At 42.2% G+C, this 119436-nt stretch overlaps 2 protein-coding genes across 2 annotated transcripts; both read left to right on the forward strand.

Annotated features, from left to right (window-relative positions):
* Positions 1-16013: 16013 nt before the first annotated feature.
* On the forward strand, positions 16014-67742 carry LOC132883065 (zinc finger protein 658B-like). The gene is made up of 4 exons (XM_060916222.1): positions 16014-16125; positions 41354-42136; positions 58704-58709; positions 66079-67742. The coding sequence occupies exons 2-4, from the start codon at positions 41368-41370 to the stop codon at positions 66909-66911; spliced, it is 1608 nt and encodes a 535-aa protein (XP_060772205.1). The 5' UTR covers positions 16014-16125; positions 41354-41367; the 3' UTR covers positions 66912-67742.
* Positions 67743-72730: 4988 nt separating this feature from the next.
* On the forward strand, positions 72731-103925 carry LOC132883022 (zinc finger protein 239-like). Its single transcript, XM_060916147.1, has 4 exons — positions 72731-72819; positions 87990-88098; positions 95014-96588; positions 103909-103925. The coding sequence occupies exon 3, from the start codon at positions 95028-95030 to the stop codon at positions 96201-96203; it is 1176 nt and encodes a 391-aa protein (XP_060772130.1). The 5' UTR covers positions 72731-72819; positions 87990-88098; positions 95014-95027; the 3' UTR covers positions 96204-96588; positions 103909-103925.
* The last annotated feature ends 15511 nt before the right edge of the window (positions 103926-119436 follow it).

Consider the following 119436-nt stretch of genomic DNA (forward strand, 5'->3'; position numbering starts at 1 on the left):
GGAGACTCTGTATGAGCCACACGGTGAGGACATTGATGGCCTTACTGACTGTGTTTTGGAATACATTGGGTTCTGCATTGACAACACCATCCCCACTAAAGAGGTCCGCTGCTACCCAAACAACAAACCGTGGGTAACCAGCGACCTGAAGGCCCTACTCAATGAGAAGAAGAGGGCCTTCAGATCAGGGGACCGAGCAGAACTCCAACAAGTACAAAGAGAGCTTAAACACAGCATTAGGGAGAGTAAGGACAATTACAGAAGGAAACTGGAACAAAAACTGGAGGAAAATAACATCAAGGATGTCTGGAGTGGGATGAGAGAGATCATCGGCTTCCAGAGGAGAGGTGGGGGTGCAGCTGAGGGGAACGAACAACGTGCGAATGAGCTGAACATGTTTTTCAATAGGTTCAGCTCCAACCCCCCCTCCCCCAGCCGCCCCCTACTGATCCTCCAAATAACAATCCCCCACTTCCTCCCACCACCTCTTGCCACACACCACCCCAGCCACCTCTACCTCCTTCCCCCTCACGGACACTTACCAAGAACCTTTTTACACTCCATGCCCCTGGGATATCCCCAAAGCCCCCCCAGTCCCCCACTACCTCCTGCAGCAGACACCTCTCTGCATCACCCTCATCGCCTCCAACCTGCTGCTGACTCTCACCTCAGACCCTACAACAGTGGCAGCTGGTAGTCTTTCAAACAGGGGAGGCTGGTCGGTTACGATATTTCCAGATTTTAAAAGAAAAAACACATCAATTTTGCCCATACTCTTGCCTCTGATCTGGCTGATTGTTGGCAGGGTCAGAAACTGTGACATAACAGGTTCTTTTGGCCCATTAGCCTACTGTCATACATGATGGTGGTGTTGGGGGGGGGGTATATTTTAACATTTTATATTTTAAAATTATATTTTAAAATTGTGGCATGTTGTTTAAAAATTGATCATTATTGAAAGCAGCTCTTTGTCAGGAACCTCAGCAGTAACCACAGAGTGTTCTGGAATAGGCACAAGCACTGACCTTGGGGAGCCAAACATAGAGCTGGGTGCCACACATTTCATTCAATGACACTTTCCCTATATTTTACTTATTTTGACTGAGAAATGTTTTATTGACAATTTTGATAACCCTTCACTTTTAATCCAGGTCTGTCGTGTGAAATGTTCTCGGCTGTGTTTTTGTTTAAAAATGTTTTCCAAATTGTAGCTGTGTTTAATTCATATCCAAAAAAATATATATTCCAATATAATATACTCAGCATAAACATTTTAAATAGATTCTATATTTTTGGTCCAGGCGGCACGGTGGTGTAGTGGTTAGCGCTGTCACCTCCCAGCAAGAAGGTCCTGGGTTCGAGCCCCGGGGCCGGCGAGGGCCTTTCTGTGCGGAGTTTGCATGTTCTCCCCGTGTCCGCGTGGGTTTCCTCTGGGTGCTCCGGTTTCCCCCACAGTCCAAAGACATGCAGGTTAGGTTAACTGGTGACTCTAAATTGACCGTAGGTGTGAATGTGAGTGTGAATGGTTGTCTGTGTCTATGTGTCAGCCCTGTGATGACCTGACGACTTGTCCAGGGTGTACCCCGCCTTTCTCCCGTAGTCAGCTGGGATAGGCTCCAGCTTGCCTGCGACCCTGTAGAAGGATAAAGCGGCTAGAGATAATGAGATGAGATGAGATGAGATTTTTGGTCCATCCATGACATATTACTAAAGTAGCCCATTTACTGTTGTTGATGTGGGTCACTTGCTGTTAGCCAATTCACTTTCTCGTACCAGGAGAGCTGAAAGGAACGAGTATTATTCCCTACCTTTTTCACCAAGCCAATTTGAGGCGTTGGTCTACCCTGCTCTTTAATTTAAATTTTTTCCTCGAAAGGAAGACTGTCAAATGACTTCGCCAAAATTAAATCAGCAATGCTTGGCATCTGTGCGCAGCCTTCTTGCTAGCTGACTAGCCCCCTCAAGTTCAAGTTCAGTCACTCAAATAAATGAAATTTCTGGAACTAAGATAGCAAACTTGACAACACTGCATATATTTTCATTGTAAATAAAGTGTAAATATAAACTAAAAAAGCTGGTAGAAACCGTATGTAATGAATGAAATTGAAATGTAAGTGGATCTCCTACAATACACCACAGCACTTGCGAATCCGCATGGGACTGAACTGAAATTCACTGCTGCCTGTCTATATTTGAAACGAGCTGTCAATCAAAGAAAATATCCAGCCGCTTTCACCAATCACCAGTCTCCTTGCAGAAAGCTTTGCCATGTCCCTCCCACTGTGAGGCTGGGAGTCCGTGGGCGGGCATTTTCGCAGTATTTGTCCAATAACCGTCTTGCATTTTGATATTGAAAAGCGCATAGCTCCCAAATGCCATTGAAGTCCACTGAGGCTGGGAGTCCGTGAGACTCCGTGGGCGGGCGTTTTCGCAGTATTTGTCCAATAATCGTCTTGCATTTTGATATTGAAAAGCGCATAGCTCCCAAATGCCATTGAAGTCCACTGAGGCTGGGCTGCATCGCGCTGTCACGAGGGGGAAAAACTCACGCACACAGCGAACTGGGGAAAGTTATAACGGAATGATTTCGCACTGTAGTTGGGTGGAGCAAATATATTTCTATGATTCTGGATCTGAAATAGCAATGTTATAAGGTCGGCTATAACATAAGCCTAGCGCAATTCATCCTACATGATGTTTGTCATTTTTAGAGGAGGCTGAGCCTCTCTCATTGTCTTAGAGCAATCACCTGTGCCCTACAATATCCCTAACCCTCCAGCCTGGACTACACATCACATCCAGTCAGGTGAGGAGAGAACTGGAGAGGCTCAAACAGAGGAAAGCTGCGGGACCGGACCGCATCAGCCCTCACATGTTGAAGGCATGTTCCAGCCAGCTCTGTGGAGTTCTCCAGCACCTCTTCAACCTAAGCCTACACCTTCAGAGAGTGCCAGTACTATGGAAAACATCCTGCCTGGTCCCAGTGCCCAAAAAAGGACGTCCTGCTGCACTGGAGGATTACAGGCCGGTGGCACTGACTTCTCACATCATGAAGGTAATGGAGAGACTGGTCCTGGCACACCTCAGACCATTGGTGTGCCCATCAAAAGACCCCCTGCAGTTTGCATATCAGCCCCATGTCGGGGTTGATGACACAATCATCTACCTGCTGTAGAAGGCCTATTCTTCCCTGGACAAACCCGACACCGTAGTCAGCATCATGCTCTTCGACTTCTCCAGTGCCTTCAATACCATCCAGCCCAGACTACTGAAGGCTAAATTGGAGGACATGCGGGTGGGTGCTCCCCTCGTCACTTGGATTGATGACTATCTGACGGGCAGACCACAGTTTGTGAGACTAAAGAGCTGTGTGTCTGGTCATCTGATAAGTAACATTGGGGCCCCTCAGGGAACTGTGCTGTCCCCCTTCCTCTTCACCACATACACTTCAGATTTTAAGTACTGCACTGAGTCATGTCATCTGCAGAAATTCTCTGATGACACGGCGATTGTGGGGTGTATTGAGGGTGGGGGGAGGCTGAGTACAGGGACCTGGTCGACCACTTCGTGGTGTGGGGAGAACCACCTGCAGTTGAATGTGAAGAAGAGGGAGATGGTGGTGGACTTCAGGAGGAACAAGCCCCTGCTGTCTTCAGTCAGCATCAGTGGGACGGATGTGGATATGATGGCCTCATACAAGTATCTGGGTGTTACACTGGACAACAAATTGGACTGGTTCACCAACACAGAGGCCATCTATAAGAAGGGCTTGAGCTGGCTTTATTTCTTGAGGAGGCTCAGGTCCTTTCATGAATCATAGTACAGAAACGGCTCTTATTATAGTTGTTAATGACATCCGCCTAAACACTGACGTAGGTAAAACTTCTGTTCTGGTGCTGCTTGACCTCAGCGCAGCATTTGATACTGTCAATCATGGCATATTACTGCATCGCCTAGAACACTGGGTTGGTTTCTCCGGCATGGTCCTCAGTTGGCTGAGATCTTACCTACAGGATAGATGTTTCTATGTTGCCATCGGCAACTATGTCTCCACATTAAGGTCCCTGACATGTTGAGTCCCCCAAGGATCGATTCTTGGTCCACTTTTATTTAACCTTTACATGCTTCCACTTGGTCAAATCATTAAGGGTAACTCTATTTGTTATCATAGTTATGCCGATGACACGCAACTCTATCTGGCCCTATCACCTAATGATGACATCCCCCTTGAGTCCCTTCACCTCTGTCTTGACCAAATTAATGACTGGATGTCATAACTTTCTAAAGTTAAACACAGATAAGACTGAAGTGATCATATTTGGGAAAAAAGATCAGAGATTCAGGATAGCTGCACTGCTAGAGCAAAAGGGACTTAAAGCACGAGATTATGTAAAAAATCTTGGTGTCATTCTTGACAACGACCTTAATTTTAATAAGTACATAAAAGCGGTTACCAAGTCAGCATTTTATCATTTGAAAAATATTGCTAATTTAAGGGATTTTATGTCAGTAAATGACCTTGAAAAGTTGGTGCATGCTTTTCTGTCAAGTAAAATTGACTATTGCAATGGCCTCTTAATAGGCCTTCCGAAAAAAATCATTAAGTGTCTTCAACTGATACAAAATGCTGCAGCCAGAATCCTAACAAAAAGAAGAAAATATGACCACATTGTGCCCATCCTGAGGTCCCTCCACTGGCTTCCTGTATCCTATAGAATTGATTTTAAGGTTCTGCTGTTGGTTTTTAAAGCGCTAAATGGGTTGGGACCAAGCTATTTAGCAGACATGTGTCAAATCCATACTCAATCTAGAGCCCTTAGGTCACAGGAAAATTTTAATTTAGCTCAACCTTTTGTGGATTCTGGTAGTGGTGAAGCAGCTTTTAGCTGCTATGCGGCTAGACTCTGGAATAAGCTCCCACTGGATATTAAGAAAGTCCAAACTGTTTCTAGTTTTAAAACCAAACTGAAGACAAAATTGTTTTCAGATGCTTTTTGCTGATTTTTTTTTTGATAAAGTTGTGTCTAAGGGTTTTATGTCTTGATACTGTTTTTATTTAAATTTTATACCTTCTAATTTTAGAAGGTCTACTCTTTTTGTGATTTTAATTCTTTTTTATTCTATTAAGCACATTGAATTGCTTTCTAAGTATGAAATGCACTATATAAATAAATTTTGCCTTGCCTTGTCTGCAACAAGATGCTGCAGATGTTTTATCAGTCCATTGTGGCGAGCACCATCTTCTTTGCTGTGGTGTCCTGGGGTGCGGGCATCAAGACAAAGGATGCCAACAGACTGAACAAACTGATCAGGAAGGCAGAGTCTGTTGTTGGCTCTAAACTGGTCACCCTGGAGGAGGTGGTGGAGGGCAGGATTCTGACAAAACTGCTGGCAATCATGAACAATCTCTCTCACCCCCTCCACAAAACACTGGCCAAGCTAAAGAGCAGCTTCAGCAACAGACACCTCCAACCCCACTGCTCCAAGGAACGATACAGGAAATCATTCCTACCCATGGCAATCAGACTTTACAACTCATCTACCTCTGTTAGAGCCAAGATCACACATCTGGACTAATTCTACTTGTCACCCTCTGCACCACATATAATATAGTATAATGTATACTTAGTGTTTATTATGGGACATGGGAATATTATCTGTATTGATATTATATGTCATATTTTTGCAATATTCGCATCCTATTGCACATTCTATGTATATATTCATAGTATATTATTTAAGGTATGTGTATATCTTGTTTTTTTATTCTCTTGATCTCAGTACTTTATTTTATTCCATTGTATTTTTTATTGTATTCAAATTTACTGGACAGCTATGACAACCTAATTTCCCTTTGGGTGGGTATCTATCTATCTATCTATCTATCTATCTATCTATCTATCTATCTATCTATCTATCTATCTATCTATCTACCTATCTATCTATCTATCTATGGCGTATATCATTAGCTCCTGCATGGATAACTATCTTTGAGAACCTGTGCTTGCCTAGGACCCCAAGATTACCTGCTATGTCTGGCGCCCTGGCTCCTGGTATACACCTAACTAAAGCTGCTGGTGCCCCTAAAAGCTGAGGTAATTTTACGTGCCGTATGATAGAGTCCCCTATAACCAGAGCTCTTTCAGGTTTCTCAACGGGTGCATCACTTAGAAGAGCAAACCTGTTCGACACATGATGCAGAGAGGAGTGGTGCTCCCGTAGGCGAGCCTCAGTGGTAGCTTTGGCTCTACGCTTATGCCGCTGAGCCGTCACCCATTCGCCCTGCTGTAAGTCAAGTCAAGAGTCAAGTCAACTTTATTGTCAAATATGCTATCCATGCTCGACATACAGCACAGATGAAATTTCAGTCCTCTCTGACCCACGGTGCAAACAGGCAATGCAATAAATAAAAATAGAATAATTGAAAAAAAAAAAAACAATATAAACAGTATAAACACTCTAGATAAGAACTAGACATAGACTAAACACTCATATACACACACACACACACACACACACACACATAGTTGACCGGCCAGCTCCAAATCCACACGGTCTCTCTGGTAGTACCTCCTCTGAGACCTTCTTGATGTGATTTAGGATGATTTTGGGCAGGATCTTGCCAGCTATAGACAGTAAGGAGATGCCACAGTGGTTTCCACAGTCGCTGCGTAGGCCTTTTTTCTTGTAGATGGTAACTATGACTGCATCTTTGAAGTCTTGTGGCACACAAGCATTTGCCCAGCATGCATTGTATAAGCGTAATAGCTTTCTTTTCAGGTTGTGACCCCCTGTCTTCCAGAGTTCTGCTGGGATCCCATCTTGTCCAGGTGCTTTACCACATCTCGTGGTCTTCAATGCCTTTTCCAGCTCATGCTCAGGTGATGGGAGCTGAGAGTTCATCTCGAGTTTCTCTAGGCTGTACCATGTTACAGGCTTGTGGATCTGCAGAGCCTTGCTGGTTGAGGAGGTTACAGAAGTGCTCCTTCCATCTTGATCTAATGTCTTCTATGTTGGTGAGAAGTTGGTCTCCATCAGCATTTCTCACTGGTGCTATTGTATTGCTTTTTGGTCTGTAGATGGCTTTCAATCCATAGAACAGACCATGTGAGTCATTTTTGTCAGCCATCTCCTGCAGTTCTTCTGCTTTCTTGCACCACCATTTGTCCTTCATGACCCTGATTTCTCTCTGCACTTTGGCCTTGAAGTTTTTAAGGGCTGCCTCTGTGGATGCTGAGTTCTTCTGAAGGTGTGTGTTGTAAGCCCTCTGCTTTTCAGCTAGCAAACAATGGATAGCCTCTTCATTTTCTTGAAACCAGTCTGGCGATCTCCTTTTCAAATGGCTGAGCATTTCTTCTGCTGTAGAATAAGCAGTTTGCTTTAGCTGTTTCCATAGCTCTTCAGTATCATCACTGTTTACTTCATTGACATCTAAAGCAGCTGTGAGGGCAGAGGCGAAATTCTCTTGCTGTTCAACGCTCTTGAGTTTGCTCACATCCAGTTTCTTAGCTAGGGCATTTGCTGGTTTCTTGTGCCTTGGCAGCACCACCTTCATTCTGAGCTGTGAGCGTACCATGTAGTGATCAGTAGAGCATTCTGCACCTCTCATGGCTTTGGTGGACAGGACTTCTAGCATGCTGACCTTACGGGTAATAATGAAGTCAAGTAGGTGGGGGCGTTTGGATCGTGGGTGCTTCCATGTGAAGTAGTTCTTTTCTGGCTGGTAGAAGAAAGTGTTGGTGACACTAAGCTCTCTTTGAGTGCAGAAATTCAGTAATAATTCACCATTGGAGTTCCTCTTTCCCTTTCCAAATTTTCCCAAAGTGCCTTCATAGGTAGTATGGTCATTTCCCACTCTAGCATTGAAGTCCCCTAGTATCAGGAGCTTGTCTGTGTTGGGCACATGGTCAACCACATCAACCAGAGATTGATAGAAGGCTTCTTTATCTTCAGTGAAGTACATCATGGTTGGCGCATAAACACAGATAATGGTCAGGAAACATTTCTTGGATATTGGCATGCATAGAGTCATGATTCTCTCTCATGTTCCAGTTGGTAATGATGGCAATTTCTTAGCGATTGTGTTGGAGATGGCAAATGCAATACCAGCTTCTTTCCTCTCATCTGTTCTCCCACTCCAGAAGAAGGTGTACTTCTCTTCTTGGAGTTGGCCTTGCCCTTCTAGTCTGGTCTCTTGCAGTGCAGCTATGTCAATGCCATAGCAATCTAATTCCTTTGCAACCAGGGCTGTGCGTCTCTCGGGTCGGGTGTCATTATCCAGACGTTCCAAGTAGTGATGGTCAGTTTCATCTTTTTGCATTTCATACCGCTGCAGTGAAGACCCGCTGGTCGCGGTGAACCAGCCAGGTAGTTCTGGGTGAGCTTTCTCTACCCCACCATTTCTAGGGGCTTCCCCTTCCAGGGCAGGCTGTGCTCTCCCTAAATAGGGCAGCCTGGACACTCACACTGCTGCCTCAGCCTACTGTCGCCCAGATCTTCAGTTGAGCTGCGACCTTCAAATGTGAGCCGCCAAATGCTAGCGGCTTCCAGCTTCTCAGGCCTGCTGCCGTTGCATTCATCCCATCACCGAAGGACTTTCTCCTCTCCTCTCCTTGCATAACACCTTGCACAGTGAGTAAGACAGGCGGTGTCGTGCCCCCATCGAACTGTCTCTCTGGACCTCCAAGTCAGGCACCAGGTGGTGCACAGGTGTGACACAGACCTGGCAGACGTGGAGGTTGCCCCGCAGTGACAACTAACTTGTCTGGTGATGCCATCTGTTGACCATGTATGGTTCCTCCACATGCCATCTGGTGATATGCCATTGACCTATAGAGGTTCCTCTGCCACAGAGCACCAAGGACACCCTGCTGCCAGTGCCCCTGTGAACCGTAACCCTTTCGAGGGAGGCTACGGGTGTACTAACACTTGCCCAAGGTCTCCACCCAGGCTAGTGGAGGGAAGGAGGCGCCTTACATCTCCCTTCTAGACATCACTATGGCAAACAAGAAAGGACTCAAAGCAGATCCTTGATGAATTTACACAACCTATTGTACAGAATGGCAGATCCACAGATGATGCCTTTTCTTACCTACTCCACACCACCCTGGCCCATCTGGACACCAAGAGGGGATCCTACGCTAGACTGCTGTTCATTGACTACAGCTCAGCATTTAACACCATAATCCCCTCCAGGCTGGTCCAAAAACTGTGTGATCTCAGCCTGCACCCCTCATTGTGCCGGTGGATCCACAGCTTCCTTACAGGCAGACCGCAGGTGGTACGTGTAGGCCACCACACTTCATCTTCCCTCACCCTCAACACTGACTCCCCCCAAGGATGCATTCTGAGCCCTTTGCTGTACTTCCTGTACACTCATGATTGCATGGCCACCTCAGACTCCAACACCATCATTAAGTTTGCTGATGATACAGCTGTGGTGGGCCTCATCTCCAATAATGAGGAGTCTGCCTACTGGACTGAGATTAAGTATCTCACAGACTGGAGTGAGGAGAACAACCTCACACTCAACATCAGCAAAACGAAAGAGCTGATAGTGGACTTCAGCAGGAAGCAGCAGAGGGACCTCCAACCCATCTGCATCAATGGGGCCCAGGTAGAGAGAGTGGACAATTTCAAATACCTGGATGTCCACATCTCACAGGACCTCTCTTGGTCCTGTCACACCAACACCCTGGTTAAGAAAGGCCGCCAACGCCTCTACTTCCGAAGAAGACTGAAGGACTTCAAACTCCCACTCAGGGCACTAAGGAACTTTTACTCCTGCACTATTGAGAGTGTCCTGAGTGGGAGCATCACTAACTGGATGGGAAGCACCACCAGGAGAGACCAGCTGGCTCTCAGGAGGGTGGTTCGCTCTGTTGAGAGGACCATCAGGACCACCCTCCCTAACTTGCAGGACATTTATTCCAACTGCTGCAGGGACAGAGCCAGGAAGATCGCCAGCCACCCAAATAATAGACTGTTCTCCCTCCTGCCTTCAGGGAGATGCTACTGACAGCTGAAGGCCAACACTGAGAGGATGAGGAGGAACTTCTTCCCTCAGGCCATCAGACTGCTGAACTCTTCATAATGATAACAATGTTCACTACTATGCACTACTGCACTTTGGACTTTAAAGACTCATAACCACACAATCACCACATCTCTGCCATGCCGCCACTCATTAATATAGTTTTGGAGATTTTTTTTATTGTTTTTAATTTCTCTTATTTTATCTATACATTTTTGTACCCTCAACGACCTAAGGTACATAAGAATTTCACTGTAATTACATGACAAATAAAACTTGAACTGAAATGTATAAGGGACATTCCACCGAATGGGTGCCATTTGCTTGTTGTACCACTCCCAAATTAAACTTAATTTGTTATATCTTTTCAACACTGATTATAACACACATATTTAACTATTCAAAATGTTAAAAGGCTGCTTTATTTTTTTTACAAGGTTTGGAAGTCAACGATGGCTGCATTTTTTCCAGTCCTGTTACCAAAACTCAAAGTAACAGGACTGAGTTTTTAGCCTAGGATTAGCTAATACATGGAATTAAGCCACATGGCATCATCGCTAATAGCATGATCACACTTAGCACATTCTAGTGATTTACCAAAAATCTGTATTTTTAAAATAAACAAATATCATCTAAGAAATAATTTAAGTAACAGGACAGTATGTTGACATTGACCTTATCAGTCAAAGTTAAAAAATCATCAAATATACAGAAAAGTAAATGAGAGAACTAACTTTTGGTCTTCCCATGGCCTTCAGAAGACACAACTGATGTAACTTCCTGTTGAGCATGTGATTTATGGAGTGTTCCAAATTTGTCAGATGGGGTAATATATTTGGGTAACAGGACTGAGTGAAAACCCAGGGACACGACTAAAATGTGGATTTCTTATGAAAAACATATATTTAAACCATGGATAGGATATGGAGTCACATAACAGTGCAAAAGAAATACTGTTTCTGAAGGATTTTAATCATAATATTTCATAGTTAAGTATAAAGTTAGAGTGTGGGGACAGATAACACATGCTATTTTTCAGTGTTTTACGTAGTTTTTATTAATCTCATCTCATCTCATTATCTCTAGCCGCTTTATCCTGTTCTACAGGTTCGCAGGCAAGCTGGAGCCTATCCCAGGTGACTACGGGCGAAAGGCGGGGTACACCCTGGACAAGTCGCCAGGTCATCACAGGGCTGACACATAGACACAGACAACCATTCACACTCACACCTACGGTCAATTTAGAGTCACCAGTTAACCTAACCTGCATGTCTTTGGACTGTGGGGGAAACCGGAGCACCTGGAGGAAACCCATGCGGACACGGGGAGAACATGCAAACTGCACACAGAAAGGCCCTCGCCGGCCCCGGGGCTCGAACCCAGGACCTTCTTGCTGTGAGGCGACAGCGCTAACCGTTTTTATTAATCCTTACAATTATATATCTAGGGCGGCACGGTGGTGTAGTGGTTAGCGCTGTCGCCTCACAGCAAGAAGGTCCGGGTTCGAGCCCCGTGGCCGGCGAGGGCCTTTCTGTGCGGAGTTTGCTTGTTCTCCCCGTGTCCGCGTGGGTTTCCTCTGGGTGCTCCGGTTTCCCCCACAGTCCAAAGACATGCAGGTTAGGTTAACTGGTGACTCTAAATTGACCGTACGTGTGAATGTGAGTGTGAATGGTTGTCTATGTCTATGTGTCAGCCCTGTGATGACCTGGCGACTTGTCCAGGGTGTACCCCGCCTTTCGCCCGTAGTCAGCTGGGATAGGATCCAGCTTGCCTGCGACCCTGTAGAACAGGATAAAGTGGCTACAGATAATGAGATGAGATTAATTATATATATCTTAAATTTGAAATCAGATCAATGTGCAGGACATTCTGTGTAATAAGGAAATGTATTTTAAAGTACATTTTTATGTGCATTTATACATATAATTTTCTAGGGACGGAAATAGCACCGATTCTGTGGAATGGCTCATAAATTGATATGTTTAAAATGTATGTCCACTATATTGGGCCAAACAAAATAATATATGTGTTTCCGGTTACCCGACTGACCCTGTAAAAACACTGCAACCTTTCAACTGTTTATGACCACGATAAACAAACTATTTCTCGCGCCCGACCCTACCTGCTTGGCAGCCACCTGGTGAGTCAAACGAGAACCGCTAGGGCGTGTCATATAAACCACTCGGTATTTGCCAAAAGACACGAGGCCCACCAGGAGTAAATTGACAACCAACACGCACCTCCCTCTACCCCAGCCCTTTCAAACCAGCACGGGCACGGCCTGGTAGGACGGTGCCTCGGCCAGTCATTCGCCACCGTGCAAGCGCTGCTCAGCGACTTAAGTTTTGATTTGATCCATGGCTCCAGCCCACCTTTAAACGTTTATAACTCGGACACCGAAGGTCGCAGCAAAGCCAAATTTCGTAGGCATTTCTAAACAGGGGTCACCGTTAGATGCAATTGAATACATAGCTGCGTATTCTTGCTAGTGTTACAATGATGATTATCTTAGATTTGTAAGTAGAAAAACTGGCCACCCTTGTGTTCATGCCTCGAAGGGTCAGATGTAAATGACTGCTTGCACATGCGCAGTATATTTCATCGATTCTTCCGGGTGCCTATAAAATGGAGGTTCGCCTCAGAACAAAAAGCGACACAGTGGACAGAAATGTTTGCTTGTCAAATCAGCCTATTGCAATGCAAAAGATATTCACAACAATTAAAAATATTTCCAAATGAAGAACTATAGAGTAACTACAACATTGTTTCCTACAACAAATCACACAGTTCTGACATTCTGGGATCAGTTGCAAACATTTAACGAGTATTTTGCAAAAAAAAAAAGTTTTCAAAGGAAACTTCTCACTTTTTCCTACCTACCCTAGGAAATTTGTCGTAAACTTTTGGGATAAACAATTTTTTTTTTTTTTACCTACCTACCTACCCTATTTTGAAAACCCAGGAAACATTATTTTGTTTGGCCTTGACCATGAAATAAAACTTGGAGAGGGTTTGTCCAAATCCGGTTCAGTAGGTGGCGATAGAACACCTTTTAGTGGTGAAACCACCGAAGAAGAAGAAGCCTTTTACATCCCACAGCTTAAATGTCCAAAATGGGTACAGGCTCAGTGACAACATTGCTGTCTTCACGGCAGAATCTGTGGCCATTATAAAAGCCCTGCAGTGGGTAATGGAAGTGAGACCTAACAGTGTAGTGATATGCTCTGACTCTTCTTCAGTCCTGCAGTGCTTAAGAGTCCATTCTTCAAATGCTAGGCCTGATCTAATTATGGACATTCTGATGAGTGTGAATGAGTTACATAAATTGGGTTGTGAAGTATCTTTTCTATGGGTTCCTGCCAATATAGGCATTGAAGGGAATGAGGTGGCAGACAAACTTGCAAAAGAATCCTTAAAAAAAGACTCAATTTCTGCCCCAATTAGACCAGGGAGAACAGAATTAAGGAGTAAGTTGATGGAGGGGATTATTCGAACGTGGCAATACCAATGGGATAGGGATGTAAAGGGTAGGCATTTGTATGCAATCCAACCATCAGTCTGCTCAGAAAGCATTATATCTGGGAATAGGTCTGAGCAAGTCGTATTGTCCCGTCTCAGATTGGGGCACTGTGCCTTAAATTCAAATTTACATCTGATTCATAAACATAGGGATGGATTATGCGATGTTTGCAAAGTTCCTGAGACAGTTTTCCACAGTTTATTAGAATGCAAGATGTATAGTGAGTACAGGCATACACTGATAACTGACCTATCCAGCTTGGGTGTTACCACTATTACCCTCCCTGCTCTGCTGCAAGTGAAGGATCCAAAAGTAACTTCATGCCTAATTAGATTTTTAAAATCCTCTGGCCTTTTTGCCAGAATATGAGATTGATGGTCTAGTAGTGGACATAATTATCCTGTAGGTGGCGGTAATACACCGAGTAGTGTCTAATCCGCCATTTCACTTAGAAGAAGAAGAGTTTTGGGTGGGTCGGGAATGGTCAGGCTGAGGAACTTGGCCTAACTGAGTTGACCCACAGTTCTGTGGTACCTCTACCGGTTATTCCATCTTGGCTGTTTATTATGCCTATGGTGGATCATGACTTAGTTAAAACGCGTAAGGATGCTGGGGAGGACAGTGATGTGAATTATTTGATTAATGTGCACATACAAAAATATCCTGAAGGGGTTCAGATTTTTACAGATGGCTCTAAAGACCCTGAAACAGGGAAGACTGCGGTTGCAGTCTTTATCCCAAAATATAACAAAGAAATATCAAAAAGGGTGTCTGACCACCTAGCAGTTTATTCAGTAGAATTATTTGCAATCTGTCTTGCACTGGAATGGATTGAAGAGGTTAAAACTAGATATAATGTTATATGTTCTGACTCCATGTCAGCATTGACCAGTATTCTACAATGGCAAGTCAGTGTGTAGACCTGACCTACTGTACGATGTCCTTCAAAGTCTCTTCAGACTGCATCAGCAAGATATTCTGGTTAATTTCTTATGGGTTCCATCTCACTCAGGTATTGAAGGGAATGAGGTTGCAGACCAGCTTGCCAAAAATGCTTTAAAATTTGAGGCACAGTTTAATATCCCACTGAGTAAAGCAGAAGTTAAGACCATCATAGTCACTAAAATGCTAGGACTATGGCAGGGGCAGTGGGACAGGGAGAGTAAGGGCAGCTTTCTGCGCACTGTACAAAAAAAGGTTCCCACTAGAAGACAGAATACTTGGAGTCGGAAAGAAGAGCAAGTTATAACAAGACTTAGGCCGAATCCCATTTCACCCCTTGGACCAACCCCTTGGCCCTTCCCCTCCATTTTGCGTGTTCACGTGAAGGGGTAGGGGTATCCCAATCCCAGTTAACGCGGAGGGGTAGGGGAAGGGGTAGGGCTTCTGTACCCCTCCAAACGGAGATTTTCCTGGAGCTGACTCCAAACGAAGGGGTTTGAGTGATTTCCCACAATGCCATGCAGATTTCAGCGAGATTTCATGCGGATTTCAGAAAGATGGCGGTTCCTGCGGCGAAAGATTGTCATAAATGTATTTTCTCCATTATTTACGTGTTTTAAGTTGTTATCCAGAGGAAACACGCCGCTTGATTCGCTTTCGAGCGGAGAATGAGCAGCGATTTCTGAAATCCAAGCTGCTGCTAAAAAGCTTTGGGAGTGAGTATTGTTTTCGGTTGCTTGACTGCGTACGTTTTGTTCTGTTATTCTCGCTTTTATTGTTTACATGAGTGTTCTGACACCTCATTCTGTCGGATGTGGTGCACGAAGCGCCAAAGATATCCCATTCAGTGGTGTTAGTTAACAAATCACACCCTGCCAGCAGAGATTTCTGCCTCTGGCTCTGACTGTAGCGGCTGGTCGCAGCCAATGACGCATTTGGTCGCGTTTTGCTAACGTAAACGCTGACGGAGGTACGCGATGACGTATGCGATAGTTGAAGGGCTATCCCAATACGTAAGGGTTGAATTTCAAGCCCTATCCCTTGTAGCTCAGTTTCAAGGGGAAGGGCCAAGGGGGAGGGGTAGGGGTAGAAATTAGAATTGGGATTGGGCCTAAGGATAGGACACACTAGATTAAATCATAACCTCTACATCATTGGCAAGCATGCCACAGGTCACTGTGTTAACTGCAGCGAAATGGAGACTGTTAGACATGTTTTGTTAGAATGCCAAGCATACAGTAGACAGAGAAGCGTTCTACTAGAAGAGGTTTGAGACTGGTCTCCCCTAGTTCTCGCTCTTGAGAGATTATTTGCCTTTTCAGTACCGTCAGCTTGGAGATTTGTTCTTATGTTCCTGAAGAATACTGGCATTTTTGACAGGATTTAGTTAAATTTTTTTTTTTTTTTGTCACTCCTCCATTGAAGCTCCATACCTCATTGCAATGTCGCAATAATACAGTTGGTGGCGGTAATGCACCATAGTGGATGCCAACCGCCAATAAATCGGAAAGAAGAAGAAGAAGCCTCCCTCCCTCCCTCTTTGCCCGGTACAACGACGGTTAAATCTGATCAAATGTTTAATAATAATCGCGTTTGGAGAGAATAAATCGGTTTATCTTTAAATCCTGAGGTAAGTTAAAGTGAAACTGGTTCTCTGAGCTGCTCGGTGTTGGTTAACAGTTTACTGACTGGATCATAAATGGAGCTCTACTTCAGATAGTGTTTAGATAATTGGTTTAACCTTTTGAATAAATTTAGTAATAAAAAAAAAAAGTCTGACTAACAATTCCTGAATAATTTGCTTCAGTTTTTTGTTAACAGGTTTCCAGGTTAGTTTACCTCAGCTAACAGTCAAAACCTCTGTTTATGTCCGTAGTTTCTTATTTATCCATTCCTGTTAGTGAGCTGTTAATGAACACACAGACCCCTTCATGTGAGTTTCTGTGAGGAATTAGCTAACCTGCTAACTGTGAGGAGTGACGTGTGTTTTTCTCCTCAACTCAGTGAACTGTATATTCAGTGTTTTAGACCAAACCATCCAATATATAGGTCTCTACATGTTGATGGATCTACAGCAAATACTTGATATTTTTAATATATAAATCACACACGCAAAAGTCATACATGTCAACCCCTTTGGGCGTCCACCTGTAGTATCAGAGGAAGAAATCCATAAAATCAACATAAAATCCTTATAGCCTTCGAATCGCACCAGACTTCTCATCTCATCTCATTATCTCTAGCCGCTTTATCCTTCTACAGGGTCGCAGGCGAGCTGGAGCCTATCCCAGCTGACTACGGGCGAAAGGCGGGGTACACCCTGGACAAGTCGCCAGGTCATCACAGGGCTGACACATAGACACAGACAACCATTCACACTCACATTCACACCTACGGTCAATTTAGAGTCACCAGTTAACCTAACCCGCATGTCTTTGGACTGTGGGGGAAACCGGAGCACCCGGAGGAAACCCACGTGGACACGGGGAGAACATGCAAACTCCACACAGAAAGGCCCTCGCTGGCCACGGGGCTCGAACCCAGAACCTTCTTGCTGTGAGGCGACAGCGCTAACCACTACACCACCGTGCCGCCCCGCACCAAACTTAATAAATAAATAAGTAAATATAACTTGCCTGAGAACTTCGTCCAGCATGTCGAAAATCGCCTCGCCCGTGCCGATATTGCACACGGGCATGTCTATGATTCTTGACTTCGCCCCTCTGTTTATGTCGAAGATCCGCACCAAAACGGCCAGTCGCTTGTCCGTCTTTTTGTCATTGGATTCGTCGATCATCAAGGAAAATGGCGACGTCCGGCAGTGCTGGATGATCGGTAGTGTAGCTTCGGGGGCCAAGCTCTTTTTGATTATTTGCATTGTTTTGGTGCGCCTACAGCTGATAGATTTCGCAATCGTACTGTACATGCAAATTCGCGGCAACAGTTCTGTCAGGTGGTCCGCAACGGCTAGCGGCAAATTGTGCTGAGCAATAAAATTACAGATCGTAACTTCTGCTCTTATTACACTTGTTGATTGATCATCGGCCTTAGGCTTTGCAAACATCGTCATTTGCGGCCGATTCTGTTTCTGGTGCAAATTTCGCTGATGTACTTTGGACCTCGTGTTCCCTCACGTCGTAAACTCCAGACGCCGCAACTTTTATATCTCGCACACAAACTGTGCAGTGCGCGTACTCCTCATTTTTCGCCTGAACAATGACACCATTAAGGCCCTGTCCACACGGCAACGGATTCAGGTGACTCCGATACAATTGCTTATCGTTTAGGCCTGGCGTCCACACGGCACCGGCGTTTTGGGTGCCCAAAACGCAATCTTTTTGAGAACGGGTTCCAGAGTGGAAAGATCTGGCAACGTTGCCGTTGTGAAGTCGTCTGGATGAGTAAAACGGATTTGTTTACGATGACGTCACAACCACATGACTGTGAGTGCTTCACGCCGGGGTAGGGTTGGGCGGTATCCAAATTTTGATACCTTTAAACTGTCTGTGTTTTCCCGGGGTATACGGTATTACCGAGAAAAAAATATTTTGTTTCGGCCTACTGTGTAATGTGCGCCTATGCCTCAAATGTACTATTTAAAAGCAGCATAGCAAATTGTGTGCATTGTGGTATGGATTAAGCAGCAAAGCGAATTTTGTGCATTGATGAATGGATTAAGAGATATTTCAAAGCATCACGCAACTCTTCCTTCATCTTGAAAATAGCATTCAACTGTTGTTTACACGTCTGCGTTGAAACGCCATTTGCAGCACTATTTCACCTACTCCATCAAAAAAAAGTACACGATGAGCAGGATCATACCCTTTCAAGCATGGGAAATAAAAAAAGGAAAAAGAATCAACCAACACCCAAGTCCGTTTAGACCGCGCGATAAACCATATTCTTCAGCGCAAATGAGGCGAACCTAATTCAAATGCGTGATAGCTGCACAAGGCAAAATCATATGGGCCCACGCCATGCCATGGCGGGGAAATTAATAATCAAATGGCCTTACCTTGCTTAAAACGCTGTCTTGATCACATAACTCCTTACAATTATTCCACTTAAATCCATATGTTTATGTTGGATTTACATGTAAAAGGCATATACATTTTAAACTGTAAAATATAATTTAAAACTACAAACATTACGTGAAGCATACAAAGACGGTGTAATTCATCATACACATTATCTGTAAAAACCATGCACAATGTTCACTTCATACATACTAGATTTTCATAAAAAATTTGTATGAGGAAAATGCAAAATGGGCCACTTTCAGGAGTAAATCATACATGGCATATATATTTATTTATAAATCCTTAAAAGGATTTATCCTTATATTTATAAGGATTTACTAGTAAGACAGTGGTAAACTCTTATAAGTTCTTTACTGTTCTTTTTCGTATGGGTTGTTCTGGTGTGTCCGAAGGGACCGTCTTACAGCGCCCCTAGAGGTGTGGCATGTGTATTGCATCGTTTTCAGCAAGCATTGCGTTGCCATATGGGCCTGATTTCTACTGATCGTTGCCCATTTGGAGGCGATATTTTTTTAAATAACATCACGTTGTCGTGTGGATGTGGCCTAAATGTCTCCTTCCATTCAGGAAGATACCGCCCGCCGTATCTCATTTTCTTTCTCGGTGTTCCCATTCTTTCACTCAGCAGACGCTATTCAAAATCTCTCAGGTGTAAACAATGTCGCTGTGCACAATGAGAAAATCGTTCGAACAATGACCGTTTGGCGCGTTTAAATGCAGATCGTGTGCATGACCTGAACGAGCGAAGTCTCACAGACTCGCGATACTGCACGAGGCTTGAGGAATAAACATCCGGTTTCACATAGTCTGGGTTATCTGCCCCTTCATACACGCTGTTCTTTGTCTACAAATCAAGCTTTTGTATGTTTTTGCGATGATCAGCTGACGATATTTAAATAAGATACACAAAATAAATTTAGGTCAGAAAATACTGAAAATCCGTAAGACTTTGTTTATACGCCCGTACGCCCTTGAAATGAGCTAAAATCCGTATAATTTCCGGACAATCTGTATAGGTTGACATGTATGAAAAGTTTGGGCACCCCTGGTCAAAATGAGTTACTGTGAACATTAGGGTGCATCAGTTGCCCTCACTTTCATAAAATCTGATGCATTTTTGTTTGGGTGTTCCTTTTCACCAATAAAGACATCCTGTAAATTTTTTTGACCATATTCAAAAGTCTAATGGTGGCACCATGAGGTTCATTTTTTGCCACTTAAAGCATTTGTCATTTAAAATGCTTATTTTATGTTTTCACGTAAGGTTTGAATCACAATGTTGGACTCCATTTATTGATTTCTTGTGGCCCTCAAACTGGAAAACTTCATAGGTGAAGACTCGTGGCTGTTCTTTGCAGCTTTTGATATATTTGATGATCATCTGCTCTCAACACCAATGTCACAATGGGATGGCTTGGCATCTTACCAGAGGATAAAGGCAAACACTCTCAAACTTCATTGTGACAAATGATGTGGCAGAGTGTGGAGTTAAACTAGCCCATGAGAAAGTTGGTTCTGCCACACTAGAAGAAAGATTCCAGAACATTGTGCAAGTTGTTGCAAAAGAGTAATGGTTCCAAATCTGAGACAGCCACATAGGAAATAGACATTGAGAATTTGCTTCTTAACATTTCACTTGTATCTTCAGTTGTCTTGAAAACAGGTAATCCAGCATCATTATAACTTTAATAGGGGCTAGCACATGCATAGGCGGCAAGCTTAAAACCAGGGTTATAACATTGATAGATAATGCTAGTGACACCCTAAAATAAACCTCAAAATATTTTTAGACATTCTAGACATACTGTCTACAGTATCTAAGATATTTGGTATACTCTATAAGGTGCCATAATGTTTCATGAAAAGTGATCAAAATTTTGTCATAAAATAGCAGCTTTTTCCATAACTTTGAGCTCCTGGTGCCACCATTAAACTTTTTTTTTTGAATTTTGTCAAAATATTTCACCCAGTGTGTTTTCTTACCAAAAGGAACATAGAAACAAAAATGCATCATGATCGGAGGAACTTTTCATTTTTAGGAGGCAACTGATGCACCCTAGTGAAGGGCAATTCCATGTAAATGTCAACCTCACCATGCAAAAATAAAGCAACATGTAATACATCAAAACCACTCCCAGAGATCTCACCTAGGCCTGTATTTTACAGATGTGAATAAGTTGAACCAGTTTGTAACCAACCTAATATGTCACTGTCAGTCTTTCTTTCTTATAATGTAAAACCCAAGCTAAAATCAACTTTGATCATGTACAATTCTATATTATTGCCACAAGCCACAGAAATGTATGCTGAAATCCACAAAACAGCAAAACAATAGCCATCCTAAATATTATTTAAGAACTTTGATAGTTTTAGCTGATATTTAGAGAGTTTTTCAAAGGGTTATGGTGGTTAAATTGCTGATTTTCTAAACATATGCCATGTCTATTTCAGACGCGTCACATCCATAACGCTGACTTTTCCTTCCGAAACTCTACATGAAATACAAAATATTTTAAACAAAGATTTTTTAATATTCACCTTGGACCCCTCTATCAAATGGATATCTCCATTTCGACATTAGGTTTACGATTTCACAGAGTTTGATAAAAATGTACAGTCACCCAAGAAAAGTGATACTTTTTCTGTCACATCCATAACGCATCTTTTATTGGCGTTTTCTGGCATGCCCTAGATGTACTATGGGAATTGTTCTTGTTCTATCACTTCTCCAGTATGGTACAGCCTTAAAATATGCAACACCTGTTTAAATACTGGGAGACAATAAAACATGCACTGGTCATTTGTTGCCATTTTGAGTTCAAGTGTCACGTCCATAACGCTGGAATTGCTCTGAACAGTTAAGCAAGTTGAAGATGAAATGATCTCCAAAAAGGCATGTGACAATAAAAATCAAAGTTATTAGATTAAGAATATTTCTACTACACTAGAAAAGACTTAAAATTATGCATGAACCAACTGTGACAAATATTAAAAGTTATTAATTTTTTAATTTTGAAAAATCGAGGGGATTTTCAGACCTTAATTACACACTAAAACAGTAGAAGAACTGTGACCGATATCAACAACTTTCACCCGTAAATGGCCATAATTTGCTTAATTTTTGTCCGTCCGCCGGCAGCACTTAGACACGGTTTTCTAACGTTAGCAAAACCAACGTGCTAGTCTTTTGATTATGATTAAACCTGACAGTATTCAAGAAAAATACTTAAAGTGCATATCACGGGTAAATTCAGGAGCAAGATCAGTGTAATTACCTCTGCCAAGGAGGTTATGTTTTTGGTAGCGTTGGTTGGTTTGTCTGTTAGCAACATTACGGAAAAAGTTATGAACGGATTGCTCTGAAATTTTTTTTTTCCAGAGGTGTGACTGGGCACAAGTAACAATCCATTAAATTTTGGTGGTGATCCGGATCACCTTCTGGATCCAGGATTTTTTGAAGGATTCTTTATCATTGCGAGAGAGGCCCATTTTTGGAATTTTTGCATATAACTCCATAACAAATGACCAGAGTGTTTGGTAAAAAAAAAAAAAAAATACACAAAAGGATCTCCATGAGTTCTATAAAGTATCAAAGTTTGATCCGGGTCCAGACAAAATTCTGGATACTATGATCCAGAACACACAAAAAATGAGGGGGTCGTTAGAATTTTTAACGCTGTAAGGTAACAAATTAATATTTTTTTTTCCCATTTTTCTATGACACTTTATCTCACACATATGACACTCATATTTTAGGTGTAAGTCTCAATATGTGGTGAAATGAGCTGCTTGGCGGAGGTCTGCGCTCTCAGAGTGCTTTTCTAGTTCTATTTTACGTATATTAAACTTTGGTCAAATATGTGTCACATTTTGTGCAATTTTTTTACCTTGCGTAATGCCAGAAAAATTCAGTTGAAATCAAGCCATTTGAGGTGAATTGGTCCGCCTCTGAAAAAAACTTGGCATTTGGATTTCCCGGGAAACATTGATTTTCGTGACGTCGCGTGCGGGACGCCGCCCTCTGAATCCTACGTCAGCGCTGGTTTGTTTATGAGAAAACGACCTGGTGGTTTTCTGCAAATTTCTTCAACGTTATCACGTAATTATTAAAATGGTTAACAGATGTATCGTAGGAGGGTGTAGCAACACCAATCTTGATGGGATTAGTACTCATCGTTTCCCACATTGCGCTCAGGTTTCAATTCCATATTTCAATGCAAAATTACTAGCTGCTAAACTTGGTCTACACAGGCTGTGCACTGAAACCGTGCAAGCTCTCGCAGCCTGCTGGCGCTTCTGCAGGTAACGTCACGAATCTGGCTCCAGACTCCCTTGGGATTTTTCCAGACGCGTTTTATTTTTTTTTTTTTTATCCCCCAAATTTGGTCCAGGATATGCACTTTAAGCCATCACTTCTATATGTTTAGAAAATACAACCTACTCACCATTGATTGTAGCAGAAGTCGGAAGATGAGGATCTATTTCGTAAACGATTTTTTTTTTCCACTTCCCGTTGTCACATCCCGAAAATTCGAGAACCACGAGGTTACAGAGAATACTGACTACGTCATCAATATTTGTGTACTGGGGAAATTCGCACGGGAATCAATAACATAGGAAGCAAAGACCAACACGCGACGCATGAGTAGCCACTGCAGGCTGCTAGCGGTAGGCAGAAACAATACAAGCGCTATGCAGGTCATTGTAGCGTAACTGTATAAAGTTAAAGATGACTCATTCCCTTTATATTTTAAGCAAAAACAATTTATTTTCATCTTTTACATTTTCAAAATGACAAAGGAAAAGGGCCCAAAGCAAAAGTTCGGGCACCCTGCATGGTTAGTACCTAGTAGCACCCCCTTTGGCAAGTATAACAGCTTGTAAATGCTTTTTGTAGCCAGCCAAGAGTCTTTCAATTCTTGTTTGAGGAATTTTCATCCATTCTTCCTTGCAAAAGTCTTCCTGTTCTGAGAGATTCCTGGGCTGTCTTGCATGCACTGCTCTTTTGAGGTCTATCCATGGATTTTCAATGATGTTCAGATCAGGGGACTGTGAGGGCCATGGTAAAACCTTCAGCTTGCGCCTCTTGAGGTAGTCTATTGTGGATTTTGAGGTGTGTTTAGGATCATTATTCATTTGTAGAAGCTAGCCTCTTTTCAACTTTTTTTTTTTTAAGAGATGGGATTATGTTTGCTTCCAGAATTTGCTGGAATTTCATTGAATCCATTCTTCCCTCTACCTGTGAAATGTTCCCCGTGCCATTGGCTGTAACAACCCCAAAGCATGATTGATCCACCCACCCATGCTTAATGGTTGGAGAGGTGTTCTTTTCATGAAATTCTGTGCCCTTTTTTCTCCAAACATACCTTTGCTTGTTGCTGCCAAAGAGTTCCATTTTAGCCTCGTCGGTCCACAGGACTTGTTTCCAAAATGCATCAGGCTTGTTTAGATGTTCTTTTGCAAACTTCTGACGCTGAATTTTGTGATGAGGACACAGGAGACGTTTTCTTCTGATGACTCTTCCATGAAGGTCATATTTGTTCAGGTGTCACTGAACAGTAGAACAATGTACCACAACTCCAGAGTCTGCTAAATCTTCCTGAAGGTCTTTTGCAGTCAAGCGGGGGTTCTAATTTGCCTTTCTAGCAATCCTACGAGCAGCTCGCTCTGAAAATTTTCCTGGTCTTTCAGACCTTATCTTGACCTCCACTGTTCCTGTTAACTGCCATTTCTTAATTACATTTCAAACTGAGGAAATGGCAACCTGAAAATGTTTTGCTATCTTATAGCCTTCTCCTGCTTTGTGGGCCTCAACCATTTTCAGAGTGGTAGGAAGCTGCTTAGATGAATCCATGGCTGGAGGAGCCATAGGTTAGAGGAGCCTGGGTATTTATAAAGCTTTGAAATTTGCATCACCTGGCATTTCCTAACGACAAGTGTGAACAAGCCATAACCCTAACAAACTAATTCAGGTCTGAGACCTTGGTCAAAGTGATCTGAGTGCTCAAATCTCCTCGGGTTCCCATATTTTGCAAGTTACTCCTTTCCTTTTTTCACTTTAAAATTGTACAAAACCAAAATAATACACTGATATTGCTTAAAATGTTGAAAAGTGTGTTTCATCTTTAACTTTATGCCTTTTGGAGTTCATTTCATCTTCACCTTGCTTATGTTCACAGTAATTTTGACCAGCGGTGCCCAAACTTTTGCATACCAGTGTGTGTGAGAGAGAGGGGATATTATATAGTTGCGTGAAGATATGAAGATTATTGTAACTAAATTAGGGCCTTGGCTAGATTTTGGCTTTTACAGCACTCAAGTCCAACTATGCCACCATCGGAATTTCACCCAGGGAATAGTCACTTGAATGGGGGGGACTGTTATAATTGAACCCGACTCATAAAATAAAGCCAGGGGGTTCCCACACAGGTAAGTTCACAAAAGAACAGAGACGTGGTTCACTTAGTTCACAACAAAGTTGAGTTTAATTTCACCTCCAAACAACAAAAAAAAGTAAATAATGTTAAGATTAAGATAACTAAAAGGAGGGAAAGCAGCATCTAGGTTAACAGTGATTTAAAAGCTATACCAAACACAGAAAATAAAGGTAAGTACAGAGGTGGCACATTATAAGGCAGCTAAATAAATAAATAAATACACAAGAAAATACACTACCGTTCAAAAGTTTGGGGTCACCCAGACAATTTTGTGTTTTCCATGAAAAGTCACACTTTTATTTACCACCACAAGTTGTAAAATGAATAGAAAATATAGTCAAGACATTTTTCTGGCCATTTTGAGCATTTAATCGACCCCACAAATGTGATGCTCCAGAAACTCAAGTGGGGTTTACATTAGACCGTATCAGCGGATCATCAGATTAACGTTTTTAAAACGATTAGCGTGCACACAGCAACGCCAATACACGGATACGCTCGGCTCCGCAGGCATCCTGCGCTCCAAATCACTCCGCCCTGAACAGCGAGTGCCCTCTGGAGGGTGCGCACTCCGGCCCTGCACAATTCACAGAGCGCGCGAGTGAAGCACACGAGCAGTGATTCGGGACTGAGCCGCTGTGTGTGTGATCTCAGTGCATGTTGGGTATGCGCGTCACTTACCACTTGCAAGTGGAAGGATGGCAAGCCTAAAGACAATCATAACTACACAATGGGCAGTATTTGCATCAGTATTTGCATCAGTATTTTCATACTTTTATACTCTTTTTAATGAAAGGTGATACAAGGCGGAAGTCCGCGCCATTTTTCAGCAGTCGCGTCACATGACCAACGCCAGCGAATCAGGAAGGTGGATGTCACAGTGACATTGTCCAATGACGACGCCAGCTAGAGCTCAGCACAGCGTATCCGCGTATTTTCAATGTTTACACAGCACCGGAGCTGACACGATCTGGATTGAATACGTGGACCCTGGCGGATTCCCGTTTCCCGGCGTTTTAATGTAAACGGACAGTGCATCCGCGAAGAAAACGAGACAGATACGGTCTAATGTAAACTTGGCCTCAATCTGCTCAAAGGAAGGTCAGTTTAATAGCTTCTCTAAAGAGCTAAACTGTTTTCAGCTGTGCTAACATGATTGTACAAGGGTTTTCTAATCATCCATTAGCCTTCTGAGGCAATGAGCAAACACATTGTACCATTAGAACACTGGAGTGATAGTTGCTGGAAATGGGCCTCTATACACCTATGGAGATATTGCACCAAAAACCAGACATTTGCAGCTAGAATAGTCATTTACCACATTAGCAATGTATAGAGTGGATTTCTGATTAGTTTCAAGTGATCTTCATTGAAAAGAACAGTGCTTTTCTTTCAAAAATGAGGACATTTCAAAGTGACCCCAAACTTTTGAACGGTAGTGTAGTTCAACATGCAATCAACTCAAAATAAAACACACCAAATAGCAAAACAATAAACAAAAGTAAAGCCACTTATGAAAACACAACTGGTAGACACCAAATAAAATCACTTAAACGGTTACTCAATAAAACGTTACAAACAAAATAAAACTTCCAATAATGTTAAAGCAAAACAAAGCAGCAGTGGCAAACTCAGCTGCTGAAGACAAAATATATTAATACAGTGTTTTCAGTGTGTACTTCTTGAAACAATCTCACCGTTTAAAAAAAAACTAAAAATTACCATGGGTTGAAACGGTCTTGTTAATATCCGCCGGCCAATGTTAAAAACACGAAGGTGACACCAGCAGTATTATCTGGAACAGATGCAACCAATAAACAGTCATGCTGCGTGAGGTGGAGAGAGGCGAGCAAATTTCATTCAATCAATAAAAGGAAACAATACAAACAGGGCCCTGCTATGGCGACAGAATATTGCCAACATGCTTCAAACCAGAGCCTGAACAGCAAGCAGCGAAACCCGGAAGTGTAGCGGTAGTTATACAGCATGCTGATACCTGCCTTTATACTCCAATGTTAACGACGTAACTCCTACAGCTGCCACACCGGAAATGACGGGGAAGACTGACTTCGCCTACCGGTTGCATTATCTTCGAGTGTTGAACATATTCACGAGTGAGCAAAATGATCGAGAGAAAATATTTTCAGTGTGAGAAGATAAACCTCATATCTTCGTGCCACTGTTTAATGTTTATGAGGGACCAGGGCTCAACATTAACTTTTAAACCCGCTTGCCCTGGGGGACAAGTGGAGGTTAATTTCCACCCCCCTCCCCCCCAATATTATCACTTGTCCCCTATTTTGCGAGTACTACTTATTTTTTTAGGAAAACCATAGAATAGTTGTGAATTACAACAAAAAATGAACATCACACATTGAGTTGAAGTTTGGTTATTGGTTACTTTTTACTTGTAACAGACAATAAGAGTTTTATCCAAAATATTTTTTTTCTGCTTTAGTCGATTTATTTCCATTTCGCATGCAGCTGTTGTAAAGTTTAGTGTGTTTGTGTAGAACTCTCTCAGACTGTAGGTTCATTACTTAATAATGTAGACATGTCTGTGAAGATTCTCAATCATCCAGGTCATAGTAAACTGTAGGTGGTAGAAAAGGGCAACTGGACTTGCTTGAAGATTCTTGAAAACGTTTCACCTCTCATCCGAAAGGCTTCCTCAGTTCTGTCTGACTAATAGGGAGTGAATTGTTTAGTGAACAGGGAATTGTTTTTGTAAAATACGTTTTAAATACAATCGTGAATTTCTCTGGAGTTTTCAGGCTGAGTTCCTCACCTCGTATTCTTTAACCACTCATTTCCTCATTGTTCTTGAAGCATTTGCTTCTGTCCCTATGGAGCACTTGCATGTGACGTCACAGCCGATCCAGATTGTGACAGACGCCATCTTGTCGGTCAAACGCCATATTTCCGCCTTCTACTTCTGGTTCTACTTCTGCTTTTACTTCTACCTTTTCTTCTGGAAAACCATACTATATACAATTCTACTACAATGGCTGCGGCTACAAGCTCTCCCTACCTGTGCACGGTTTTTATGTTTTTTGTGTGTATTTTTGCGTGTTGTTCGTCTGTACCGGACTTCAATATCCACTACAACCATATGGACTTACTGGACATTGGTTTCCAGCAGAAAATGACGGTTTGTAACGATTTCCATCGCATGCACAACATTCCGGACGAGATAGCGAGACCAGCGGGGTCTCCGTGGATTGTTATCGGAAGCAAAGCGAAGGAGGTGGCGTCGGGAGCGGAAGCAAAAGCGAGGCTGCAGAGCCGGCCTGTTGACTAAGCTCAGAAAACAGCCACTCAAATCTCCACTGCCAAGCCTCTACCTCTCCAACGCCAGATCCATGGTAAACAAGACGGACGATTTGGAATTACAGCTGGAATTATCTTATTCTATTCTATAATCGGCTGGTCAGTGCTATACTCAATACTTAAGTGACTTACCCATCCAATGAGGATTGTTATTTTCTTGTTTACAAGATGCCACATCTGAGTCGCTGACAAATCCTGAATTTCTGTAAAGATAACTGTCCAGAGATTTATAAGCACGCAGTGCTTCACCACTGAACAGCGAGGGAAAGTTAATGAGGTAATTATACATGCCTGGGTATTCCGCTGGCAGTTCAATATCCACTGACACGGTCGTGAAAACTACGTCCGGTAAGCCATAAGGGTCACTAATCTGTAGATCGTTTATTTTAGACATATATCTAGTTATCTGTTAATTAGAAAAATGAGCCGTGTAGTCCGTTGGTTGAAATTGATCCATTCTGTACACGAGTGTAGCAGTATTCAGCTGTGTTTTTTACCAACAAGATGGCGGCTGTGTACTTTCCGGTCACGTGACTGCAAGATCTCTATTAGTCAGACAGAACTGAGGAAGCCTTTCGGATGAGAGGTGAAACGTTTTCAAGACTCTTCAAGCAAGTCCAGTTGCCCTTTTCTACCACCCACAGTTTAATAATGTAGAAATCATAAAACAGAAATCTATAACACAGTTTGTATGAAGAAAACAATAGGGTGCCAAGACTTTTGAACAGTACTGTGTTTGAGAACATTTATATATCGTTTTTTGTTATCATCCACCTCTAGGTTTAAAAAAAAAAATTGTAGGTCATGGGTGTTTTTATACAGACCTGGCAACCTGTAACTGAATCCGTGCAGCCGATTTGTCATGACGCAGTGTGGGTTTTTTTTTTTTTTTTTAAACCTAGAGGTGGATGATATAGCAAAAAAACAAAACCTGATATACAAATATTTTGCACAGGACTGTGTTCCTCTGATAACAGAAACAAACCTCCAGCTCTCTCTGCTCTTATCTGTTCTGTTCTTTCAGGATTTATCGCTCATGCCACTCCTTGTTGAGCTTTTTTTAATGCCCGAGTTGTTTGAAACCAATCTGGGTTTTCTGTGTCGAATAAGGAAGCGGCTTCACCTGTAAGAAAATCAAACACTTTCATGAAGGAGCTAACTTGAATGCGAGCAGAAAAAAATAAAACAAGTTTTTTAAGCAAACTCTTCCATCCTCACTTCCAACTTTGTTTTTGTAAAATATATTTTAAATACAATCGTGAATTTCTCTGGAGTTTTCAGGCTGAGCTCCTCGCCTCATATTCTTTAACCGCTCATTTCCTCATTGTTCTTGAAGCATTTGCTTCTATTTGTTCACATTTTTCTTGATAGTGGGGAGACGGTAATGCCTTTTATCTATTTCTCTGTTTAAACAAGTGAAAACAGCGCAAAAATGAACCATAGTGAAGACAGATTAAGACCCCGTCCACACGTAGCCGGGTATCTGCTAAATCGAAGATATTTTTCTACGTTTTGGCCTGTCATCCACATGAAAACACATCAAAAACGAATATTTAAAAAAACTCCGGGCAAAGTGAAGATTTTTGAAAACTCCGTGTATGCCTTTTCGTGTGGACAGAGCTAACCGGAGGTTTGCGTTTTAGAATGTCACAATCTGCGCCAAAAAAATGACAATAAATCTGCCCTGACGTCAAACGTGCGACCTTTGTTTACTGCAGAAGCCAGATTAAGCATGGACTTAAGCTAGCCGCACACTACGGCGATCCACGCGGTACCGAACCGACCCATTTCAGAGCCGACTCCCGACAGGGCACGCACATATCCCCCGACTGTTGACGAGTGCAGTCGCGATTGAAGCGACACGTGACAACTTAATAGCTTTGTGATTGGCTATTGGATATAGTTACTGTTAAATCCAACACTTGAAGATGCTGCAGGCTGAATTACAAATGACACAACACGGAATATGTAGCGCACTATCTAGGCTGCATGAGCTATTATTCCCAACCTTAAATAGTGCACTTATATAGGGGAGTTAAAGCGATTTGGAATTCAGCCACACAACTTGAGCAGAGTGGCTTTCCAGCCCACTGTGTCTATGGATAAAGCTTCAGTCTATGGAATTACAGTATATACCTGCATTAGGTGCTACCAACACGTATTCCTCACGCTAGAAATTGTGTTTAATGATGTCACGTGTTATATGCGAAAGATATGATTGGCTATTGCTAGCGACTCTCGCCGATCAGTCTGGCTCCCGATTAGTTTCTTGAATCGGCTGTGAGATTAGTCGGTACCATCGAAAACTAGTCTTTACGCCTGACTCGCGACTTCAGTTGGCTCGGTACGCTGAAAATCGGCGTAGTGTGCGGCTAGCTAAAGAGTAATGGATCGGAGTAGTGCCTTGAAAGCGTTAATTATTGTGCAGGTGCTATTTACTTGTTTAATTTTAGAAGCCCAACTACTGCTCCAAGAGCACAGGCGATGTGATTAGGGGGTAGGATTTGGGGAAATAATGCCATCTACAGGTTTGGAATGCTTATGAATGTGATTGAAAACGCAGATGTTCGGTTATGTGTGGAAGGGATTTTTTTCGAAGACGAGGTGGTGTGGATAAAACATTTTTATAAACGGAGGGGGGGAAAATGTTCGGTTTTAAAAATACCCGGCTACGTGTGTACATGGCATAAGCTGCTTGCATGAAAGACGGTGTCTGTCTGACCCCAGCTGTAATTATCACGTGATGCATGACATCATGCACAAGAGGTCTATAAACAGTACGAGTACCATACTACACCAGCGGGGGGATATAAAATAACCTGCAAAGCAGTAAATGAAACCGAGACTGAGAAAACAGCCAAGACATAAAGGCAGATACATAGTGAGGGATGCTTTTAGGAACTGAAATAAAAGATCAAAAAGCCTAATTTTTGTGGGGCTAGTTCGTAATGTATGCTCATTCCAGCTTGCCTGGTCGGGCATGTCGGGGACACATCCCACTTGCCCGAATGCATGTTTCACTTGCCCCAGGCAATCGGGCAGTGCTTAATGTCGAGCCCTGGGGATATGTTCACAAAAAAACAAAAAATAAACTCCACAAGTTAAGAGTTTTAATTTTGAACCGGTTTGCCATTTTGACCACGTGCAGCTATTCAGTGGGAAAACACTGGGAGTGATGTCATGGGAGTGAAATATCAGGAATTATTATACATACAGGACATTTTTTTTTTTTCCATGGAATAAAAATGTATTCTGTTCCCTGCTAGCAGATTTATTGATGGCATGCAATATTATCATATTGTTTATCTGTTAACTATTTATTCATGCTCCATATACTTTTGGATTAGACTTGCGTCCTTAGTCTTCGAAAGAGGGGTATTGCAGAACCAATTTTTTAAACAGGTCCCCGTACTTGGCACGTATATATGGTGTGTGTGTATAAAAAAAAAATCAGGGCTTTACATTAACTTTTTTGCTCACCGGCCACTGTGGTTAGTGGTTTTCCCAAGTCAGGCCAAAAAAAATTAGGGGTGTTCACACGGCAACTTTTACTCTGGTATAGCACCGGGGCTGCCCCGTTAGAGCGTTCACACGGTACAAAGTTATAGCGGTGTAGCCCCTGAAAGCTGCTTAAACCGGTGCAAATCTAACCCTGCTCGGGAGGTGGTTTAAGAAATTTACTCTGGAGTAAATGCTAGTTTGCGGGGCAGCACCGATATAAAATGGGACGTCTGAACGCTATAGGGGTAGACTCGCTACGCGTGAGGAGAGTTGATTACATACGGGCATTGCATAATTTGCATCCTGGTATTTTGCGCTTCCAGTGTTGCCAGATTGGGCGGTTTTAAGCGCATTTTGGCAGATTTTAACATATTTTGGGCTGGAAAACGTCAGCAGTATCTGGCAACACTGGTGTCTTCATCCACGTTGTTTTCCCGGCGCTTGGTGATGCCATGACAACCGGGAAAAGGAAGTAAATTTTCATGCATGCTGCGCATATTTAATTTCCGCATTATTACTATCGTATAGCACAGTCGCAAAAACTGCCGTGTGAACGCAAGTGGGGCTGCACCGGTGCGAACACGCTTCTCTCTAGTAAGCAGGTTTGTGACGTGTGAACGCTCCACAAAATTTACACCGGTGTAAGATATATCGCAACAAAATACATCAGTGCAGCATCGATGCAAATATGTGCCGTGTGAACACCCTAATTAATACTTTGTTTAGGGTTTCATGCTGTTTTGAGTTTGGCTCAGTAGGTAGGGATTTATTTATTTAGAGAGATGATAAAATAGGGTAGGGTTTTAGAAAATTTTTTTTACCCATCGATATTATTTCACTATCACAACACACACACATTTGTAAATATTAGTAAAAAAAATTTAAATACACACTTATATTCCGTGACATTCTACTTTAATATCACAGGTACCAGTGCTAAAACCTTTTTTTTAAAGCCTTGGAGGTTCAGGATATCTAAACAAGCAATGAACCAGGTCATGAAAAGATTTAACTGAGTTTTGATGCTGTCACAGTCCTGAATTAACTCTGATAAATTGCAGATTTGTTTCTGTCCAAAAATAATATATGTTGGCATCAATAGACCACCTTACCTGGCAACTTTTTTGCTGGGCAGAGAATAATTGGCACGATGGGATGTAGTTTTCATCATGATATCAAATGCATTGGTTCGTGCTCTCTTGTTTGGGGGTTCAGCAGCTGCTTCAGAATCATTTTGTATACATCTCATCTCATCTCATCTCTAGCCGCTTTATCCTTCTACAGGGTCGCAGGCAAGCTGGAGCCTATCCCAGCTGACTACGGGCGAAAGGCGGGGTACACCCTGGACAAGTCGCCAGGTCATCACAGGGCTGACACATAGACACAGACAACCATTCACACTCACATTCACACCTACGGTCAATTTAGAGTCACCAGTTAACCTAACCTGCATGTCTTTGGACTGTGGGGGAAACCGGAGCACCCGGAGGAAACCCACGCGGACACGGGGAGAACATGCAAACTCCGCACAGAAAGGCCCTCGCCGGCCCCGGGGCTCGAACCCAGGACCTTCTTGCTGTGAGGCGACAGCGCTAACCACTACACCACCGTGCCGCCCATTTTGTATACATTTCAACTTCAAAACTTTTAGATTCTTGAAAACACCGAACACATTTTTGAGTGGCTGTCTGTACATTTCGTCAGTGTTATCCAAAGTTGTCCATGGCCCTTTAGCTGATTCTGACATCGATATCTCCAGATTTGTTGTTGACAAACATGCAAAGTCAGATTCAATATCTTCAAATGTTTTACGGGTATCCAAAACATGAAATATGTTCAATCCTCCTCCGTGTTTGCAAGAATCTTGTAAAATATTGACAACATTCTCGGCGTCCATCTTCTCGCGCTAGCAACAGCAACTTCCCGTCCCGTATGTAATGTGGACGCTGATTGGTTGGTGTGCTGGAACAGCCTCAATATGGCACCGGCCAGGGGCGATTTCTCAGAGACAACAAGGGAAGCCAAGCTTCCCCTAAAATTCTCTCCCCAAACTGCGGCGTCTACGACGTTGAATTCTCATTAAAACAATAACTTGCATAACATAAATACAATCTTGGGCATATATTATGTTCATAACTATCCTGTAACTTATTTGAGTGATGTCTGACGAACTTGCAGTTTGCTACGAGAATCACCTTTGCTGCCAGGCTGTAACCTTTCTTATTTCAATGGGCTCTATGGACTGGCAGCAGTGTTGCCAGATTGGGCGGTTTTAAGTGAATTTTGGTGGGTTTTGAACATATTTTGGGGTGGAAAATGTCAGCAGTATCTGGCAACACTGACTGGCAGCCGGGTATCCGTTGCAGTCTACGAGACGGCTCTGAACAGCCAATTTCGGCTAGTTGTTATTGGTTAAAATCAACAAAATCGTCACTTCCAGGGAAGCCGGGCTTCTCTGGGACTAAACGAGACAGTGGGAGGGACAAGAAGCCGGGCTGATAAAGGATTATTGGAGGTGGTGTTTGTAAGACATGAGGAGGGCGGTACTTCGGCGAGGAACACAGAAGCATGATCAGTCAGTCCCTAGCGGATGTCGAGAAAGTGTAGTCGTGTGCCGACTTTCTTTTCATATAAACGTTTCTTCTCATTGATGTCTCTATACATTACTCTGTAAATAAATGTAAATATTACTCGTTGTGGTCCGTTAACTTTCATCCATTCTATCAGTTTGATCATTCGTGAATTCACTCGTTTATTTCATTTGTAGTTCAATCTGGTTGTAGGCTAGCTTGAGCCTTATTGGGATCTGCAGTGCTAGCTGCTAACAGGAATTGGTGAAGTCTCTGGAAAGCACAACCAGCTGGTATGACAGGGTCACAGACCATTTTCTGGAAAAGGAGCGGAGGGCAGAATTTGTGTATAAATAGTGTTCATGTTCATGAATGTGAAGTGTGTATATTGTTCAGTAATGTTAAGAGAATGGTGGGCTCTGTGTTATAGGTTATACCTGGGTATAATATTCAAGGTTCTGTGTGTTGCATAGCCTACCTGGTTATGAATTTCCAGACTGTGTTGCAGAAGATGTTCAAGGATGTGTTGCACAGCTGGGTGTTGTGTTAAAGACTCTGTGTTGCATATCAGGGTATGATGTTCAAGGCTCTTCGTTGAATAGCCAGTGATTTTTGGATGTTTGATATTTTTGATTAAGGATATGAGGCACTAGCCTGGCAAGCCAGACTATAACATGAAATGTACAAGCAAAAATACTTTCTGCCACTAGGTAGGGTTGTCTAGTTCACTATGCTAATGGGGCACACCTTTCTATGCTTTGATATCCGGCCTACAGGTTTTACGATGAATGCGTAAAATGGGCTTCCCCTGTTTTAAAAACCAGCAGCCGCCACTGGCGCCGGCGATATTCCAGTCTAACTTTGGTGAAATGTTTGATAAGCATTTCGTTTTTATTTGTCAACGTGTATATGTTTTAGAAAATCTGATAAAATAGTTAATTTGCCAGCTAATTTCAGGGTCGGTCGGGAAACCCGAAACAGAAATTTTTTTTTTTTCCATATTTTGGCATTTAGACATGCACAGTCGGCTCCATTTCAGTGGGTCGGTCGGGAAACCCGAAACAAAGGTAATTTTTTTTTTTTTTGCCTCACTAGCCATTCAGCCTTTTCACTAGCCACAATTTTGTTGCCAGGAAATCGCAATTTTTTTCTTCACCATGATAAGTTAAAGTTCAGAAGATCTAGATTTAATTATGAATGGCAGCGTATAATGTATCTCTACAGTAGCACTCAAGTGTTCAGTGCTGTTAAGGTCGCTCCCTATATGAAAACATGCAACCAGTTCAGACAAAAATATAAACGGAGTGTTCTGTTTATTGAACTCAAATTCAAGCCCCTTACAATATGAAATATCATATAATATGAAAAATAACATTCAGTACAACTGAACTGATTCTAATATTAAAAGTCCAATTCAAAACATTTATCATTGAAAAACATTTGATGTTTTGATATGCAAGTACTGTGCAGGGTTTTTTCTAGAAAAATTTAGTATGAGGGCGCTCACCATGGCGAGGGAGCGAAGGGGGGGTGCCGGTTGTCCCCCCCCCCCGCCGTGCAGGGACATTCTGAGGCTATCTGAGAGGGAAATTGTAACAAATTGTCTGTCAACATTGAAAAAGAAAGAAGTAATCTTCTTCTGCCCCGGACAGTCTTTGGCTTTCTTCCGTTTCGTGCCGCGGGATGACATCTTTAAATGCCCAAGTGTTAACAAAAACAACTCGCGAACTACTTCTGTCAAAAGCTCCCGCGCCGATGGGTGAAAGGTAAGTGAAATATGGTCTGGAATCCGCCTATTGAATTTCTTGTAGGGGAGGTGTGGCTTACAGTTGTCAACGGCCGTTTATTGGACGTTGCGAATGTCTATCATTTGGCGTATACGTGGCCCATGGCCAATCATGGCAGTTGTACCTGGTGACGTAGTTAGAGCGACGAAGAAGAGAAGGAAAGAGAAGGCAAAACAAAAATAGGAAAACAATGGCACCGAACGATTACTGCCGTTTGTGCAAGACAAATATGAGAGAAGCTGGACCCTCCGTCCAGCTTGATCGAAAGTTTGGTTCGTATCGCTCGCCGCCATGTTAAATGTGATCCGTAAACAGTCCCAAATAAACTATAAGCTTCCGTTTGTCGAGTAGTACGCGTCACCGTCTTTCCACCCCTCCCCACTCTCTGATTGGCTCCCTAACTCAGGCGAGCCTTGAGACCATAGTTTCCATGCTGTCTTTTCAGATCGGAATGATTGTGCAAAGCAGCATGGGATTTCCCAGGCTAGGTGAAAGGTCATTCAGTCTCGAGAAATCTCGCTCTACAAGTCAGCTGACCTTGTATGTAACCCATGTCAAATCTCGCGAGAGCAGCCACGACAAGTAAACAACTAAACAACATGGTGCCTCAGTCTGGAAAACGCCAATTCGGATTGTTTTTGCACCGTCTGGCGGTGTATCTACTATGATTGGAATATTTTTGGAGCAATTATAGCGTATTTGATGATCAGACACATTGTCACGTAGTGTTGCTGGGATGTTTTCACGGAGTCGGTAAGGGGGCGCACGCCGAGAGTAAGAGGGCGCAGCGCCCCTGTTCCCCCATTTAGACGAAAGCCTGCTGTGTGTATTATGTATTATCTATTAATAGTGTGTGTGTGTGTGAGAGAGAGAACATGTGTAGAGTGAGACATTAAATGTCCTCATTGCATTCATCATCACATGAGTCTGAATGGTCCATGAAAAATGGTCTTTGTGACCTGAGGCTTCCAGCAGGCCATAAGTTGATAGCTGGGGCGAGATCAACTTCTTTCCAATCACGTGAACGTTTCTAAACAGCAGCTCCATCCTCTCCAGCTCAGCCGACTTCATGACAGCCAGGGACTGAAAGCAATGCTGTCCTGTAGTGACCAGCCGTCTTCGCCTGTTTTGATGTTATAGTACCGATGTGTGCATTTGACTTTTCATGGTCCTTTATAGTTTCGAGTTTAAAATTACTGGTGCCTGTCTTTGCCAGACTTTCTACAGTCTTTGCAGTACATGGTATTTTCGGTTTTGCTATGAACTAGCCAATCTCACCCAAACTTCCATTTGTCATTGAACTGTCTTATCTTCCTATTAGCGTCTTGTTCATCTCCATGGCCGTAGCCAGCTATGAGGCCACCAAGGTCCGGACCTCGGTCATTTTTAAGAGCTGAAAATACATTTGTACGCTAAATATTCAACTGGATAAAAAAAAATAAAGAATAACATTTAAAATGTCTCTGTAAAAAGTGCATTGTTAATTATGTTAAACATTGATTCTGTCTTCTGTGTCTGTTTGGTGCGTGCGGCTCTGAGACCAAGAACACAAAAGCGAATGAGCGCGCGACTCGGCGGAGGAACGCAGTGCAGTAGACACGGGTTTTTCATGGTAACCATCAGCGCACTTTCATGAAGCTGTTAAATGTACCTTTTCGAAGCAGCGCAGTTGTAGCCTGCCTTGTTTGTGATTTTAAAAATAAATCATTCGATAAGCCAAAGCAATAGAGTGGAAAGTTTCAACTTATGTTTGCCTTGGACAACTTTGCCTAAAACATGGTGGTGTATACTGATTTTTTTTTTTTTTTCCCCAGAATTTTTTTTTTTTGTGGGGGTGTAACGAATGCCAGATTGTTAATGTATCTTTTGCTTAGTTTACACGTACCCGGGTATGTATAGAAACGGATAACCCCGCCTCTCCGTTTTCAAAAATATCCACGATTACACCAGACCGTTCTCCAAAATATCTGCATTTACACCGATCCGCATAGATACGCGGCTAAGCGCTATTATGAGCATGCCAAACACGTATAGGTGGCAGTATAAGAAGTATAAAGCCATATTAGCCTATCAGAATCGTGAAAATACAAATGACATGACATGACATGGTGGCGGCGGTGACGTTGGTAAGCAGCAAGCCTTTGTCTTGGTGGGAGGAAAAGTGCCTGAAAAACTGTGACCCTCCTCACAGTCCTTCTCCTCTGCTCCTCATAAAGCAGTTGTAGTCCTATTTGCAAATGCAAACAAACCAAAAGTGTTTGCAAATATGTAAAAAGGACGACCACCCGTGTTGCATCTGTAGGTATCATGCCGCCATCTTGTCAGAACTACAATTCCCAGTCCACTTCCGTGTGACCTACGTCACGCGTGGGCGGGATCATCTACGTCATCATACAAGGAAACGTAAAACAATGGGACAACGCTTCCATCTTTGTCTCTCACGTCTGGCTTCCGATGAATCTGGACGTATAAAGAGGCGCTCTCCACCCCAAAAAGACGTCTTCTTTCTTGCAAGATCCATCACTCAGCGCGATTTTCTTTCTTACCCTTGGCAAAGGTAAACTCTAGAGTCGCGCGATCTTTAAACTCAACCTGAGTTACAACCGGTTTACTTGCATTAGAAGTGACGTCACGACTGCAGCCCAGGCAGTTAAAAGTTAAGAAGCGATTGAATCCTTTTTAACTCAAAAGCGCTGTGCATCTCATTCTGATCAGAGACTTTTCCTCACGAACGCTGAGGTTCGGACCAAGAATCCTCTGCTTTCCACGGGAACCACCCAAGTGCTCCGCTGGACCAGAAAGTTTCTACGCCTCCATCACGAGCGGCTCACGTGCTCCCACGGCGAGGCCCGAGACTACACCGGCGAATAGTTCTTCATATCTTGCTAAAGGCAGGATTAAGTAAGATTTTGGCATTTGGGCATAATTAGGATAGTCTTAGGAATTTGCTTTTATTTGAAATGGTGTGAATTTAAACCCAGGTTTATGTTACACTGTTAGACACGCAGCATGTTGATTTTATTTTGGTTCTGTGTTCTCTCAATTGTTTAATAGATAGGCTGCGCATGCTTCTCTCTTTTATTCTTACTAACATTATAATTTCATTATTATACATCTTGATGTCATTAAGATTTCAGTGGATTCAGTATGGTTATGAGCTAGTGGGTTAGCTACAGCTTCCCTTTTGTCTGCTTAGCAACACAAAGCTAATCAAGGCCTACCATGTGCTCAGCAGGCCATCAGGCCTGATAAACCACACCTCAGCTAGAAATCCACAAGCTAGCTTTTAGTTAGCTACGGCTAATACCCTTGTCTTTAGCAACACGTGCTCAGTAGGCCTCATAAGGCCTAACAAACACACTTTAGCTAGGCCATAGGGCCTTTAGCAAACTCACACTAGCAACACAAGGCTAAACACAGAGCTAATCCTTTGTTCTGTTTAGATAACATTCTTTTGTTTAGCTACCAACAAGCTAGGCCTCCACCACGTGTAGTTAGCTACACGAGGCTAAACACATGGTCAAGTCCTTCACACACACACACCTCACTGCTTGTATATATTGATTTATTATTTTATCTTTTATCTTCGTATAATAAATTCATTTATTAAACAAACTGTGTTTATTTGTGTGAACAACATCTGAAATCCCCAATCTTCTCAAAGAATTCAAAAAGGGTGCATATAAAAGTTATGTAATATGGTAAGTGATTGTAATTATTTGGAAATATACCATAATCTAGCTGTTTGGTAATTTATCCAGGATTCATGGTATGATTCATTGAACGATTCCCTAAATGATTCATTGAACAATTCCCTAAATGATTCACTAAATGATTCATTGAACGATTCACTGAACGATTCACTTCAAATGAGAGTGATTCTATGGTATGATTCAATTCAAAGGAGTCAAAGTAAACGATTCAATGGGATTGATTCATTTTAATTATTAACCTTCAAAATTTAATGAGACTGATTTAACGAGATTGATCACTTAATATCAATAATTAACTGATTGCACCCACACATCCATGAGACCATCAAACCAAAATATTGAGCGCCTGACGCAAATATTGTTCTGTGACGCATATCGTGAGGTTGGGAAAGCCTAAAACTCTGTTTTCCACTGTTTACACGCAGGCGTGAAAACGGAGTTTTCAGAAATCTCCACTTTGCCCAGAGTTTTCAAAGATATCCGTTTTCAGTGACTGAAACCTCCGTTTATGTGTAAATGAGAGGTGCAACCGCATAAATAAATATGCGTCTTCTTAGATATCCGGCTACATGTAAACGGGGTATTAGTTGCATAGGCTACATGGTTAGGGTATCTTTTGTCCTCATTGCTTGGGCCAGATCAAACCATTAAACAAGCTTAAATTATTCTTACTCTTGCCACATACATGATTTTTTTTTTTTCCAAAACTGATGATATTCAGTTCAAACACCATTAAAAGTAATTTCAGGAATAGATCTCTTGTGTGGCGTGTAATTCACCCCCTCATTTAAATATGTTGAAAATTTTTCGGCGCGCGCTTTGCACATCATGGACCTCGGTGATTTTTAAAATGCTGCTCCGGCCCTGATCATCTCTGCCCCTTTTTTCCTGAGCAGCAGGGTTTGAAACTCCAGCTATGTGCCGCTACATAGTGCGCTTGTCTGTCATCAGCAACTTTGTTGCTTCGTTCATTAACCGCAAGTTACCGCATCACTGATTTTATCTGAGACGTTAACGAACGTTCTCAACAATTCTAACATGTTGTGTCAGAATGTTTATGCAGGTGCTCATGGGAGTTGTCGGCATGTAATATTACATTGCAATGTGTTTATTGTATCAGATGCCTTCGGAGAAAACTACAATTAAAATATATTGTCATACCACAGAATAAACCACCCGCCAAAGTGGCTAGTGAGACTAAAGTTATTACCCGCCGAAGCCGAATTTTACCCGCATTGGGCGGGTGCTAATGTAAAGCTCTGATATATATAGTGTGTGTGTATGTATATTAAAAAAATTTTCATATTCTCACAGCACATTCTCTTTCTTGGATACAGAAAAGTAGTTTACTCAATTTATTGTTGGCAAATCCCAAAACCAATTCAAAAAATGGGATTGACTCATCCCTTACCCCTTTCTTGTAGGGAATTGGGACAAGACTGTTTTATGTTTGTTATTGACTTATTTTATTTCTCCCCAGAGAAACACAAAAACATGATGACCACAAGAGACTCCAGTAGCCATCAAAAGACTTCCAGTACACCTGATACGAACACCAGTTCAACACCAAAGAAGAAAAATCTTCACACTTGCTCAGAATGTAGAAAGAGTTTTGCCTCCCAGAGTAAACTCCAAATCCACCAGCGCATTCACACAGGAGAGAAGCCGTATCAGTGCTCGCAGTGTGGGAAGAGGTTTAATTGCAAGAGTCCTCTCCGAAGACACTACCGTATTCACACAGGAGAGAAGCCATTTCAGTGCTCGCAGTGTGGGAAGAGTTTTAATTGCAAGACGACTCTCCGAAGACACCAGCACATTCACACAGGAGAGAAGCCGTTTCATTGCTCGCATTGTGAGAAGAGTTTTACTCGACTGAGTATTTTACACGAACACCAACGAATTCACACAGGAGAGAAACCATTTATGTGTTTACAGTGTGGGAGAAGTTTTACTCAGCGGGGCAATCTCAGAACACATCAACGGCTTCACACAGGAGAGAAGCCGTATCACTGCTCACAGTGTGGGGAGAGATTTAAACACAAGACAACTCTTCAGGAACACCAGACTGTTCACTCAGGAGAGAAGCTGTATTACTGCTCACAGTGTGGGAAGAGTTTTAATCGTGAGAGTCATTTTCAAATACACCAGAACATTCATACTGGACAGAAGCCGTATCGGTGTTCGCAATGTGGAAAGAGCTTTGCTAGACCGACTACTCTCCGAAATCACAAGCGCATTCACACAGGACAGAAGCCCTATCACTGTTCTCAGTGTGGAAAGAACTTTGCTCAACCAGGTACTCTCCAAAATCACCAGCGTGTTCATACTAGGCAGAAACCATATCATTGTTTGCAGTGTGGAAAGAGCTTTGGTCTGTCAAATGCTCTCCGAAGACACCAGCGCATTCACACAGGAGAGAAGCCGTATCACTGCTCAGATTGTGGCAAGAGTTTCAATCAAAGAAGTCATCTCCGTACACACCAACGCATTCACAAGCTTACAGTGCAGGAATAGATTTGCAATCCAGAGTCATCTCAAAAGCTGTATCCCTGCTCACAATGTGGATCAAGCTATGCTTGCATTAGTAACCCGCCACCAAATTCACACAAGCAAGAAGCTGTACCAGTGCTGAAGAGTGGGGGGAGAATACGCATGCAGTTACTATTGAGGACACTGAGGTCATGTCCTGTGGCTTTTTGGTGTTTTTATTTATTTTGTCCATGGAGTCAAATTACTTTTAAATAGTGTTGTGAATAATGTTATTGATTTTTGGTAAGGTGGGTATGTATTAGTTTTAAAAGGTAGTTTTTAATATGCAACTTGCTAAATAGAGTATTCTCCCATTCCTCAAGAACTCCAATGACCGCAATCCATCCTCACATGATCTTTCTGAAATGCCACCCACAGCTACAACTTGGAGAGCAAATGAGTGACATGGGATGCTTTCAGATGGAGAGACCTACCAGGAGTGGCAAAGATTGTGGTGTGAAAGTAAGACTATTCCCCAAAGCAGAAGAAGATTTAAAAAAAAAAACATACAACCCCAATTCCAAAAAAGTTGGGATGCTGTGTAAACTGTAAATAAAATCAGAATGTGATAATTTGCATTCATGGAAAGCCTATATTTCATTGAAAATAGTACAGAGATAACATCAAATGTTGAAACAGAAATTTTGTTTTTCGAAAAATATATGCTCATTTTGAATTTGATATCAGCAACGCATTTCAAAAAATGTTGGGACACAGTGGTACATGCATGTTTACCACTGTGTTGCATCACCTCTACTTTTTTAAATTGGGAACTGAGACCACCAATTGCTGTAGTTTTGAAAAAGACATATTGCCCCATTCTTGCCTGATATACAATTTCAGTTGCTCAGCAGTTTGGGTCTCCTTTGTTGTATTTTGCACTTCATAATGCACCAAATGTTTTAAATGGGAATCAGGTCTGGACTGCAGGCAGGCCAGTTTAGCACCTGGACTCTCTTATAATGGAGCCATGCAGTTTTAATCTGTGCAGAAAGCAGTTTGGCATTGTCTTGCTGAAAGAAGGAAGACCTTCCCTGAAAAAGATTTTGTCTGGTTGGCAGCATATGGCTCTGAAACGTGTTTATATCATTCAGCATTAATGATGCTTTCCCAGATGTACAAGCTACCCATGTCATGTGCATTTAAGGCACCCTCACACCATCACAGATGCTGGCTTTTGAACTGTGCACAGATAAGCTGGATGGTTCCTCTCCTCTTTATCCTCATGGACATAGTGTCCATGATTTCTAAAAAGAATTTCTACTTTTGATTCGTCAGACTTCGGGACAGTTTTCCACTTCGCCTCAGTCCATTGTAAAAGAGCTGAGGCCCAGAGAAGGTGGCGGTGTTTCTGGATATTGTTTATATCTGGTTTTAACGTGCGTTTGTGGATGCAGTCAAAGTCCTTCCCCTGCCAGGACCTGGTCTTCCCAGGCAGTTTTCTGTCCCAGTACTAACCAGGTCTTAAGATGCATTGGGCAGCGCCGATATCTGCTTCTATAACCCCCGGCCTCACGCCTATACCACTAGGGTTACAGTGGGGGGGCTAGTCCTCTCTGGTAACCACGAGAGTTTGACTCTCCAGTCGCATCCGTATTGCAGCGTGCCTTGCCAGATGGCAGTAGGTACCATTTTTATGATGGTCTTTGGTATGACCCGACCACGAGTAGAACTCACGATCTCCCAATCGAGAGGTGGACACGCTAACTGCTAAGCCAACTTGCGGTCTGTGGATGCAGTAATGAAGTGTTTTCACAGACAATGGTTTTCTGAAGTGTTCCTGAGCCCATACAGTGAGTTCCACTACAGACACGTCTGCTTTTAATGCAGTGTCTCCTGAGGGCCTGAAGATCACAGGCATCCAATGTCAGTTTTCAGCCTTGTCTCCAGATTTTCTGAATTTTTTAATGATATTGTGTACCATAGATGATGTGATCCCCAATTTCTTTGCAGTTTTACACTGAGGAATGTTATTCTTAAATTGTTGCACTGTTTGCCCATGCAGTCTTTCACAGAGTGGTGAACCCCTCCCCATCTTGACTTCTGAGAGACTCCACCTCTCTGGGATGCTCTTTTTATACCCAGTCATGTTACTGACCTGTTGCCCATCAACAAAATGGGGGGGGGGGGATATTTATTTATTTATTTTTACATTACACAACTTTTTCAGTCTTATGTTGTCCCTGTCCCAACTTTTCTGAAATGTGTCGCTGACATCAAATTCAAAGTGAGCATATATTTTATAGAATATAGCAGGGGTGGCACGGTGGTGTAGTGGTTACCACTGTCACCTCACAGCAAGAAGGTCCTGGGTTCGAGCCCAGTGGCCAATGAGGGCCTTTCTGTGTGGAGTTTGCATGTTCTCCCCGTGTCTGTGTGGGTTTCCTCCGGTTTCCCCCACGGTCCAAAGGCATGCAGGTTAGGTTAATTGGTGGCTCTAAATTGACTGTAGGTGTGAATGTGAGTAGTTGTTTGTCTCTATGTGTCAGCCCTGCGATGACCTGGCGACTTGTCCAGGGTGTACCCCGCCTCTCGCCCATAGTCAGCTGGGATAGGATCCAGCTTGCCTGCGACCTTGTACAGGATAAGTGGTTACGGATAATGGATGGATGGATGGATGGATGGATGGATGGATGGAATATAGCATTTCCATGAATTACAAGTTATCGCATTCTGGCTTTATTTGTTTACTGTTTACAGAACATCCCAACTTTTTTGGGATTGTAAAAGGCATGTGTGGCAGTGTGCAACATGTCGACAAGAGAAGAGCTTGATTAATGCTGATGTTGGAAGAAGAAGGAGACAAGAGGAAGAAAAACATGGTGGCACAGTGGTGTAGTGGTTAGTACTGTCACCTCACAGCAAGAAGGTTCTGGGTTTGAGCCTAGTGGCTGACGGGGGGCCCTTTCTGTGTGGAGTTTGCATGTTCTCCCTGTGTCTGGGTGGGTTTCCTCCAGGTGCTCCGGTTTCCCCCACAGTCCAAAGACATGCAGTTAGGTTAACATGGGGTGGCCTTGGACTGAAGTGCCCTTGAGCAAGGTACCTAACCTCTAACTGTAGTATGGCTGCCCACTGCTCTGTGTGTGTGCATGCGTGGTCACTGCTTCAGATGGGTTAAATGCAGAGGATGAATTTCACTGTGCTTGAGTGTGTGCATGACAAATAAAGGCTGCTTCTCTTCTTAAACATTCTAAAAATGTTTTAAAAACTTTTTCTGTATTTCACACTTTGGCTAGCTAGTCATCATCTTTGGCTACTCCCACCTACTGGATAGTGTATTACTGCACACTCAGATTCACACAAGCGCTGACCACGTCCACAGGTTTGTGTGGACTCAGAGTTTGGGTGTTGTGCGGACAGTCCGCATGGACGAAATTTGCATCATGTGTACCGTGCATGGATTTTGTCCACTGAAGCATACTTTGGCTCTAACCCTCAACCCCAACCCATCCCACCTTTCTTCCACCAGTTCGATCTCCCCTATTACAACATCTTTACCAACCCAGGAATGTTGAGGACTTCCTCAGAGTCACATGAAGGCAGTCAACTACATCATTTTGAGCTACTCCTCATACCAAGTTGGTGGGCAGTGTAACACGAATGAAAATGATGAAAAACAACTGGCTGTTGTTACTTTGATTCAAAGGGGAGAGAGAGAATGAAACCCCTCCCACCCAGGGAGCATGGCCAGTTTTCCTCTTTTGGACTCTTGCCCATGGAAGGGTCTGGCATCTTTGGGATTCAAACTTGCAATCTGTGGATGATGGGGTGAATGTTTCTGTTGTGCCACTCTGGAGCTAAAGTCATCAATTTTGTAACCAACATGTTTAAATCACATGGGACCTTTCACCAACCCAAGGACACTTTAGTGTGATTTGATAAACAAAAAAATGGTAGTTGGCCCTCTAATTTTTTGTCAAAGCTATAGGCCAGGTAGACCAACAGCTAATACCTTACCCAGGCAAATGCCAGTAGACAAAGGTGTTTTAGAATCACCTGTTGACAAGGAAAGATGTTCTTTAATAAAGCATAATTTATTTATAGTGGCAATTCACAGTGCTTTTTATGTAAGGGATTTTAAAACGTAAAGAAATTGACCAATAATGATATCCATATTGTTTTTAACTGACATGGGTTCGACTATGAAATGTCAGGCAACTGTGGTGTGATATTTTGACAACCTTCAGTAATGGTTAAGTTCTGGACCAACTTTTGTTGATCCCCCTTGTTACGGCTCATCTTCTGAAAAAGTTTGCATGAAGAGAAATGTCATATGAAGAGCTCACAATAGCTAGCTAAGCTCAGGGTTATTCATTAATTAATTCCCCAATTGTACAATAGTTCCTTGTACAATCCAATTCCAAAAAAAATTTTGGGACCGTATGGAAAATGCTAGTTAAAAAAAGGTGTGCTTCATAAATTCTATTCACCATGTACTATATTGAAAACATTATTTGATCTCTTCCCTTCTGTATTTAATTTTATTATATTTAAAATAGAAAGTTATTTCAAATCTGGTGACCAGCATGCGCCAGAAAGTTGGGATATTTGAGTGTAGCGTCACCATTTCTTTTAACGGCACGTATTTAATGATTTCTCTCTATTCTCAGCTTTGAAATGACTTGCTTTTCTCCCACAGACAGCTCTCTGGTCTTCATGTTGGTTTATCCTTTTTAAGAACAAATGCAGTTGACCGAGAGATGTTTGGCATGCTTGAAACTGGTACAGGCTGGTCTGATTGCTACTTGTTTTGGCTAGTGATAGTTAAATCCTTGAAACTTTGTCTTCACTCGCACATCTGCTGTCTGTTTCCATCAGGTTATCCTGATCAGTGATGTAATGCTTCATCACCCATTTGACGTTATTCTGTTATATACAGATAACTTGGCTTTCTTGGATGCATGAGGTAGAATCTCCTGGGAAGCAAAGGTCTACATTCCAAGATTATACTTTGTCAATTCAACCTCCTTCAGTACAGGCAGATCAAAATCTATCAGCAGTCTTCACAGATGAACCCTATGGCTTCAGCTGAGAAGAAACATTAATAGCTATTGAATGGTTAAACAACCAATCCAACAGGACACACCTGGGCAACAGGAAATGCCTGTTAGTCACATGTCCCAACATTTATCATCACTTGAAGAACGTGTGGGTTCAAACAAAATGTGCCCTGTCTATAAGCTTCTTTCCTCTTAAAGACATCTAGGTGTAAATATCAGGAAATTAAATCTGAAATTTTGATCTGACTTCTCATATATACTTTTTTTTTTTTTAAATCTCAAACCCAAATGTCTTCAGTGTATTGCAAAAACAAAAGTATTGGTCTTGCTGTTCCAGTACTTTTGGAGGATGCTATATTCTGTAACAAGATTGTGGTCACCTGCTGAACGTCACCTTGTCATTTTAATTCATTGTGTCCTAAATCCTAATTTGCCCCGGCTCAACTTTTTTGGGAACGTGTTGCAGGCATTAATTATGATATCTTAATGAAGTTGATTTTGGTAAAACAGGAAATAGCTTTTTCTTTATACTTTGTTTTTGATTTGTTTTTTTGCATGTTTTTGTTTTTCCCCTTTAAATTCTATTTTTATTTGGTTGAAAAAAATGGTTCTCTTTTATATTTTCTGGCAATAAAAGAAAATTGTCATATTTCTGGTGTCTTTTATTTAAATTTTGTTAAACATCAAGGGGTATAATCTGAGGAAAAAGTGGTATGATTCCATGAAGGCATTGTGAAGTAAATTTTAGGCAACATAATTAAATTGTCAGTGTGTAACAGTTTTATGACTGTATAATTCACTTGGTGAAAATGTGAATTTAATTGCATTTAATTTAAATCTTAAACAAACCTTAAATTTAGTCGTGTATTTAAGTTCCCTTTAAGACCAGGCCGTAAATTTATGTACCTTTTACTGAGCTTTTAAAATTCATTAAATATACTAGTAACTTTAAGACCCTTTATTGGTATTCTTTAAAAGTAGTAGTGACTTTTTAAGTACACTTAAATATTAAATTAAGTGACGGATTAAATGTTCTTTTTAACAGCATTTTATCATCTTAAAATTATGGGAAGTCAGAGTTATACTATCAGAATTCTTAAAGTTATAAATAAATAAATACACTGAAATTGAGCATTTTGTAAACTTTTCGGATACTTTATCTTAAATCTGTTAATCTCATGCCTGGATGTATGTTGGGTTTATTTATTATTATTTTTTAAATGGTTACTGAATGGGGGTGGCACGGTGGTGTAGTGGTTAGCACTGTTGTCTCACTGCAAGAAGGTTCTGGGTTCGAGCCCAGCAGCCGGCAAGGGCCTTTCTGTGTGGAGTTGGCATGTTCTCCCCGTGTCTGTGTGGGTTTCCTCCAGGTGCTCTGGTTTCCCCCACAGTCCAAAGACATGCAGGTTAGGCTAATTGGTGGCTCTAAATTGACTAAGTGTGAATGGTTGGTTGTCTCTCTGGCGACGTGCCCAGGGTGTACCCCGCCTCTCACCCATAGTCAGCTGGGGTAGGATCCAGCCCACCTTCAACCCTGTACAACAGGATAAGCGGCTACAGAGGATGGATGGATTACTGAATGAAGCTAAGATGCAAAACAATAAAATGTGTTCATGCATTGTGTTTAAGTCTTGCACATTGTATACACACCTTTTGGAAAAGCCATAGAGGGGGAAGCCATGGCCTAAATGTTGTTGGTCTGATTCCCTGGACCAGCAGGAATTGATGAAGCGTCCTTGAGCATGGCACTTAATTCCCAGCTAGTCCCCAGGCTACTCTGGGTGTGTTGTCCGTCGCCCTGGATAAGAGCGTCTGCTAATCAGACACAGTCTCAGCATTTAAGTCTAGGCTGAAAACATATCTGTTTAGTCAAGCCTTTTGTTAATGGTGTTTATGAAGTAAAGGAGTAGATCTGGAGGGTCCTCAGACATAGTGTTTTGGTAAACTGGGATGTATGGATGCTGTCAGTCCCCCACTCGCTTGCTCACTCGAGTTTGTTGACTGTGTAGTGGCTGCTGCTTTATGTCCCGGGACTCCATCATGCCTGTGTTACCTTCTGGCTCTCCGCTTTTAGTTTTGCCGGAGTCCCTGCTCGTACTTAGTGCAAAATGTATACTGTACCTACTTATTCAGGTGACATTGGGCATACATATGGGGCCGTCCTCCACAGGAATGATGCGATGAGACTCCAATCAGACATAGGGCATCAGGATGGATCAGGCAGGTCCGAGGAGAAGAAGAGGTCAGCATCTCGATCCCAGGACCGACATGTAACTCAGAGCAGACGGGGGGGGAGTAGAGAGAGAAAACACCGGTTGTTAGGACAATTGGAAGTCACACTTGGAGGACGCTCTGGACACTTGCAGTGATGCTTTTGTGGCTGGGGACTGCAGTTGTGGGCAGTTTTGCACTCAAGTTTCCATTGGTGAAGAGTTATAACATCAACGAAACTGACTGCATGTTAAAATTGTTAATGTTGTAGTCATGTTGTCTGTTGGTGTCCAGGTGAGGATTGGTTCCCTTTTGGGTCAGGTTCCTCTCGAGGTTTCTTCCTCGTGTCGTCTGAGGGAGTTTTTCCTTGCCACCATCGCCATGGGCTTGCTCATTGGGGACAGATTTGGGATAAAATTGGCTCATGTCTTGGGTCATTCAGATTCTGTAAAGCTGCTTTGGGACATTGTCTATTGTTAAAAGCGCTATACAAATAAACTTGACTTGAAACTTGACTAAATGCCTGTAACGTAATACAATTACTTTCACTGTGAACAGAAGTTCACATATTTGAGTACTTTTAAGAGCACAAATGTATAGCCTCAGGACATACAGTTAGGTCCATAAATATTTGGACAGAGACATTTTTCTAATTTTGGTTCTGTACATTACCACAATGAATTTTGAACAAAACAATTCAGATGCAGTTGAAGTTCAGACTTTCAGCTTTAATTCAGTGGGTTGAACAAAATGATTGCATGAAAATGTGAGGAACTAAAGCATTTTTTAAACACAATCCCTTCATTTCAGGGGCTCAAAAGTAATTGGACAAATTAAATAACTAAATAAAAATGTTCATTTCTAAGACTTGGTTGAAAACCCTTTGTTGGCAATGACTGCCTGAAGTCTTGAACTCATGGACATCACCAGACACTGTGTTTCTTCCTTTTTAATGCTCTGCCAGGCCTTTACTGCAGCGGTTTTCAGTTGCTGTTTGTTTGTGGGCCTTTCTGTCTGAAGTTTAGTCTTTAACAAGTGAAATGCATGCTCAATTGGGTTGAGATCAGGTGACTGACTTGGCCATTCAAGAATATTCCACTTCTTTGCTTTAATAAACTCCTGGGTTGCTTTGGCTTTATGTTTTGGGTCATTGTCCATCTGTATTATGAAACGCCGACCAATCCGTTTGGCTGGATTTGAGCACACAGTATGTCTCTGAATACCTCAGAATTCATCCGGCTGCTTCTGTCCTGTGTCACATCATCAATAAGCACTAGTGACCCAGTGCCACTGGCAGCCATGCATGCCCAAGCCATCACACTGCCTCCGCCGTGTTTTACAGATGATGTGGTATGCTTTGGATCATGAGCTGTACCATGCCTTCGCCATACTTTTTTCTTTCCATCATTCTGGTAGAGGTTGATCTTGGTTTCATCTGTCCAAAGAATGTTCTTCCAGAACTGTGCTGGCTTTTTTAGATGCTTTTTTAGCAAAGTCCAAGCTAGCCTTTTTATTCTTGAGGCTTATGAGTGGCTTGCACTGTGCCATGAACCCTCTGTATTTACTTTCATGCAGTCTTCTCTTTATGGTAGATTTGGATATTGATACGCCTACTTCCTGGAGAGTGTTGTTCACTTGGTTGGCTGTTGTGAAGGGGTTTCTCTTCACCATGGAAATTATTCTGTGATCATCCACCACTGTTGTCTTCTGTGGGCGTCCAGGTCTTTTTGCATTGATGAGTTCACCAGTGCTTTCTTTCTTTCTCAGGATGTACCAAACTGTAGATTTTGCCACTCCTAATATTGTAGCAACTTCTCGGATGGGTTTTTTTTTCCTGTTTTCGCAGCTTAAGGATGGCTTGTTTCACCTGCATGGAGAGCTCCTTTGACCGCATGTTTTCTTCACAGCAAAATCTTCCAAATGCAAGCACCACACCTCAAATCAACTCCAGGCCTTTTATCTGCTTAATTGAGAATGACATAATGAAGGAATTGCCTGCACCTGCCCATGAAATAGCCTTTGAGTCAATTGTCCAATTACTTTTGGTCCCTTTTAAAAACAGGGTGGCACATGTTAAGGAGCTGAAACTCCTAAACCCTTCATCCAATTTTAATGTGGATACCCTCAAATGAAAGCTGAAAGTCTGGACTTTATGTCCATGTCCATTATATAACTATAACTTGAATATGTTTCAGTAAACAGGTACACTACCGTTCAAAAGTTTGGGGTCACTTTGAAATGTCCTTATTTTTGAAAGAAAAGCACTGTTCTTTTCAATGAAGATCACTTTAAACTAATCAGAAATCCACTCTATACATTGCTAATGTGGTAAATGACTATTCTAGCTGCAAATGTCTGGTTTTTGGTGCAATATCTCCATAGGTGTATAGAGGCCCATTTCCAGCAACTCTCACTCCAGTGTTCTAATGGTACAATGTGTTTGCTCATTGCCTCAGAAGGCTAATGGATGATTAGAAAACCCTTGTACAATCATGTTAGCACAGCTGAAAACAGTTTAGCTCTTTAGAGACGCTATAAAACTGACCTTCCTTTGAGCAGATTGAGTTTCTGGAGCATCACATTTGTGGGGTTGATTAAATGCTCAAAATGGCCAGAAAAATGTCTTGACTATATTTTCTGTTCATTTTACAACTTATCTCATCTCATTATCTCTAGCCGCTTTATCCTGTTCTACAGGGTCGCAGGCAAGCTGGAGCCTATCCCAGCTGACTACGGGCGAAAGGCAGGGTACACCCTGGACAAGTCGCCAGGTCATCAGAGGGCTGACACTTATGCCGCTTTTCCACTACAAACGCGGCTGAGCCGTGCCGTGCCGAGTCGAGCTGAGTCGAGCTGAGCGGGGCTGTTGGAGTTGCATTTCGACTACAACCGCGCTGAACCGTGCTGGCTGGAAGTGGGTGGACACATTGGGTGGAGTTAGCGAAAGTGGGTGGACGTCATGTGATGTCGTTAAGCAGCGCAAACAGTGACATCAGTGACAGTGGCGGAACAAGTCAGAGCCGGGCCGGGGGCGGGGCAAATGACCGGGCCCTTTATTAAAGCTTATCATAACATCATTTTAGGCTACAAAATGTCCGCAACTGCGGTGTTTACCAATTTCAACACTACCGGGTGCAACTATGTTATTTAGTACATCAAGTCCTTCAAACGAACATGTAACTCAGAAACAAAAAACATTAGGATACTGTACATGGCTCATAATAAAACATCAATAGCCTATACTGCGCACATTATTTGAAGGGCATACGAATGAGCGCTCAGAGTGGTGGCAGGAAGAGTCAGAAATAAAAGGAGGGCGGTGCAAACCTCACTGAATGCACTGTGTTTACCAATTTCAACACTACGGGGTGCAACTATGTTATTTTGTACATTAAGTCCTTCAAACGAGCATGTAACTCAGAAACAAAAAAACATTCGGCGACATACTGTACATGGCTCATAATAAAACATCAATAGCCTACTGCGCGCATTATCTGAAGGGCATACGACGAGCCTTGCGCTCCGCGAACTCGTCCACGATGCTCTGTATGTCACTGATTCAGTGAGCTTTTAAGCGGTAGTCTCACGACCCGAATAGTAAACAATAAACATGGAGGACATGGAGTCGTTAGTGTTGCTGGTCTTGGTGCTGTGGCTTGACAACGCCAACAGATACTGGCAAGAGCGTATAGATGAGGCGAGGCGCATAAGGCTTCAGAAATTCTCGTAATTATTCTTCTTCCGGGTTTGCGGTGTTTACAGATCCCAGCGCGCTCGCGGGGCGTGTGTGGGCATGTGAGGACACGCCTCCTCACCAATCAGTGCACAGGGGAGTGTCTGCTCACGCCCCCAGCCTCAGTCGGCACGGTTTGGCTCGCTTCAGCCCCACTCCAAAATGGTGCGAGTTTTAGGGGCTAAGCAGGGCTGAAGCGAGCTGAGTCGTGCTGGTTTTTGGTAGTCGAAACGCGAGCCGTGTCGGGCCGAAGTGAGCTGAAGCGAGCTGAAGTGAGCTGAAAAAGGGTAGTGGAAAAGGGCCATTATACATGACACGGCTCGCGTTTCGACTACCAAAAACCAGCACGACTCAGCTCGTTTCAGCCCTGCTTAGCCCCTAAAACTCGCACCGTTTTGGGGTAGGGCTGAAGCGAGCCAAACCGTGCCGACTGAGGCTGGGGGCGTGAGCAGACACTCCCCTGTGCACTGATTGGTGAGGAGGCGTGTCCTCACATGTCCACACACGCCCCGCGAGCGCGCTGGGATCTGTAAACACCGCAAACCCGGAAGAAGAATAATTACGAATTACGAGAATTTCTGAAGCCTTATGCGCCTCGCCTCATCTATACGCTCTTGCCAGTATCTGTTGGCGTTGTCGGTGACAACAAGCCACAGCACCAAGACCAGCAACACTAACGACTCCATGTCCTCCATGTTTATTGTTTACTATTCAGGTCGTGAGACTACCGCTTAAAAGATCACTGAATCAGTGACATACAGAGCATCGTGGACGAGTTCGCGGAGCGCAAGGCTCGCCGTATGCCCTTCAAATAATGCGCGCAGTAGGCTATTGATGTTTTATTATGAGCCATGTACAGTATGTAGCCGAATGTTTTTTTGTTTCTGAGTTACATGCTCGTTTGAAGGACTTAATGTACAAAATAACATAGTTGCACCCCGTAGTGTTGAAATTGGTAAACACAGTGCATTCAGTGAGGTTTGCACCGCCCTCCTTTTATTTCTGACTCTTCCTGTCACTGCTGCAACCTCTGAGCGCTCATTCGTATGCCCTTCAAATAATGTGCGCAGTATAGGCTATTGATGTTTTATTATGAGCCATGTACAGTATCCTAATGTTTTTTGTTTCTGAGTTACATGTTCGTTTGAAGGACTTGATGTACTAAATAACATAGTTGCACCCGGTAGTGTTGAAATTGGTAAACACCGCAGTTGCGGACATTTTGTAGCCTAAAATGATGTTATGATAAGCTTTAATAAAGGGTCCGGTCATTTGCCCCGCCCCCGGCCCGGCTCTGACTTGTTCCGCCACTGTCACTGATGTCACTGTTTGCGCTGCTTAACAACATCACATGACGTCCACCCACTTTCGCTAACTCCACCCAATGTGTCCACCCACTTCCAGTCAGCACGGTTCAGCGCGGTTGTAGTCGAAATGCAACTCCAACAGCCCCGCTCAGCCCGACTCAGCTCGACTCGGCACGGCACGACTCAGCCGCGTTTGTAGTGGAAAAGCGGCAATAGACACAGACAACCATTCACACTCACATTCACACCTACGGTCAATTTAGAGTCACCAGTTAACCTAACCTGCATGTCTTTGGACTGTGGGGGAAACCGGAGCACCCGGAGGAAACCCACGCGGACACAGGGAGAACATGCAAACTCTGCACAGAAAGGCCCTCGCCGGCCACGGGGCTCGAACCCGGACCTTCTTGCTGTGAGGCGACAGCGCTAACCACTACACCACCGTGCCGCCTTTTACAACTTATGGTGGTAAATAAAAGTGTGACTTTTCATGGAAAACACAAAATTGTCTGGGTGACCCCAAACTTTTAAACGGTAGTGTAAAAAAACTAAATTAGTGTCAGTGTCCAAATATATATGGACCTAACTGTAGGTAAGGTTTGGAGAAATAAAGAACCTACTATTAGGGACTCGAACAACTGTCATTTTAAGCCTTGCACTTCATCCTGTCCAGCAGGTGGTGCTAAAACACATCACTATAAGGAGAAGAAGAGCTGAAGAGGGTTTTGTTTTGTTTTTTTTTCCTTCCCCTGCTTGTTTAGGAAGGTTCTTCACTGAGAGAAATGATCCAGAAGGATCTAAGTGACAGCTATGTTAAGGAAAGGTGCTTCAGTGCTTTGTTTATCTCCTTTAGGACAGGGTACACCAGACCATCCCATCCCACCCCACAAACAAGTAATTATATCAATAATTAAATATTAAATCATACAATAATTGGAATTCATGTTGATAAATATGAATGGACAGGAATGTGAGCATCATTTCGTTTCTGTTTTGTGACTGGTAAACTATATTCCCTTATTCCAGCCTTGGTTATGAAGAAGGAGAACCCACAAGGTAAAGATGCGCTTTTTGTAGTCCATCTTCAGAGCATTGTAGTTTCATACTACGTCATTAACATGCGCCGTCGCAGATTGCGAGCCAAGTGTAAATGCAGTCGGATTCCCTGCAGCTGTCTTTTCCTCCTTCTTCATGAACATTCCTTCACATCTTTCCTTAACCTCATGACGTGTTGGACCACAGCCTGGATGTCCAGCCGAGCTAAAATCTCTTCTCTCTCTCCCTCAGTAACTCTTAAACCTGAGCCAGGGAAAAACAGTAAGCGAATTTGGAGAGAATAAATCGGTTTATCTTTAAATCCTGAGGTAAGTTAAAGTGAAACTGGTTCTCTGAGCTGCTCGGTGTTGGTTAGCAGTTTACTGACTGGATCATAAATGGAGCTCTACTTCATATGGAATTGTGTTTTTTAATATATATTTTTTTAAACTCGAAGTGGTCAGTAAACATCCGTTTAATTCTCAGCCTTTGATTAAAACCATGCCACAAATATGTACACTACCGTTCAAAAGTTTGGGGTCACCCAGACAATTTTGTGTTTTCCATGAAAAGTCACACTTTTTTTTATTTACCACTATAAGTTGTAAAACGAATAGAAAATATAGTCAAGACATTTTTCTGGCCATTTTGAGCATTTAATCGACCCCACAAATGTGATGCTCCAGAAACTCAATCTACTCAAAGGAAGGTCAGTTTTATAGCTTCTCTAAAGAGCTCAACTGTTTTCAGCTGTGCTAACATGATTGTACAAGGGTTTTCTAATCATCCATTAGCCTTCTGAGGCAATGAGCAAACACATTGTACCATTAGAACACTGGAGTGAGAGTTGCTGGAAATGGGCCTCTATACACCTATGGAGATATTGCACCAAAAACCAGACATTTGCAGCTAGAATAGTCATTTACCACATTAGCAATGTATAGAGTGGATTTCTGATTAGTTTAAAGTGATCTTCATTGAAAAGAACAGTGCTTTTCTTTCAAAAATAAGGACATTTCAAAGTGATCCCAAACTTTTGAACGGTAGTGTATAGCCGAGAAAATGAATGGCCAGTACTCCCCTCATACTTTCCAGTACCTTTTGAAATGTACAGTACCAGTCAAAAGCTTGTACACACTTTTTTTCTAATTAAAAGTCACTTCATGTCTTAAAGTAATGATGGATGTCGTTTCTCTTTACTTAGTTGTTCGGTTCTTGACCTAATATGGATTACCACAGTTGTGGAATCAGGCTATTTACTGTATTTTTATTATTCACTATTTGATCTCAAACACATTAAGAAGGCAAGAACCTCGTCCACCTTTTGACAAGACACACTTGTTAATTGAAAATCATTCCAGGTGACTACCTCATGAAGCTGGTTAAGAGAATGGCAATAGTCTGCAAAGCGTCAAGGTAAACGCTGGATACTTTGGTGTAATGGTTAGCACTGTCGCCTCACAGCAAGAGGGTCCTGAGTTCGAGCTCAGCAGCCGGCGAGGGCCTTTCTGTGTGGAGTTTGCATGTTCTCCCCGTGTCTGTGTGGGTTTCCCCCACAGTCCAAAGACATGCAGGTTAGGATAATTGGCGGCCCTAAATTGACCATAGGTGTGAATGTGAGTCTCTGTTGCCCCTTTTCCACCAAAGCAGTTCCACGGCTGGTTCGGGGCCAGTGCTTAGTTTGGAACCGGGTTTTCTGTTTCCACTGACAAAGAACTGGCTCTGGGGCCAGAAAAATCGGTTCCAGGCTAGCACCGACTCTCTGCTGGGCCAGAGGAAAGAACTGCTTACGTCAGCGGGGGGGGCGGAGTTGTTAAGACCAACAACAATAACAAGACCGTGAAAGATAGCCATTTTTAAGCGCCGAGAAGCAGCAGCTGTACAAACGCGAAGTCATCCATTATTATTGTTGTTGCTGCTGCTGCTTCTTCCGCATTGTTTTTGCTTCGATATTCGCGCCAAGGTTTATGCAAACGTAGCGACGTAACTGACGTATACGGCGACGTAATGACATGGCTTCCCTTAGCACCACGAGCTATGGAAAAGCAAACTGGTTCTCAGCTGGCTCGCAAGTTGAACGAGTTGTGAACCAGCACTGGCCCCGAACCAGCCCTGGAACTGATTTGGTGGAAAAAGGGTATGTGTGTCAGCCCTGCGAGAACCTGGCGACTTGTCCAGGGTGTACCCCGCCTCTCGCCCATAGTCAGCTGGGATAGGCTCCAGCTTGCCTGTGACCCTGTAGAACATGATAAGCAGCTACAGATGATGGATGGATGGATGATTCCATATCTGTTTTGTATGCTATTTCATAGTTTTGATGTCTTCAGTATTGTTCTACAATGTAGAAACTGGTCAAAAAAACCCTTCTTATATGGCAGCTGTTGTTGACCGTTTACTACATATGTTAGCTAGCTCAGGACAGCTACCCAGGGTGGAAGTCAAGGACATAGAGCAGTTTCCACCCAATCATTCACGCCTATGGGCAGCACAGTGGTGTAAGTGGTTAGCATGGTCTCCTCACAGCAATAAGGTTCTGGGTTTGAGCCCCGTGGCCGGCAAGGGCCTTTCTGTGTGGAGTTTGCATGTTCTCCCCATGTCTGCGTGGGTTTCCTCTGGGTGCTCCGGTTTCCCCCACAGTCCAAAGACATGCGGTTAGGTTAATATGGGACAGCCTTGGGCTGAGGTGCCCTTGAGCGAGGCACCGAACTCCCAACTGCTCCCCAAGCTTTGTTAGCATGGCTGCCCACTGCTCTGGGTATGTGTGTGCTTATTGCTCGTGTGTGTGCATGTATGTGTTCACTGCTTCAAATGGGTTAAATGCAGAGAGGAAATTCACAAGTGTGTGATGAATAATAAAGTTGTACTTTAGAGTAGCCAGTTAATCTAACCACATGCCTTTGGACTGTGGGAGAAACCAGAGCACCCGGAGGAAACCCACGCAGACAACATGCAAACTCCACACAGAAAGACCCGTGTCAGCAGTGAGATTCAAACCCAGAACCTTCTCGCTATAAGGCAACAGTGATAACCACACTGCGCAGAAAAACTTAGGGGTGTCCAAAGTTTTCACTGGGACTGTGTGTTATCTGACATTGTGTAGAAAAAGGTGCAGATTCACACCGGAAAAGTTCTGGAAAATGGGTACATTTTCAAATTTGGTTATTTTCCAAAACTTAAATTATGAAGTGTTATACTTATTTTTACACTGTACATCTAGATGTGTTAAACAACTTAGAAGAACATGGTATCTTTGGTGGTAGACCATCCAATTTTTAGATGAGCAAAAGTGAGTGTGAATGAATGATCATGTCTGTGCTAGCTCTGCAATAGATAAGTGACTTGCCCAGGTGGTATCCTGTGTCTTGCCCAAAATCAGCTGTGATTGGCTCCAGTTTCCCCTGTAACCCTGACAGATAAGCAATATAGAAGATGGCTGGATGGATATCCTTTGCTTGTTGTAACTGCATCAAGCTGGTGACAAACTGACATTAGCAAACTGTTGCATTTTTCTTTTGTGATGCTTTTCCAGCATACCTTCCAACTATTACAGTTTGCCCATAATCATTACAGTTTTCACAGTCTCACTACGGGCTATGAATTTTCATGAATTTGTTACAGTTTTACATAATTTTATATATTTTTTTGGTTTTGTGTAGAAATAAAAGAAAAACAAATATTTATTGATGGCATTAACTTCATTAACATTGAAAATAAAAACCTGAAAACTTTGCTGTTAAACTCGGCCATTGTTTTGACACTCGGCACTGCTGCCATCTTACTTCCTTGTACAATGCATACTGGGTTGCGGAAATGACAGAGGAATCGTAATTGGCTATGACTATTTTTAGCACAACAATGTTCAGCGCCAGCACCATTGGTCAGTTGCTCGATACAAGCACGCAATCATGTCATGGGTGGTAATGACCTAATTTCTAAACAAAAGGTCAAACATAAATGCAAGTTGCAGACGTTTCGAGAGGAATACTCAAAAAGTTATCCAGGTGTGTGCATCCGGTTTCCACTTCCTTCACGAAAAGGGGAAAATCACGCACATTGCACCTTGTGCCGCCAGGACTTTTCAATTGGACATGGAGGAATCAGCGACATCAAAGACCACGTGGGTACAAAACTGTATTTTATGTCACTTGCTATTTCTATAATACATTGATGACATGACTAATAAACAACACTTTGCATCAGTACAGAAAGATCATTTATGCACACAGTTGGAAAGTATGCAATAAAAGGTCATTTTTAATATGGTTTTGAATTTTTGTGTCACCAGTGGCAGGAGGAAGGTAAACAAGACAGCTAATATATGTTTCAAAGTCATCCACAAAACAGTGCAGTAGATCCCAATTTTCAGGTTTTAAATTGCTTAAAAGCATTTTCCATTGGGGGGGCTTCACTAGGGCATTGCCCTGGACCCTGGCAATTAGGGTTTTTGGTTTCCAAAAGTTGGCAGGTATGTTCCAGTCTTGTAGCACAGTTTCTTTCAGTTGTTGTTTTTTTTGTTTTGTTTTGTTTTTGGGGGTGGGGGTCCCTTCAGTCTCCTCTTCAGGAGATGAAATGCTGCTCAATTGGATTCAGGGCTTGTGATTCATTTGGCCAGTCTAAAACATTCCACCTTTTTCCCTGATGAAGTCCTTTGTTGTGTTGCCAGTGTTTTTCGGATCATTGTCTTGCTGCATGCTGAAGTTCCTCTCAATTAGACTGGATGTATTTCTCAGTAAATTGTCTCAGAATGTTTCTGTAGACGTCTAAATTCATTTTGCTGCTATCATCAGAAGGTACATCATCAATAAAAAATTAGTGAACCTTTTCCAGAACCATGCAAGTCCAAGCCATGACACCACCTCTGCCATGCTTGATGGATGAGCAGATATATTTTGGATAATGAGCAGATCCTTTTGTTCTCTTGCTTCCGTTGCTTTTGTAGAAGTTCATCTCAGTTCCAGAATTTTGGTGGCTCATCTCTAATTCTTTGCCAGTTACAATCTGGCCTTCTGATTCTTATTGCTGATAAGTGGTTTGCATCTTGTGGTATGGCACCTGTGTTTCTGCTCTTGAAGTGTTCTTTGACTGGTGAATTGTGATGCCCTTACTCCTGCCCCGTGAAGGTTGTCAGTGATGTCATTTGACTGACTGTTGTTTTGGGGCTTTTCTTCACAGCTCTCAGAATGTTTGTCAGTAACTGCTGCTGTTTTTCTTGGCTGACGTGTTTTGATGTCTGGTTGTTCGTACACCAGTGGCATCTTTCTTTTTCAGGACAGTCCAAGTAGTTGTAGTGGCTATGCCCAATGCTTGTGCAATGGTTTTGATGGAGTTTCCCTCCTTTCTCAACTTTTTAAATGGCTTGCTTTTCTCCCATATACAGCTCTCTGGTCTTGTTTCATTTTTAACAACAAATACAGTCCTTTTGTAGAATTCATTTACCTGATAACATGAGTGGAAACGATCATGCCAACTGAGGGTTCCGAGTTGGGTGCCATACTGGTATTTAAAGCAGGGTGTAGAAGGATCAAAGCTTCATTGGGGTCATTAGGTGGGCACTCTCCTTCATAGGTGTTTCGATGATAGACCCACAACACCTCCAGAGGGTTCATCGGCAACATCTGCATCCCAGGCTTGCCCCCCTCTGCTTTGATTCTCTCTGATCATCCTGATGACTCAGCTATTATTTTGGGGCCCAAGTGATATTTCTCCTCTTGATCCAGAGCTCATTCAGCAGCACTGGAGAGAGCTTTAATGGCTTGTTGTTGGGCTTGACCTTGAACTCCCATGTCCTTAAGCAGCCTGTTGGTTGACTTGCCCACAAAACCTCTGCAGCGGACCTCAACTGGGCAGACTCTAGCTTTTCAGCCACGTTGCTTATCGTTGGCTGCCAGCCTGGCGTACTTGATGCTTTTGCGTTCATAGGCCTCCTCCACAGCATCTTTCCAGGGTACAGTTAATTCAATTATGTAAACAATGTGAAGTGAGGAGGACCAAAGCATAAGGTCTGGCGTAGGGTTTGTTGTAGCGAGAGCATAACCACTGGTTCAGTTCCCTCAATAGCTTCCAGTCTCATGTCCCACCTCACTGGCTTAGATATATGAGCTTTGTTTTGCTTTGCACCTACACTGATGAACTCTATTGTAGTTGTGGGATGGGATTATTGAGGAGGTTGTTTGCCTGGTCTCCAGAGTAGCTGCCAGGCACTTCAGCACCTGATTACATCACCAGGCATAACGGCCTTGTATCAGGCTTGTCTTGCAGCCAACCAGAACGTGCTTCAGGTTGGCTGAAGATGGACAGAGGGGACATGTAGGGTCCTACCAAATGAGTATGTATACCTGACTCTAGGCCTGTCGTGATATTCGATATACCAACTTATCGTACGGTAAATGAAAATGAACTTGGTAATTTTTTTACCGCGATTTTGGCATTTATACGCTTTACATCTACATAGGGAAGTCGCCAGAGTATTAGCTTGACCCATTGACTGAATAAAACACCGCACTGTTTTCTGTCGTCTCACGCGGCTCTCTGTCAGAGGCGGGGCCTCCCAGCATGCAACAGTTATCCAGCCAGGGTATCCACTGAATGGGGAAAAGACAACAACACGTTGCTCCGTTGTACAGACCATAGGCGTAGAATTGGGTATGGACGTGTCCCTACCAACATTTCTGATGGAAGAAAAAAAATCACATTCCATGCATGGTACACAAATGGTTACTGTAGGTTTCCACTGGGCGAAACCACGCAAAATTCGCTCTGGGGGCATGGTCGCAAAAACAACAAGCATGTTCGGCTACCATGTCAATTAGCAAGTGCCGTTGCAGTGCAGTGACCGGCTGCTAGCGAACAAGCTAGCAGACTGTCCTTGAGGAATGTAACGTTAGATTAGCTCATAAAATTAATCAGTTAACAACAGCTCGTATTCAGTGTGTAAAAATGACAATGACAACATACAAGTATGACTGTTTTCTAAGTTTGTTTGGCATGTAAATAACAATCCGACTTGATACCGACAATAACTGGTGTTCATTAAGGTCACAAAGACATTATTAAATCATATCAAATTGTGCTAATGTTGGCTAATATTGCACCTGGTCTTGCTTGTGAAGTGCCTGCAAACTTTAGCAGCCCACTAACCCTTAATTTGAAGTGCTTCAGTTAAGACATGCGGAGCCCTGACTGAGTTCGTGTAACATGACATATGTAAACAACAACCCGATGGTGATGTGGACATTGTTCGTGGCCCAAACACCTTTTAATCAAATCAAATATTTTCACGTAATAAGCATAAGTCTCCACTTTCTTGATCAGAAAATTTTGATTACTCCGCCTCTCTTTTGAAAATGTCACATACCGAGTACACACATACGCTGAACTGATTGGTTTGCGAGGCGGTTCATTTGAAAGCGGTAGGCTAAAAACTTTTTCTCTGTAGAACCCTATCACTCCCCCCCCTCCCCTCGCTCTGGGCTCAAGAAGACAACTAAAGGGCAATAATATAACAACCACCAATCAGAATTCAGATACATTCTGTTGCCAAGTAAAATTGTAACCTTTCAACGTGTCAAAAAAGTTCTAGAGCCCTCGTCCTGTTTTACCGTTAGATCAATCACATATCAGCTTAAACTAGCATTCTAAAACTAGTTAAAGATCACACAGAAGAGAGCCGACTCCCCCTGCCAGCCTCATGGAACGCAGTGTTTAAGGCTCCGTATGTGTTTCCTTTCCATTTATGAGGGAAAGGAACATGCACCCTCCCGACAGTCAGTGCGGTATTCGCTTGTAAAACACATTTGCAAATTGGTAGAATGAGTTAATCATCACATGCAAGATTTGCAGTTAATCAAATGAATTGCATATTATTATTATTCATGAATTACTACAGTTCTGATTTTCAAATTTTAAAAGTCTGGGCTTTGGAGAGATGATGGAGACTCTTTTGGTGGAACACAACGGAGCAAAATATTGTGACACTCTAATGTTGACCTGAAGTTGGCACCACTGGGGGTTGGCATTGGGTTTTTGTCCCCACCAATGTTAATACCAAACCTACGCCCTTGCCTACATGTTATCCCGTCCTAGTTGTTGTTACTTTTATCCAAATGACAGCTGGCAATACGTTGTTACTTTGCACTTTTTGTTGATCTGGGTACTAATCTTTGAGAAACTGGAATGGCAGAATGTTGCCTGTGAAGAAAAGAATGTCTTTTTATTACCCTGTGCCAAGTTAATATTTACTTAAGTGCAATTTTTAAGAGCCATAGATTGTGTATTTTATTTATTGTATTTTGTTGTGAGTGGTTTTGTTTGATTGTTGTTTTATTTCTTTAGGTTATTTATTTATATTGATCTCATCTCATTATCTGTAGCCGCTTTATCCTGTTCTACAGGGTCACAGGCAAGCTGGAGCCTATCCCAGCTGACTACAGGCGAAAGGCGGGGTTCACCCTGGACAAGTCGCCAGGTCATCACAGGGCTGACACATAGACACAGACAACCATTCACACTCACATTCACACCTACGGTCAATTTAGAGTCATCAGTTAACCTAACCTGCATGTCTTTGGACTGTGGGGGAAACCGGAGCACCCGGAGGAAACCCACGCAGACACGGGGAGAACATGCAAACTCCGCACAGAAAGGCCCTCGCCGGCCACGGGGCTCGAACCCGGACCTTTTTGCTGTGAGGCGACAGCGCTAACCACTACACCACCATGCCGCCCTTATTTATTTATATTTATATATATTTTTACGTTCCACTGTTGAATTGAATAAGTTGACTTAATTAAAAAGTTTACTGTTCTTTGAAAGGGTGTATTTGCATGATCATTATTATTTTACTAGTGGCATAAAATTGTCTTGAAAAGACGTCAACAATAATATCGTTTATCGCAATAATTTCTGAGACAATATATCGTCCAACAAAATTTGTTATCGTGACAGGCCTACCTGACTCTCATTTTGACACGACTGTGGCTTCAAATTTGACAATATGGTGGAGGAATATTGGGTGTGTGTGTGTGAAATAGTGTAATTTAGAGGATCTGATTGAATTCATTCTTTTTTTTTTTCTGACAATATCCGATCCACCATTTTTCACTAGTATTGGCCCGATACTGATTCTGGGAATTGGGTCAGTGCTGTCTCTAATTTTAGTTTTACCATGTGGAATTACAGCACTTTTTATACATTCTGCTGCTGCCATCGGCACGTACATCATCAATAAAGATGAATGAGCCAGTACCCGTGGCAACCATACAGGCCCATGTTTTATAGATAAGGTGGTATGTTATGACTCTTGGTCCGTTTTCACCTCCATACTTGGCTCTTGCCATTGCTTTAATGCAAATTAATCTTGGTCTTGTATGTCCACAAGAGCTTCTTTCCAGAAGTCTGCAGGCTTTAAGTATTTTTTAGCAAGCTATCCTGTTTTTATCCCCCGCTGGCCAAAAGGCCCAAAGGGGGATTATGTCGTGGCAATGTCCGTCCATCCCAGGAAGCGTACTAACCTTCTGATATCAACTCCTATCACAATTTTTGGAGGAATTTCACGAAACTTGACAGGGAGATTAAAATGCATGGAACAAATCCATTATTAAAATCTGAGAATGTGCCTTTTAAGCACATTTGAATTGTTTGAGCACAAATTTAAAACTGTGGAGTGCAGCAACAAATAAAGAAATGTATGCTTTCGTCACAGACATTATACTTGGCACTGTACATCGCACAAGTCTGACACACAGGATGGTCTTTCTGCCCCATACCAAAAAAGTAGGATTACTCATATTGTCAACAAATTCCAAAAAAACAGTCAGAAAATGGAATTGACTCATGCCTTATCCCATCCTTGTGGGACTTTGGGACAATGCTGTTTTATATTTTTTGTTATTGTATGGGTGGCATGGTGGTGCAGTGGTTAGAATTGTTGCCTCACAGCAAGAAGGTTCTGTGTGGAGTTTGCATGTTCACCCCATGCTTACACGGGTTTCTTCTGGGTGCTACGGTTTGCTCCCACAATCCAAAGACATGAGGATTAGATCATCCGGCTATTCTAAATTGCCCACAGGTTTGAATGCAAGTGTGAATGGTTGGTTGTTCGTGTTAGCCTTGTGATAGATTGGCAACCTGCCCAGGGTGTACCCCATCTCTTGCCTGAAGTCAGCTGGGATTGGCTCCAGCTTCCCCTGCAATCCTGACAGGTAAGTGGTACAGATAATGGATGGATGGGATATTACTGTGTTCTAATTATTATTATTTTTTTATTTCTCTCTAGAGATGCACAAAAACATGATGCCCACAAGAGACTCTAGTAGCCATCAAAAGACTTCTGGTACACCTGATACTATCACGGGTTCTTCACAAATGAAGAAAGGTCTGCACCTTTGTTCAGTTTGTGGGAAGAGTTTTAGTTCCCAGAGTAAACTACAAATCCACCAGCGCATTCACACAGGAGAGAAGCCGTATCACTGTTCACAGTGTGGGAAGAGCTTTGCTCACCGAACTGCTTTCCGAAACCACCAGCGCATTCACATCAGACAGAAGCCATATCAGTGTTTACAGTGTGGAAAGAGCTTTGCTTTACTGGATACTCTCCAAAGACATGAGCGCATTCACACAGGAGAGAAGCCGTATCATTGCTCAGCTTGTGGAAAGAGTTTCAGTCAAATAGGTAATCTCCGAACACACCAGCGTGTTCACACTGGGCAGAAACCGTATCACTGTTTACAGTGTGGAAAGAGCTTTGCTCTATTGGGTACCCTCCAAAGACACGAACGCATTCACACAGGAGAGAAGCCCTATTACTGTTCAGATTGTGGAAGGAGTTTCAGTCAATTAGGTAATCTCAGAAACCACCAGCACACACATGCTGAACAGAAGCCGCATCACTGTTTACAGTGTGGAAAGAGCTTTGCCCTGTTGGATGCTCTCCGAAGGCATGAGCGCATTCACACAGGTGATAAGCCGCATCAATGCTCAGATTGTGGAAAGAGTTTCAATAAAACAAGTGCTCTTCGAAGACACCAGCGCATTCACACGGGGGAGAAGCCGTATCAGTGTTCAGATTGTGGAAAGCGTTTCAATCAAATGGGTAATCTCCGAACACACCAGCACACTCACACTGGAGAGAAGCCGTATCACTGCTCAGATTGTGGAAAGAGTTTCAGTAAAACAAGTGCTTTCCGAAGACATGAGCGCATTCACACAGGACAGAATATGGAGTGATATCACTGTCTTTTATATGAGAGAGCAGATACAAGGTTAAACCGAGCAAAACTGACTTGAGGAAAGTGAGCAAAAATGGCAATGAGAAGAGTGCAGAAAAAACACTGAATCTTTGAAACGCAGCATACCAGAGATAAGTGTGCTTGCTTCTCATAACCAAGTGCTTGACACATTGTCTCCTGCACATTTCTCAGTTTTCTGCTGACTTCTGAAAGTGCAGTAGTGTTTTTTTTTTTTTCTGGGCTTTCTTCATTACTGTTTTTTGCTCAGTTTCTTTAATTCTGAACGCTTGTATTGTCTGTTTTGCTTGGTTTAACCTTGTATCCGCACTCTCATATAAAAGACAGTGATATAACACCATAAGAGAAGCTTCATCACTGCTCCCAGTGTGGGAAGTGTTTCTCTGACTCCAGTAATTTGAAACTAAATGCATACAAGAGAAACCATTTATTTGCTTGCAGTGTAGGAGAAGATTTACCTTCCAGGGTCATCTAAAACTGGTTCATAGTTATCTATGGTTGGTTGAAGAGAGCAACTGGACTTGCTTGAAGATTCTTGAAAACGTTTCGTCTCTCATCCTAAAGGCTGTATGAGAGGACTTCCAGAAAACTGGCATCTTAGCCAGAGAGGATCGTTCATTTTTGTCAACCTGGAACGACCATCACTGAACAGAGGTGGGTGTCTATGACATCTTTTATCAGCCACCTACAATGCAGCCATCAGCATTCTGATTCGGATTCTATGATGATCCATGAGAGGATAAATACTGGATACTCCCTATTAGTCAGACAGAACTGAGGAAGCCTTTAGGATGAGAGGCGAAACGTTTTCAAGAATCTTCAAGCAAGTCCAGTTGCTCTCTTCTACCAACCACAGATTATTTTTAAGTTTGTTTCATTAGGGGTGTTCACACGGCAACTTTTACTCCAGTGTAGCACCGGGGCTGCCCCGGTAGAGCGTTCACACGGTACAAAGTTATACCGGTGTAGCCCCTGAAAGCTGCTTAAACCGGTGCGAATCTAACCCTGCTCGGGAGGTGGTTTAAGAAATTTACTCCGGAGTAAATGCTAGTTTGCGGGGCAGCACCGATATAAAATGGGACGTCTGAACGCTACAGGGGTAGACTCGCTACGCGTGAGGAGAGTTGATTACATACGAGCATTGCATAATTTGCATCCTGGTATTTTGCGCTTCCAAAATGGCGAATATCAACAACAACAGAACTACGTGTCTTCCAGTGTTGCCAGATTGGGCAGTTTTAAGTGCATTTTGGTGGATTTGAACATATTTTGGGATGAAAAACATCAGCAATATCTGGCAACACTGGTGTCTTCATCCACGTTGTTTTCCCGGCGCTTGGTGATGCCATGACAACCGGGAAAAGGAAGTACATTTTCACGCATGCGCATATTTAATTTCCGCATTATTACTATCGCAAATGATAGTAATAATGATAGGAAATGATAGTAATAAAAGGAAATGATATCAAAACTTTATTACTATCAAAGGAAATGATAGTAATAGTTTTTGCTACTATAGCACGGTCGCAGAAACTGCCGTGTGACCGCAAGTGGGGCTGCACCGGTGCTAACACGCTTCTCTCTAGTAAGCAGGGTTGTGACATGTGAACGCTGCGCAAAATTTACACCGGTGTAAGATATATCACAACAAAATACATCGGTGCAGCATCGATGCAAATATGTGCCGTGTGAACACCCTATTAGACAAGGATTTTAAGATCGTTACCTTGTTGTTTCAGCGTGAATCTTCCGCCTTCCTCAGAACTGTCCAACGATCTTAAAATCCTTGTCTAAGAAACGAACTTAAAAATACTTAAACGGTCAGACATAATGAACTTCCACTACAACCACAGATTACTATGTACCTGGATGACTGAGATTCTTCACAAACTTGTTCATAGTTATTACTGCAAACATTGAGGTCATGTCTGCTGGCATTCCCTTTTCCCCCCCTCCCCCTTAATTTAGTCTTGGCTAATTCTCACCCACTTGTTAGTTATCCCCTGTAATACAGCAGCTACTAACACAGGAATGTGAAGGTTCACATGCTTCCACAGGAAGTCAGCCAACTGCATCGTTTTGAACTGCTGTTCATGCTGCATCAGGGGGCGACATAACACACTCGGAGGAAAGCACTATCCACCCCTTGCACATGTATGAACCCACAGACCCATGACTAGATTGTGTCTGTTTGATTGTAAGGAGAGAGAGAGAGAGAATGAAGCCCTTCCCACCCAGAGAGCATGTCCAGTTTTGCTCTCTCTCCAGCCATGAATGGCTCTGGCATCTGTGGGATTTACTGTACACTCGCCAACTTTCAGTGATGGGGCAAATGCTTTTCTGTTGCACAACCTGGGAGCCAATTTGTGCTTTTCTTTCAATGATAGAATGCCCTCTAATTTTTGTTTAAGCTATAAGCAGAATATTGTAACAGCTGCCTTGACAAATGCAGGGTGTATCAGAATCACCTTCTGAAAAGGCAAAAAAAGTTAAAGTTCAATAAATGAAAAGTTAATTAATAAATCCTAATTTATATACAATGATGATTGAGTTTTGCATCTGTGTAAATTAAAAATGTAAAAGAATAAGAGATTATTAACGTTTGAAAGTGTTTAACTGGAATGTGTTGGATGATGTCATGTTAGACTTCTGTGACTTGACACTACAGCAAACCTCCCCAGAAACTGAGTTTTAGACCATCATTTTTTAATATCCAATGTTTAGTCATAACTCGTTATCTGTAAAGGTTTACATGAAGAGAAATGGGCTGGTCATAACTCAGTAATGGGTCATGCTAGATAGCCAAGGTCAGGGTTATACATTATCTAAATGAATAAAAGAATAGTAAAATGCATTTGTAATTTAAATGGTTTTAAATTGAAGTATAACCATAATAAGTGATAATGGGGTTCAAGCAGTTTCAGAGCATTTGGATGCTGGTTGCTTATTTCATTGTTTAATGAAAGTATGAGACACAGTCAGCCCAAGAACTTGAAGATTTAGTGTTAAGACCAGGTGAAGTAAGACAAAGTCAGGGTTTGAACCCTTAACCTTTGGTTTAGGAAACGAACTCCTTTTCACTGGGTCAAAAAAAAAAAGGCAAAATCAGTGCTGAGTACATGAATGCGTGAACAAAAAATATGAAAGTCTGTAATTCCACAAACTTTTTGACACACAGGAAACATTATGGCTTGGATACATTTTATAGTTTAGATATTTAGGTTAATTGTGTAGTTTTAGCACAATTTAATGTACTTGGTTTTAAATGGAGATCAATAAAGTATTTCTTAAATGTATGTAGTTGTCTGTATAAGGGCTGCTGCAAATAGTCGACATCAATATTTTAAACTGATGCATCTTTTTTTATTTTCATGAGTCTACCTTCTTGATTCTAAAATGCTTCATTATAACAAAATAGTTTTTCTTCAATATCACTATGTAAATGCTGCGTGCAAGATGTCAGTCTTTTTTGGATGGCATTTTTGGATGTGCATGTATGTGATCCACAAGCTTAAAACCTGTATATGGGTACATATACCGCATGCACAGGTTTCGAGTCTAATTTAGCATTGTATTTTTGACTTCAGTCATTGGTTGTCTCCAGTGAATGCTACAAGGGTTTTTTTGTTGTTGTTGTTTTAAAATATGGCAGCTGCAGGAGAATCTGACAGGGTTACAAAAGAGGTTCAGTGTAAAAGTTCCCAAGGCTTTGAAAGTATAGATGTACTTCAAATTATAACAAAAGCATCAAGTTGGTTTGGACGCTGTACAAAGTTTCAATAGCCTACCACAGCAGCATGCGTGCCAACCAGAAAAGGCAAAAGGCTTGTTTCTTAAAATACCATGAGCACTGAGAGCTAATTACTAATGTTTTGTTCTTGTAGCTGCTAAATATTCATAATTAAAGCGACTGCTGCCTGAGAATATCAATTGAGTAAGTGATTGAGAAAATGTTTAGGCTAGAATCTGGGTTTATTCTACTTTGATTGACTTTGCCAGTCTACACCGATCAGCCACAAAATTAAAAGCAGTGAATTACATTGATTGATTATTGTTACAATAGCACCTGTCAAGGGGTGGGATATATTGGGCAGCAACAGAACAGTCAGTTCTTGAAGTTGATGTGTTGGAAGCAGGAAAAATGGCCAAGTGTAAGGATCTGAGTGGCTCTGACAAGGACCAAATTGTGATGGCTAGATGACTGGGTCTGAGCATCTCTAAAATGGCACATTTTGTAGGGTGTTCCCGGTATGCAGTGGTTAGTACCGACCAAAAGTGGTCCAAGGAAGGACAACCAGTGACAGGGTCATGGGTGTTGACTTAACTAATGGATTATTCCTCAGTATTCACACTAATCTCATATCTCATTTTCTTTAATTCACATTGGCTTTTTTATACTATTGAATTATGTTGATCTTGTTTGATATAGTTATAAATAGATATTGCCTGATGTTATTTAGGTTTTCTTGAAATTTCTGTCATATTTAATGTTTTGGAAATATTAATTTGTATGGAAATATTTTCTAATAAACAGTATTAGAATAATATATTGTTAATTATGCAGTAAATTGTAATTAATCTAAGACTTGTTAAATGTTTTTATTATTAGATGATTGATTACATAATTTGTCACTGTAGCTACAGATTAGTATCACTCTGTTTCTAAATACTGTAGTTAATCTGTAGTATCTACATGTAACTCTCTGTTCCATCTATTATTTGCATGAACCATTTCGTTTCATTTTTCATTCTGTGCAATAGAATGGGCCCGCTGCTGCTTCTTTTTTTTAAATTGCTGATCTGGAACAGCATATGAGGGTTCACGTACTTCTGGCCAACAGAAAATGATGTTACTTTTGTGGACCCTGACCCACATGCTGTCTCCATCTCTGTTGAAACCAGAACTGTTCTGTCATATTGTAATGTGCATTTTGTTTTCTTCTCTGTTGTGCATGTATTGTCTATGTATTTTGTATTTGGTTAATAATAATGTCAATGATGGTATAGCTCACTCTAGCCCCATCTAGTCCAGAAGGAACAATCGAAAGTGGGCCATCTTGCGCAATAAATGTTGCAAGCTATATACACTATATACAAGCTATATATAGAAACTATAGGAATACCGACCTGTTTCCCAAAAAGAATCCAAAACGGTGAGGAATTGACGGAGAAGAAGTGATTTTTGTTGAACTGCTCATTAAGGCTTTATTAGTCCATAACTTCATTAATAATTGTAATTAAGCAAAGCTGGGTAGAAGCTATATGCACCCTAGGTTCCCCTACCTTCATGTCAGAAAGAATCAAAATCAGTGAAGAATTGAGGGAGAAGAAGCGATTTGTGTAGAAGGTGCTCGTTAGGGCTTAATCACTCCATATCATCATTATTAAGTGAAATTATGCAAATTTGGGTAGAAGCTATATGCACCCCAGGCAGACCTACCTTCCTGCCAAAAAGAATAAAAATCAGTGAAGAATTTGAGAGAGAGAAGCGGTTTTTGTGAAATGTGGTCGACGACGGAGAACACATGATGGCATAAACTCATTGCCTGTTGACCGGATGAGATAGTAAGTATGAGATAATAAAATATGTAGTATTCTTCCTGAATGTATCCATGATGATAAAATGTATTGAATACTGTATATTATGATTAAAACACAAACACGCCACAAAAATCAACCATTCATATCCTAAGTGGCCAATGAGCTCTCCAGATATTTTACAGAGAGATCAGTGAAGAGCTTTAATGTCTTTGCACATCATCCAGTCCAGTAGGTGGCGCTAAAACACCTCCCTATAAGGAGAAGAAAAGCTGAAGCGTTTCCTTTTGGGGATTAAAAATAATAATCGCGTTTGGAGAGGATAAATCTGTTTATCTTTAAATCCTGAGGTAAGTTAAAGTGAAACTGGTTCTCTGAGCTGCTCAGTGTTGGTTAATTAGTTTACTGACTGGATCCTAAACTGAATCCTCTCTAATTCATATATAATTGTGTTTAGTGAATTATTATTTTTAATCTTTTTAAATAAACCAGTAAAGATGTTGACTGCTAATAATCCAATGTTTATAACTTGCTTCAGTTTTGTCTTGCAAAGGATTAAAGTAGGTTAGTTTACCTCAGATTACATTTAGCATTATTAATAATAAAATAATTAGCATAATAATTATTATTATTTTTATTTATTATTATTATTATTATTATTATTATTAACATGAGTGTTTTTCATACGAACTACATCTGGGGCATTGGCATTTTTCAATATCCTCACTGAGGAAATCGATGAATTGCTTTGATAAATATGGGGACTTTTTTTTTTGTGCCTTTATAATAAAAAGAAAATCACATGTTGGCTTGAAGATATGAAGTTTATCTTCTCATGTTGAAAAACTCCCATTTTTCATATGAAATACATTGTGGATCTGAATGATATATTAAAAAAAAATATTGGCTAGCATTGAGTGGTATATCAGATATATTCCATTCAGCTGGCATGATATTGAACGAGTCGAAGACTCCAGAGCGGCCTGGGGAGCAATTCAGGGTTAGGTGCTTTGCTCAAGGATACTTAAGCCATTCCTGCTGGTTCAGGGAATCGAACTGCTGCTTCTCTAACCTTTAGGTCATGGCTTCCCCATATTTACTAGTTCAATGAGAGGAAAGTGGTTAACAAAGTTAATCAAAAAGCAGGTATAGTTATGATAATCGTTATGCTTTTAATGATTAATAATTTTTAATAAAACTCAAACTTTAACTGTAACAATAAACAAAAACTAGCCAATGCCCCATTATGATGCATTTGTTGTTATAACCCATTACTTGATCTATAGTTTTAAGAGTTAGACTCACCCATATTCAAAGCTTCTGGAGAAAATAAAGTTAAATATTGATTAATCCAGTAAAACTTGAAGTATTAATTAATTTAATGAAATGAAACTGAAAGAAAACAAGTTGGACATGATAAGGGGGACAGAATCACGTTGTGAATGAAAACAAACCACAAGTGAGTTAAGCACTGTTGTAAAATTCCCCCAAAATATTTTACAGAGCTTGAGGCTGATGTAGAGCACTGAGTGCTCCTCCCCCTCTACTATCGGGGACAAAACTGCCCCCAGCCCTCTGTCTGATGCATCGGTCTGTAAAACAAAAGGAAGAGAAAAGTCAGATGAATGCAACAGTGGGCCCTGCTGACCACTGACTCTGACCACTGCACCAGATCTGGTGCTCTCTTTTTAGTGAGGTCAGTCAGTGGGCTGGTAACATCCGGAAAATTAGGCACAAACAGCCTGTAATAGCCATCCAGCTCCAGGAACTGCCTCATGCCCTTTTTGGTCTTGGGTCTCAGGCAGGCTGCGATGGCTGCAGTCTTATAAATTTGGGGATGCACCTGCCCATGACCCAAGTGGAAGCCCTGCTACCATACTTCCACCCATCCAATTGCATACTTTTTCAGGTTTCCCATGAGCCTAGCATGCCTCAGTGACCTCAGCACAGCCCTGAGATTTTGTAAATGCTGGTGCCAGTCATTACTATTTAATAATGTCCTCTAACTAAGCAGTGATGTACGCATTGTGAGGACAGAGGATTTGATCCATGAGATGCTGAAATGTCGCTGGGGCCCCAGACAACCCAAATGGAAGGGTTACAAATTGGTGTAAATTAAATGGTGTGGAAAAGGCTGGGTTTTTTTTCCACGGGATAATGGAGTCAAGGGGATCTGCCAATATCCCTTTGTTAAATCCAGAGTTGAATAAACATGAGCCATGCCTAACTGATTGGGCAATTTATCAATGTGATGCATCGGCTGTGTATCAAATTTAGACACTGTTGACTTTTCTATAGTCCACACAGAACTGGACCATCCCGTCGATCTTGGAAACTAAGACCACCAGGCTGCTCCAGTTGGTGTGCAACTCCTCCATTATTCCCATGTCAAGCATCACCTTGAGTTCATCCTGAACAACATTTTTCTTGGGCTCAGGGAGCCGATACGGGCGGCTGCACACCACCATGTCCAGAGAAGTCTCAATGTGGTGCTTTATGAGGGCAGTGCGACCAGGAAGGGGCAAGAACACATAATGAAATTCCTCCTGCAATCTGTCAACCTGTGCTCTCTGGGATGGTGAGAGGTGGTCTCCACAGGAGACTGGGGTGAATTGGGCCGCACCTTTTGGACTTACCTCTGGTCCCAGCTCTGCCCTCTCAGGAACTACTGTTGCCAGAGCCATAGGAAACAACTCTCTCCATGGTTTCAGGAGATTGAGGTGGTAAATTTGACATGCATCACCCCAATCTGTGCCCTTGACCTTATTGTCGACTTCCCCAATTCGCTGTGTGACCTCAAAGGGCCCTTGCCCCTTGGCGAGTAATTTTTGAGCTTGACGTGGGCAGTAAAATGAGTACTTTATCTCCTGGTGCAAATTCTCTTAGCCATGTCCCTCTGTTGTACAGGCAGGATTGATGTTCTTGTGCCTGTAGTAAATTCTCCTGGGTTATGTGACTCAGTGCATGGAGTTTTGCTCTCAGATCAAGAGTATACTGAATTTCATCTTTGCTTTGAGAAGGTCTCTCTTCTCAGTTTTCTTTAATGACATCTAAGATGCCATGGGGTTTACACCCATACAGCAATTCAAATGGAGAAAACCCAGTGGAGGCTTGTGGGACCTCACACATTGCAATCAACAGAGGGTCTAGCCATTAATTCCAGTTTCTCGCATCCCCGTGAACAATCTTACGAATCATGTTTTTAAGTGTTTGACCAGATCATCTGTTTGCAGATGATAAACACTGGTACGAATCTATTTAATTCCCAATAATTTGTACAGTTTGCGTAGTGTATGTGACATAAAAGTAGTGCCTTGATCAGTTAGGATTTCTTTCAGAATCTCAACAAAGGAGATAATGTGGAAAAGTGCCTCTGCAACGCTATGTGCAGAGATAGTGCGAAGAGGCACTGCTTCTGGGTATCATGTTGTATAATCCACTATGACTAACATAAAGTGATACCCACATGCAGATTGATGCCAGTTTTTTTTTAAGGGGATCTCAATTAATGGTAATGGGTACAGTGGCGGTTTTGGCATGGTTGCTGGATTTACCAGCTGGCATTCACGACAAGCTGCACACCACCTGCAGACATTGGCATGAATCCCTGGCCAATAGAAATGATTCATGAGATGATTTAGTGTTTTGTCTTGACCTAGATGCCCAGCCATGGGATTATGATGAGCTGCATGGAATAAAAGTTCCCTACGGCTCATCAGGACCAACAACTGTGTCCTCTCTTCCTTAGTCTGAGTGTTCTGCATCACTTGATATAGTCTATCCTTAATAATACAAAAATACAGACAGAAAAGGGCAACGTTAGGCTGGAGGCTTTGACCATCAATTACTTTCACTTGGTCAAAAGCACGTTTCAGAGAGTCATCATGAGTCTGTTCCAGTGGGAAATCCCCAGAGGGATTCCTCAGAGAGACAGGAGGGGCAGGGCAGGCTCCATGTCCTAGTGACATGGAGCTGATGTGGACGGCCCTGGAACCACCTCCCCAGCCAACGTTGCTGCGGGATTCCCATGATGTGCTAATGCAGGACCCATCTACTACTAACCGTTTTATTAATGTTTTATACCCCAGCCAATCTGTCCTCAGGATAAGTGGATGGGTGAGGCTCAGACTAACCACCACCTCCACACAATGCTTTTCACCCCGGAAATGAATAGTAACAGGCATTAGCAGTTATTTGTGAACATCCCCCGTGTATACACCTCATCTTTGTCAATCGTGCACTTCCCAGTGGTCTACATTGAATCAGACTTTGATGCATGGAGCTCAAAGACCAGAATCCACCAAAGCCCGATGTATACCCCCTTGAAAACTTTGAGACTTGGTACATTCCTGTTTGATCAGGGTAGCCCGTGGTGTGTCAGGAATGTAAATCAGAATCCTTGCCCCTTCGCGGAAGTGCTGATCCCAGGAAATCCCAGCCTTCCTGCTGTGTCGGCATACCTGCCTGGACTTTCTCCTGATTTTGTTAGGCATGGATGGGCTCACCTGTGTAGAGAGAGAGAGGGGATTAGCAGCAGCACAGACATGAAATGAGAAAGGGGTAAGGAGACAAGAGGACAGACACAAGTGCGGGGAGCGGGTATTGGGGGATTTGGTGCCTGTCTCCACAGGCCTGGGGGTTGGGGAGGGGCAGGGAAAGTGCGAGAGAGAGAGAGAGAGAGAGAGACAGAGAAGCTGCAGGAGCAACTGCTCCTGGAAATGCAAGGCAAGGCAAGGCAAGTTTATTTGTATAGCACATTTCATACACAATGGCAGTTCAATGTGCTTTACAGAAGTAAAAACAAAAACAGTAAACAATAGAGAAATAAAATTACATAAAATAATTTTATCTTTATTCTAAAATAATTAATTAAAAGAATTAAAAGAAAATAATAAGAATTAAACAATAGTAGAAATAAAATATTAAAATGCCAAAAAGAAAAAGGAGAAAAAGAAAGAAAGAAAAAAAAACTAGCAGAATAAAATAAAATAAAGTTAAAATAAATTTAAAACATGCAGAGAAAGTAAAGATGATAAAAAATGTAAAAAATATTAATTATTCAACAGAAAGCATCTGAAAACAGCTTGGTCTTTAACCTAGATTTGAAGCTGCCAACAGCAGGAGCATTTTTAATGTCCTCTGGCAGTTGGTTCCATAGCTGTACTGCATAGTAGCTAAAAGCTGCTTCACCACACTTTGTTTTAACAACTGGTTTTAATAATAAATTTTTCTGTTGCGATCTGGTAGATCTGATTGGGTTAGGCCGCTGCAACATATCAGAGAGGTAATTGGGCCCTGTACCATTTAGAGATTTGTACACCAGCAGCAATACTTTAAAGTCAATTCTGTAGCTTACTGGAAGCCAGTGAAGGGACCTTAGAATTGGAGTAATGTGTTCTGTTCTTTTTGTTCGTGTGAGAACCCTAGCCGCTGCATTTTGAACCAGCTGAAGTCGTTTGATGGTCTTTTTTGGCAGGCCTGTGAAAAGGCCATTGCAGTAATCAACCCTACTAGAGATGAAGGCATGTATTAGTTTTTCCAGATCATGTTTTGACATAAGTCCTCTTAGTTTAGAAATGTTTTTTAGGTGATAAAATGCCGTTTTAGTGATTGCTTTCATGTGACTGTCAAAGTTTAGCTCGCTGTCAATGAAAACACCAAGATTATTAACCATTTCTTTTGTTTTAATCCCTTTTGTGTCAAGAATAGTGGTAATCCTGAGTCTTTCATCTTTTTTTCCAAATAGAATTACTTCTGTTTTATCTGTGTTCAGCTGAAGAAAATTTTGTGACATCCAGCTATTGATTTGATCGATACACTGGTAGAGACATTCAAGGGGGGCATAATCATTTGGTGATAGAGCAAAATAAATTTGGGTATCATCTGCATAGCAGTGATACAAAATTGAATTTTTATTGATAATTTGCCCAAGTGGGAGCATATAAAGGTTGAAAAGTAATGGTCCAAGAATCGACCCCTGGGGGACACCACAGGTCAAGGGCATTGACGTTGAGGAACAATTTCCCAGGGTAACAAAGAAGCTTCTATTTTTTAAGTATGATTTTAACCAATTGATAACTTTACCAGTCAATCCAACCCAGTGTTCAAGTCGATATAGCAGTATGTTGTGATCAACAGTATCAAAAGCTGCACTGAGGTCCAGTAATACCAGGACCGATGTTTTGCCTGCATCAGTATTAAGACGTATGTCATTTATAACTTTAATCAGCGCTGTTTCAGTGCTATGATTGGCACGAAATCCTGACTGAAAATTATCAAAACGGCTGTTTGATATCAAGAAGGCAGTTAATTGATTGAAGACAATTTTTTCCAGGATTTTCCCGATGAATGGTAGATTTGATATTGGCCTGTAATTATTTAACACTGAAGGATCCAGATTATTTTTTTTAAGAAGGGGCTTTACAACAGCTTTTTTTAGGGACACAGGAACAACACCAGTCTCCAAGGATGTATTTATAATTTGAAGCACATCTGTAATTATAAGATGAAGAACAGACTTAAAAAAGTTGGTGGGCAGAATGTCCAGTTCAGATGTTGAGGAACTGAGATTTTGTACAGTTTTTTCAAGAGTCTCATAATCAATTAAACAAAATTCTGACATTGTGTTAAAGTTATCTATCTGTGTCATTGGTGATTGCAGTTTTTCAATTTTTTGCAACTGAGATATATTATGAGAAATATTCTGCCGTATTTTATCAATTTTACCTTTGAAGAAAGATGCAAACTCATTGCATTTATTAACTGAGAGAAGTTCAGGTGCTAATTGTGGTGGGGGATTAGTTAGCTTCTCTACTGTTGAAAATAGCACACGGGCATTGTTCATATTCCTGCTGATGATATTGGAGAAGAAAGACTGTCTTGCTTTACGAATTTCATAATTATAATTACAAAGCATCTCTTTATGGATTTGATAATGGATGTGAAGTTTAGATTTGCGCCATTTTCTTTCAGTCTTTCTACATTCTCTCTTTCGCAGTTTAACAGCCGGGTACTGCTTCCATGGTGCTTTCTGCTTATCATTGATTCTTTTTATTTTGAATGGAGCAATATCATCCATAATTTGGGTCATATTTAAATTAAAAAATTCCAGTAAAGGGCAATTCCATGTAAATGTCAACCTCACCATGCAAAAATAAAGCAACATGTAATACATCAAAACCACTCCGGGAGATATCGCCTAGGCCTGTATTTTACAGATGTGAATAAGTTGAACCAATTTGTCACAAGAATTGTTCCCTTCGCCTTAATATGTCAGTCTTTCTTTCTTATAATGTAAACCCCAAGCTAAAATCAACTTTGATCATGTACAATTCTATATTATTGCCACAAGCCACAGAAATGTATGCTAAAATCCACAAAATAGCAAAACAATAGCCATCCTAAATATTATTTAAGAACTTTGATAGTTTTAGCTGATATTTAGAGAGTTTTTCAAAGGGTTATGGTGGTTAAATTGCTGATTTTCTAAACATATGCCATGTCCATTTCAGACGCGTCACATCCATAACGGAATTTCGTCACATCCATAACGCTGACTTTTCCTTCCGAAACTCTGCATGAAATACAAAATATTCTAAACAAAGATTTTTTAATATTCACCTTGGACCCCTCTATCAAATGGATATCTCCATTTCGACATTAGGTTTACGATTTCACAGAGTTTGATAAAAGCGTACAGTCACCCAAGAAAAGTGATACTTTTTCTGTCACATCCATAACGCATCTTTTATTGGCATTTTCTGGCATGCCCTAGATGTACTATGGGAATTGTTCTTGTTCTATCACTTCTCCAGTATGGTACAGCCTTAAAATATGCAACACCTGTTTAAATACTGGGAGACAATAAAACATGCACTGGGTCATTTGTTGCCATTTTGAGTTCAAGTGTCACGTCCATAACGCTGGAATTGCTCTAAATCATCTACAGAGTCTGACATTTTGGTTGAGTTCTGAGAGAGAGCTTGCTTAAAAAGAGCACAAGTGTTGTCGTTTATGACACTCCTGCCTATAGTCGTTGAGCTATTCTGAATGTGAGGAGACATAGAAACTTCAAAGAAAACACAGAAATGATCAGATAAGGCCAGGTCAACAACAGTATAAGAAACAGTAAGACCCTTTGTGATGACGAGGTCAAGAGTATGACCACGAGAGTGGGTCGGTCCCTGTACATGTTGTACCAGGTTAAAGTTATCAATAATTGCAAATAGTTCTTTGGCATAAATGTTATCAGTATTATCTACATGCAAGTTAAAATCCCCAGATATAATAAGACAATCAAACTCTAAGCAAATGACTGATAACAATTCATCAAACTCTTCAAGAAAGACTTTGGCTGAATGTCTCGGAGGCCTGTAAATAGTTAATAATAATATGTTAGGAGAGCATGTAACAAGTGCACATAAGTGTTCAAAGGACATAAAATCACCAAGTGAGGATTGTTTACATTGAAAAGAGACTTTGAATATATATGCGATCCCTCCACCTTTCCCTTGTCGGGTAACATTCAAAAAATTAAAATTTGGGGGAGCTGCTTCGATAAGGGTGGTAGCACTATTTGCTTGATCCAGCCAGGTTTCAGTTAGAAGCAAAAAATCAAGATTGTGTCTACAAATAAGATCATTAATTAAAAATGACTTGTTTAAAAGTGATCTAATGTTCAGAAGGGCTAGTTTTACAGTAATATTTGGTTGTGCACTCTGATGCTGTTTTAAAACAGGAAGGAGATTAGATTGGTTCACCCCCCGGGTTAAATGTGCTCTATGTTTACTGTTTCTTATCAACACAGGAATAGTGTCAACATCGGGTCCCAGCTTTTTTCTACATCCATTTGCAGGGACCCAGAGTACATCAAACAAGACTTTCTAAATGTTCCATTTGGTTTGAGGGTGAAAGGACTGGAGATGACATGTATCTTTTGGATGGTGAAAAAGATTTGTAGCCAGCTGAAAGTCCTGGACGAACACAATTTTGATGAACTGGGTACACTGCTTGTCGCGACAAATTTGGGCTGGAAAAAGAGAGTGTAGCCATCGGGAGCAATTTTTTCATGCTATTTGGGAAATCCATCCGAGGAGAAGTGGAGTCGTCTGTCCTTGAATGTTGGGAGGCCTGCAAGTCAGATGTTTGTGTGTCCTTGATGACGACTTGCAAAGATGATTGTTTAGGCTTTGTAACTTATGGCCCTTTTCCACTACCCTTTTTCAGCTCACTTCAGCTCGCTTCAGCTCGCTTCAGCCCGACACGGCTCGCGTTTCGACTACCAAAAACCAGCACGACTCAGCTCGTTTCAGCCCTGCTTAGCCCCTAAAACTCGCACCGTTTTGGAGTAGGGCTGAAGCGAGCCAAACCGTGCCGACTGAGGTTGGGGGCGTGAGCAGACACTCCCCTGTGCACTGATTGGTGAGGAGGCGTGTCCTCACATGCCCACACACGCCCCGCGAGCGCGCTGGGATCTGTAAACACCGCAAACCCGGAAGGAGAAGAATTACGAATATTTCTGAAGCCTTATGCGCCTCGCCTCATCTATACGCTCTTGCCAGTATCTGTTGGCGTTGTCGGTGACAACAAGCCACAGCACCAAGACCAGCAACACTAACGACTCCATGTCCTCCATGTTTATTGTTTACTATCCGGGTTGTGAGACTACCGCTTAAAAGATCACTGAATCAGTGACATACAGAGCATAGTGGACGAGTTCGCGGAGCGCAAGGCTCGTCGTATGCCCTTCAAATAATGCGCGCAGTAGGCTATTGATGTTTTATTATGAGCCATGTACAGTATGTCACCTAATGTTTTTTTGTTTCTGAGTTACATGTTCGTTTGAAGGACTTAATGTACAAAATAACAGTTGCACCCCGTAGTGTTGAAATTGGTAAACACAGTGCATTCAGTGAGGTTTGCACCGCCCTCCTTTTATTTCTGACTCTTCCTGTCACCACTCTGAGCGCTCATTCGTATGCCCTTCAAATAATGTGCGCAGTATAGGCTATTGATGTTTTATTATGAGCCATGTACAGTATCCTAATGTTTTTTGTTTCTGAGTTACATGTTCGTTTGAAGGACTTGATGTACTAAATAACATAGTTGCACCCGGTAGTGTTGAAATTGGTAAACACCGCAGTTGCGGACATTTTGTAGCCTAAAATGATGTTATGATAAGCTTTAATAAAGGGCCCGGTCATTTGCCCCGCCCCCGGCCCGGCTCTGACTTGTTCCGCCACTGTCACTGATGTCACTGTTTGCGCTGCTTAACGACATCACCTGACGTCCACCCACTTTCGCTAACTCCACCCAATGTGTCCACCCACTTCCAGCCAGCACGGTTCAGCGCGGTTGTAGTCGAAATGCAACTCCAACAGCCCCGCTCAGCTCGACTCAGCTCGACTCGGCACGGCACGGCTCAGCCACGTTTGTAGTGGAAAAGCGGCATTAGTCAGTCTGCGACATCTTATTAACTGTTTTCCTCGGTGCTGGCTGAGAAAAGATTGCAAGTTTGTAGTGGTCTGCTAAGACTTTGGCTCCAATCCAGCTGAGTTCAGTGCTATTTGGCTTGTAGAATTCTTTGCGATTCCAAAAAAGATTAAAATTGTCTATGAAATTCATACCAAATGAAGAACAAGTTTTTCCAAGCCAGGTGTTAAGACTGAAGAGTCGAGAAAAAGCAAAACTTCCTCTCGCTGGGAGTGGGCCACTGATAAAAGATTGAATTCCAGTCTTATCGAGCTCAGAAAAAAGTTTTCTGAAATCATCTTGGACAAACAGCTGTTCTCTGAAAACATCATTCGCTCCCACATGTACAACGATACGTTTTATAGTTTTATGCTCGGACATGAGTTTCAAAATGCTGTCTTTGGTGTCAGAGATGGATGCATTTGGAAGACAACAAATAATCATCTCATAACCTTTTAATTGTCTTACAGTGGAATCACCAAGAACAAGGGTTGTGGGATCAGGTGGTGTTACGAGCTGCTTTTTGCCTCTTCTCACAGCTCTTCGATCTTGGTGCAATCTCTTTTTACTATGTGTTTGTCCACTTGACAAATCCTCTTCCACATCCCTGAGGCATTCAAATTTGTTCTGAAGCTTTATGGGCTGTGGATTTTCCATAGGATTGTAGATCCTATTGTAATTTGTAGAACGAGCTGGTGTTGAAGTAATTACTCTTCTGTTTTTGTTTTTGGGCTTAGCACCCATCATTTGCCAGTTTTCAGTACTCACATTTTGTACAGCTTGAGTGATGAATTCTTCCACTTGGTCTGCAATGTCCTCAGTCTGTCGGAGCGCAATCTCTGCATTCTCAGCCACTGTTTCTGTACTCCTTTCCTGAGATATCGCTTTTAATTCGTCCATCTTTGGCAGAGCATTAATCTTTGATTCCAGAATAGAAATCCTCTGTTCTAATTCCATGCATTTTCTGCAGGATTTTTTGCTTCCAATGCCATCAGGTGGTCCTCTTCCAGCCAGATTGCCTCCTCCAGCAACACTGGAAGGTGATGCTGGATCCATATCAAGATCTTGCTCAGCAGTTGGGTGGCCAACTGCGCCAATGTCATGCGATCAATGATGTCCTCCACATCAGGCTCACCTGCCAGCAGCCACTGTCGGCAGGCATCTTGGAGCTGCTGTGTGAACACAAACAGGTGGCTGACTTCGCTGTAGGCCAGCATGCAGAACTGCTGGCAATGTTCTTTGGGGCTATGGCCGACCCGTTGCAGTATAGCCTGCTTCAGGTCTGTGTACTCTAGCATGCTGGTGGCCAGGAGTTGCTGAGCCACAAGCTGTGCTTCCCCTGACAGGAGTGACAATTGATGAATCACCCACAGTGAGGTTGGCCACGAGCTCGCCTCCACAATGCGCTCAAACAGCTCGAGGAATGCTTCTGGGTAGTCCTGCATCCCCATCTTGACCAGCTGAACAGGAATGCTGGCTGCAGGAGTGACTGCTGGAGTACCCGCTGATTGGACCAAGCACTGCACCACCTGCCAGTCTCTCACTTGGGCCTTGCACAGGTCCTGGAAGCATTACCCCCATTCAATGGACAGTGCGAGAAGCTTTTTTTTTTTGGAGGTCGATGGTAAGGGTCTGGATGAATTCCCTGACTCCATGGCAGCATTTTGTTCCTCAAGTCCTGGGTTTCGGCACCAGCTTAATTACTTTTAATGTTTGGACAATGAGGAATTGGAGACAGGCATGACAATTCAAGGTGCACTTTATTCTAACTTTCACTTTTCAGTCAGTCACTCACTGCTGTCCTTGTCACCGGTGACAATTGGTAACCCTGTCGGCTTGTCGGTTGTGTCGTGTGCAGCGTCTGGCCTCAGTTCTTTCTGCAAGCTTTGTCTCAGCCAATGCTTTGCCCCATCTTAGTTTGTTTCGCCATGCATCACAGTTTGATGTTTCCTCGTACCAGTTTTCACCAAAACCACAGATGTTCAGATCCTTTTTGGCACAGTCTTTCCACCTTTTTCTTGGGTGCCCTCTGGATCTGGTTCCACTGGCTAATTCACCGAATAGGAGCTGTTTAGGAATTTGGTTGTCATCCATGTGACAGACATGGCCAAGCCAACATAGGCGGTTGGTTCTAATGGTGGTCTCTATGGTGGTGCAACTAGCTCTTCTTAGAACCTCCATGTTTGTGATATGTTGCCACCAACTGATTTTAAGTATGTGCCATAGTGATCTTTGGTGGTACATTTCCAGCATATGTAGGTGGTGGGCTAGGGTGGGCCATGTTTTGCTGCCGTAGAGGAGTGTTGGCAATATGATGGCTTTGTAGATTGCCAGCTTGGTGTTAATTGATAGACCTTTTCTGTCAAAACACCTGGTAGCAAGAGAGTGAAAGGTACTGATGGCTCTGCTTATCCTCTTCTTTATCTCAGGCTCTAGGTCACTGTCGTCAGTCAGGTCTCCTCCCAGGTAGGTGAACTTGTGGGATTTTTTCAGATGATATTCCCTAGGAGGAAGTCCAGACTGATCTAGCAATACCACCTACAGAGTCTGAAGTTGAGAAAGCTCTGAAACAGCTAGCTAACAATAAAGAACCTGGCCCAGACGGGATCCCTGCTGAAGTTCTAAAGGCTGGAGGCCACCCTCTACTAACACAGCTACACAAGCTTCTCCTGACTATCTGGGATGAAGAGAGTGCCACAGGAGTTCAAAGATGGCCACATTGTAACTCTGTTCAAGAAGAATTGCCTTTTCACCTTTGGCAATTACAGGGGAGTCACACTTCTGCCCATCACAGGCAAACTATATGCCAAGGTGATCCTCAACCACATCTTGAACAACACTACCTAATGAAGCTGCACAATGCAGCTTCAGAGGCGGTCGGTCAACTTTTCAGTAAATACTATTTAAAAGACACACATGTTGGGGAGTGCAGCTCTCTCTCTCTCTCTCATTACTGACTATCTGTAAGACACACAGACACATGTTAATAGGCAACCAGTAATTAAACAAAGGTGTAATTCATAACGTGTTACCTGCTGGTTCAACCTGACTCCTCGCCATTCACAGCTGACACTTGTCCTTGCCCCTGTTGCCACACTCTTCTAAAACAAGGTTGAGCAGTTTTTCTCCTAAAATTAAAATACAGTCTGACAATTTGAGCTCATGACAGCCAGCGATGTAAGATACCAATGTTGTCCTGAAAAAATTCTTGAACAAGAGAACTTCCAATCAGCACTAGGAAACACCAGAGGACTATTTATACGATATACTGTACGTATGTGTGCAATTGGAATAACAAGATCTTTTGATCTCCAGATGGAAGAAGAGAATCCAGTGTACTTAAATGGGGGAAAAAATTCTCTTCCCTTCCACGTGGAGATCCTAGATGGGCCCCCAGAAAAATAATAGGTTTTGATCTGTCTGTACTGAAAGAGGTTGAATTGACAAAGTATGATCTAGAAATATAGACCTCTGTCACCTAAGAGATTCTGCCTCAAGTATATCCAGGAGCAAGTATTCACTGACGCAAACACCGCTGTTCAGGGATGTTTCACAGTTTACAAATCAAAAGTGTTTATCCTGCTGCATTTCTTAGATTTTTTTTAACCCATTTAGTGATAACAGATGAATCTACTCGTAATTTTGCACTCACCACATTCTAATCTGTTGGTGTCATGTTATTTATAATACACGGTTTTCTCAATGCTCCTAATGTAAAATAAGTGGTTTGGATCTTATAATAAAATCAATAGTTGTCTTAGTCTATGCCTTATATCAGGGGTGGCCAACCAGTCGGAGCCCAAGAGCCACAATTCTTACTGTGTTACGGCAAAGAGCCACATCGGCACATGAACATGGGCACACAAATATTACCCTTCCTTCTGCGCGTGCGGACACACACACACAGCCACATTGATGTCACACTCCAACTTAACCAATGCCCCACACCAACATGATAATGATACATTTACTGCAGTACCAAGACCACAGGCCAGTCATTTTCAACAGTGGTGACTGGTAAAGAAAATTGTAGGTGGGACACAAAGGCAGACATTGTTTACATGTGGGGATTCCCCCCATTGGGGGGGTTCCGGGGGGCCTCCCCCAAAAAATTTTGGATTTCTTAGATGCAATTTCCTGTATTCTAGTGCATTTTGGAGTTACCTGTTTAACATCCAAAATGCAAAAGCCATTTTGCTTCAGCTTGAATTCTCAATTGCATGACCTGCACAAGACCTGCATTCAAATAAATAAGTATTCAAATAAATACAGTCAGTCGGAAAAAGGAAATTACAAAGTGCTAATTTAATTTCCTCAAACAGTACAAGCTCCATAGGCACTGGGAACAGTGATCAGTGCAAGTGCAAATATAGATAAAATATAATACAATGCTCAAATTTTTGAAAGAAGAACACACACGCACACACACAAATTGATAACTGGAAAACAAATGAACAAATACATAATGTATATACACTACATGCCAAAAGTTTGGACACACCTTCTCATTCAATGTGTTCTGTGTTCTCATGACTATTTACACTTACAGTATACTCTACTCTCACTCAAGGCATCAAAACTGAATGAGCACTCACCCACTACTCAGGCTTGCGCGCCCAAACGCACCTGCGCATTTGTCATGATGTGAAAATACCGTAATGAAACCAAGCGAAGCACCTTTAATAAAATAACCGTAATTAACTGCAGTGAAGCGAAAACGCACATAAAACCACAAACGAACACCAACTTGGACGTGAAGGTGAGAGCCGCATGACACCAGGCAAAGAGCCGCATGCGGCTCGCGAGCCGCGGGTTGGCCACCTATGCCTTATATTGTGATAAATCAACCGCAGAACCTGGACCACTGCTCATCCTGGAGCTTGGTCACCACACTGACATTATGACTGAGGCAATGAAAATCAGAAATCTTGAGTGGATTTTACCGGGAGTTGCTTCAGATTTTTGGCCAAGAGACATTTTGGTTGGGTGCCCATTTATTTGTGAAAAGTACCATTTAAATAACTGAAATCTGCATACTTAATTTCCTTAGCATCATCTTGGTCACTGAGCCAGGCTGACCAGCGAGAGGTCACTTCCTGTGAGTGTGGCACACACATCGGATTATTCCTTTCCGATGTCATGATAGAAAACAACCACAAGTAAGTTTAAGTTTGTGTCAATTTTAGTGCAATTTTCACTAAATTTGTTGTCTGTCATAAATAACATTAGAAACAGATGATGTTATTGGGAAAAGAGAAGCAAAATGCTGCCTATTTTGTTGAATTTTTTTTTTTAATTTGTAGATATAGTTAAATTTTTTTTTGCCAAAATGTCAATCTATCAAACTTTGCTGCTCCATTTTAATGCATCACTAATGTCAATCGATGCATCTCTGTGTCTCATGTCAGTTGTTTGATCCATACATTCGTCAGAAACGTCATGTTCTGACTGAGGTGGAGACCAGATATGTAAAGTACATCAGTTTTTAGACTGACAGTTGTCGTTGTTGTAACTTGTGAATTGTTGCAGGTAAAAACAAGAAGAAACTTCACCACATCCACAATGGGGCAGTGGGCAGAAATACTGCTGATAATCAATCAATCAATCAATCAATCAATCAATCAATCAATCAATCAATCAATCAATTAAGTAATAGTGTTTGCATCAAGCTATTTATGAGTTCCTCATGCAGAAACACAGCAGTTCTTTTCTCTTGGGTTACTTTCCCATTCCTTAATTGGGAAACAAAACAAGATTAAACAGATTCTGAATCTATTAATTCTGTATCATTATAAGTTTTCTTTACATGGGGTGTCCAGTGGTCTCAAAGTTTAGGAGAATAAAAGTGTATGAGGCAGAGAATAGGAGGGTACAGTTAAAAAGGCTGAAGCCCTTCACCGTGAGCCACAGGCAAGAAAAATGGAAAACTGGGCTTATCTGATACACAGTTTCAAGGCATTTGGGGAGGAATTTCCACTTTATTGTAAACAGCAAAATAGAATCTGAAGTGATGGTAATCAATACTAAAAATTTTAATAGAACTGCCATATAGTTCATCCATCCATCATGTATAGCCTCTCATCCTTTCCTACAGGGTCGCAGGCAAGCTGGAGCCTATCCTAGCTGACTATGGGTGAGAGGCAGGGTACACCCTGGACAAGTCACCAGGTTCTCGCAGGGCTGACACAGAGACAAACAACCATTCGCACTCGCCTACGGTCAATTTAGAGCCACCAATTAGCCTAAACTGCATGTCTTTGGACTGTGGGGGGAAACCGGAGCACCCGGAGGAAACCCACGCAGACCTGGGGAGAACATGCAAACTCCACACAGAAAGGCCCTCGCCGGCTGCTGGGCTCGAACCCAGGACCTTCTTGCTGTGAGGCGACAGTGCTAACCACTACACCACCGTGCCGCCCCCTGCCATATAGTAATGATTCAAAAATAAATTTGACAATACAAAATGTTATATATTTTTGATGTTTACAAAATCAAGTCACAGTTACAATAATTTGATTTTGTAAACATAAAAAATATATGTCTTGTATAGTCAATTTTTATTCATTATTCAATTTCTGAACAATCTGAGTATTGATCTAATCCTAAAGCTTCTATAAGAGTGTCTGTAGTGATATCAGGTACTGAACTTGATTCAGGTTTTTTACAGGTTCTACAGTGGTGCTTGAAAGTTTGTGAACCCTTTAGAATTTTCTATATTTCTACATAAATATGACCTAAAACATCATCAGATTTTCACACAAGTCCTAAAAGTAGATAAAGAGAACCCAGTTAAACAAATGAGACAAAAATCTTATACTTGGTCATTTATTTATTGAGGGAAATGATCCAATATTACATATCTGTGAGTGGCAAAAGTATGTGAACCTTTGCTTTCAGTATCTGGTGTGACCCCCTTGTGCAGCAATAACTGCAACTAAACGTTTGCAGTAACTGTTGATCAGTCCTGCACACCGGCTTGGAGGAATTTTAGCCCGTTCCTCCATACAGAACAGCTTCAACTCTGGGATGTTGGTGGGTTTCCTCACATGAACTGCTCGCTTCAGATCCTTCCACAGCATTTCTATTGGATTAAGGTTAGGACTTTGACTTGGCCATTCCAAAACATTAACTTTATTCTTCTTTAACCATTCTTTGGTAGAATGACTTGTGTGCTTAGGGTCGTTGTCTTGCTGCATGACCCACCTTCTCTTGAGATTCAGTTCATGGACAGATGTCCTGACATTTTCCTTTAGAATTTGTTGGTATAATTCAGAATTCATTGTTCCATCAATGATGGCAAGCTGTTCTAGCCCAGAAGCACCAAATCAGGCCCAAACCATGATACTACCACCACCATGTTTCACAGATGGGATAAGGTTCTTATGCTGGAATGCAGTGTTTTCCTTTCTCCAAACATAATGCTTCTCATTTAAACCAAAAAGTTCTATTTTGGTCTCATCCGTTCACAAAACATTTTCCAATAGCTTTCCGGCTTGTCCACGTGATCTTTAGCAAACTGCAGACAAGCAGCAGTGTTCTTTTTGGAGAGCAGTGACTTTCTCCTTGCAATCCTGCCATGCACACCATTGTTGTTCAGTGTCCTCCTGATGGTGGACTCATGAACATTAACATTAACCAATGTGAGAGAGGCCTTCAGTTGCTTAGTATTTACCCTGGGATCCTTTGTGACCTCGCCGACTATTACATGCCTTGTTCTTGGAGTGATCTTTGTTGGTCGACCACTCCTGGGGAGGGTAACAATGGTCTTGCGTTTCCTCCATTTGTACACAATCTGTCTGACTGTGGATTGATGGATTCCAAACTCTTTAGAGATGGTTTTGTAACCCTTTCCAGCCTGATGAGCATCAACAACGCTTTTTCTGAGGTCCTCCGAAATCTCTTTTGTTCGTGCCATGATACACTTCCACAAACACGTGTTGTGAAGATTAGACTTCGATAGATCCCTGTTCTTTAAATAAAACAGGGTGCCCACTCACACCTGATTGTCATCCCATTGATTGAAAACATGAGTCTAATTTCACCTTCAAATTAACTGCTAATCCTAGAGGTTCACATACTTTTGCCACTCACAGATATGTAATATTGGATCATTTTCCTCAATAAATAAATTACCAAGTATAAGATTTTTGTGTCATTTGTTTAACTGGGTTCTCTTTATCTACTTTTAGGACATGTGCGAATATCTGATGATGTTTTCAGTCATATTTATGCAGAAATATAGAAAATTCTAAAGGGTTCACAAACTTTAAGGACCACTGTATCTTCCCCTTTATCCTTTTCTTTGAAAGGAACCGCTCACTTGCCTTTTGCACAAGTCTATTCACTTCAGATGAATTCAAATTAGGTCCAAATTTTATATAAGCATGTGATGTCCCTTTTATTAAGTAGGGTTAGAGATCAAAAGATTTTTCAGATATTTTGAAAAGATATATGAATGAATTTATCACAGTATTTTCATTTGGCATTGCACTATATAAGTTATAATAAGTGAATCTGTATTCATCTGACAACGAGCGACGGTTCTTACAACAGCAACTGTACAAAAACAAACACGTACAGTATAAACTTGTATACAGTTTATTTATAATTTTAACCCATCTGGGCAACAACAGACAACATGACTATAACATTAACAGTCCTAACAAAGTCAGCCTCGTTGATGCTATTAACCCCCCACCAACGGAAACCCGTGCGCAAAACTGTTCACGACAACTGTAGTCCCAAAGTCAGCAAGTCATCTGCAGTCCCCAGCCACAAAAGCACCACTGCAAGAGTCCAGAGCGTCCTCCAGGCGCGACCCCCAACTGTCCACATGGGGCCGCCCTCCACAGGAGCAATGCGATGAGACTCCAGCCAGACACAGGGCACCAGGATGGATCAGGCAGGTCCAAGGAGCAGAAGAGGTCAGCATCTTGATCCCAGGACCAACATGTAACTCAGAGGGACAGATTTTGGGGGGGGGGGGGGGGGAGAAAACACAGGTTGTTAGGTATGCCCAATATCACCTGAATAAGTAGGAACAGTATACATATTGCACTGAGGGACTCTGGCAGGGACTCTGGCAACTAACTGTGACAGCATAACTAAAAGGGGAGAGCCAGAAGGTAACACAGGCATGAGGGAGCCCCAGGACATAAGCAGCCAGCCACTACACCGTCAACAAACTCGAGTGAGCAAGCAAGTGGGGACTGACAGCATCCATACTGTACATCCCAGTTTACCAAAACACTCTATGTCTGAGGACCCTTCAGATCTACACCTTTACCTCATAAACACCATTAACAAAAGGCTTGACTAAACAGATATGTTTTCAGCCTAGACTTAAACAATGAGACTGTGTCTGATTCCCGAACACTACTTGGAAGGCTGTTCCATAACTGTGGGGCTTTGTACAAAAAGGCTCTGCCCCCTGATGTAGCCTTCACTTTACGAGGTACCAGCAGATAGCCTGCACCTTTTGATCTAAGTACGCGTGGCGGGTCATAGAGGAGCAGAAGTTCACTCAGGTACTGTGGTGCGAGACCATTCAGTGATTTAAAGGTCAATAATAGTACTTTATAATCAATACGAAATTTGATTGGGAGCCAATGCAGTGTGGATAAGACAGGGGTGATGTGGTCATATTTTCTAGTTCTAGTAAGGACTCTTGCTGCTGCATTTTGAACTAACTGGAGCTTGTTTATGCACTTATTGGAACATCCAGATAGTAAGGCATTACAATAATCCAACCTGGAGGTAACAAAAGCATGAATTAGTTTTTCCATGTCATGTAGTGACATTAAATTTCTTATCTTAGCAATATTTCTGAGATGACAGGAAGCTATCCGGGTAATGTTATCAATGTGAGTTTCAAATGAAAGACTGGGGTCAATAATCACTCCGTGGTCTTTTACTGCTGCACGTGAAGAAACAGAAAGGCCATCCAGAGTTACCTTGTAATCAGAACACTTACTTCTAGCTGTATGTGGTCCTAGTACAAGTACTTCAGTCTTGTCAGAGTTAAGCAGAAGGAAGTTAATAAGCATCCAGTGTCTAATGTCCTTCACACATTCCTCAATTCTATTAAGCTGGTGTCTCTCATCAGGTTTTGCAGAAACATACAACTGTGTGTCATCAGCATAACAGTGGAAACTAATACAATGTTTACGAATAATATCACCCAGAGGTAACATATATAAAGAAAAAAGCAGTGGACCCAAGACAGAACCTTGTGGAACACCAAACTTTACCTCAGTACATCTAGAAATATCACCATTTATATCAACATACTGATAGTGATCAGTTAAATAAGACCTGAGCCAGGAGAGGGCCGTTCCCTTAACTCCCAAAAGATTTTCTTATCTGTCCAGAAGAATGGAATAATCAATGGTATCAAATGTTGCACTAAGGTCAAGCAACACAAGCAGCGATACACAGCCCTGATCAGACGCCAACAGTAGGTCGTTTACTACTTTAACCAAACCTGTCTCTGTGCTATGATTAGGTCTAAATCCTGACTGAGACATTTCATGGATGTATATGTGACATGCATTGCATTCCGTCGCAAGTCAAAATATAAACAATGTCAACGTGACAAGCATGCCAAGTGGGTGGGTTTGACCCAAAACAGGCTGTATACAATAATGGGATGGTGATCGATATTTATAATGTAGTATTTAGCCGACCAGCATTTATACATGGACTGGTACACAGACATATTTCACTCAGTAATCCTAGTGATGGCTAAAATCATAGACTTACCTGTGGTTCGAGGCCTTTTTGAAAACTAGGCATCTAACGGTACTGCTCTGCTTCTTAGTTGCCATTTCTAGCCATATGGTAGTGCAGCTCAGTCACAGTACACAAAACATTGTCAACACCTTGACATCAGCCAATCAGATTACATCTTAGTTACAGTACATGGCAGCATAATGGCTGCCTCTATTTTCTATGGATGTGTTAGTATTTGGCCATTATTTAGTTGAATAAAACTTAGTTTCACACTGTGCACTGCTCAGTTTTGTACAGATATGTCTCATCTCATTATCTCTAGCCGCTTTATCCTGTTCTACAGGGTCGCAGGCAAGCTGGAGCCTATCCCAGCTGACTACGGGCGAAAGGCGGGGTACACCCTGGACAAGTCGCCAGGTCATCACAGGGCTGACACATAGACACAGACAACCATTCACACTCACATTCACACCTACGGTCAATTTAGAGTCACCAGTTAACCTAACCTGCATGTCTTTGGACTGTGGGGGAAACTGGAGCACCCGGAGGAAACCCACACGGACAACATGCAAACTCCGCACAGAAAGGCCCTCGCCGGCCACGGGGCTCGAACCCGGACCTTCTTGCTGTGAGGCGACAGCGCTAACCACTACACCACCGTGCCGCCCCTGTACAGATATGTAAACAAAAATATTTTTTGTTACTCAGTGAAAAATAGATGGCGGCAAATCCTACTGCAGACGGCGATTTGCTGCTGCCAACAGGCTACTTTTGAGACCTCAGGGTGTCATATCCTTAAATTCTTACATAGATCCTTTGGCCTGCTGAAAACAAAACATAAAACATCTCATCTCATTATCTCTAGCCGCTTTATCCTTCTACAGGGTCGCAGGCAAGCTGGAGCCTATCCCAGCTGACTATGGGTGAAAGGCGGGGTACACCCTGGACAAGTCGCCAGGTCATCACAGAGCTGACACATAGACACAGACAACCATTCACACTCACACCTATGGTCAATTTAGAGTCACCAGTTAACCTAACCTGCATGTCTTTGGACTGTGGGGGAAACCGGAGCACCCGGAGGAAACCCACGCGGACACGGGGAGAACATGCAAACTCCACACAGAAAGGCCCTCGCCGGCCACAGGGCTCGAACCCGGACCTTCTTGCTGTGAGGCGACAGTGCTAACCACTACACTACCGTGCCACCCCTAAATGGAGGATATGTCGGAAAATATTTTTGCTGTTTTCATCAATAAAGATTTTTTTTTCAATTTGTCTGAGAACTTTTTGACTTACCCTTGTGTGTATATAATTTTTTTTTCCATTTTTTTTCTCCCCAGAGTTGCACAAAAACATGATGCCCACAAGGGACTCCAGTAGCAGTCAAAAGACATCTAGTACACCTGATACTATCACTGGTTCTTCGCAAATGAAGAAAGATCTTCACCCTTGCTCAGGTTTTGGGAAGAGTTTTATATCCCAAAGTAAACTCCAAATCCACCAGTGCATTCACACAGGAGAGAAGCTGTATCAGTGTTCAGATTGTGGGAAGAGTTTTAGTCAAAGAAGTCATCTCCAATCACACCAGCGTATTCACACAGGAGAGAGGCCATATCACTGTTCACAGTGTGAAAAGAGCTTTGCTCATGCATATACTCTCCAAACACACCAGCGCATTCACACAGGAGAGAAGCCACATCGCTGTTTACAATGTGGAAAGAGCTTTGCTCATGCATATACTCTCCAAACACACCAGCGCATTCACACTGGAGAGAAGCCACATCACTGCTCAGATTGTGGAAAAAGTTTCATACAAATAAGTGATCTCCGAAAACACCAGCGCCTTCACACTGGAGAAAGGCCATATCACTGCTCCGATTGTGGAAAGAGTTTCAATCATATAAGTCATCTCCGAACACACCAGCGCGTTCACACAGGAGAGAAGCCATATCACTGCTCAGATTGCGGAAGGAACTTTGCTCATGCATCTAGTCTCCAAATGCATGACTGCATTCACACAGGAGCGAAGCCATATCACTGTTTACAATGTGGAAGGCGCTTTATTCACGCAAACGCTCTCCAAACACACCAGCGCATTCACACAGGAGAGAAACCATATCACTGCTCAGATTGTGGAAAGAGTTTCAATGTCTCGGGTAATCTCCGAAAGCACCAGCGCATTCATACGGGAGAGAAGCCATATCAGTGTTCAGATTGTGGAAAGAGTTTCAATCAAACAAGTTATCTCCAAGTACACCAGCGCATTCACACAGGAGAGAAGCCATATTACTGTTTGCAGTGTGGAAAGAGCTTTGCTCAGTTGGGTACTCTCCAAACACACCAGCGCATTCACACAGGAGAGAAACCGTATCACTGCTCAGATTGTGGAAAGAGTTTCAGTCGAACAAATGCTCTCCAAACACACCAGCGCATTCACACAGGAGAGAAGCCATATCACTGCTCAGATTGTGGAAAGAGCTTCAATCAATCAAGTTCTCTCCAAACACACCAGCGCATTCACAAAAAATAGAAACTGTATCACTGCTTACAGTGTGGAATCTGTTTGTCTGACCCCAGAAATTTCAACCCACACCAATGAATTCACATATGAGAAACCATTTATCTACTAACAGTGAGGGAGTTTTTACCCACCAGGGTCATCTCAAAACACACCAACGCATCCATACAGGAGAGATGCCACATCCCTGAATACAATATGGAATAAATTTTGCTCGCATTAGAAAATTCCAAAAACATCAGCAAGTTCACGTGAGAGAGCAGCTGTACCAGTGCTGAGGAACGGAAAGAGAACATGCTTATAGTTACTACTGAGGACACTGAGGCCTTTTTTGTTTGTTTCTTGGTGTTTGTGGTGGGTTCCCCCCCATGGAGACACTTGACTTCTGAATATTGCTGTGAGTTGTTCTAACCCTTCAGAATTAAGTCAAAATTAAACTAAATTAATTAAACAACAAGAAGTTGTTTATATAGTTCCTTTCACCAACCCAAAGATGCTTTACAGAGTAATGATGAACAAACGAACAAAAAAAACCACTACCACATTAACAAAAGAGTCATAAACAAATCGACCAATGAAGTCCTTTCAGATAACAGACAGAAGATTAAAGAAATACAACCTGATCATAAATTACATGGGTCAATGATCAGGAAAGAAGGGATAGCAGAGAGAGAAGGCTGAAGTTGAGATTTGAATTGTAGTAACACAAAGGTTCTGGGGGGACATCATTCCATAGCTTGGGGGCTGTGACCGTCAAACCCCTGGTGGACAGTTTACATTTTGGGACAGATAACCAACCAGAAGATAAAGATCTAAGACTTGCAAATGGGAGAGTTGGGTTGAAGTAGTTCTACAAGATATTGATGAGTGTAGCCATGGAATCCTTTCACTGTAAATAGAAGAATGTTCTATTAAATGCAATATAAAACAGGGAGCCAGTGGAGGTTATGGAGGATAGGGGTAATGTGTAGTGAGTGTTTAGTGTGGGTGCGGACTCTGGCTGGGGAGTTTTGTCAATGCTGAAGCCAAGCAACGGATTTGTCTGGGAGACCAATGAACAAAGTGTTGCAGTAGTCTAGTTGCAATAGAATAGAATGCCTTTATTGTCATTGTATCATTAAAAAAAACATAAACTGTGGGTGGTAAAAGAGAGCAACTGGACTTGCTTGAAGATTCTTGAAGATGTTTCACCTCTCATCCGAAAGGCTTCTTCAGTTCTGTCTGACTGGTAGGGAGCATCAGGTATTTATCCTCTCATGGATGAAAAGCTCATCTAAGGTGTCATTGAGTCATCCTGTTGGTGTGGGTCAACTGGGGGCTGGTTGTGAATGGCCTCAAGAGTCGTTAGGATGATCAATGATCAGGAAAGCCCCCAACCAGCCCCCAGTTGACCCACACCAATAGGATGACTCAATGACACCTTAGATGAGCTTTTCATCCATGAGAGGATAAATACCTGATGCTCCCTACCAGTCAGACAGAACTGAAGAAGCCTTTCGGATGAGAGGTGAAACGTCTTCAAGAATCTTCAAGCAAGTCCAGTTGCTCTCTTTTACCACCCACAGTTTACCATGACCTGGATGACTGAGAATCTTCATAGATAAAAAAAAAACATACAGCAAAATTTGGAATGCAACTCCAGTAAGGTGCCATTAGTAAAAAAAAACCCTCCACAAATTCATTGACAATATACCATATAATAACAAAAAGGACAATAAATAACACTAAATACAAAGACAAAAAAATGACTGTAATAGCAAAAAAAAGAACAAAAAGATTGTTGCACATATATGAGAAGTAACATTCATCTTGTATATCTGGGTCTGTTTAAGGTGTGTATTGCTGTAAGGAAGATGCTGTGATTGAATCTGTTATTCCAAATTTTGATTGATCTGTATTGCTTCCCAGAGAGCAACAAGTCAAACAGATGGAATCCTGAGTGTGTTCAGTCTCTGATGATGGCTGAGGCTCTGTTGAGGTAGTGGGTGTTAGCAGTCTTTTGAGCTGTAGTTATTACCCTTTGTTCTTGTCTGCTGCTGAGCAGCCGGCGTACCAGACTGTAATGCAGTACACCAGCAGACTCTCAATGGAGGAGTGGTAGAACATCACCAGCAGCTGTTCATTCAAACTGTTCCTTTTCAATAACTTTAGGACATGCATGCGTTGCTGAGCCTTTTTCACAGCAGCCAAGGTGTTAGCAGACCAGGTGAGGTTGTCAGAGATTTGGGTCCCAAGAAATTTGAAGTTGTGAACCCTTTCAACATATTCACCATCTATAGAAAGCAGTGGGGGGTCTGCGCTGTGCTTTCTGAAAGCAATGATGAGTTCTTGGGTTTTCTTTGTGTTTAATGTCCGATTGTTAGCTGAGCACCACTTTGCTAGTTTCAGAACCTCATCCCTATATCCTCATCCTGCATGCATCCTGGTGCCCTATGTCTGGTTGGAGTCTCATCACATTGCTCCTGTGGAGGACAGCCCCATAAGGACAGTTGAAAGTCACACTTGGAAGACACTCTGGACACTTACAGTAATGCTTTTGTGGCTGAGGACTACAGTTGGCTTGCTAACTTTGGGACTGCGGTTGTCATGAATAGTTTTGCACTCAAGTTTCCATTAATGAAGAGTTAGAACATCAACGAAACTGACTTCATGTTAAAACTGTTAATGTTATAGTCATGTTGTCTGTTGTTGTCTAGGTGAGGATTGGTTCCCTTTTGGGTCTGGTTCCTCTCGAGGTTTCTTCCTCGTGTCATCTGGGGGAGTTTTTCCTTACCACTGTCGCCATGGGCTTGCTCATTGGGGATAGATTAGGGATAAAATTGGCTCATGTCTTGGGTCATTCAGATTCTGTAAAGCTGCTTTGGGACAATGTCTATTGTTAAAAGCGCTATACAAACAAACTTGACTTGACCTGTATGCAGACTTATCTCTCCCTGATATGAGCCCAACTACTGTTGTGTCATTTGCAAATTTTATGATGGTATTTGTTGAATGGGCTAGTTTACAGTCATAAGTGTACAGTGTTGGGCTCAGCACACAGCTTTGTGTTGAACCGATGCTCAGCATGAAGGTGGAGGAGACATGGGGTTCAAGCTTGACTGTCTGTGGGTGATCTGTTAGAAAGTCTTTAATCCAGGTGCAGGTGTGAGTGGGGAGGCCAAGGTCAAACATTTTGCTGATCAGTATGTTTGGGATTATTGTGTTGAATGCAGAGCTATAATCAATAAAGAGCATTCTCATGTAGTTCCCACTGTGTTCCAGGTGGTTGAGAGCTGAGTAGAGGGCTATGGTGATGGCATCCTCCGTAGAGCTGCCCTGTCTATAGGTGAACTGGTGCTGGTCGAAGGCTGAGGTGAGACTGGTTTGGAGGTGTTTTGGTACCAGTCTCTCAAAGCACTTCATAATAATGGGTGTGAGTTTAACTGGCCTGTAATCTTTGACTGTCAGTGGTGGGTTTCTTGGGGACAGGGATGATGACTGATGATTTCAGGCAGGGCGGAATGATGGCTTGTACGAGGGATTGGTTGAAGATGCTGGTGAAACAATGAAGAGCTAGTCAGTGCATGCTGTCAGTACTTTTCTGGGTACTCCATTAGGGCCAGCAGCCTTACTCAGGTTCAGCGGTCTAAGTATACATCTTACTTCATATTCCTCTACAGTGAGTACACGAGAGCCAGTGGATGGTGGTGTCGGTGAGTTTGGAAAGGGTGCTTTTACCTCAAAATGAGCAAAAAAACATTTCAGCTCCTCAGCCAATGAGGTATTTGTGTTGTTGGATGTGGTACTGCTGCCCTTCTAGTTAGTGATGTGCTAAATGCCCTGCCATCTTGCATCCTTGTGTGAGAAGTGGTCTTTGATGCTTTTCTTCAGGTCACTCCTGGCAGCACTATACAGTGTCATGTTCCCTGACCTGAAGGCAGTGTTCCAGGCTCTGAGGAGTGTCTGGTCCTCCTTTGCAGAGATGCCAACTAGTACGGATTGGCCGTATTTTGTACGGAAAAGTTACATAAATACGATGTTATGGCAAACAGTGTTATTCTGTATGGAATTATTATAAAGTCTTAAAAAATTCCAGTGAGTTGTTTTTAAATGTCCAAGCGACTTTTTCAATCCATGCGCGATTCACGGCGATTTATTTTTACGACAACCGCACATGCTGTGTGTGACATGCACAGATTCCGCACATTTGTTCGCGCTATTTTCGATACGGTAGAATGGCCGTGCATTACACCCAGACAAAAGGGCAATGGATACGCGCACTGCAAACTGTGTAGAACTGACATTAACATCACTCATAGTGGTCGCAATGACTGCACGCGGCATGTCAACTCCAAAAAAACATATGGAGTATGCTGAAATGGTGAGTCAGGCGGAAAGTAAATCTGGGGGTATCCAGCAGTTTTTTATGAAATCTGTAGATGAAAAGACACGAAACGTGACGTGCTGAAGCGGTGATGGTTGACCTGTGCTTGGAGTTGAACTTGCCGATTAGTGCCATGAAATGTGAGTTAAACTTATTCAGTTTCTTTTTACATGTCTGATTTTTATTCACTGAAATATCAAACACTGGCTGTTACTTCTTTAATTCAAAGTCTTTTCAGTGTTGCAAGTACAAATGTACATGCAGTATGATCAAAAACAGAATTTTATGATTAGTGCTGTTGGGATTGTGGCAAAAAATTGATCATTCCACTGTTTTAAATACAATTATAAATGTCATTTTATTCAATGTCTCTTCTGAAGCATTATGCTGAAGTATTTATATATTGGGACATTAAGATAACAATGCTGGACTCTCTTTGGCATGAAATAAGAAATGGTTTTTTTTAATTTTATTAGAATCCATTAACAGGTAGAACATTTTGCCAGGCAATATAATATAATAATTTTGAGGAGTTACATTCAATACCAATGATTGGTCGTCAACCGTAATGTCTGCAAACAGGGAACACTATTGTATTTATAAAAATGTGATGTATTGTATGCTCTAGAAATTTGTTGAGTGGAAATTCAGTTGAGATGGCTGCTAGTGTTTTGTTTATTCAATTCACACAAAACAGTACTTTTTAATAATTTAAATGTTAAACATATTGGTATATACACCTCTTTATAATGGGGATGCGCATAAATTAATGTTACTGAAAGTCATTCCAAAATACTGAAAAATGTTTTCAAGAATACTGAAATTCAAAATTTGGGGTAGGCATCTCTGCCTTTGTCATCCAGGGTTTCTGATTAGGAAAAACCCTGATTTGTTTGTTTACAGTCACCGTGTCAATGCAGTGTGTGATGTAACATAGTACAGTCTGTGTGTACGTTTCCAAGTCTGGATGCTCAAATAAATCCCATTTGGTGTGTGCAAAGCAGTCCTGCAGCTGAGAGAGGGCTTGTCAGGCCGTGTTTTGATGGTCTTTGTGATGGGTTTGTCTATTCTTCTGTTGAGGTTGTATACTAGGATGAAGAGTACAGAGAGGCTGACAGGCTCAGATGTGGAAGAGGCACAGCTCTGTAGGCATGCTTCATGATTGAATACACGATCGAGCGTATTCTTCCCCCTGGTTGCGCATTTTGCATCTTATCTCATCTCATTATCTCTAGCCGCTTTATCCTGTTCTACAGGGTCGCAGGCAAGCTGGAGCCTATCCCAGCTGACTACGGGCGAAAGGCGGGGTACACCCTGGATAAGTCGCCAGGTCATCACAGGGCTGACACATAGACACAGACAACCATTCACACTCACATTCACACCTACGCTCAATTTAGAGTCACCAGTTAACCTAACCTGCATGTCTTTGGACTGTGGGGGAAACCGGAGCACCCAGAGGAAACCCACGCGGACACGGGGAGAACATGCAAACTCCACACAGAAAGGCCCTCGCCGGCCACGGGGTTCGAATCCGGACCTTCTTGCTGTGAGGCGACAGCGCTAACACCTACACCACCGTGCCGCCCCGCATTTTGCATATTGGGTGAAATTGGGAAATACAGTTTTTAAGTGTGTTTGATTTGAAGTCTCCAGCTATGATGTAAACACCAACAGGATGGGCTTGTTGCTGTTTGTTTATAACACTATGCCGATGAGCTAGTGCCGTGCAAGTGCAATCTCCTGCAATGTAGACAGCCATAATAATTATGACTGTCAGCCCTGTCGGCAGATAGAAGGGTCGACACACAACTGACAGAGCCTCTAAGTCAGAGGAACAGTACCTGTCGCTGAGTTGGCTGTTTGTACACCAGTCATTATGCACATAGATACACAGTCCTCTTCCTTTGCTCCAGGGATGAGAGTTTTCCGCTTTTCGGCGGATTTCCGCTTTTTCTGAGTAAAAATCGACCTTTTTATATTACGCCAAATCCGTTGAGAATTTTTTTCCCATTTATTGAGGGGGGTTGGGGTATGTTCCTTCATGATACTCAAGCGTAATTCATTCTTACGACGATGTTACATGTTTACATTTTCGCTATCTTTAGTCTCTCTAAGTCTCGTGGTAGAATACGCGTTATCTACAACGTCTCATCTCATCTCATTATCTCTAGCCGCTTTATCCTTCTACAGGGTCGCAGGCAAGCTGGAGCCTATCCCAGCTGACTACAGGCGAAAGGCGGGGTACACCCTGGACAAGTCGCCAGGTTATCACAGGGCTGACACATAGACACAGACAAACATTCACACCTATGGTCAATTTAGAGTCACCAGTTAACCTAACCTGCATGTCTTTGGACTGTGGGGGAAACCGGAGCACCCGGAGGAAACCCACGTGGACACGGGGAGAATATGCAAACTCCACACAGAAAGGCCCTCGCCGGCCCCGGGGCTCGAACCCAGGACCTTCTTGCTGTGAGGCGACAGCGCTAACCACTACACCACTGTGCCGCCCTATCTATAATGTAATTGGCCAAAACATTGATGGCGAGAGCATGATAACCAATCATAACAGTTCTTACAAAAGTACCCACATCCGTTAGATTAGACCACGTAAAAAGACAGGAGCAGCTTGCCAATGAAAGAAAAAGGAAAAAAGAGAGGACTGACAAGCTTTTGTCTTTGGCCAAAAAGCTGAAGAAGTAGTCGAAATGATCAAATGAAAATGAGAAGTGACTGTGAACTATAAGTAATTTTATAAAGTGTACGTAGACATTATCCCATAAACGTAGCATTCATTTGATTTAATACATTGAACATGTATATGATAGATAGTCAGTAAATCTGAATTAATGCTGACAGTTTTGAAAATTTAAATATTTCACAAGACTTTTTGAAGAAATCATATGCAACTAATGAGGACATAGGGAGAAAAGGTCAGTCACCCTAAGAAATTTTATTTAATATATGAGCATTTTGATAATTAATAGAACATAAGTTTAATGTGAATTTAGTTTGTCATTTTTGTTGATCATGAATTATAACCATACCTTTGAATGTAGAATGTGATTTTATTTTGAATTCAAACAATACTCCTATTGATTTGAAACATATTTTCATGTAAATATATAAAAAAGACAACAGATATTTTTTTTATCTACCACAGCTCAGATTGCAGGAAAAGTGGTTTGTAAGGCCTTATTTTTCAAAATTTTCCTGGGGGGGTATCCCTCCCCCCCGTTGGCTTTGGGCGCCTTTGGTGCCCTCGCATACCTTTATCTTGTTTTCTGCTTTTTTGATGACCACCCACTCTTATCCCTGTTTGCTCTTACCAGAGTCTTTGATTCTGTCCAGGTGGTGGATTGTGCAGCCTGCTATCTGCACCGAAGCATCGGGTATCATCAGGTGAAGCCAAGTCTCCATTATTAACATAACACAGCAGTCTCTGATGGACTTGCTCACTGCTATCTGTAGCTCCAATTCGTCCATTTTGTGAACGATGGATCTGGCGTTCAAGAGAAAGATGCTTGGTCACAGTGGTTTATGTGGCTGCTTCTTTAGTCCAGCCAGCAGGTCTGCCCGGTATCCCCATTTCTGTTTCCTCTCCCTACATTGCCTGCATTGTTTCCTGGAGCCGATAAGAATCCACAGAGACCCCAGTGATCTGGAGATATTCGCCAGCATGTTGTGCATTCTTTGAAAGTCGCTTATAACAATGGTACTATGCTCTAGTCCAATATTAATTAAGCCTTGACAACTATACAGCATTTATTTATTTTACTGTGTGATGGGGATAAACAACTGGTGGGTAGGAAATGGCCAAGGCTAAATTAAGGAAAGAATTGGGGGCACCAAAAAGTGATAGCCCCCTCCCTCTCCAAATGCATCCAAGACCCAAAGTTGTGGATGAAGTTTTGTCAGGCATTGTATCTGCATGTTTAGATGAGGAGTGTCAATCATAAATATTAACAGCCACATCAGCATTTTTGTGAGACCCTGAAGAGCTGTAATTAAATCAAAGGATTTAAAAAAAAATCTATTTCACATAATTAACCAACACTAATACAGTGGTGCTTGAAAGTTTGTGAACATTGGGGAAGAGAGAAGAGTCAGTGAAGAGTCATTTTCACCCTCTGCCAGTCTGTAACTTTGTTGTCCTCAGTGTCTGCAACTTGATCATGTTTTTATGAACGGCTGTCTTTGAAAATTTCATGATGGAAGCAAGCTGAAGCTCACTGTATCCCTCTACCGGTAAAGCCAGAATTGAACCCTTCTTTTTCTCACTCAAAACTTTTTCTTTTTAACTCTTTTGGCATGATGAATAGATATATTTTTATTCTAATTAAATTTAAAGTCCTACTTGCACTGCTTTTGCCATCCAAACTGATCCTATTGCAAGATGATAATGATGACCACAGCACTGGTTTTTATCCTTTTCCTTGTTAAATAAGATTTTGTTCAGGTGATCACCTAATCAGTACCATCCATCCATCCATTCATCCATCCATTATCCGTAACCACTTATCCTATGCAGGGTTGCAGGCCCTAATCAGTACCTCTTTCAATAAAATGAGGTGTGCTTGTGTTGGAATTCCAGCACAGACACTGGAATGAAATGGCTGCCATACACAGAGATGCTGATTTAATAAAAAAAAAATTAAGTGGTCTTTTAATTTTTACAGAGTTGGATATAGCCACACTCAACTCAATTCCACCTACACTGAGAGAGAAAAAGCAGCATCTTGCATTTCACAATCAATTTCATATTCCATGTCCAAAAATCAATTAATTACACAAAGCAAAGCAACATACTTTTTAATGAAACCTTTTCATTCCCCCATTTGAGACTTTTGTTGTCTCTATTCACCTTTATCCTTTTTTTTTTACCACATTCAATCAATATTAGGTAACCGAAACTTAACCTTCTTCAGATGAATACATATTGGAAAACAATTCCTCTCCTTTTTAGAGTATCAGTATGGGAAGACTTTTAATCGAATGAGGATTTTCTGTGAACACCAATGAATTCACACAGGAGAGAAACTGATTATCCGCTTAAGCCAGTATCTCACTGGGCTGCGACAGCTTGCCACAAATTGCGAAAGTCATTCGCGAGAAAGTTTCAAAAGTGTCTTGAAACATTTGCGGGGTTTCTCAGTTTCCTCGCAAAGTGTCGCTCCTTTGTCGCTGAAATTTTGAACATGTTCAAAAAATTCGTGCAATAAAATTTCTCTCGAAATAGCCGCAAATGCGTTGTAAAGCCGTCACAGACCCTTCTCAAGTCAGTTTCCGTGAGACAGGAAGTGCGAGTGTATCTCACTGGGCTGCCACAGCCTGCGACTAGTTGGAGACTAGACTAATTGCGATATAATATGCGAATATCAATTCAGCATGATTCCAAGTGAAAATTGTCACTAATTAGCATATTTTATTGCAATCGTTGTGTCTCCAACTCGTCGCAGGCTGTCACAGTCCAGTGAGATACTACCCTTACAGTATGGGAAAAGACTTACTTTCAGGGATACTCTCAAAACATGCTAATGCATCCATACAGGAGAGAAGCCATATCACTGCTCACAATGTGGAAAGGTTTTTGCTGACATTAGTAATTTCCAACAACACCTCAGAATTCACACAAATGAGAAGCCATATTACTGCTTACAGTGTGGAAAGACGTTTTCTAACCAAAGTACACTCAAAACACAACAGTGGATTCACATGAGAGAGAAGCTATGTGAGTCCTAATAGTGTAGGAAGAGAAGTGAACTGATCTCCAGTAACACCAGTGCATTCATACCAAAGAACCAGTGGTGTAGTCTACGTGATACGCAGGTATACGCCGTATGCCCACTGGAAAAGCTCAGCGATTTCCGTATACTCACTGAAGAGCTCAGTGATTTGCGTATGCGCATACCGAAAAATATATTCGTTATTTGAACTGGCCAAACCAACGTCAACATTGTCAGATGAATGTTCCACAGTTCCATTCCTAGATGCCTGTGTCCACCAAACGCGCTTTAGCACTACAAGCGCCTATTCAATTCAAATCCTATGGGCTTCAGTAAGAAGACGCTGACAGAGCCCGACTCAGCACTCAAGGCGTTGCGAGTTGATCCAAGAGCACAGAATTGACCCTTCCGGGAGCTCCGCCCCCCATAGCAACTGTTGCTATGTCAGTCAAGCCAGCCGTCTGCACTTGTCGTGTATGTAGCCAGTCAAATGAGGTCAGAATAGAGAGGAAAGCATACAGGTCGTACGAAGCTACATAGTTTGATGCCTGTTGCCTTGATACGAAATTATGAAACGAAAACAAACCAAGGAGGCAATGCAGACCTCAAATGCCAGAACATAAAAACACCTGTAAAGTCCTGTAGACCTTTTTTGCAGGGCTTGTGGACTAACACACTGAAGGGCATTGCGTATTTGTTAATTAAATTAATTCTTCTTTGAAGCAAACATTTGTTTTAGCACATCTAAGATGTTTTCTTGTTCATTTAAGCTGATGTGCTGAATAGATAAGAAATGCATTTAATATGTTAAAAATATATTATTGTGTGATATGTGTTTAATTTACATGTCAATATGTCAAATTTTCTTGATACATGAAAAAAAAAACAATGATGGAAAAGCCCACTTATCTTAAGTTGAACGGTGAATCAAAATTTTATAAATTTTGTACATTTAAACCACATTTGTTTTGCATACAGTAGATCTGTACACAAAACCAGTTTCAAGATGCATATTACTATGGATTAGGCAGTGATGGTGCTCATGAGGTGTTGCTTTCAGGAGGTTATCGGACAGTTACAAGATGGATGAGTACAAGTATAACAGTATAGCCACAACACACACGTGTATATACAGTATATATATATATATATATATATATATATATATATATATATATATATATATATATATATATATATATATATGTGTGTGTGTGTGTGTGTGTGTGAGAGTATAAATTTTTTTCCTGGGGGGGGCGTTGCATGGCAAGCACTGAGTATACCCACTGCAAAAAAGTAGACTACACCACTGCAAAGAACAGCCATAAAACTTCTTACAGTGTGAATGGAGATTTATTAATTTTAGCATCTTGAAGATCCACAAGTGTATCAACACAGATTAACTGTATCAACCCCAAGTTGGCCTAGTGGTTAGCATGTCTGCTTCTCGATCAGGAGATTGTGAGCTCTATTCACGGTTGGGTCATACCAAAGACCATTATAAAAACGATGCCTATTGCTGTCTGGTAAGGCAGGCTGCAATACAGATCCAAGTGAGGAGTCAAACTCTTGTGGTTACCAGAAGACTAGCCCCCCACTATAACCCTAGCTATGTGAGAGGCTGAGGGCTATGGAGATTGGTGCTGCTACAGTACATGGCGTGGGAGGGAACTTGGTCAACACAGAGCCATTGGTTTTTAATATAATATAACAGTGAAAATTGTTAAAATAAATCCTAAACTGGAAATAACAGATTGGTGAAAATCTTTGCTTTAGTCTTTATTTCCTATTTTTAATGACTTCCCATTTATTGAATTACTATACTCTTTTGATTGTTTTCAGTCAATGTAAAATTATTTATCGACAATTCAGCTTTTTGAAAATAAGCTTGGAGTGCGACAGCATCTCTGCACTCCATTTCTGGAATGAGTGGTTTTTGGTTTGTTTGTGTGTGTGTGTATATATATATATTCTTCTGCATTTCTACATTACATTTCTACACTCATTTTTCAGCTTACAGCACTTGCTGTAACTTGACACTGAATGCCAAAAGCACAAATCAAATGTTAATAAAATACTGACTCAAGCTTTGCATAATTTCAGTAAAGCTATTTATTTCTTCTTCTTTTTTTTAAAGACTTCACACAGTTCACAATTCTTCATCAGAAAATGTTGCTTTAAATATCCAAATGGAATATGCTGTTTACATGACCTGTATCAAATTCGAAATATTGCCATATTTAGAATAATAGTGGAATATTCGTGCGCGTGTAGATGGACTGACTGTATCTGTAAACGTTCACAGCCTTAAACATGTCAGCGTAACATCATACAATTACATGCATATTCTTAGAACTCTCTATCTTTTTTTTTTTAATTTGGGAGATATATTTGCCTGCGACCCTGTAGAACAGGATAAAGCGGCTAGAGATAATGAGATGAGAATGAGATATTTACAAAAATGCATTCCAGAAAAAATAAATTGTCCACTGAATAGTTGCAAATACACCAGTGATTGTGTCTTAATGCACCAACTGCGTGGTGAGTAGAACACCCATAAACTGCACACAGCAACAGTCTTGCTCACTGATTGGTTGACCACGAAATGTGCCATGTTCTAAGTTGTTTAACATATTTATATGTAAATATCAGGAAATGGAAACTGAAATGCAGATCCATTGTCTTATGTTAATCTTTTGATCTCAAATCTTTTTTTTTTTTTATTTGCTAACAAATACAAACAAATACAAAGTAAGAAGGACAGAATGAAACAAATCAATACATACACATGACATACAACAGAAGCACTGACGTAACATTAACAACAATTTCAAAGGCTGGACAATACTACTAATATGTTAACAAAGAGATGTAACAGAACACATGGAGACAAATTCGACAAAGATAAACAAGAGCTATATTGCTGTATAGAGATCTTGCAGTCACGTGACCGGAAAGTACACAACCGCCATCGTGTCGGTCAAAAACACCGCTGAATACTGCTGCACTCGTGTACAGAATGGATCAATTTCAACTGACGGACAACACGGCTAATTTTTCTAATGAACAGATAACTAGATATATGTCTAAAATAAACGATCTACAGATTTGTGACCCTTATGGCTTACCGGACGGAGTTTTCACGACCGGATTTTGAACTGCCAGCGGAATACCCGGACGTGTATGATTACCTCATTAACTTTCCCTCACTGTTCAGTGGTGAAGCACTGCGTGCTTATAAATCTCTGGACAGTTATCTTTACAGAAATTCAGGATTTGTCAGCGACTCAGATGTGGCATCTTGTAAACAAGAAAATGATCCTCACTGGATGGGTAAGTTACTTAAGTATTGAGTATAGCACTGACCAGCCGATTATAGAATAGAATAATGTAATTACAAATCATCCGTGTTGTTTACATGGATCTGGCGTTGGAGAGGTAGAGGCTTGGCAGTGGAGATTTGAGTGGCTGTTTTCTGAGCTTAGTCAACAGGCCGGCTCTGCCTGTAGCCTCGCTTTTGCTTCGGCTCCCGGCGCCGCCTCCTTCCCTTTGCTTCCGATAACAATCCACGGAGACCCCGCTGGTCTTGCAATCTGGTCTCGTCCGGAATGTTTTTTTTTTTTCTCGTCCGGAATGTTGTGCATGCGATGGAAATCGCTACAAACCGTCATTTTCTGCTGGAAACCAATGTCCAGTAAGTCCATACGGTTGTAGTGGATATTGAAGTCCGGTACGGACGAACAACACGCAAAAATACACACAAAAAACATAAAAACCGTGCACAGGTAGGGAGAGCTTGTAGCCGCAGCCGTTGTAGTAGAATTGTATATAGTAGGGTTTTCCAGAAGAAAAGGTAGAAGTAAAAGCAGAAGTAGAAGGCGGAATATGGCGTTTGACCGACACGATGGCGTCTGTCACAATCTGGATCGGCTGTGACGTCACATGCAAGATCTCTATAGGGGAGGCTGGGTGGGGTTGGTTAGGGATAATGAATGTGCATGTGAGATGGAGGAGGGTAGGTGGGGGGATTTGGAGGGGTTTTGGGCCTTGAGTTATGGGTGGAGGGACAGTGTGTATATGTTGGGGGGGAGCGGAGTTTGTGATAGTGAGCACGTGTGTGTGTGTGAGTGTATCTCTAGCTATCTATCAATCAAATCAAGTTTATTTTTATAGTGCTTGTAATGGAAATTTCTAATAAACACTTCAGAACGCTTAACAGTTGTCTTTTCAGTCATTTATTATAGTAGATCATATAAAAGATATATAAAATAGGAAAGGAAAGAGAAGAATAGAAGAAGACACCACTTCTGATGATGCCGAGAGTACGCGCACTCTGAGTTGTGTTTTAGGAATGTTATCTATTATACTCTGAAAGCATTCACTCACTGCTTGTGTCTTCACGTGATTGGCTCAAGATTTTCTGTGAAGCTTTGTTAAAGCGTGCACCTGGCGTGCTCTGGTATGTGCAGGCAGATGCGAGTTAGGGAGAGCTCAAGCTCCCTGCTTATCACCACCGAGGTCAGGAAAGGTGGTTACATCATGAGAAGATGCATAGTTAGGACAAACTCAAGCACCCTGCTCATTACCACCAAGGCCACAGAAAAGTGATTACAGCATGTGGAAAAACATCTCTTCTCAGTAACTAAGCCACTTTAGTTCAACATACTGTACAGAAACACAGAGGATAATAATGTTCATCCATTAAGTCACTTTAGTTCAACATACAGAAACACAGAGAATAATAATGTTCATCCATTAAGTCACTTGAGCTCAACATACAGAAACACAGAGAATAATAATGTTCATCCATTAAATTTCCCTCACATTTCCCCCCTTTTTATCCTATAGGATAATAATTGCTAAAAGAAAATAACTGTACACAATTTCAGTGATAAGAGTTCCCAGAGAGATTCGACTTAACACATCATTGAGTGTACAGGGATAATGCTAAGGCTGTTTTGTAAGACATAGACGTCTTAAGTTAATGCTAGCAGGCCATATACATAGATCAGGAATAATAGAACAGGAAACAATCATAATGAAAGTGTTTTAAGTCAGGACTAGTTTCATGTCAATTGTGATGATGTAATCGAACGGTGGGTTGTGGTCTTCGTGTGGGTTTTGGAGGCCAGTCAGGCAAGTCATTGGAGTCTATTTTCACCATCTGGTAACCAATATTTGTCAGCTGCCTCTGAAACACAGACATACAACATTGACAGAAAACAGGGAGCAAACATAGCATCACAATCACTAAGCCCAGGACCGGTACGGTGGATAGAATCAGAGTCTTCCATCCACTGAACTAACACGATCAGCTGTCTTCAACTCCTCCATGTTCATCTGCTTGTGATTGTTCAGCAACCTTGCGCATCTTGTTCAGTGCCTCATTGATGTTACTGAGTTAACCCTTGCCCTTCTTGACGTGTATTGGTGCTCAGAGGGCGGGCACGCCCTATCAGCCCTCGTCCCACCTCACCGGGACTTGGAGGAAACTCGAAACCCTAAGACTTGTCTATCGGCTAGACACTGAAATACTCTTCCCTATTGAGGGTGCGTGCGTGATTGATGTGATACTCGCACTGTTCCATGTAGTGATGCCTTTCTTCCTCATGAGCTTTAGTCAGCGTCTGGGTCACTTAGGCCTTCCTCTTCCTCCTGCTCAGCCGGTTCAGGAACCCTCCTGCAGTGGCTAGCGTGGATCCACATCACTCTGCCTGTGACCTTTACTGCCGTTGGGGTCATGAGCAGGACCTGGAATGGGCCATTCCACCATGGCTTGTTCCACTTGGTTCGTTGGAAGTCCTTCACCACTATCCAATCCCCTGGTTGTAGATCCCTCAGTGGGTTTGGGAAGTGCTTCTTTTACCTGTTTGTGGATAGATTTCAAAGCAGAGGACAACGTTGCACAGTAATTCAACATTGCACCATCACACAGTGTGGTGTCCAGCAGTGTTCCTTGAGCTGGCCCTATCCCCATGTTGGGTACTCATCCAAACAGAATTTCGAATGGGCTTAACCCATGTTTAGGCCTAGTTTGCATCCTCATTTGTGTGAGTACTACAGGGAGGACCTTTGTCCATCCTAGCCCTGTTTCTGCACAAGCTTTGCTTAGTTTATTTTTAAGGGACCCATTTTCCCTCTCTAAGTGTCAGTTCAATGAAGTCCATTTGGAGGTGATCAAATGGTTTGTCTGGTATTGGGTGTGCTGCTTGAGTTAGTCTGATACCTTGACCTGCATTATGTTGTGCACATATCAAGCATTGCTTGCAAAATTTCGCAGCATAATTTGAAAACCCCTTTGTGAACCATCTCTTTTTTACTTCTGCTACCATCCCCCCTTTCGACACATGGGTGAGCCCATGTGCCAATTTTGCATAGAAAGGGAACATGTATTTTGGTAGACAGGGATGGCCCAAGGGACAAACCCAGACCAAGTTTGCAAGGATACAGCCTGCCTGTTTCCAGACTCGTCTCTCGTCCTGGGTGGCAGTGCTCTGAAGGTCCGCTAGCTGTAAACAAGGGGTAGAAACCTGAGGAAAACCAAGGTTAGAGGGTGAACTGGAAGCTGAGGCTGCACACTTAGCTGCCGCGTCCGCCCTGGCATTCCCTTGAGACACAAGATCAGTATTGTTAGTATGGGCAGCACACTTACACACAGCAATGGCTCTAGGGAGTAGAACAGCATCCAACAACTCAGAGACCAGTTTATGATGTGCAATGGGAGATCCTGTGCTAGTGAGAAAATTTCTATGTTTCCAAATGGTGCCAAAATCGTGCACAACGCCAAATGCATACCTACTGTCCGTAAAAATATTGACAGATTGCCCTGCTGCCAATTTGCATGCCTCAATGAGGGCACAGAGCTCTGTAGCCTGCACCAACAGGTTCGAGGGCAGACGTGATGCCTTGAGGACCTCGTGATCTGAGACTACGGCAAAACCTACTTTGTTCTTTCCCGTCTCTGGGTCTCTGGAGGCTGAACCATCCACATAGAGGATCATGTCTGGATTTTCCAAAGGGTCGCTCTTTAAATCTGCCCTGGGGGAACAAAAATCGTTAGTGAGAGCAACACAGTCATGTGGCTCTCCATCGTCCTCTGTAGGGAGAAGAGAGGCAGGATTCAGAACAGTACAACATTTCACAGTGATGTTAGGCATATCAAGTATGATCGTGTTATACTTCAACCATCTCTGTGCTGACAAATGTGACGTCTTTTTCTCCAACAGAAGCAGGGAGACAGCATGTGGGACCAAAAGGGTGAGGTTAGAATACCCCATAATATTTCTGGAGGCAGTTACTGCCTTTTCAGCTGCAGCAACTGCACGCAGGCAAACAGGAAGTCCAGCCACCACTGGATCCAGCCTGCTGGAGAAGTAGGCTACAGGTCTCAATCTATCCCCGTGTTTCTGCAAAAGAACAGAGGTCATAAAACCCTTCTTTTCATCTACAGTTTGAACAAATGGTTTATTGGGGTCAGGCAGTCCCAACGTGGGTGTGGTCTGCAGGGTGCCTTTTAGGGACATTCAGGTGCGCGCAGGACAGCCACAGCATTGACTGCTTGCAGATCTTGGACAAACCTCCACTCATCGGGCTGGGACAGTTTTCTTGCCTTCTTAACTGGAAAAATAGGAGTGCGCACTGGAGAGTCCTGGCAAGGGACAATTACATCTGCCTTCAGCAACGAATCAAAGACTGGTCTTATACCTGCGATTGCTTCTGGTTTGAGTGGGTACTGGGTCTGTCTAGGCCTGAAATCTGATTTTGGGGTGATCACCACTGGTTCAGCATTCTTTATTAGGCCTACATCATGTTTACCCTTCGCCCAAACGGAATTTGGAACTCCTGTCAATTTGGGGTGCACCTCTGCTGGAGTTATGCCTGTGGAAACAGAGACAAACAGGCCACTATGGCCGGGGTCCCCAGGACCCTGGTCATCAGTGGCTAATATTACGCTGCGCTTAACATACACACACATAGCATGACTTTGTTTGTAGACCCCAAGCTTTTGGCAAAACAACACACTAGGGTCCTCTGTTTGGGACCATTCATTACCATTGACTGCGCACTTCTTGACCCATTTCCCCACGTCTTTCCAATAGGTGGCTCGTGGCCTTGCTAATGAGACATGGGGAATAGAATTAACGATGTCAAAGAAAATTATGCTGGCAGCAGTCAACCTCAGAGTCCTCTGTCATGAGGCCGTGTGTAACATGTTTGAGAACACTGCGATGAGCATTGATGCAGCTGTTTGGACAACGAGTAAAATGGACCTGCACAGCACAATGATGTTTAGACCAATATGTAGTTTTGAGGGTCAATCTTTCACGTGTGTGGGGGTCTGCAAACCAAGCCTTTTCAAACTCTACATCTTGCCCTTGGTGAACATGTGCTGTGCAATGCAAATCTTCCTCTTTCATATAATCTGTGTCAACTGATGAGGTGTTCAAGCGTGCGAGCTGTACAAGGTGTTTTGGAGTTTGTGTGAGTTGATCTGAGCAGAGCCGCCAGACATACACATACAGAGGGTTTCCAAACCCATACTGCACACTGCACATTTCACTTACTTCAATAGTTAATCTGGAGTGGACGTGAGATTTACTCCTAATTTGCACATTAAATCACGTGCTAACAAATTTACTGGACATGTATGTGAGATGAGAAATGAGTGGGACGTAACTATTCCTCCCTCGCTTTCACACAGGAGGTTGACTGAGAAAGTTTCGGTTACAGGTCGTCCTGAGATGCCCACTGTCTGAATAGAATTTGAGCTGAGCGGTGGGTTTACTGGAAGTATCCCATGTTGTGTCACTGTGTCCTGCTCCAGAATCTACTAAAAAGGTTAACACATGCCCACATACAGTGAGGGGCATACAAGGGAGTTTAGAGAAGGGAGTAGTTGTGTATTTTAACAAACTTACCGTAATGCAACTTCGGGTGTATCTATTTGGACTGGTGTATCAGGCGTTTCTGTGTAGTCTTGCTGTTGCATGCAGGTGCTGCTACTAATGTGTTTAACGTTATGTGAATGCTCCTGTCTATGTGTATCATCAGATGTGTGTGTGTGGTACCTCCCCTGTTCTCTGTGTGGGGCCCATTCCCGGAGTCCACCCATCAGTCTGCTTTGCTGTACTCCTCACAGGGCCTCTGCCTGCTACTGTGGAGACAATCTCGAGCAATGTGTCCCTTTTGATTGCAGTTGTAGCAGGTTGCACCTTTTATCCAGGACGAGTCACTCCAGGTCGTCCTGCCTCGGCCCCTACTTCAACCTCTTCCTCTTCCTCTTTCTCCAGGCTGAACAGTCATTGCCAGCCACGCTCCAGTCTGGTGTAGTCATTTGCTGGTCAGCTTCCGGCCACTCTTTGGAAACTTTGTTCCAATCTATACCCATCTTGGTCATAATTAGGCGGCGAAGTTCATGGGTGGTCGGTCGGAATTCTCTGCAAAATATCAACAGTTCGTTACCAAATCTCGTTCCTCCTACCTCTCTCACATTGGGAAGAGAAGCCATGCTTTCCTTGATATCAGCTGTCGTCCAGGGTCTGTGGACTAAATGTACGCCGTCAGCTCCAGCCACTTCCACCATTGGAAGATGAAGGACTTCAGACTTTAGATTATGGCCTTGTGGACCCACTGGTGAGCACATGATCAGGTCCAGGAGAGTGTCTCTTCCATCGCCATATGCAAGACCGGATCTCGTGTGTGATGGAGAAGCGCTGAGAGCTGATGCTGGAGGCAGCTGGTAGGCTGGGAGAGATTCCAGAGGCTCAGTATTTTTTTTCTTCTTTGTCTCGACTTCTCCCCCTTTCTGTGGGTGAAGCGCTTGTGGGAGTGATGCTCCGCCTTGCTGAGGAGGCAGTGTGTGTTGGGGTGGTGGGGCAGACTCCAGGTCAGGGTCCATCTGAAATTTCAAACACTGAGAAGAGGGTGAGAGCCCTGCCTGTCGTTTTTCTCTTTTGTACTCTCTCTTAAATGTTTCTTCTTTCCATGCAGAAAATGCCCTCCAGTCCCCTAAGAACTTAACATTATCTGCAGACTCTTCTTTTTCCTTCTGTTTCAACTTTTCTTCTAACTGTCCTATCTGCCTGGGACTAAAACTGCCCTTCTCAGGGAATTCTAAGTCCTTTACCCATATATCAAACTGTGCCAAATAATCCTCGCCATACGAGGTTTTCATAAACTGGATGTTTGGGCTGTCATAGGAACAGCCAATTCTTATTATAGCACATGTAGCTTCACACTTAATTGCTTTTTTCTTTTCTTTCCCTAACTTACTGTTTCTGTTCCTCATTGTACACTATTATACCAATAGGTTATGACAACAATGGCTGAGTTTTTTTCAGGATCACAAGAAGAGCAAGTTAGACTATGTCCAAAAATGTGACACAATAATCCTTTAGGTGTGTTCTTATTAGTAAACAATTTATCTGACATTTGCCTTAAACTAAAGTAGGTATCATTTAGCACAACAACCTCAAAGACAACTCGCGCATGTGTACAAAATCTGTTTCTCTGTTTCAGAATTTGGAGGACAGTACTCTGTTAATTCATCAATATTTTGCATGCACACCGGTGTGTCTTTGCGACTTCGTGATCGAACCTCTCTATCCCGTTCCCCAGACGGGCCAGTTGTTCACACAGAACAAAGGGAGCAAGATTCAATTCTTTCCCAGTTACGAATCGCTGAACGTGAGTCCGTCGAGACATGCACCCGTACTTCCTTCGCTCAAGTAGGTGAGCCGTTACCCAGTCGTCACTTGGGCGGATAATTCTCTTACACAACCCAATAAACTACTCGCAGTTTATTGTCTCAAAATTGTGTTTATCCGTTGTCTGCAAACATACTGATGGTACCACAGCTTAGCAGTCCTCCTGGGCTCGGACAAACTTCTGTCCGTCTCTTATATCAGTCTTCCTTGACTGGGACAATCTCTGTCCATCTCTTATATCAGTCTTCATTGACTGGGCCAAATCTCTGTCTGTCTCTTATATCATTTTTTAAATACTAGGACAAATCCCTGTCCATTTCTTGTATCATTCTTTAAATACTGTTTCCACTAATTTCTTTACACAAGAATGCAAAGTTATCATTTACTGGTTCAGTGAGCCCTGATGGCCTGGTCTCTCGTCTGAGTTCTCAGCTCCGCGCTGTAGCCTTGGGAGTGTTCCGTCGTCCGAGGATCAGACGCATAGGGCCCACCCAGGGGACGCCAAATTGTAATGGAAATTTCTAATAAACACTTCAGAATGCTTAACAGTTGTCTTTTCAGTCATTTATTATAGTAGATCATATAAAAGATATATAAAATAGGAAAGGAAAGAGAAGAATAGAAGAAGACACCACTTCTGATGATGCCGAGAGTACGCGCACTCTGAGTTGTGTTTTAGGAATGTTATCTATTATACTCTGAAAGCATTCGCTCACTGCTTGTGTCTTCACGTGATTGGCTCAAGATTTTCTATGAAGCTTTGTTAAAGCGTGCACCTGGCATGCTCTGGTATGTGTAGGCAGATGCGAGTTAGGGAGAGCTCAAGCTCCCTGCTTATCACCACCGAGATCAGGAAAGGTGATTACATCATGAGAAGATGCGTAGTTAGGACAAACTCAAGCACCCTGCTCATTACCACCAAGGCCACAGAAAAGCAATTACAGCATGTGGAAAAACATCTCTTCTCAGTAACTAAGCCACTTTAGTTCAACATATAGAAACACAGAGAATAATAATGTTCATCCATTAAGTCACTTGAGCTCAACATACAGGAACACAGAGAATAATAATGTTCTTCCATTAAATTTTCCTCACAGTGCTTTTAATAATAGACATTGTCGCAAAGCAGCTTTACAGAATTTAAATGACTTTAAACATGAACTAATTTTATCCCAAATCTGTCCCCAATGGGCAAGCCTGTGGCAACGGTGGCAAGGAAAAACTCCCTCAGACGACATGAGGAAGAAACCTCGAGAGGAACCAGACTCAAAAGGGAACCCATCCTCATTTGGGTGATAACAGACAACATGATTATAACATTAACAGTTTTAACATGAAATCAGTTCCGTTGATGTTATAAACTCTTCATTGATGGAAACTTGAGTGCAAAACTGTTCATGACAACTGCAGTCCCAAAGTTAGCAACTCAACTGTAGTCCTCAGACATAAAAGCATTACTGTAAGCATCCAGAGTGTCTTCCAAGTGTGACTTTCAACTGTCCATATGGGGCCGTCCTCCACAGGAGCAATGTGATGAGACTCCAACCAGATGTAGGACATCAGGATGGATCAGGCAGGTCTGAGGATCAGAAGAGGTCAGGATCTCAATCTCAGGATTGACATGTAACTCAGAGGGACAGACGGGGAGAGAAAGAGAGAGAAAACACATGTATCTATCTACAACCCCGATTCCAAAAAAGTTGGGACAAAGTACAAATTGTAAATAAAAACGGAATGCAATAATTTACAAATCTCAAAAACTGATATTGTATTCACAACAGAACTTAGACAACATATCAATTGTCGAAAATGAGACATTTTGAAATTTCATCCCAAATATTGGCTCATTTGAAATTTCATGGCAGCAACACATCTCAAAAAAGTTGGGACGGGGCAATAAGAGGCTGGAAAAGTTAAAGGTACAAAAAAGGAACAGCTGGAGGACTAAATTGCAACTCATTAGGTCAACTGACAATAGGTCATTAACATGACTGGGTATAAAAAGAGCATCTTGGAGTGGCAGCGGCTCTCAGCAGTAAAGATGGGAAGAGGATCACCAATCCCCCTAATTCTGCGCCGACAAATAGTGGAGCAATATCAGAAAGGAGTTCGACAGTGTAAAATTGCAAAGAGTTTGAACACATCATCTACAGTGCATAATATCATCAAAAGATTCAGAGAATCTGGAAGAATCTCTGTGTGTAAGGGTCAAGGCCGGAAAACCATACTGGGTGCCTGTGATCTTCGGGCCCTTTAGACAGCACTGCATCACATACAGGCATGCTTCTGTATTGGAAATCACAAAATGGGCTCAGGAATATTTCCAGAGAACATTATCTGTGAACACAATTCACCGTGCCATCCGCCGTTGCCAGCTAAAACTCTGTAGTTCAAAGAAGAAGCTGTCTCTAAACACGATCCAGAAGCGCATATGTCTTCTCTGGGCC

This window comes from Neoarius graeffei, chromosome 1 (assembly GCF_027579695.1).
Source record: "Neoarius graeffei isolate fNeoGra1 chromosome 1, fNeoGra1.pri, whole genome shotgun sequence".
Classification (NCBI taxonomy): domain Eukaryota; kingdom Metazoa; phylum Chordata; class Actinopteri; order Siluriformes; family Ariidae; genus Neoarius; species Neoarius graeffei.

Coding starts and splice junctions, on each gene's coding strand:
- LOC132883065 (XM_060916222.1), top strand. CDS start 41,368: ATGATGACCACAAGAGACTCCAGTAGCCATCAAAAGACTTCCAGTACA.
- LOC132883022 (XM_060916147.1), top strand. CDS start 95,028: ATGATGCCCACAAGGGACTCCAGTAGCAGTCAAAAGACATCTAGTACA.